Raw genomic sequence first — 135,290 nt, forward strand, 5'->3', positions numbered from 1 at the left:
GGGCTCGCTGGGCTGGGCTGGGCTCGCTGGGCTGGGCTCGCTGGGCTGGGCTGGGCTGGGCTGGGGTGGGCTCGCTGGGCTGGGCTCGCTGGGCTGGGGTGGGCTGGGCTCGCTGGGCTGGGCTGGGCTCGCTGGGCTGGACTCACTGGGCTGGGCTGGGCTCACTGGGCTGGGCTTGCTGGGCTGGGCTGGGCTCGCTGGGCTGGGCTCGCTGGGCTGGGGTGGGCTGGGCTCGCTGGGCTGGGCTGGGCTCGCTGGGCTGGACTCACTGGGCTGGGCTGGGCTCACTGGGCTGGGCTGGGCTCGCTGGGCTGGGCTCGCTGGGCTGGGCTGGGCTCACTGGGCTGGGCTCGCTGGGCTGGGCTCGCTGGGCTGGGCTGGGCTCACTGGGCTGGGCTCACTGGGCTGGGCTCACTGGGCTGGGCTGGGCTCGCTGGGCTGGGCTCACTGGGCTGGGCTCACTGGGCTGGGCTGGGCTCACTGGGCTGGGCTGGGCTCGCTGGGCTGGGCTGGGCTCGCTGGGCTGGACTCACTGGGCTGGGCTCACTGGGCTGGGCTGGGCAGGGCTCGCTGGGCTGGGCTGGGCTGGGCTGGGCTCGCTGGGATGGGCTGGGCTGGGCTCGCTGGGCTGGGCTCGCTGGGCTGGGCTCGCTGGGCTGGGCTCGCTGGGCTGGGCTCGCTGGGCTGGGGTGGGCTGGGCTGGGCTGGGCTCGCTGGGCTGGGGTGGGCTGGGCTGGGCTGGGCTCGCTGGGCTGGGGTGGGCTCGCTGGGCTGGGGTGGGCTCGCTGGGCTGGGCTCGCTGGGCTGGGGTGGGCTCGCTGGGCTGGGCTCGCTGGGCTGGGGTGGGCTGGGCTGGGCTGGGCTCGCTGGGCTGGGCTGGGCTCGCTGGGCTGGGCTCGCTGGGCTGGGCTGGGCTGGGCTGGGGTGGGCTCGCTGGGCTGGGCTCGCTGGGCTGGGGTGGGCTGGGCTCGCTGGGCTGGGCTGGGCTCGCTGGGCTGGACTCACTGGGCTGGGCTGGGCTCACTGGGCTGGGCTTGCTGGGCTGGGCTGGGCTCGCTGGGCTGGGCTCGCTGGGCTGGGGTGGGCTGGGCTCGCTGGGCTGGGCTGGGCTCGCTGGGCTGGACTCACTGGGCTGGGCTGGGCTCACTGGGCTGGGCTGGGCTCGCTGGGCTGGGCTCGCTGGGCTGGGCTGGGCTCACTGGGCTGGGCTCGCTGGGCTGGGCTCGCTGGGCTGGGCTGGGCTCACTGGGCTGGGCTCACTGGGCTGGGCTCACTGGGCTGGGCTGGGCTCGCTGGGCTGGGCTCACTGGGCTGGGCTCACTGGGCTGGGCTGGGCTCACTGGGCTGGGCTGGGCTCGCTGGGCTGGGCTGGGCTCGCTGGGCTGGACTCACTGGGCTGGGCTCACTGGGCTGGGCTGGGCAGGGCTCGCTGGGCTGGGCTGGGCTGGGCTGGGCTCGCTGGGATGGGCTGGGCTGGGCTCGCTGGGCTGGGCTCGCTGGGCTGGGCTCGCTGGGCTGGGCTGGGCTGGGCTCGCTGGGCTGGGCTGGGCTGGGCTCGCTGGGCTGGGCTGGGCTGGGCTGGGCTGGGCTGGGCTGGGCTGGGCTGGGCTGGGCTGGGCTGGGATGGGCTGGGCTGGGCTCGCTGGGCTGGGCTCGCTGGGCTGGGCTCGCTGGGCTGGGCTGGGCAGGGCTCGCTGGGCTGGGCTGGGCTGGGCTGGGCTGGGCTCGCTGGGCTGGGCTGGGCTGGGCTGGGCTGGGCTCGCTGGGCTGGGCTCGCTGGGCTGGGCTGGGCTCGCTGGGCTGGGCTCGCTGGGCTGGGCTGGGCTCACTGGGCTGGGCTGGGCTCGCTGGGCTGGGCTCACTGGGCTGGGCTCACTGGGCTGGGCTGGGCTCACTGGGCTGGGCTGGGCTCGCTGGGCTGGGCTCACTGGGCTGGGCTCACTGGGCTGGGCTCACTGGGCTGGGCTGGGCTCGCTGGGCTGGGCTGGGCTCGCTGGGCTGGACTCACTGGGCTGGGCTGGGCTCGCTGGGCTGGGCTGGGCTCGCTGGGCTGGGCTCGCTGGGCTGGGGTGGGCTGGGCTGGGCTGGGCTCGCTGGGCTGGGCTGGGCTCGCTGGGCTGGGCTCGCTGGGCTGGGCTGGGCTGGGCTGGGGTGGGCTCGCTGGGCTGGGCTCGCTGGGCTGGGGTGGGCTGGGCTCGCTGGGCTGGGCTGGGCTCGCTGGGCTGGACTCACTGGGCTGGGCTGGGCTCACTGGGCTGGGCTTGCTGGGCTGGGCTGGGCTCGCTGGGCTGGGCTCGCTGGGCTGGGGTGGGCTGGGCTCGCTGGGCTGGGCTGGGCTCGCTGGGCTGGACTCACTGGGCTGGGCTGGGCTCACTGGGCTGGGCTGGGCTCGCTGGGCTGGGCTCGCTGGGCTGGGCTGGGCTCACTGGGCTGGGCTCGCTGGGCTGGGCTCGCTGGGCTGGGCTGGGCTCACTGGGCTGGGCTCACTGGGCTGGGCTCACTGGGCTGGGCTGGGCTCGCTGGGCTGGGCTCACTGGGCTGGGCTCACTGGGCTGGGCTGGGCTCACTGGGCTGGGCTGGGCTCGCTGGGCTGGGCTGGGCTCGCTGGGCTGGACTCACTGGGCTGGGCTCACTGGGCTGGGCTGGGCAGGGCTCGCTGGGCTGGGCTGGGCTGGGCTGGGCTCGCTGGGATGGGCTGGGCTGGGCTCGCTGGGCTGGGCTCGCTGGGCTGGGCTCGCTGGGCTGGGCTGGGCTGGGCTCGCTGGGCTGGGCTGGGCTGGGCTCGCTGGGCTGGGCTGGGCTGGGCTGGGCTGGGCTGGGCTGGGCTGGGCTGGGCTGGGCTGGGCTGGGATGGGCTGGGCTGGGCTCGCTGGGCTGGGCTCGCTGGGCTGGGCTCGCTGGGCTGGGCTGGGCAGGGCTCGCTGGGCTGGGCTGGGCTGGGCTGGGCTGGGCTCGCTGGGCTGGGCTGGGCTGGGCTGGGCTGGGCTCGCTGGGCTGGGCTCGCTGGGCTGGGCTGGGCTCGCTGGGCTGGGCTCGCTGGGCTGGGCTGGGCTCACTGGGCTGGGCTGGGCTCGCTGGGCTGGGCTCACTGGGCTGGGCTCACTGGGCTGGGCTGGGCTCACTGGGCTGGGCTGGGCTCGCTGGGCTGGGCTCACTGGGCTGGGCTCACTGGGCTGGGCTCACTGGGCTGGGCTGGGCTCGCTGGGCTGGGCTGGGCTCGCTGGGCTGGACTCACTGGGCTGGGCTCACTGGGCTGGGCTGGGCAGGGCTCGCTGGGCTGGGCTGGGCTGGGCTGGGCTCGCTGGGATGGGCTGGGCTGGGCTCGCTGGGCTGGGCTCGCTGGGCTGGGCTCGCTGGGCTGGGCTGGGCTGGGCTCGCTGGGCTGGGCTGGGCTGGGCTGGGCTGGGCTGGGCTGGGCTGGGCTGGGCTGGGCTGGGATGGGCTGGGCTGGGCTCGCTGGGCTGGGCTCGCTGGGCTGGGCTCGCTGGGCTGGGCTGGGCAGGGCTCGCTGGGCTGGGCTGGGCTGGGCTGGGCTCGCTGGGCTGGGCTCGCTGGGCTGGGCTCGCTGGGCTGGGCTGGGCTGGGCTCGCTGGGCTGGGCTGGGCTGGGCTGGGCTGGGCTGGGCTGGGCTGGGCTGGGCTGGGCTCGCTGGGCTGGGCTGGGCTCGCTGGGCTGGGCTGGGCTGGGCTGGGCTGGGCTCGCTGGGCTGGGCTCGCTGGGCTGGGCTGGGCTCGCTGGGCTGGGCTGGGCTGGGCTCGCTGGGCTGGGCTGGGCTGGGCTCGCTGGGCTGGGCTGGGCTGGGCTCGCTGGGCTGGGCTGGGCTCGCTGGGATGGGCTCGCTGGGCTCGCTGGGCTGGGCTGGGCTGGGCTGGGCTGGGCTGGGCTCGCTGGGCTGGGCTCGCTGGGCTGGGCTGGGCTGGGCTGGGATGGGCTCGCTGGGCTGGGCTGGGCTCGCTGGGCTCGGCTGGGCTCGCTGGGCTGGGCTGGGCTGGGCTCGCTGGGCTGGGCTGGGCTGGGCTGGGCTGGGCTGGGCTGCGCTGGGCTGGGCTCGCTGGGCTGGGCTGGGCTCGCTGGGCTGGGCTGGGCTTGGCTGGGCTGCGCTGGGCTGGGCTGGGCTGGGCTGGGCTGGGCTGGGCTGGGCTGGGCTGGGCTGGGCTGGGCTCGCATGGCTGGGTTGGGCTGGGCTCGCTGGGCTGGGCTGGGCTCGCTGGGCTGGGCTGGGCTCGCTGGGCTGGGCTGGGCTGGGCTGGGCTCGCTGGGCTGGGCAGGGCTCGCTGCGCTGGGCTGGGCTGGGCTGGGCTGGGCTCGCTGCGCTGGGCTGGGCTCGATGGGCTGGGCTGGGCTGGGCTGGGCTGGGCTGGGCTCGCTGGGCTGGGCTGGGCTCGATGGGCTGGGCTGGGCTGGGCTGGGCTGGGCTGGGCTCGCTGCGCTGGGCTGGGCTGGGCTGGGCTGGGCTCGCTGGGCTGGGCTGGGCTGGGCTGGGCTGGGCTGGGCTGGGCTGGGCTGGGCTGGGCTGCGCTGGGCTGGGCTGGGCTCGCTGGGCTGGGCTCGCTGGGCTGGGCTGGGCTGGGCTGGGCTGGGCTCGCTGGGCTCGCTGGGCTGGTCTGGGCTTGCTGCGCTGGGCTGGGCTGGGCTCGCTGGGCTGGGCTCGCTGGGCTGGGCTGGGCTGGGCTGGGCTGGGCTGGGCTCGCTGGGCTGGGCTGGGCTGGGCTCGCTGGGCTGGGCTGGGCTGGGCTGGGCTGGGCTGGGCTGGGCTCGCTGGGCTGGGCTCGCTGGGCTGGGCTGGGCTGGGCTGGGCTCGCTGGGCTGGGCTCGCTGGGCTGGGCTGGGCTTGCTGGGCTGGGCTGGGCTGGGCTGGGCTCGCTGGGCTGGGCTGGGCTGGGCTGGGCTGGGCTGGGCTGGGCTGGGCTGCGCTGGGCTGGGCTCGCTGGGCTGGGCTGGGCTCGCTGGGCTGGGCTGGGCTGGGCTGGGCTCGCTGGGCTGGGCTGGGCTGGGCTCGCTGAGCTGGGCTGGGCTCGCTGGGCTGGGCTGGGCTGTGCTGGGCTCGCTGGGCTGGGCTGGGCTGGGCTCGCTGGGATGGGCTCGCTGGGCTGGGCTGGGCTGGGCTGGGCTGGGCTGGGCTGGGCTGGGCTCGCTGGGCTGGGCTGGGCTGGGCTCGCTGGGCAGGGCTCGCTGGGCTGGGCTGGGCTGGGCTGGGCTGGGCTGGGCTGGGCTGGGCTCGCTGGGCTGGGCTGGGCTCGCTGGGCTGGGCTGGGCTGGGCAGGGCTCGCTGGGCTGGGCTGGGCTGTGCTGGGCTGGGCTGGGCTCGCTGGGCTGGGCTCGCTGGGCTGGGCTGGGCTCGCTGGGCTGGGCTGGGCTCGCTGGGCTGGGCTGGGCTGGGCTCGCTGGGCTGGGCTGGGCTCGCTGGGCTGGGCTGGGCTCACTGGGCTGGGCTGGGCTCGCTGGGCTGGGCTGGGCTCGCTGGGCTGCGCTGGGCTGGGCTGGGCTCGCTGGGCTGGGCTGGGCTGGGCTCGCTGGGTTGGGCTCGCTGGGCTGGGCTGGGCTGGGCTGGGCTCGCTGGGCTGGGCTGGGCTGGGCTCGCTGGGCTGGGCTCGCTGGGCTGGGCTCGCTGCGCTGGGCTGGGCTGGGCTCGCTGGGCTGGGCAGGGCTGGGCTGGGCTCGCTGGGCTGGGCTGGGCTGGGCTGGGCTGGGCTGGGCTGGGCTCGCTGGGCTGGGCTGGGCTGGGCTGGGCTGGGCTCGCTGGGCTGGGCTGGGCTGGGCTCGCTGGGCTGCGCTGGGCACGCTGGGCTGGGCGGGGCTGGGCTGGGCTCGCTGGGCTGGGCTGGGCTGGGCTGGGCTGGGCTGGGCTGGGCTTGGCTGCGCTGGGCTGGGCTCGCTGGGCTGGGCTGGGCTGGGCTGGGCTGGGCTGGGCTCGCTGGGCTGGGCTGGGCTGGGCTGGGCTGGGCTGGGCTGGGCTGGGCTGGGCTGCGCTGGGCTGGGCTGGGCTGGGCTGGGCTGTGCTGGGCTGGACTGGGCTGGGCTGGGCTGGGCTCGCTGTGCTGGGCTGGGCTGGGCCTGCTGGGTTGGGCTCGGCTCGCTGGGCTGGGCTGGGCTGGGCTCGCCGGATCTGGGCCTGCTGGGTTGGGCTGCGCTCGCTGGGCTGGGCTGGGCTGGGCTGGGCTGGGCTGGGCTGGGCTGGGCTCGCTGGGCTGGGCTGGGCTGGGTTGGGCTGGGCTCGCTGGGCTGGGCTGGGCTGGGCTCGCTGGGCTGCGCTGGGCTCGCTGGGCTGGGCGGGGCTGGGCTGGGCTCGCTGGGCTGGGCTCGGCTGGGCTGGGCTGGGCTGGGCTGGGCTGCGCTGGGCTGGGCTCGCTGGGCTGGGCTGGGCTGGGCTGGGCTGGGCTGGGCTGGGCTGGGCTCGCTGGGCTGGGCTGGGCTGGGCTGGGCTGGGCTGGGCTGGGCTGGGCTGGGCTGCGCTGGGCTGGGCTCGCTGGGCTGGGCTGGGCTGGGCTGGGCTGGGCTCGCTGGGCTGGGCTGGGCTGGGCTGGGCTGGGCTGGGCTGGGCTCGCTGGGCTGGGCTCGCTGGGCTGGGCTCGCTGGGCTGGGCTGGGCTGGGCTGTGCTGGGCTGGACTGGGCTGGGCTGGGCTGGGCTCGCTGTGCTGGGCTGGGCTCGCTGGGCTGGGCCTGCTGGGTTGGGCTGGGCTCGCTGGGCTGGGCCTGCTGGGTTGGGCTGGGCTCGCTGGGCTGGGCTGGGCTGGGCTCGCTGCGCTGGGCCTGCTGGGTTGGGCTGCGCTCGCTGGGCTGGGCTGGGCTGGGCTGGGCTGGGCTGAGCTGGGCTGGGCTCGCTGGGCTGGGCTGGGCTGGGTTGGGCTGGGCTCGCTGGGCTGGGCTGGGCTGGGCTCGCTGGGCTGCGCTGGGCTCGCTGGGCTGGGCGGGGCTGGGCTGGGCTGGGCTGGGCTGGGCTGGGCTGGGCTGGGCTGGGCTGGGCTGGGCTGCGCTGGGCTGGGCTCGCTGGGCTGGGCTGGGCTGGGCTGGGCTGGGCTGGGCTCGCTGGGCTGGGCTGGGCTGGGCTGTGCTGGGCTGGACTGGGCTGGGCTGGGCTGGGCTCGCTGTGCTGGGCTGGGCTCGCTGGGCTGGGCCTGCTGGGTTGGGCTGGGCTCGCTGGGCTGGGCCTGCTGGGTTGGGCTGGGCTCGCTGGGCTGGGCTGGGCTGGGCTCGCTGGGCTGGGCCTGCTGGGTTGGGCTGCGCTCGCTGGGCTGGGGTGGGCTGGGCTGGGCTGGGCTGGGCTGGGCTCGCTGGGCTGGGCTCGCTGGGCTGGGCTCGCTGGGCTGGGCTCGCTGGGCTCGCTGGGCTGGGCTGTGCTGGGCTGGGCTGGGCTGGGCTGGGCTGGGCTCGCTGGGCTGGGCTGTGCTGGGCTGGGCTGGGCTGGGCTGGGCTGGGCTCGCTGGGCTGGGCTCGCTGGGCTGAGCTGGGCTCTCTGGGCTGGGCTGGGCTGGGCTCGCTGGGCTGGGCCTGCTGGGTTGGGCTGGGCTCGCTGGGCTGGGCTGTGCTGGGCTCGCTGGGCTGTGCTGGGCTGGGCTGGGCTGGGCTGGGCTGGGCTCGCTGGGCTGGGCTCGCTGGGCTGGGCCTGCTGGGTTGGGCTGGGCTGGGCTGGGCTGGGCTCGCTGGGCTGGGCTCGCTGGGCTGGGATGGGCTGGGCTGCGCTGGGCTGGGCTCGCTGGGCTGGGCTGGGCTGGGCTGGGCTCGCTGGGCTGGGCTCGCTGGGCTGGGCTGGGCTGGGCTGGGCTGGGCTCGCTGGGCTGGGCTCGCTCGGCTGAGCTGGGCTGGGCTGGGCTCGCTGGGCTGGGCTGGGCTGGGCTGGGCTGGGCTCGCTGGGCTGGGCCTGCTGGGCTGGGCTGGGTTCGCTGGGCTGGGCTCGGCTGCGCTGGACTGGGCTGGGCTGGGATGGGCTGGGCTGGGCTCGCTGGGCTGGTCTGGGCTGGGCTGCGCTGGACTGGGCTGGGCTGGGCTGGGTTCGCTGGGCTGGGCTGGGCTGCGCTGGACTGGGCTGGGGTGGGCTGGGCTGGGCTGGGCTGGGCTCGCTGGGCTGGGCTGGGCTGGGCTGGGCTGGGCTGGGCTCGCTGGGCTGGGCTGGGCTGGGCTCGCTGGGCTGGGCTGGGCTGGACTGGACTGGGCTGGGCTGGGCTGGGCTGGGCTGGGCTGGGCTCGCTGGGCTGGGCTCGCTGGGCTGGGCTGGGCTCGCTGGACTGGGCTGGGACGGGCTGGGCTGGGCTGGGCTGGGCTGGGCTGGGCTGGGCTCGCTGGGCTGGGCTCGCTGGGCTGGTCTGGGCTCGCTGGGCTGGGCTGGGCTCGCTGCGCTGGGCTGGGCTGTGCTGGGCTGGGCTGGGCTGGGCTGGGCTGGGCTCGCTGGGCTGGGCTGGGCTGGGCTGGGCTGGGCTGGGCTGTGCTGGGCTGGGCTGGGCTGGGCTGGGCTGGGCTCGCTGGGCTGGGCTGGGCTCGCTGGGCTGGGCTGGGCTCGCTGGGCTGGGCTGGGCTGGGCTGGGCTGGGCTCGCTGGGCTGGGCTGGGCTCGCTGGGCTGGGCTGGGCTCACTGGGCTGGGCTGGGCTGGGCTGGGCTGGGCTGGGCTCGCTGGGCTCGCTGGGCTGGTCTGGGCTTGCTGCGCTGGGCTGGGCTGGGCTCGCTGGGCTGGGCTCGCTGGGCTGGGCTGGGCTGGGCTGGGCTGGGCTCGCTGGGCTGGGCTGGGCTCGCTGGGCTGGGCTGGGCTGGGCTGGGCTGGGCTGGGCTGGGCTCGCTGGGCTGGGCTCGCTGGGCTGGGCTGGGCTGGGCTGGGCTGGGCTCGCTGGGCTGGGCTCGCTGGGCTGGGCTGGGCTCGCTGGGCTGGGCTGGGCTGGGCTGGGCTCGCTGGGCTGGGCTGGGCTGGGCTGGGCTGGGCTGGGCTGGGCTGGGCTGGGCTGCGCTGGGCTGGGCTCGCTGGGCTGGGCTGGTCTGGGCTGGGCTCGCTGGGCTGGGCTGGGCTGGGCTGGGCTCGCTGGGCTGGGCTGGGCTGGGCTCGCTGAGCTGGGCTGGGCTCGCTGGGCTGGGCTGGGCTGGGCTGGGCTCGCTGGGCTGGGCTGGGCTGGGCTCGCTGGGATGGGCTCGCTGGGCTGGGCTGGGCTGGGCTGGGCTGGGCTGGGCTGGGCTGGGCTGGGCTCGCTGGGCTGGGCTGGGCTGGGCTCGCTGGGCAGGGCTCGCTGGGCTGGGCTGGGCTGGGCTGGGCTGGGCTGGGCTGGGCTGGGCTGGGCTGGGCTGGGCTCGCTGGGCTGGGCTGGGCTCGCTGGGCTGGGCTGGGCTGGGCTGGGCTCGCTGGGCTGGGCTGGGCTGGGCTGGGCTGGGCTGGGCTCGCTGGGCTGGGCTCGCTGGGCTGGGCTGGGCTCGCTGGGCTGGGCTGGGCTCGCTGGGCTGGGCTGGGCTGGGCTGGGCTGGGCTCGCTGGGCTGGGCTGGGCTCGCTGGGCTGGGCTGGGCTCACTGGGCTGGGCTGGGCTCGCTGGGCTGGGCTGGGCTCGCTGGGCTGCGCTGGGCTGGGCTGGGCTCGCTGGGCTGGGCTGGGCTGGGCTCGCTGGGTTGGGCTCGCTGGGCTGGGCTGGGCTGGGCTGGGCTCGCTGGGCTGGGCTGGGCTGGGCTCGCTGGGCTGGGCTCGCTGGGCTGGGCTCGTTGCGCTGGGCTGGGCTGGGCTCGCTGGGCTGGGCAGGGCTGGGCTGGGCTCGCTGGGCTGGGCTGGGCTGGGCTGGGCTGGGCTGGGCTGGGCTGGGCTCGCTGGGCTGGGCTGGGCTGGGCTGGGCTGGGCTCGCTGGGCTGGGCTGGGCTGGGCTCGCTGGGCTGCGCTGGGCACGCTGGGCTGGGCGGGGCTGGGCTGGGCTCGCTGGGCTTGGCTGGGCTGGGCTGGGCTGGGCTGGGCTGGGCTGGGCTGCGCTGGGCTGGGCTCGCTGGGCTGGGCTGGGCTGGGCTGGGCTGGGCTGGGCTGGGCTCGCTGGGCTGAGCTGGGCTGTGCTGGGCTGGGCTGGGCTGGGCTGGTCTGGGCTGGGCTGCGCTGGGCTGGGCTCGCTGGGCTGGGCTGGGCTGGGCTGGGCTCGCTGGGCTGGGCTGGGCTGGGCTGGGCTGGGCTGGGCTCGCTGGGCTGGGCTCGCTGGGCTGGGCTCGCTGGGCTGGGCTGGGCTGGGCTGGGCTGTGCTGGGCTGGACTGGGCTGGGCTGGGCTGGGCTCGCTGTGCTGGGCTGGGCTGGGCCTGCTGGGTTGGGCTGGGCTCGCTCGACTGGGCCTGCTGGGTTGTGCTGGGCTCGCTGGGCTGGGCTGGGCTGGGCTCGCTGGGCTGGGCCTGCTGGGTTGGGCTGCGCTCGCTGGGCTGGGCTGGGCTGGGCTGGGCTGGGCTGGGCTGGGCTGGGCTCGCTGGGCTGGGCTGGGCTGGGTTGGGCTGGGCTCGCTGGGCTGGGCTGGGCTGGGCTCGCTGGGCTGCGCTGGGCTCGCTGGGCTGGGCGGGGCTGGGCTGGGCTCGCTGGGCTGGGCTGGGCTGGGCTGGGCTGGGCTGGGCTGGGCTGCGCTGGGCTGGGCTCGCTGGGCTGGGCTGGGCTGGGCTGGGCTGGGCTGGGCTGGGCTGGGCTCGCTGGGCTGGGCTGGGCTGGGCTGGGCTGGGCTGGGCTGGGCTGCGCTGGGCTGGGCTCGCTGGGCTGGGCTGGGCTGGGCTGGGCTGGGCTGGGCTGGGCTGGGCTGGGCTGGGCTGGGCTGGGCTCGCTGGGCTGGGCTCGCTGGGCTGGGCTCGCTGGGCTGGGCTGGGCTGGGCTGGGCTGTGCTGGGCTGGACTGGGCTGGGCTGGGCTGGGCTCGCTGTGCTGGGCTGGGCTCGCTGGGCTGGGCCTGCTGGGTTGGGCTGGGCTCGCTGGGCTGGGCCTGCTGGGTTGGGCTGGGCTCGCTGGGCTGGGCTGGGCTGGGCTCGCTGGGCTGGGCCTGCTGGGTTGGGCTGCGCTCGCTGGGCTGGGCTGGGCTGGGCTGGGCTGGGCTGGGCTGGGCTGGGCTCGCTGGGCTGGGCTGGGCTGGGTTGGGCTGGGCTCGCTGGGCTGGGCTGGGCTGGGCTCGCTGGGCTGCGCTGGGCTCGCTGGGCTGGGCGGGGCTGGGCTGGGCTCGCTGGGCTTGGCTGGGCTGGGCTGGGCTGGGCTGGGCTGGGCTGCGCTGGGCTGGGCTCGCTGGGCTGGGCTGGGCTGGGCTGGGCTGGGCTGGGCTGGGCTCGCTGGGCTGGGCTGGGCTGGGCTGTGCTGGGCTGGACTGGGCTGGGCTGGGCTGGGCTCGCTGTGCTGGGCTGGGCTCGCTGGGCTGGGCCTGCTGGGTTGGGCTGGGCTCGCTGGGCTGGGCCTGCTGGGTTGGGCTGGGCTCGCTGGGCTGGGCTGGGCTGGGCTCGCTGGGCTGGGCCTGCTGGGTTGGGCTGCGCTCGCTGGGCTGGGCTGGGCTGGGCTGGGCTGGGCTGGGCTGGGCTCGCTGGGCTGGGCTCGCTGGGCTGGGCTCGCTGGGCTGGGCTCGCTGGGCTCGCTGGGCTGGGCTGTGCTGGGCTGGGCTGGGCTGGGCTGGGCTCGCTGGGCTGGGCTGTGCTGGGCTGGGCTGGGCTGGGCTGGGCTGGGCTCGCTGGGCTGGGCTCGCTGGGCTGAGCTGGGCTCTCTGGGCTGGGCTGGGCTGGGCTCGCTGGGCTGGGCCTGCTGGGCTGGGCTGGGCTCGCTGGGCTGGGCCTGCTGGGCTGGGCTGGGCTCGCTGGGCTGGGCCTGCTGGGTTGGGCTGGGCTCGCTGGGCTGGGCTGTGCTGGGCTCGCTGGGCTGTGCTGGGCTGGGCTGGGCTGGGCTGGGCTGGGCTCGCTGGGCTGGGCTCGCTGGGCTGGGCCTGCTGGGTTGGGCTGGGCTGGGCTGGGCTGGGCTCGCTGGGCTGGGCTCGCTGGGCTGGGATGGGCTGGGCTGCGCTGGGCTGGGCTCGCTGGGCTGGGCTGGGCTGGGCTGGGCTCGCTGGGCTGGGCTCGCTGGGCTGGGCTGGGCTGGGCTGGGCTGGGCTCGCTGGGCTGGGCTCGCTGGGCTGAGCTGGGCTGGGCTGGGCTCGCTGGGCTGGGCTGGGCTGGGCTGGGCTGGGCTCGCTGGGCTGGGCCTGCTGGGCTGGGCTGGGTTCGCTGGGCTGGGCTGGGCTGCGCTGGACTGGGCTGGGCTGGGATGGGCTGGGCTGGGCTCGCTGGGCTGGTCTGGGCTGGGCTGCGCTGGACTGGGCTGGGCTGGGCTGGGTTCGCTGGGCTGGGCTGGGCTGCGCTGGACTGGGCTGGGGTGGGCTGGGCTGGGCTGGGCTGGGCTCGCTGGGCTGGGCTGGGCTGGGCTGGGCTGGGCTGGGCTCGCTGGGCTGGGCTGGGCTGGGCTCGCTGGGCTGGGCTGGGCTGGACTGGACTGGGCTGGGCTGGGCTGGGCTGGGCTGGGCTGGGCTCGCTGGGCTGGGCTCGCTGGGCTGGGCTGGGCTCGCTGGACTGGGCTGGGACGGGCTGGGCTGGGCTGGGCTGGGCTGGGCTGGGCTGGGCTGGGCTCGCTGGGCTGGGCTCGCTGGGCTGGTCTGGGCTCGCTGGGCTGGGCTGGGCTCGCTGCGCTGGGCTGGGCTGTGCTGGGCTGGGCTGGGCTGGGCTGGGCTGGGCTCGCTGGGCTGGGCTGGGCTGGGCTGGGCTGGGCTGGGCTGTGCTGGGCTGGGCTGGGCTGGGCTGGGCTGGGCTCGCTGGGCTGGGCTGGGCTCGCTGGGCTGGGCTGGGCTCGCTGGGCTGGGCTGGGCTGGGCTGGGCTGGGCTGGGCTCGCTGGGCTGGGCTGGGCTCGCTGGGCTGGGCTGGGCTCACTGGGCTGGGCTGGGCTCGCTGGGCTGGGCTGGGCTCGCTGGGCTGCGCTGGGCTGGGCTGGGCTCGCTGGGCTGGGCTGGGCTGGGCTCGCTGGGCTGGGCTCGCTGGGCTGGGCTGGGCTGGGCTGGGCTCGCTGGGCTGGGCTGGGCTGGGCTCGACAGGCTGGGCTCGCTGGGCTGGGCTGGGCTGGGCTCGCTGCGCTGGGCTGGGCTGGGCTCGCTGGGCTGGGCAGGGCTGGGCTGGGCTCGCTGGGCTGGGCTGGGCTGGGCTGGGCTGGGCTGGGCTGGGCTGGGCTGGGCTGGGCTCGCTGGGCTGGGATGGGCTGGGCTGGGCTCGCTGGGCTGGGCTGGGCTGGGCTCGACAGGCTGGGCTCGCTGGGCTGGGCTGGGCTGGGCTCGCTGCGCTGGGCTGGGCTGGGCTGGGCTGGGCTCGCTGGGCTGGGCTGGGCTGGGCTCGACAGGCTGGGCTCGCTGGGCTGGGCTCGCTGGGCTGGGCTGGGCTCGCTGCGCTGGGCTGGGCTGGGCTCGCTGGGCTGGGCAGGGCTGGGCTGGGCTCGCTGGGCTGGGCTGGGCTGGGCTGGGCTGGGCTGGGCTGGGCTGGGCTGGGCTGGGCTGGGCTCGCTGGGCTGGGATGGGCTGGGCTGGGCTGGGCTCGCTGGGCTGGGCTGGGCCGGGCTCGCTGGGCTGCGCTGGGCTCGCTGGGCTGGGCGGGGCTGGGCTGGGCTCGCTGGGCTGGGCTGGGCTCGGCTGGGCTGGGCTGGGCTGGGCTGGGCTGCGCTGGGCTGGGCTCGCTGGGCTGGGCTGGGCTGGGCTGGGCTGGGCTGGGCTGGGCTCGCTGGGCTGGGCTGGGCTGGGCTGGGCTGGGCTGGGCTGGGCTGGGCTGCGCTGGGCTGGGCTCGCTGGGCTGGGCTGGGCTGGGCTGGGCTGGGCTCGCTGGGCTGGGCTGGGCTGGGCTGGGCTGGGCTGGGCTGGGCTGGGCTCGCTGGGCTGGGCTCGCTGGGCTGGGCTCGCTGGGCTGGGCTGGGCTGGGCTGGGCTGTGCTGGGCTGGACTGGGCTGGGCTGGGCTGGGCTCGCTGTGCTGGGCTGGGCTCGCTGGGCTGGGCCTGCTGGGTTGGGCTGGGCTCGCTGGGCTGGGCCTGCTGGGTTGGGCTGGGCTCGCTGGGCTGGGCCTGCTGGGTTGGGCTGGGCTCGCTGGGCTGGGCTGGGCTGGGCTCGCTGGGCTGGGCCTGCTGGGTTGGGCTGCGCTCGCTGGGCTGGGCTGGGCTGGGCTGGGCTGGGCTGGGCTGGGCTCGCTGGGCTGGGCTCGCTGGGCTGGGCTCGCTGGGCTGGGCTCGCTGGGCTCGCTGGGCTGGGCTGTGCTGGGCTGGGCTGGGCTGGGCTGGGCTCGCTGGGCTGGGCTGTGCTGGGCTGGGCTGGGCTGGGCTGGGCTGGGCTCGCTGGGCTGGGCTCGCTGGGCTGAGCTGGGCTCTCTGGGCTGGGCTGGGCTGGGCTCGCTGGGCTGGGCCTGCTGGGTTGGGCTGGGCTCGCTGGGCTGGGCTGTGCTGGGCTCGCTGGGCTGTGCTGGGCTGGGCTGGGCTGGGCTGGGCTGGGCTCGCTGGGCTGGGCTCGCTGGGCTGGGCCTGCTGGGTTGGGCTGGGCTGGGCTGGGCTGGGCTCGCTGGGCTGGGATGGGCTGGGCTGGGCTGGGCTCGCTGGGCTGGGCTGGGCCGGGCTCGCTGGGCTGCGCTGGGCTCGCTGGGCTGGGCGGGGCTGGGCTGGGCTCGCTGGGCTGGGCTGGGCTCGGCTGGGCTGGGCTGGGCTGGGCTGGGCTGCGCTGGGCTGGGCTCGCTGGGCTGGGCTGGGCTGGGCTGGGCTGGGCTGGGCTGGGCTCGCTGGGCTGGGCTGGGCTGGGCTGGGCTGGGCTGGGCTGGGCTGGGCTGCGCTGGGCTGGGCTCGCTGGGCTGGGCTGGGCTGGGCTGGGCTGGGCTCGCTGGGCTGGGCTGGGCTGGGCTGGGCTGGGCTGGGCTGGGCTGGGCTCGCTGGGCTGGGCTCGCTGGGCTGGGCTCGCTGGGCTGGGCTGGGCTGGGCTGGGCTGTGCTGGGCTGGACTGGGCTGGGCTGGGCTGGGCTCGCTGTGCTGGGCTGGGCTCGCTGGGCTGGGCCTGCTGGGTTGGGCTGGGCTCGCTGGGCTGGGCCTGCTGGGTTGGGCTGGGCTCGCTGGGCTGGGCCTGCTGGGTTGGGCTGGGCTCGCTGGGCTGGGCTGGGCTGGGCTCGCTGGGCTGGGCCTGCTGGGTTGGGCTGCGCTCGCTGGGCTGGGCTGGGCTGGGCTGGGCTGGGCTGGGCTGGGCTCGCTGGGCTGGGCTCGCTGGGCTGGGCTCGCTGGGCTGGGCTCGCTGGGCTCGCTGGGCTGGGCTGTGCTGGGCTGGGCTGGGCTGGGCTGGGCTCGCTGGGCTGGGCTGTGCTGGGCTGGGCTGGGCTGGGCTGGGCTGGGCTCGCTGGGCTGGGCTCGCTGGGCTGAGCTGGGCTCTCTGGGCTGGGCTGGGCTGGGCTCGCTGGGCTGGGCCTGCTGGGTTGGGCTGGGCTCGCTGGGCTGGGCTGTGCTGGGCTCGCTGGGCTGTGCTGGGCTGGGCTGGGCTGGGCTGGGCTGGGCTCGCTGGGCTGGGCTCGCTGGGCTGGGCCTGCTGGGTTGGGCTGGGCTGGGCTGGGCTGGGCTCGCTGGGCTGGGCTCGCTGCGCTGGGCTGGGCTCGCTGGGCTGGGCTGGGCTGGGCTGGGCTCGCTGGGCTGGGCTCGCTGGGCTGGGCTGGGCTGGGCTGGGCTGGGCTCGCTGGGCTGGGCTCGCTGGGCTGAGCTGGGCTGGGCTGGGCTCGCTGGGCTGGGCTGGGCTGGGCTGGGCTGGGCTCGCTGGGCTGGGCCTGCTGGGCTGGGCTGGGTTCGCTGGGCTGGGCTGGGCTGCGCTGGACTGGGCTGGGCTGGGCTGGGATGGGCTGGGCTGGGCTCGCTGGGCTGGTCTGGGCTGGGCTGCGCTGGACTGGGCTGGGCTGGGCTGGGTTCGCTGGGCTGGGCTGGGCTGCGCTGGACTGGGCTGGGGTGGGCTGGGCTGGGCTGGGCTGGGCTCGCTGGGCTGGGCTGGGCTGGGCTGGGCTGGGCTGGGCTCGCTGGGCTGGGCTGGGCTGGGCTCGCTGGGCTGGGCTGGGCTGGACTGGACTGGGCTGGGCTGGGCTGGGCTGGGCTGGGCTGGGCTCGCTGGGCTGGGCTCGCTGGGCTGGGCTGGGCTCGCTGGACTGGGCTGGGACGGGCTGGGCTGGGCTGGGCTGGGCTGGGCTGGGCTGGGCTGGGCTCGCTGGGCTGGGCTCGCTGGGCTGGTCTGGGCTCGCTGGGCTGGGCTGGGCTCGCTGCGCTGGGCTGGGCTGTGCTGGGCTGGGCTGGGCTGGGCTGGGCTGGGCTCGCTGGGCTGGGCTGGGCTGGGCTGGGCTGGGCTGGGCTGTGCTGGGCTGGGCTGGGCTGGGCTGGGCTGGGCTCGCTGGGCTGGGCTGGGCTCGCTGGGCTGGGCTGGGCTCGCTGGGCTGGGCTGGGCTGGGCTGGGCTGGGCTCGCTGGGCTGGGCTGGGCTCGCTGGGCTGGGCTGGGCTCACTGGGCTGGGCTGGGCTCGCTGGGCTGGGCTGGGCTCGCTGGGCTGCGCTGGGCTGGGCTGGGCTCGCTGGGCTGGGCTGGGCTGGGCTCGCTGGGCTGGGCTCGCTGGGCTGGGCTGGGCTGGGCTGGGCTCGCTGGGCTGGGCTGGGCTGGGCTCGACAGGCTGGGCTCGCTGGGCTGGGCTGGGCTGGGCTCGCTGCGCTGGGCTGGGCTGGGCTCGCTGGGCTGGGCAGGGCTGGGCTGGGCTCGCTGGGCTGGGCTGGGCTGGGCTGGGCTGGGCTGGGCTGGGCTGGGCTGGGCTGGGCTGGGCTCGCTGGGCTGGGATGGGCTGGGCTGGGCTCGCTGGGCTGGGCTGGGCTGGGCTCGACAGGCTGGGCTCGCTGGGCTGGGCTGGGCTGGGCTCGCTGCGCTGGGCTGGGCTGGGCTGGGCTGGGCTCGCTGGGCTGGGCTGGGCTGGGCTCGACAGGCTGGGCTCGCTGGGCTGGGCTGGGCTGGGCTCGCTGCGCTGGGCTGGGCTGGGCTCGCTGGGCTGGGCAGGGCTGGGCTCGCTGCGCTGGGCTCGCTGGGCTGGGCTGGGCTGGGCTGGGCTGGGCTGGGCTGGGCTGGGCTGGGCTCGCTGGGCTGGGATGGGCTGGGCTGGGCTGGGCTGGGCTGGGCTGGGCCGGGCTCGCTGGGCTGCGCTGGGCTCGCTGGGCTGGGCGGGGCTGGGCTGGGCTCGCTGGGCTGGGCTGGGCTCGGCTGGGCTGGGCTGGGCTGGGCTGGGCTGCGCTGGGCTGGGCTCGCTGGGCTGGGCTGGGCTGGGCTGGGCTGGGCTGGGCTGGGCTCGCTGGGCTGGGCTGGGCTGGGCTGGGCTGGGCTGGGCTGGGCTGGGCTGCGCTGGGCTGGGCTCGCTGGGCTGGGCTGGGCTGGGCTGGGCTGGGCTCGCTGGGCTGGGCTGGGCTGGGCTGGGCTGGGCTGGGCTGGGCTGGGCTCGCTGGGCTGGGCTCGCTGGGCTGGGCTCGCTGGGCTGGGCTGGGCTGGGCTGGGCTGTGCTGGGCTGGACTGGGCTGGGCTGGGCTGGGCTCGCTGTGCTGGGCTGTGCTCGCTGGGCTGGGCCTGCTGGGTTGGGCTGGGCTCGCTGGGCTGGGCCTGCTGGGTTGGGCTGGGCTCGCTGGGCTGGGCTGTGCTGGGCTCGCTGGGCTCTGCTGGGCTGGGCTGGGCTGGGCTGGGCTGGGCTCGCTGGGCTGGGCTCGCTGGGCTGGGCCTGCTGGGTTGGGCTGGGCTGGGCTGGGCTGGGCTCGCTGGGCTGGGCTCGCTGGGCTGGGATGGGCTCGCTGGGCTGGGCTGGGCTCGGCTGGGCTGGGCTGGGCTGGGCTGGGCTGCGCTGGGCTGGGCTCGCTGGGCTGGGCTGGGCTGGGCTGGGCTGGGCTGGGCTGGGCTCGCTGGGCTGGGCTGGGCTGGGCTGGGCTGGGCTGGGCTGGGCTGCGCTGGGCTGGGCTGGGCTGGGCTGAGCTCGCTGGGCTGGGCCTGCTGGGCTGGGCTGGGTTCGCTGGGCTGGGCTGGGCTGCGCTGGACTGGGCTGGGCTGGGATGGGCTGGGCTGGGCTCGCTGGGCTGGTCTGGGCTGGGCTGCGCTGGACTGGGCTGGGCTGGGCTGGGTTCGCTGGGCTGGGCTGGGCTGCGCTGGACTGGGCTGGGGTGGGCTGGGCTGGGCTGGGCTGGGCTCGCTGGGCTGGGCTGGGCTGGGCTGGGCTTGGCTGGGCTCGCTGGGCTGGGCTGGGCTGGGCTCGCTGGGCTGGGCTGGGCTGGACTGGACTGGGCTGGGCTGGGCTGGGCTGGGCTCGCTGGGCTGGGCTCGCTGGGCTGGGCTGGGCTCGCTGGACTGGGCTGGGACGGGCTGGGCTGGGCTGGGCTGGGCTGGGCTGGGCTGGGCTCGCTGGGCTGGGCTCGCTGGGCTGGTCTGGGCTCGCTGGGCTGGGCTGGGCTCGCTGCGCTGGGCTGGGCTGTGCTGGGCTGGGCTGGGCTGGGCTGGGCTGGGCTCGCTGGGCTGGGCTGGGCTGGGCTGGGCTGGGCTGGGCTGTGCTGGGCTGGGCTGGGCTGGGCTGGGCTGGGCTCGCTGGGCTGGGCTGGGCTGGGCTGGGCTGGGCTGGGCAGGGCTCGATGGGCTGGGATCGCTGGGCTGGGCTCGCTGCGCTGGGCTGGGCTGGGCTGGGCTGGGCTGGGCTGGGCTGGGCTGGGCTGGGCTGGGCTGGGCTCGCTGGGCTGGGCTGGGCTGGGCTGGGCTGGGCTGGGCTCGCTGGGCTGGGCTGGGCTGGGCTGGGCTGGGCTGGGCTGGGCTCGCTGGGCTGGGCTGGGCTGGGCTGGGCTCGCTGCGCTGGGCTCGCTGGGCTGGGCTGGGCTGGGCTGGGCTGGGCTGGGCTGGGCTTGCTGGGCTAGGCTGGGCTGGGCTGGGCTGGGCTCGCAGGGCTGGGCTGGGCTCGCTGGGCTGGGCTGGGCTGGGCTGGGCTGGGCTGGCTCGCTGCACTGGGCTGGGCTGGGCTAGGCTGGGCTCGCTGGGCTGGGCTGGGCTGGGCTCGCTGGGCTGGGCTGGGTTCGCTGGGCTGGGCTGGGCTGGGCTGGGCTGGGCTGGGCTGGGCTCGCTGGGCTGGGCTCACTGGGCTGGGCTGGGCTGGGCTGGGCTGGGCTGGGCTGGGCTGGGCTGGGCTCGCTGGGCTGGGCTGGGCTGGGCTGGGCTGGGCTGGGCTGGGCTCGCTGGGCTGGGCTGGGCTGGGCTGGGCTGGGCTGGGCTGGGCTGGGCTCGCTGGGCTGGGCTGGGCTGGGCTGGGCTGGGCTGGGCTGGGCTGGGCTGGGCTCGCTGCGCTGGGCTGGGCTGGGCTGGGCTGGGCTGGGCTGGGCTGGGCTGGGCTGGGCTCGCTGGGCTGGGCTGGGCTGGGCTGGGCTGGGCTGGGCTGGGCTGGGCTGGGCTGGGCTGGGCTGGGCTCGCTGGGCTGGGCTGGGCTGGGCTGGGCTGGGCTCGCTGCGCTGGGCTGGGCTGGGCTCGCTGGGCTGGGCTGGGCTGGGCTGGGCTCGCTGGGCTGGGCTGGGCTGGGCTCGCTGGGCTGGGCTGGGCTGGGCTGGGCTCGCTGGGCTGGGCTGGGCTGGGCTGGGCTGTGCTGGGCTCGGCTGGGCTGGGCTGGGCTCGCTGCGCTGGGCTGGGCTCGCTGGGCTCGCTGGGCTGGGCTGGGCTGTGCTGGGCTCGCTGGGCTCGCTGGGCTGGGCTGGGCTGGGCTGGGCTCGCTGGGCTGGGCTGGGCTGGGCTGGGCTGGGCTGGGCTGGGCTGAGCTGGGCTCGCTGGGCTGGGCTGGGCTGGGCTGGGCTGGGCTGGGCTGGGCTCGCTGGGCTGGGCTGGGCTGGGCTGGGCTTGGCTGGGCTGGGCTGGGCTGGGCTGGGCTGGGCTGGGCTAGGCTGGGCCTGGCTGGGCTGGGCTGGGCTGGGCTGGGCTGGGCTGGGCTGGGCTGGGCTGGGCTGGGATGGGCTGAGCTGGGCTGGGCTGGGCTCGGCTGGGCTCGCTGCGCAGGGCTGGGATCGCTGCGCTGGGCTGGGCTGGGCTGGGCTGGGCTGGGCTGGGCTGGGCTCGGCTCGGCTGGGCTCGGCTCGGCTCGGCTCGGCTGGGCTCGCTGCGCAGGGCTGGGATCGCTGCGCTGGGCTGGGCTGGGCTCGCTGCGCTGGGCTGGGCTCGCTGCGCTGGGCTGGGCTGGGCTGGGCTGGGGTCGCTGGGCTGGGCTGGGCTGGGCTGGGCTCGCTGGGCTGGGCTGGGCTGGGCTGGGCTCGCTGGGCTGGGCTGGGCTGGGCTGGGCTGGGCTGGGCTCGCTGGGCTGGGCTCGCTGGGCTGGGCTCGCTGTGCTGGGCTGGGCTGGGCTGGGCTCGCTGGGCTGGGCTGGGCTGGGCTGGGCTGGGCTGGGCTGGGCTGGGCTGGGCTGGGCTGGGCTGGGCTCGCTGGGCTGGGCTGGGCTGGGCTCGCTGAGCTGGGCTGGGCTGGGCTCGCTGGGCTGGGTGGGCTGGGCTGGGCTGGGCTGTGCTGGGCTGGGCTGGGCTGGGCTGGGCTCGCTTGGCTAGGCTCGCTGGGCCGGGCTCGCTGGGCTGGGCTGGGCTGGGCTCGCTGGGCTCGCTGGGCTGGGCTGGGTTGGGCTGGGCTGGGCTGGGCTCGCTGGGCTGGGCTGGGCTGCGCTGGGCTGGGCTGGGCTGGGCTCGCTGGGCTGGGCTCGCTGGGCTGGGCTCGCTGGGCTGGGCTGGGCTGGGCTGGGCTGGGCTCGCTGGGCTCGCTGGGCTGGGCTGGGCTGGGCTGGGCTGGGCTGGGCTGGGCTGGGCTCGCTGGGCTGGGCTGGGCTCGCTGGGCTGGGCTGGGCTGGGCTCGCTGGGCTGTGAGTGTGTGTGTGTGTGAGTGTATGTGTGAGTGTGACTGTGTGTGTGTGAGTGTGAGTGAGCATGTGTGTGAGCATGTGTGTGACTGTGTGTGTGTGAGTGTGTGTGTGTGAGTGTGTGTGTGTGTGTGTGTGTAAGCCTGTGTGTCAGTGTGTGTGAGTGTGTGTGAGTATGACTGTGTGTGTGAGTGTGACTGTGTGTGTGAGTGCGTGTGTGTGTGTGTGTGATTATGTGTGAGTGCTTGTGTGTGTGAGTGTGTGTGTGAGTGAGTGTGTGTGAGCGTGTGTGTGAGTGAGTGTGTGTGAGCGTGTGTGTGTGTGTGTGAGTGTGAGTGTGTGAGTGTGAGTGTGTGTGTGTGAGTGTGACTGTGTGAGTGTGTGTGAATGTGTGTGCGTGTGAGAGCGTGAATGTGTGTGTGTGTGAGTATGTGTGTGTGTGAGTGTGTGTGTGTGAGTGTGACTGTGTGTGTGTGTGTGAGTGCGTGTGTGAGTGTGTGAGTGTGTGTGAGTGCGTGTGTGTATGTGTGAGTGTGACTGTGTGTGTGTGCGTGCCTGTGTGTGAGTGTGTGTGTGAGCGTGTGTGTGTGTGCGTATGAGCGTGTGTGTGTGACTGTGTGTGTGTGTGAGTGCGTGTGTGAGTGTGTGTGTGTGAGTGTGTGTGTGAGCATGTGAGCGTGTGTGAGTGTGACTGTGTGTGTGAGTGTGTGTGTGTGGGTGTGTGTGTGTGTGACTGTGTGTGTGTGTGAGTGTGACTGTGTGAGAGCGTGTGTGCGTGTGAGAGCGTGTGTGTGAGTGTGTGTGAGTGTGAGTGTGAGTGTGTGTGTGTGTGTGAGTGTGTGTGTGAGTGTGTGAGTGTGTGTGAGTGCGTGTGTGACTGTGTGAGTGTGAGTGTGTGTGTGTGTGAAGTGAGTGTGTGACTGTGACTGTGTGTGTGATTTTGTGTGTGTGAGTGTGACTGTGTGTGAGTGTGCGTGTGAGTGTGAGTGTTTGTCTGTGAGTGTGTGTGTGTGAATGTATGTGTGAGTGTGTGTGTGAGTGTTTGAGAGTGTGTGTGAGTGTGTGTGTGTGTGTGTGTGAGTGTGTGAGTGTGTGTGTGAGCGTGTGTGTGAGCGTGTGTGTGAGCATGTGTGTGAGCATGTGCGTGAGTGTTTGTGTGTGTGAGTGTGTGTGTGAGTGTGATTGTGTCTGTGAGCCTGTGTGCGAGTGCGTGTGTGAATGTGTGTGTGCCTGCGAGTGTGTGTGTGAGTGTGTGCGTGAGTGTGACTGCGTGTGTGTGAGTGTGTATGAGCGTGTGTGTGTGTGTGTGAGTGTGTGTGTGTGAGTGTGTGTGTGTGAGTGTGACTGTGTGTGTGTGAGTGTGTGTGAGCGTGTGTGTGTGTGAGCGTGTGTGTGTGTGTGTGACTGTGCGTGTGTGAGTGTGTGTGTGTGTGAGGGTGAATGTGTGTGTGAGATAGCGTGTGTGAGTGTGTGTGTGAGTGTGTGTGTGTGTATCAATGTGTGTGTTTGTGTGGGCATGTGTGCCAGTGTGTGTGAGCATGTGTGTGAGCATGTGTGTGAGTGTGGGTGTGTGTGTGAGTGTGTGTGTGTGTGAGCATGTGTGTCAGTGTGTGTGAGTGTGTGTGAGTGTGTGTGTGTGAGTGTGTGTGAGTGTGTGTGTGTGAGTGTCTGTGTGTGTGTGAAAGTGTGAGTGTGACTGTGTGTGTGAGTGTGTGTGTGAGTGTGTGTGTGAGTGTGTGAGTTACTGTGAGTGTGTGTGAGTGTGACTGTGTGTGTGTGTGATTGTGTGTGTGTGTGAGTGTGACTGTGTGTGTGTGAGATTGTGTGTGTGTGAGTGTGACTGTGTGTGAGTATGCATGTCTGTGTGAGTGTGTGTGAGTGTGCGTGTGTGTGTGTCAGTGTGTGTGTCAGTGTGTGTGTCAGCGTGTGTGTGAGTGTGCGTGAGCATGTGTGCGTGTGAGAGTGTGAGTGTGACTGTGTGTGTGACTGTGTGTGCGCGAGTGTGCCTGTGAGTCTATGAGTGTGACTGTGTGTGAGTGTGTGTGTGAGTGTGTGAGTTACTGTGTGTGTGTGTGAGTAGGTGTGAGTGTGACTGTGTGTGTGTGATTGTGGGCTCGCTGGGCTGGGCTGGTCTGGGCTGGTCTGGGCTCGCTGGGCTGGGCTGGGCTGGGCTGGGCTGGGCTGGGCTCGCTGAGCTGGGCTGGGCTGGGCTGGGCTGGGCTGGGCTGGGCTGGGCTCGCTGGGCTGGGCTGGGCTGGTCTGGGCTGGTCTGGGCTCGCTGGGCTGGGCTGGGCTGGGCTGCGCTGGGCTGGGCTCGCTGGGCTGGGCTGGGCTGGGCTGGGCTGGGCTGGGCTCGCTGGGCTGGGCTGGGCTGGGCTGGGCTGGGCTGGGCTCGCTGAGCTGGGCTCGCTGGGCTCGCTGCGCTGGGCTGGGCTGGGCTGGGCTGGGCTGGGCTGGGCTCGCTGGGCTGGGCTGGGCTCGCTGGGCTGGGCTGGGCTGGGCTGGGCTGGGCTGGGCTGGGCTGGGCTGGGCTGGGCTGGGCTGGGCTCGCTGCGCTGGGCTCGCTGTGCTGGGCTCGCTGGGCTGGGCTGGGCTCGCTGGGCTCGCTGGGCTGGGCTGGGCTGGGCTGGGCTGGGCTGGGCTCGCTGGGCTGGGCTGTGCTGGGCTGGGCTGGGCTGGGCTGGGCTCGCTGCGCTGGGCTGGGATCGCTGCGCTGGGCTGGGCTGGGCTGGGCTCGGCTCGGCTCGGCTCGGCTGGGCTCGCTGCGCAGGGCTGGGATCGCTGCGCTGGGCTGGGCTGGGCTCGCTGCGCTGGGCTGGGCTCGCTGGGCTGGGCTCGCTGGGCTGGGCCCGCTGGGCTGGGCTGGGCTGGGCTGGTCTCGCTGGGCTGGGCTGGGCTCGCTGGGCTGGGCTCGCTGGGCTGGGCCCGCTGGGCTGGGCTGGGCTGGGCTGGGCTCGCTGGGCTGGGCTGGGCTGGGCTGGGCTCGCTGGGCTGGGCTGGGCTGAGCTGGGCTGGGCTGGGCTCGCTGGGCTGGGTGGGCTGGGCTGGGCTGGGCTGGGCTCGCTGGGCTGTGCTGGGCTGGGCTGGGCTGGGCTCGCTTGGCTGGGCTCGCTGGGCTGGGCCAGGCTCGCTGGGCTGGGCTGGGCTTGGCTGGGCTGGGCTCGCTGGGCTGGGCTGGGCTGGGCTCGCTGGGCTGGGCTGGGCTCGCTGGGCTGGGCTGGGCTGGGCTGGGCTGGGCTCGCTGGGCTGGGCTGGGCTGCGCTGGGCTGGGCTGGGCTGGGCTGGGCTCGCTGGGCTGGGCTCGCTGGGCTGGGCTCGCTGGGCTGGGCTGGGCTGGGCTGGGCTGGGCTCGCTGGGCTGGGCTGGGCTCGCTGGGCTGGGCTGGGCTGGGCTCGCTGGGCTGGGCTGTGCTGGGCTGGGCTGGGCTGGGCTGGGCTCGCTGGGCTGGGCTGGGCTGGGCTGGGCTGGGCTGGGCTGGGCTCGCTGGGCTGGGCTGGGATCGCTGGGCTGGGCTCGCTGGGCTGGGCTGGGTTGGGCTGGGCTGGGCTCGCTGGGCTGGGCTCGCTGGGCTGTGAGTGTGTGTGTGTGTGAGTGTATGTGTGACTGTGACTGTGTGTGTGTGAGTGTGAGTGAGCATGTGTGTGAGCGTGTGTGTGACTGTGTGTGTGTGAGTGTGTGTGTGTGTGTGTGTGTGTGTAAGCCTATGTGTCAGTGTGTGTGAGTGTGTGTGAGTATGACTGTGTGTGTGAGTGTGACTGTGTGTGTGAGTGCGTGTGTGTGTGTGTGTGATTATGTGTGAGTGCTTGTGTGTGTGAGTGTGTGTGTGAGTGAGTGTGTGTGAGCGTGTGTGTGAGTGAGTGTGTGTGAGCGTGTGTGTGTGTGTGAGTGTGAGTGTGTGAGTGTGAGTGTGTGTGTCTGAGTGTGACTGTGTGAGTGTGTGTGAATGTGTGTGCGTGTGAGAGCGTGAATGTGTTTGTGTGTGAGTATGTGAGTGTGTGTTTGTGAGTGTGACTGTGTGTGTGTGAGTGCGTGTGAGTGCGTGTGTGTGTGTGTGAGTGTGTGTGAGTGCGTGTGTGTATGTGTGAGTGTGACTGTGTGTGTGTGCGTGCCTGTGTGTGAGTGTGTGTGTGAGCGTGTGTGTGTGTGCGTATGAGCGTGTGTGTGTGACTGTCTGTGTGTGTGAGTGCGTGTGTGAGTGTGTGTGTGTGTGAGTGTGTGTGTGAGCGTGTGTGAGTGTGACTGTGTGTGTGTGAGTGTGTGTGTGTGGGTGTGTGTGTGTGTGACTGTGTGTGAGTGTGACTGTGTGTGAGTGTGTGAGAGCGTGTGTGCGTGTGAGAGCGTGTGTGTGAGTGTGTGTGAGTGTGTGTGTTTTTGAGTGTGTGTGTGAGTGTGTGTGTGAGTGTGTGAGTGTGTGTGAGTGTGTGTGTGACTGTGAGTGTGTGTGTGTGAAGTGAGTGTGTGACTGTGACTGTGTGTGTAATTTTGTGTGTGTGAGTGTGACTGTGTGTGAGTGTGCGTGTGAGTGTGAGTGTTTGTCTGTGAGTGTGTGTGTGTGTGAATGTATGTGTGAGTGTGTGTGTGAGTGTGTGAGAGTGTGTGTGAGTGTGTGTGTGTGTGTGTGTGTGAGTGTGTGAGTGTGTGTGTGTGAGCGTGTGTGTGAGCGTGTGTGTGAGCATGTGTGTGAGCATGTGCGTGAGTGTTTGTGTGTGTGAGTGTGTGTGTGAGTGTGATTGTGTCTGTGAGCCTGTGTGCGAGTGCGTGTGTGAATGTGTGTGTGTCTGTGAGTGTGTGTGTGTGTGTGTGAGTGTGTGCGTGAGTGTGACTGTGTGTGTGTGAGTGTGTATGAGTGTGTGTGTGTGTGTGTGAGTGTGTGAGTGTGTGTGTGTGAGTGTGACTGTGTGTGTGTGAGTGTGTGTGAGCGTGTGTGTGTGAGCGTGTGTGTGTGTGTGTGACTGTGCGTGTGTGAGTGTGTGTGTGTGTGAGGGTGAATGTGTGTGTGAGATAGCGTGTGTGAGTGTGTGTGTGAGTGTGTGTGTGTGTATCAATGTGTGTGTTTGTGTGGGCATGTGTGCCAGTGTGTGTGAGCATGTGTGTGAGCATGTGTGTGAGTGTGGGTGTGTGTGTGTGTGAGTGTGTGTGTGTGTGAGCATGTGTGTCAGTGTGTGTGAGTGTGTGTGAGTGTGTGTGTGTGAGTGTGTGTGTGAGTGTGTGTGTGTGAGTGTCTGTGTGTGTGTGAAAGTGTGGGGGTGACTGTGTGTGAGTGTGTGTGTGTGTGTGTGAGTGTGACTGTGTGTGTGAGTGTGTGTGTGAGTGTGTGTGTGAGTGTGTGAGTTACTGTGAGTGTGTGTGAGTGTGACTGTGTGTGTGTGATTGTGTGTGTGTGTGAGTGTGACTGTGTGTGTGTGAGATTGTGTGTGTGTGAGTGTGACTGTGTGTGAGTATGCGTGTCTGTGTGAGTGTGTGTGAGTGTGCGTGTGTGTGTGTCAGTGTGTGTGTCAGTGTGTGTGTCAGTGTGTGTGTGAGCGTGTTTGTGAGCATGTGTGTGAGTGTGCGTGAGCATGTGTGCGTGTGAGAGTGTGAGTGTGACTGTGTGTGTGACTGTGTGTGTGCGAGTGTGCCTGTGAGTCTGTGAGTGTGACTGTGTGTGAGTGTGTGTGTGAGTGTGTGAGTTACTGTGTGTGTGTGTGTGAGTAGGTGTGAGTGTGACTGTGTGTGTGTGATTGTGTGTGTGTGTGAGTGTGACTGTGTGTGAGTGTGCGTGTGTGTGTGAATGTGTGAAAGTGAGTGTGTGTGTGTGAGTGTGTGTGTGAATGTGTGTGAGTGTGAGTGTGTGAGCAGGTGTGTGTGTGAGTGTGAGTGTGAGTGTGTGAGCGTGTGTGTGAGCATGTGTGTGAGTGTGTGTGTGAGCATGTGTGTGAGTGTGTGTGTGAGTGTGTGTGTGTGTGTGAGTGTGTGTGTGTGTGTGAGTGTGACTGTGTGTGTGTGAGTGTGACTGTGTGTGTGAGTGTGTGTGTGTGTGAGCGTGTGTGTGAGTGTGTGTGAGCATGTGTGTGAGCATCTGTGTGTGTGTGAGTGTGTGTGACTGTGTGTGTGTGTGAGTGTGTGTGACTGTGTGCGGGTGTGAGAGTGTGTGTGTATGTGAGTGTCACTGTGTGTGTGTAAGTATGTGTGAGGGTGAGTGTGTGTGTGTGAGTGTGTGTGAATGTGTGTGTGAATGTGTGTGTGTGAGAGTGTCTGTGAGTGTGAGTGTGTGTGTGTGTGTGAGGGTGAGTGTGGGGGGGGCGTGTGTGCCAGTGTGTGTGAGCGTGTGTGTGAGCATGTGTGTGAGTGTGTGTGAGTGTGTGTGTGTGTGAGTGTGTGTGTGAGTGTGTGTGTGAGAGCGTGTGTTTGAGTGTGTGTGAGCCTGTGTGTGAGTGTGTGCGTGAGTGTGTGTGTGTGAGTGTGTGTGTGTGAGTCTGTGTGTGAGAGCGTGTGTATGAGTGTGTGTGAGCCTGTGTATGAGTGTGTGTGTCAGTGTGTGTGTCAATGTATGTGAGTGTGCGTGAATGTGAGTGTGTCTGAGTCTGTATCTCAGTGTGTGTGTGTCTGAGTCTGTACCTCAGTGTGTGTGTGCCTGAGTCTGTATCTCAGTGTGTGTGTCTGAGTCTGTTACTCAGTGTGTGTGAGTGTGTCTGTGTCTGTATCTCAGTGTGTGTGTGTGTGTCTGTGTCTGTATCTCAGTGTGTGTCTGAATGTGTCTGAGTCTGTATCTCAGTGTGTGTGAGTGTGTCTGAGTCTGTATCTCAGTGTGTGTGTAAGTGTGTCTGTGTCTATAGCTCAGTGTGAGTGTGTCTGAGTCTGTATCTCAGTGTGTGTGTGTCTGAGTCTGTTACTCAGTGTGTGTGAGTGTGTCTGAGTCTGTATCTCAGTGTGTGTGTGTGTGTCTGTGTCTGTATCTCAGTGTGTGTCTGATTCTGTATCTCAGTGTGTGTGAGTGTGCCTGAGTCTGTATCTCAGTGTGTGTGTAAGTGTGTCTGTGTCTATAGCTCAGTGTGAGTGTGTCTGAGGCTGTATCTCAGTGTGTGTGTGTCTGAGTCTGTATCTCAGTGTGTGTGTGGTTGTCTGAGTCTGTATCTCAGTGTGTGTGAGTGTGTCTGAGTCTGTATCTCAATGTGTGTGAGTCTGAGTCTGTATCTCAGTGTGTATGTACGTGTGTCTGTGTCTATAGTTCAGTGTGAGTGTGTCTGAGTCTGTATCTCAGTGTGTGTGTGGTTGTCTGAGTCTGTATCTCAGTGTGTGCGAGTGTGTCTGTGTCTATAGCTCAGTGTGAGTGCGTCTGAGTCTGTATCTCAGTGTGTGTGTGTGTGTCTGAGTCTGTATCTCAGTGTGTGTGTGTGTGTCTGAGTCTGTATCTCTGTGTGTATGTGTGCCTGAGTCTGTATCTCAGTGTGTGTGTGTGTGTGTGTGTGTGAGTGTGTCTGAGTCTGAATCTCAGTGTGTGTGTGAGTGTGTCAGAGTCTGTATCTCAGTGTGAGTGTGTCTGAGTCTGTATCTCAGTGTGTGTGAGTGTGTCTGAGCCTGTATCTCAGTGTGCGTTAGTGTGTGTGAGTCTGTACCTCAGTGTGTGTGTGAGTGTGTCTGAGTTTGTATCTCAGTGTGTGTGTGTGTGAGTGTGTCAGAGTCTGCACCTCAGTGTGTGTGTCTGAGTCTGTATCTCAGTGTGTGTGTAAGTGTGTCTGAGTCTGTATTTCAGTGTGTGTGTGTGTGTGTCTGAGTCAGTATCTCAGTGTGTGTGTCTGTCTGGGTCTGTATCTCAGTGTGTGTGTGAGTGTGTCTGAGTCTGTATATCAGTGTGTGTATGTGTCTGAGTCAGTATCTCAGTGTGTGTGTGTGTGTGTGCCTGAGTCTGTATCTCACTGTGTGCGTGTGTGTGTCTGAGTCTGTATGTCAGTTTGTGTGTGTCTGAGTCTGTATCTCAGTGGTGTGTGTGTGTCTGAGTCTGTATATCAGTGTGTGTGTGAGACTGAGTCTGTATCTCAGTGTGTGTAAGTGTGTCTGTGTCTATAGCTCAGTGAGTGTGTCTGAGTCTGTTTCTCAGTGTGTGCATAAGTGTATCTGAGTCTGTATCTCAGTGTGTGTGTGTGTGTGTGTGTCTGTATCTCAGTGTGTGTCTGAGTCCGTATCTCAGTGTGTGTGTGTGCCTGAGTCTGTATCTCAGTGTGCGAGTGTGCCTGAGACTGTATCTCAGTGTGTGTGTGTCTGAGTCTGTATCTAAGTGTGTGTGTGACTGAGTCCGTATCTCAGTGTGTGTGTGAGTGTGTCAGAGTCTGTATCTCAGTGTGTGAGTGTGTCTGAGTCCGTATCTCAGTGTGTGTGTGTGCCTGAGTCTGTATCTCAGTGTGCGAGTGTGCCTGAGACTGTATCTCAGTGTGTGTGTGTCTCAGTCTGTATCTAAGTGTGTGTGTGTGACTGAGTCCGTATCTCAGAGTGTGTGTGAGTGTGTCAGAGTCGGTATCTCAGTGTGTGTGTGTGTCTGAGTCTGTATCTCAGTGTGTGAGTGTGTCTGAGACTGTATCTCAGTGTGTGTGTGTCTGAGTCTATATCTCAGTGTGTGAGTGTGTCTGAGTCTGTGTCTCAGTGTGTGTGTGTGTCTGAGTCTGTGTCTCAGTGTATGTGTGTGTCTGAGTCTATATCTCAGTGTGTGGGTGTGTCTGAGTCTGTGTCTCAGTGTGTGTGAGTGTGTCTGAGTCTATAGCTCAGTGTGTGTGAGTGCGCCTGAGTCTGTATCGCAGTGTGTGTGTGTCTGAGTCTATATCTCAGTGTGTGTGAGTGTGTCTGAGTCTGTATCTCAGTGTGTGTGTGTCTGAGTCTATATCTCAGTGTGTGAGTGTGTCTGAGTCTGTGTCTCAGTGTGTGTGTGTGTGTCTGAGTCTGTATCTCAGTGTGTGTCTGAGTCCGTATCTCAGTGTGTGTGTGTGCCTGAGTCTGTATCTCAGTGTGCGAGTGTGCCTGAGACTGTATCTCAGTGTGTGTGTGTCTGAGTCTGTATCTAAGTGTGTGTGTGACTGAGTCCGTATCTCAGTGTGTGTGTGAGTGTGTCAGAGTCTGTATCTCAGTGTGTGAGTGTGTCTGAGTCCGTATCTCAGTGTGTGTGTGTGCCTGAGTCTGTATCTCAGTGTGCGAGTGTGCCTGAGACTGTATCTCAGTGTGTGTGTGTCTCAGTCTGTATCTAAGTGTGTGTGTGTGACTGAGTCCGTATCTCAGAGTGTGTGTGAGTGTGTCAGAGTCGGTATCTCAGTGTGTGTGTGTGTCTGAGTCTGTATCTCAGTGTGTGAGTGTGTCTGAGACTGTATCTCAGTGTGTGTGTGTCTGAGTCTATATCTCAGTGTGTGAGTGTGTCTGAGTCTGTGTCTCAGTGTGTGTGTGTGTCTGAGTCTGTGTCTCAGTGTATGTGTGTGTCTGAGTCTATATCTCAGTGTGTGGGTGTGTCTGAGTCTGTGTCTCAGTGTGTGTGAGTGTGTCTGAGTCTATAGCTCAGTGTGTGTGAGTGCGCCTGAGTCTGTATCGCAGTGTGTGTGTGTCTGAGTCTATATCTCAGTGTGTGTGAGTGTGTCTGAGTCTGTATCTCAGTGTGTGTGTGTCTGAGTCTATATCTCAGTGTGTGAGTGTGTCTGAGTCTGTGTCTCAGTGTGTGTGTGTGTGTCTGAGTCTGTGTCTCAGTGTGTGTGTGTGTCTGAGTCTATATCTCAGTGTGTGTGTGTGTCTGAGTCTGTGTCTCAGTGTGTGTGAGTGTGTCTGAGTCTATAGCTCAGTGTGTGTGAGTGCGCCTGAGTCTGTATCTCAGTGTGTGTGTGTGTCTGAGACTGTATCTCAGTGTGTGTGTGTCTGAGTCTATATCTCAGTGTGTGTGAGTGTGTCTGAGTCTGTATCTCAGTGTGTGTGTGTGTCTGAGTCTATATCTCAGTGTGTGTGTGTGTCTGAGTCTATAGCTCAGTGTGCGTGAGTGTGTCTGAGACTGTATCTCAGTGTGTGTGTGTGTGTGTCTGAGTCTATATCTCAGTGTGTGAGTGTGTCTGAGTCTGTGTCTCAGTGTGTGTGAGTGTGTCTGAGTCTACAGCTCAGTGTGTGTGAGTGTGCCTGAGACTGTATCTCAGTGTGTGAGTGTGTCTGAGACTGTATCTCAGTGTGTGTCTGTTAGTCTGTTTGAGTCTGTATCCGAGTATGTGTGTGAGTGTGTGTGAGTCTGTATCTCAGTGTGAGTGTGTCTGAATCTGTATCTCAGTGTGAGTGTGTCTGAGTCTGTATCTCAGTGTGAGTGTGTCTCTGAGACTGTATCTCAGTGTGTGTGTGTATAAGTGTGTCTGTGTCTATACCTCAGTGTGAGTGGGTCTGAGACTGTATCTCAGTGTGTGCATAAGTGTGTCTGAGTCTGTATCTCAGTGTGAGTGTGTCTCTGAGACTGTATCTCAGTGTGTGTGTGTATAAGTGTGTCTGTGTCTATAGCTCAGTGTGAGTGGGTCTGAGACTGTATCTCAGTGTGTGCATAAGTGTGTCTGAGACTGTATCTCGGTGTGTGTGTGCCTGAGTCTGTATCTCAGTGTGTGTGTGTGCCTGAGTCTGTATCTCTGTGTGTGTGTGTGTGTCTGAGTCTGTATCTCAGTGTGTGTGTGTCTGAGTCTGTATCTCAGTGTGTGTGTGTCTGTGTCTGTATCTCAGTGTGTGTGTGTGCCTGAGTCTGTATCTCAGTGTGTGTGTGTGTGTCTGAGTCTGTATCTCAGTGTGTGTGTGTGCCTGAGTCTGTATCTCAGTGTGTGTGTCTGAGTCTGTATCTCAGTGTGTGCGTGAGTGTGTCTGAGACTGTATCTCCGTGTGTGTGTGCCTGAGTCTGTATCTCAGTGTGTGTGTGTGTCTGAGTCCGTATCTCAGTGTGTGTCTAAGTCTGTATCTCAGTGTGTGTGTTCCTGAGTCTGTATCTCAGTGTGTGTAAGTGTGTCTGTGTCTATAGCTCAGTGAGTGTGTCTGAGTCTGTTTCTCAGTGTGTGCATAAGTGTATCTGAGTCTGTATCTCAGTGTGTGTGTGTGTGTGTGTGTGTGGGTCTGTAGCTCAGTGTGTCTCTGAGTCCGTATCTCAGTGTGTGTGTGTGCCTGAGTCTGTATCTCAGTGTGCGAGTGTGCCTGAGACTGTATCTCAGTGTGTGTGTGTCTGAGTCTGTATCTAAGTGTGTGTGTGTGACTGAGTCCGTATCTCAGTGTGTGTGTGTGAGTGTGTCAGAGTCTGTATCTCAGTGTGTGAGTGTGTCTGAGTCTGTATCTCAGTGTGTGTGTGTCTGAGTCTATATCTCAGTGTGTGTGAGTGTGTCTGAGTCTGTATCTCAGTGTGTGTGTGTCTGAGTCTATATCTCAGTGTGTGAGTGTGTCTGAGTCTGTGTCTCAGTGTGTGTGTGTGTCTGAGTCTGTGTCTCAGTGTGTGTGTGTGTCTGAGTCTATATCTCAGTGTGTGTGTGTGTCTGAGTCTGTGTCTCAGTGTGTGTGAGTGTGTCTGAGTCTATAGCTCAGTGTGTTTGAGTGCGCCTGAGTCTGTATCTCAGTGTGTGTGTGTGTCTGAGACTGTATCTCAGTGTGTGTGTGTCTGAGTCTATATCTCAGTGTGTGTGAGTGTGTCTGAGTCTGTATCTCAGTGTGTGTGTGTGTCTGAGTCTATATCTCAGTGTGTGTGAGTGTGTCTGAGTCTATAGCTCAGTGTGCGTGAGTGTGTCTGAGACTGTATCTCAGTGTGTGTGTGTGTGTGTCTGAGTCTATATCTCAGTGTGTGAGTGTGTCTGAGTCTGTGTCTCAGTGTGTGTGAGTGTGTCTGAGTCTACAGCTCAGTGTGTGTGAGTGTGCCTGAGACTGTATCTCAGTGTGTGAGTGTGTCTGAGACTGTATCTCAGTGTGTGTCTGTTAGTCTGTTTGAGTCTGTATCCGAGTATGTGTGTGAGTGTGTGTGAGTCTGTATCTCAGTGTGAGTGTGTCTGAATCTGTATCTCAGTGTGAGTGTGTCTGAGTCTGTATCTCAGTGTGAGTGTGTCTCTGAGACTGTATCTCAGTGTGTGTGTGTATAAGTGTGTCTGTGTCTCTACCTCAGTGTGAGTGGGTCTGAGACTGTATCTCAGTGTGTGCATAAGAGTGTCTGAGTCTGTATCTCAGTGTGAGTGTGTCTCTGAGACTGTATCTCAGTGTGTGTGTGTATAAGTGTGTCTGTGTCTATAGCTCAGTGTGAGTGGGTCTGAGACTGTATCTCAGTGTGTGCATAAGTGTGTCTGAGACTGTATCTCGGTGTGTGTGTGTCTGAGTCTGTATCTCAGTGTGTGTGTGTGCCTGAGTCTGTATCTCAGTGTGTGTGTGTGTGTCTGAGTCTGTATCTCAGTGTGTGTGTGTCTGAGTCTGTATCTCAGTGTGTGTGTGTCTGTGTCTGTATCTCAGTGTGTGTGTGTGCCTGAGTCTGTATCTCAGTGTGTGTGTGTGTGTCTGAGTCTGTATCTCAGTGTGTGTGTGTGCCTGAGTCTGTATCTCAGTGTGTGTGTCTGAGTCTGTACCTCAGTGTGTGCGTGAGTGTGTCTGAGACTGTATCTCCGTGTGTGTGTGCCTGAGTCTGTATCTCAGTGTGTGTGTGTGTCTGAGTCCGTATCTCAGTGTGTGTCTAAGTCTGTATCTCAGTGTGTGTGTTCCTGAGTCTGTATCTCAGTGTGTGTAAGTGTGTCTGTGTCTATAGCTCAGTGAGTGTGTCTGAGTCTGTTTCTCAGTGTGTGCATAAGTGTATCTGAGTCTGTATCTCAGTGTGTGTGTGTGTGTGTGTGTGTGTGTCTGTAGCTCAGTGTGTCTCTGAGTCCGTATCTCAGTGTGTGTGTGTGCCTGAGTCTGTATCTCAGTGTGCGAGTGTGCCTGAGACTGTATCTCAGTGTGTGTGTGTCTGAGTCTGTATCTAAGTGTGTGTGTGTGACTGAGTCCGTATCTCAGTGTGTGTGTGAGTGTGTCAGAGTCTGTATCTCAGTGTGTGAGTGTGTCTGAGTCCGTATCTCAGTGTGTGTGTGTGCCTGAGTCTGTATCTCAGTGTGCGAGTGTGCCTGAGACTGTATCTCAGTGTGTGTGTGTCTGAGTCTGTATCTAAGTGTGTGTGTGTGACTGAGTCCGTATCTCAGTGTGTGCGTGAGTGTGTCAGAGTCGGTATCTCAGTGTGTGTGTGTGCCTGAGTCTGTATCTCAGTGTGTGTGTGTGTCTGAGACTGTATCTCAGTGTGTGTGTGTCTGAGTCTATATCTCAGTGTGTGAGTGTGTCTGAGTCTGTGTCTCAGTGTGTGTGTGTGTCTGAGTCTGTGTCTCAGTGTGTGTGTGTCTGAGTCTATATCTCAGTGTGTGTGTGTGTCTGAGTCTGTGTCTCAGTGTGTGTGAGTGTGTCTGAGTCTATAGCTCAGTGTGTGTGAGTGCGCCTGAGTCTGTATCTCAGTGTGTGTGTGTGTGTCTGAGACTGTATCTCGGTGTGTGTGTGTCTGAGTCTGTATCTCAGTGTGTGTGTGTGCCTGAGTCTGTATCTCAGTGTGTGTGTGTGTCTGAGTCTGTATCTCAGTGTGTGTGTGTCTGAGTCTATATCTCAGTGTGTGTGAGTGTGTCTGAGTCTGTATCTCAGTGTGTGTGTGTCTGAGTCTATATCTCAGTGTGTGAGTGTGTCTGAGTCTGTGTCTCAGTGTGTGTGTGTGTCTGAGTCTGTGTCTCAGTGTGTGTGTGTGTCTGAGTCTATATCTCAGTGTGTGTGTGTGTCTGAGTCTGTGTCTCAGTGTGTGTGAGTGTGTCTGAGTCTATAGCTCAGTGTGTTTGAGTGCGCCTGAGTCTGTATCTCAGTGTGTGTGTGTGTCTGAGACTGTATCTCAGTGTGTGTGTGTCTGAGTCTATATCTCAGTGTGTGTGAGTGTGTCTGAGTCTGTATCTCAGTGTGTGTGTGTGTCTGAGTCTATATCTCAGTGTGTGTGAGTGTGTCTGAGTCTATAGCTCAGTGTGCGTGAGTGTGTCTGAGACTGTATCTCAGTGTGTGTGTGTGTGTGTCTGAGTCTATATCTCAGTGTGTGAGTGTGTCTGAGTCTGTGTCTCAGTGTGTGTGAGTGTGTCTGAGTCTACAGCTCAGTGTGTGTGAGTGTGCCTGAGACTGTATCTCAGTGTGTGAGTGTGTCTGAGACTGTATCTCAGTGTGTGTCTGTTAGTCTGTTTGAGTCTGTATCCGAGTATGTGTGTGAGTGTGTGTGAGTCTGTATCTCAGTGTGAGTGTGTCTGAATCTGTATCTCAGTGTGAGTGTGTCTGAGTCTGTATCTCAGTGTGAGTGTGTCTCTGAGACTGTATCTCAGTGTGTGTGTGTATAAGTGTGTCTGTGTCTATACCTCAGTGTGAGTGGGTCTGAGACTGTATCTCAGTGTGTGCATAAGTGTGTCTGAGTCTGTATCTCAGTGTGAGTGTGTCTCTGAGACTGTATCTCAGTGTGTGTGTGTATAAGTGTGTCTGTGTCTATAGCTCAGTGTGAGTGGGTCTGAGACTGTATCTCAGTGTGTGCATAAGTGTGTCTGAGACTGTATCTCGGTGTGTGTGTGTCTGAGTCTGTATCTCAGTGTGTGTGTGTGCCTGAGTCTGTATCTCAGTGTGTGTGTGTGTGTCTGAGTCTGTATCTCAGTGTGTGTGTGTCTGAGTCTGTATCTCAGTGTGTGTGTCTGTGTCTGTATCTCAGTGTGTGTGTGTGCCTGAGTCTGTATCTCAGTGTGTGTGTGTGTGTCTGAGTCTGTATCTCAGTGTGTGTGTGTGCCTGAGTCTGTATCTCAGTGTGTGTGTCTGAGTCTGTACCTCAGTGTGTGCGTGAGTGTGTCTGAGACTGTATCTCCGTGTGTGTGTGCCTGAGTCTGTATCTCAGTGTGTGTGTGTGTCTGAGTCCGTATCTCAGTGTGTGTCTAAGTCTGTATCTCAGTGTGTGTGTTCCTGAGTCTGTATCTCAGTGTGTGTAAGTGTGTCTGTGTCTATAGCTCAGTGAGTGTGTCTGAGTCTGTTTCTCAGTGTGTGCATAAGTGTATCTGAGTCTGTATCTCAGTGTGTGTGTGTGTGTGTGTGTGTGTCTGTAGCTCAGTGTGTCTCTGAGTCCGTATCTCAGTGTGTGTGTGTGCCTGAGTCTGTATCTCAGTGTGCGAGTGTGCCTGAGACTGTATCTCAGTGTGTGTGTGTCTGAGTCTGTATCTAAGTGTGTGTGTGTGACTGAGTCCGTATCTCAGTGTGTGTGTGAGTGTGTCAGAGTCTGTATCTCAGTGTGTGAGTGTGTCTGAGTCCGTATCTCAGTGTGTGTGTGTGCCTGAGTCTGTATCTCAGTGTGCGAGTGTGCCTGAGACTGTATCTCAGTGTGTGTGTGTCTGAGTCTGTATCTAAGTGTGTGTGTGTGACTGAGTCCGTATCTCAGTGTGTGTGTGAGTGTGTCAGAGTCGGTATCTCAGTGTGTGTGTGTGCCTGAGTCTGTATCTCAGTGTGTGTGTGTGTCTGAGACTGTATCTCAGTGTGTGTGTGTCTGAGTCTATATCTCAGTGTGTGAGTGTGTCTGAGTCTGTGTCTCAGTGTGTGTGTGTGTCTGAGTCTGTGTCTCAGTGTGTGTGTGTCTGAGTCTATATCTCAGTGTGTGTGTGTCTGAGTCTGTGTCTCAGTGTGTGTGAGTGTGTCTGAGTCTATAGCTCAGTGTGTGTGAGTGCGCCTGAGTCTGTATCTCAGTGTGTGTGTGTGTGTCTGAGACTGTATCTCGGTGTGTGTGTGTCTGAGTCTGTATCTCAGTGTGTGTGTGTGCCTGAGTCTGTATCTCAGTGTGTGTGTGTGTGTCTGAGTCTGTATCTCAGTGTGTGTGTGTCTGAGTCTATATCTCAGTGTGTGTGAGTGTGTCTGAGTCTGTATCTCAGTGTGTGTGTGTCTGAGTCTATATCTCAGTGTGTGAGTGTGTCTGAGTCTGTGTCTCAGTGTGTGTGTGTGTCTGAGTCTGTGTCTCAGTGTGTGTGTGTGTCTGAGTCTATATCTCAGTGTGTGTGTGTGTCTGAGTCTGTGTCTCAGTGTGTGTGAGTGTGTCTGAGTCTATAGCTCAGTGTGTGTGAGTGCGCCTGAGTCTGTATCTCAGTGTGTGTGTGTGTCTGAGTCTATATCTCAGTGTGTGTGAGTGTGTCTGAGTCTATAGCTCAGTGTGCGTGAGTGTGTCTGAGACTGTATCTCAGTGTGTGTGTGTGTGTGTCTGAGTCTATATCTCAGTGTGTGAGTGTGTCTGAGTCTGTGTCTCAGTGTGTGTGAGTGTGTCTGAGTCTACAGCTCAGTGTGTGTGTGTGTCTGAGTCCGTATCTCAGTGTGTGTCTAAGTCTGTATCTCAGTGTGTGTGTTCCTGAGTCTGTATCTCAGTGTGTGTAAGTGTGTCTGTGTCTATAGCTCAGTGAGTGTGTCTGAGTCTGTTTCTCAGTGTGTGCATAAGTGTATCTGAGTCTGTATCTCAGTGTGTGTGTGTGTGTGTGTGTGTGTGTCTGTAGCTCAGTGTGTCTCTGAGTCCGTATCTCAGTGTGTGTGTGTGCCTGAGTCTGTATCTCAGTGTGCGAGTGTGCCTGAGACTGTATCTCAGTGTGTGTGTGTCTGAGTCTGTATCTAAGTGTGTGTGTGTGACTGAGTCCGTATCTCAGTGTGTGTGTGTGAGTGTGTCAGAGTCTGTATCTCAGTGTGTGAGTGTGTCTGAGTCCGTATCTCAGTGTGTGTGTATGCCTGAGTCTGTATCTCAGTGTGCGAGTGTGCCAGAGACTGTATCTCAGTGTGTGTGTGTCTGAGTCTGTATCTAAGTGTGTGTGTGTGACTGAGTCCGTATCTCAGTGTGTGTGTGAGTGTGTCAGAGTCGGTATCTCAGTGTGTGTGTGTGCCTGAGTCTGTATCTCAGTGTGTGTGTGTGTCTGAGACTGTATCTCAGTGTGTGTGTGTCTGAGTCTATATCTCAGTGTGTGAGTGTGTCTGAGTCTGTGTCTCAGTGTGTGTGTGTCTGAGTCTGTGTCTCAGTGTATGTGTGCCTGAGTCTGTATCTCAGTGTGTGTGTGTCTGAGTCTGTTACTCAGTGTGTGTGAGTGTGTCTGTGTCTGTATCTCAGTGTGTGTGTGTGTGTCTGTGTCTGTATCTCAGTGTGTGTCTGAATGTGTCTGAGTCTGTATCTCAGTGTGTGTGAGTGTGTCTGAGTCTGTATCTCAGTGTGTGTGTAAGTGTGTCTGTGTCTATAGCTCAGTGTGAGTGTGTCTGAGTCTGTATCTCAGTGTGTGTGTGTCTGAGTCTGTTACTCAGTGTGTGTGAGTGTGTCTGAGTCTGTATCTCAGTGTGTGTGTGTGTGTCTGTGTCTGTATCTCAGTGTGTGTTTATATGTGTCTGATTCTGTATCTCAGTGTGTGTGAGTGTGCCTGAGTCTGTATCTCAGTGTGTGTGTAAGTGTGTCTGTGTCTATAGCTCAGTGTGAGTGTGTCTGAGGCTGTATCTCAGTGTGTGTGTGTCTGAGTCTGTATCTCAGTGTGTGTGTGGTTGTCTGAGTCTGTATCTCAGTGTGTGTGAGTGTGTCTGAGTCTGTATCTCAATGTGTGTGAGTCTGAGTCTGTATCTCAGTGTGTATGTACGTGTGTCTGTGTCTATAGTTCAGTGTGAGTGTGTCTGAGTCTGTATCTCAGTGTGTGTGTGGTTGTCTGAGTCTGTATCTCAGTGTGTGCGAGTGTGTCTGTGTCTATAGCTCAGTGTGAGTGCGTCTGAGTCTGTATCTCAGTGTGTGTGTGTGTGTCTGAGTCTGTATCTCAGTGTGTGTGTGTGTGTCTGAGTCTGTATCTCTGTGTGTATGTGTGCCTGAGTCTGTATCTCAGTGTGTGTGTGTGTGTGTGTGTGTGAGTGTGTCTGAGTCTGAATCTCAGTGTGTGTGTGAGTGTGTCAGAGTCTGTATCTCAGTGTGAGTGTGTCTGAGTCTGTATCTCAGTGTGTGTGAGTGTGTCTGAGTCTATAGCTCAGTGTGTGTGAGTGCACCTGAGTCTGTATCTCAGTGTGTGTGTGTGTCTGAGTCTATATCTCAGTGTGTGTGAGTGTGTCTGAGTCTATAGCTCAGTGTGCGTGAGTGTGTCTGAGACTGTATCTCAGTGTGTGTGTGTGTGTGTCTGAGTCTATATCTCAGTGTGTGAGTGTGTCTGAGTCTGTGTCTCAGTGTGTGTGAGTGTGTCTGAGTCTACAGCTCAGTGTGTGTGAGTGTGCCTGAGACTGTATCTCAGTGTGTGAGTGTGTCTGAGACTGTATCTCAGTGTGTGTCTGTTAGTCTGTTTGAGTCTGTATCCGAGTATGTGTGTGAGTGTGTGTGAGTCTGTATCTCAGTGTGAGTGTGTCTGAATCTGTATCTCAGTGTGAGTGTGTCTGAGTCTGTATCTCAGTGTGAGTGTGTCTCTGAGACTGTATCTCAGTGTGTGTGTGTATAAGTGTGTCTGTGTCTATACCTCAGTGTGAGTGGGTCTGAGACTGTATCTCAGTGTGTGCATAAGTGTGTCTGAGTCTGTATCTCAGTGTGAGTGTGTCTCTGAGACTGTATCTCAGTGTGTGTGTGTATAAGTGTGTCTGTGTCTATAGCTCAGTGTGAGTGGGTCTGAGACTGTATCTCAGTGTGTGCATAAGTGTGTCTGAGACTGTATCTCGGTGTGTGTGTGTCTGAGTCTGTATCTCAGTGTGTGTGTGTGCCTGAGTCTGTATCTCAGTGTGTGTGTGTGTGTCTGAGTCTGTATCTCAGTGTGTGTGTGTCTGAGTCTGTATCTCAGTGTGTGTGTGTCTGTGTCTGTATCTCAGTGTGTGTGTGTGCCTGAGTCTGTATCTCAGTGTGTGTGTGTGTGTCTGAGTCTGTATCTCAGTGTGTGTGTGTGCCTGAGTCTGTATCTCAGTGTGTGTGTCTGAGTCTGTATCTCAGTGTGTGCGTGAGTGTGTCTGAGACTGTATCTCCGTGTGTGTGTGCCTGAGTCTGTATCTCAGTGTGTGTGTGTGTCTGAGTCCGTATCTCAGTGTGTGTCTAAGTCTGTATCTCAGTGTGTGTGTTCCTGAGTCTGTATCTCAGTGTGTGTAAGTGTGTCTGTGTCTATAGCTCAGTGAGTGTGTCTGAGTCTGTTTCTCAGTGTGTGCATAAGTGTATCTGAGTCTGTATCTCAGTGTGTGTGTGTGTGTGTGTGTCTGTAGCTCAGTGTGTCTCTGAGTCCGTATCTCAGTGTGTGTGTGTGCCTGAGTCTGTATCTCAGTGTGCGAGTGTGCCTGAGACTGTATCTCAGTGTGTGTGTGTCTGAGTCTGTATCTAAGTGTGTGTGTGTGACTGAGTCCGTATCTCAGTGTGTGTGTGTGAGTGTGTCAGAGTCTGTATCTCAGTGTGTGAGTGTGTCTGAGTCCGTATCTCAGTGTGTGTGTGTGCCTGAGTCTGTATCTCAGTGTGCGAGTGTGCCTGAGACTGTATCTCAGTGTGTGTGTGTCTGAGTCTGTATCTAAGTGTGTGTGTGTGACTGAGTCCGTATCTCAGTGTGTGTGTGAGTGTGTCTGAGTCTGTATCTCAGTGTGTGTGTGTCTGAGTCTGTTACTCAGTGTGTGTGAGTGTGTCTGAGTCTGTATCTCAGTGTGTGTGTGTGTGTCTGTGTCTGTATCTCAGTGTGTGTCTGATTCTGTATCTCAGTGTGTGTGAGTGTGCCTGAGTCTGTATCTCAGTGTGTGTGTAAGTGTGTCTGTGTCTATAGCTCAGTGTGAGTGTGTCTGAGGCTGTATCTCAGTGTGTGTGTGTCTGAGTCTGTATCTCAGTGTGTGTGTGGTTGTCTGAGTCTGTATCTCAGTGTGTGTGAGTGTGTCTGAGTCTGTATCTCAATGTGTGTGAGTCTGAGTCTGTATCTCAGTGTGTATGTACGTGTGTCTGTGTCTATAGTTCAGTGTGAGTGTGTCTGAGTCTGTATCTCAGTGTGTGTGTGGTTGTCTGAGTCTGTATCTCAGTGTGTGCGAGTGTGTCTGTGTCTATAGCTCAGTGTGAGTGCGTCTGAGTCTGTATCTCAGTGTGTGTGTGTGTGTCTGAGTCTGTATCTCAGTGTGTGTGTGTGTGTCTGAGTCTGTATCTCTGTGTGTATGTGTGCCTGAGTCTGTATCTCAGTGTGTGTGTGTGTGTGTGTGTGTGAGTGTGTCTGAGTCTGAATCTCAGTGTGTGTGTGAGTGTGTCAGAGTCTGTATCTCAGTGTGAGTGTGTCTGAGTCTGTATCTCAGTGTGTGTGAGTGTGTCTGAGTCTATAGCTCAGTGTGTGTGAGTGCACCTGAGTCTGTATCTCAGTGTGTGTGTGTGTCTGAGTCTATATCTCAGTGTGTGTGAGTGTGTCTGAGTCTATAGCTCAGTGTGCGTGAGTGTGTCTGAGACTGTATCTCAGTGTGTGTGTGTGTGTGTCTGAGTCTATATCTCAGTGTGTGAGTGTGTCTGAGTCTGTGTCTCAGTGTGTGTGAGTGTGTCTGAGTCTACAGCTCAGTGTGTGTGAGTGTGCCTGAGACTGTATCTCAGTGTGTGAGTGTGTCTGAGACTGAATCTCAGTGTGTGTCTGTTAGTCTGTTTGAGTCTGTATCCGAGTATGTGTGTGAGTGTGTGTGAGTCTGTATCTCAGTGTGAGTGTGTCTGAATCTGTATCTCAGTGTGAGTGTGTCTGAGTCTGTATCTCAGTGTGAGTGTGTCTCTGAGACTGTATCTCAGTGTGTGTGTGTATAAGTGTGTCTGTGTCTATACCTCAGTGTGAGTGGGTCTGAGACTGTATCTCAGTGTGTGCATAAGTGTGTCTGAGTCTGTATCTCAGTGTGAGTGTGTCTCTGAGACTGTATCTCAGTGTGTGTGTGTATAAGTGTGTCTGTGTCTATAGCTCAGTGTGAGTGGGTCTGAGACTGTATCTCAGTGTGTGCATAAGTGTGTCTGAGACTGTATCTCGGTGTGTGTGTGTCTGAGTCTGTATCTCAGTGTGTGTGTGTGCCTGAGTCTGTATCTCAGTGTGTGTGTGTGTGTCTGAGTCTGTATCTCAGTGTGTGTGTGTCTGAGTCTGTATCTCAGTGTGTGTGTGTCTGTGTCTGTATCTCAGTGTGTGTGTGTGCCTGAGTCTGTATCTCAGTGTGTGTGTGTGTGTCTGAGTCTGTATCTCAGTGTGTGTGTGTGCCTGAGTCTGTATCTCAGTGTGTGTGTCTGAGTCTGTATCTCAGTGTGTGCGTGAGTGTGTCTGAGACTGTATCTCCGTGTGTGTGTGCCTGAGTCTGTATCTCAGTGTGTGTGTGTGTCTGAGTCCGTATCTCAGTGTGTGTCTAAGTCTGTATCTCAGTGTGTGTGTTCCTGAGTCTGTATCTCAGTGTGTGTAAGTGTGTCTGTGTCTATAGCTCAGTGAGTGTGTCTGAGTCTGTTTCTCAGTGTGTGCATAAGTGTATCTGAGTCTGTATCTCAGTGTGTGTGTGTGTGTGTGTGTCTGTAGCTCAGTGTGTCTCTGAGTCCGTATCTCAGTGTGTGTGTGTGCCTGAGTCTGTATCTCAGTGTGCGAGTGTGCCTGAGACTGTATCTCAGTGTGTGTGTGTCTGAGTCTGTATCTAAGTGTGTGTGTGTGACTGAGTCCGTATCTCAGTGTGTGTGTGTGAGTGTGTCAGAGTCTGTATCTCAGTGTGTGAGTGTGTCTGAGTCCGTATCTCAGTGTGTGTGTGTGCCTGAGTCTGTATCTCAGTGTGCGAGTGTGCCTGAGACTGTATCTCAGTGTGTGTGTGTCTGAGTCTGTATCTAAGTGTGTGTGTGTGACTGAGTCCGTATCTCAGTGTGTGTGTGAGTGTGTCAGAGTCGGTATCTCAGTGTGTGTGTGTGCCTGAGTCTGTATCTCAGTGTGTGTGTGTGTCTGAGACTGTATCTCAGTGTGTGTGTGTCTGAGTCTATATCTCAGTGTGTGAGTGTGTCTGAGTCTGTGTCTCAGTGTGTGTGTGTGTCTGAGTCTGTGTCTCAGTGTGTGTGTGCCTGAGTCTGTATCTCAGTGTGTGTGTGTCTGAGTCTGTTACTCAGTGTGTGTGAGTGTGTCTGTGTCTGTATCTCAGTGTGTGTGTGTGTCTGTGTCTGTATCTCAGTGTGTGTCTGAATGTGTCTGAGTCTGTATCTCAGTGTGTGTGAGTGTGTCTGAGTCTGTATCTCAGTGTGTGTGTAAGTGTGTCTGTGTCTATAGCTCAGTGTGAGTGTGTCTGAGTCTGTATCTCAGTGTGTGTGTGTCTGAGTCTGTTACTCAGTGTGTGTGAGTGTGTCTGAGTCTGTATCTCAGTGTGTGTGTGTGTGTCTGTGTCTGTATCTCAGTGTGTGTTTATATGTGTCTGATTCTGTATCTCAGTGTGTGTGAGTGTGCCTGAGTCTGTATCTCAGTGTGTGTGTACGTGTGTCTGTGTCTATAGCTCAGTGTGAGTGTGTCTGAGGCTGTATCTCAGTGTGTGTGTGTCTGAGTCTGTATCTCAGTGTGTGTGTGGTTGTCTGAGTCTGTATCTCAGTGTGTGTGAGTGTGTCTGAGTCTGTATCTCAATGTGTGTGAGTCTGAGTCTGTATCTCAGTGTGTATGTACGTGTGTCTGTGTCTATAGTTCAGTGTGAGTGTGTCTGAGTCTGTATCTCAGTGTGTGTGTGGTTGTCTGAGTCTGTATCTCAGTGTGTGCGAGTGTGTCTGTGTCTATAGCTCAGTGTGAGTGCGTCTGAGTCTGTATCTCAGTGTGTGTGTGTGTCTGAGTCTGTATCTCAGTGTGTGTGTGTGTGTCTGAGTCTGTATCTCTGTGTGTATGTGTGTGAGTGTGTCTGAGTCTGAATCTCAGTGTGTGTGTGAGTGTGTCAGAGTCTGTATCTCAGTGTGAGTGTGTCTGAGTCTGTATCTCAGTGTGTGTGAGTGTGTCTGAGCCTGTATCTCAGTGTGCGTTAGTGTGTGTGAGTCTGTACCTCAGTGTGTGTGTGAGTGTGTCTGAGTTTGTATCTCAGTGTGTGTGTGTGTGAGTGTGTCAGAGTCTGCACCTCAGTGTGTGTGTCTGAGTCTGTATCTCAGTGTGTGTGTGAGTGTGTCTGAGTCTGTATTTCAGTGTGTGTGTGTGTGTGTCTGAGTCAGTATCTCAGTGTGTGTGTCTGTCTGGGTCTGTATCTCAGTGTGTGTGTGTGTGTGTGTCTGAGTCTGTATCTCAGTGTGTGTGTGTCAGAGTCTGTATATCAGTGTGTGTGTGTCTGAATCTGTATCTCAGTGTGTGTGGGTCAGAGTCTGTATCTCAGTGTGTGTCTGTCTGGGTCTGTATCTCAGTGTGTGTGTGTGAGTGTGTCTGAGTCTGTATATCAGTGTGTGTATGTGTCTGAGTCAGTATCTCAGTGTGTGTGTGTGTGTGTGCCTGAGTCTGTATCTCAGTGTGTGCGTGTGTGTGTCTGAGTCTGTATGTCAGTTTGTGTGTGTCTGAGTCTGTATCTCAGTGTGTGTGTGTGTCTGAGTCTGTATATCAGTGTGTGTGTGAGACTGAGTCTGTATCTCAGTGTGTGTAAGTGTGTCTGTGTCTATAGCTCAGTGAGTGTGTCTGAGTCTGTTTCTCAGTGTGTGCATAAGTGTATCTGAGTCTGTATCTCAGTGTGTGTGTGTGTGTGTGTGTGTGTCTGTATCTCAGTGTGTGTCTGAGTCCGTATCTCAGTGTGTGTGTGTGCCTGAGTCTGTATCTCAGTGTGCGAGTGTGCCTGAGACTGTATCTCAGTGTGTGTGTGTCTGAGTCTATAGCTCAGTGTGCGTGAGTGTGTCTGAGACTGTATCTCAGTGTGTGTGTGTGTGTGTGTCTGAGTCTATATCTCAGTGTGTGAGTGTGTCTGAGTCTGTGTCTCAGTGTGTGTGAGTGTGTCTGAGTCTACAGCTCAGTGTGTGTGAGTGTGCCTGAGACTGTATCTCAGTGTGTGAGTGTGTCTGAGACTGTATCTCAGTGTGTGTCTGTTAGTCTGTTTGAGTCTGTATCCGAGTATGTGTGTGAGTGTGTGTGAGTCTGTATCTCAGTGTGAGTGTGTCTGAATCTGTATCTCAGTGTGAGTGTGTCTGAGTCTGTATCTCAGTGTGAGTGTGTCTCTGAGACTGTATCTCAGTGTGTGTGTGTATAAGTGTGTCTGTGTCTATACCTCAGTGTGAGTGGGTCTGAGACTGTATCTCAGTGTGTGCATAAGTGTGTCTGAGTCTGTATCTCAGTGTGAGTGTGTCTCTGAGACTGTATCTCAGTGTGTGTGTGTATAAGTGTGTCTGTGTCTATAGCTCAGTGTGAGTGGGTCTGAGACTGTATCTCAGTGTGTGCATAAGTGTGTCTGAGACTGTATCTCGGTGTGTGTGTGTCTGAGTCTGTATCTCAGTGTGTGTGTGTGCCTGAGTCTGTATCTCAGTGTGTGTGTGTGTGTCTGAGTCTGTATCTCAGTGTGTGTGTGTCTGAGTCTGTATCTCAGTGTGTGTGTGTCTGTGTCTGTATCTCAGTGTGTGTGTGTGCCTGAGTCTGTATCTCAGTGTGTGTGTGTGTGTCTGAGTCTGTATCTCAGTGTGTGTGTGTGCCTGAGTCTGTATCTCAGTGTGTGTGTCTGAGTCTGTATCTCAGTGTGTGCGTGAGTGTGTCTGAGACTGTATCTCCGTGTGTGTGTGCCTGAGTCTGTATCTCAGTGTGTGTGTGTGTCTGAGTCCGTATCTCAGTGTGTGTCTAAGTCTGTATCTCAGTGTGTGTGTTCCTGAGTCTGTATCTCAGTGTGTGTAAGTGTGTCTGTGTCTATAGCTCAGTGAGTGTGTCTGAGTCTGTTTCTCAGTGTGTGCATAAGTGTATCTGAGTCTGTATCTCAGTGTGTGTGTGTGTGTGTGTGTGTGTGTCTGTAGCTCAGTGTGTCTCTGAGTCCGTATCTCAGTGTGTGTGTGTGCCTGAGTCTGTATCTCAGTGTGCGAGTGTGCCTGAGACTGTATCTCAGTGTGTGTGTGTCTGAGTCTGTATCTAAGTGTGTGTGTGTGACTGAGTCCGTATCTCAGTGTGTGTGTGTGAGTGTGTCAGAGTCTGTATCTCAGTGTGTGAGTGTGTCTGAGTCCGTATCTCAGTGTGTGTGTGTGCCTGAGTCTGTATCTCAGTGTGCGAGTGTGCCTGAGACTGTATCTCAGTGTGTGTGTGTCTGAGTCTGTATCTAAGTGTGTGTGTGTGACTGAGTCCGTATCTCAGTGTGTGTGTGAGTGTGTCAGAGTCGGTATCTCAGTGTGTGTGTGTGCCTGAGTCTGTATCTCAGTGTGTGTGTGTGTCTGAGTCTGTATCTAAGTGTGTGTGTGTGTCTGAGTCTATATCTCAGTGTGTGAGTGTGTCTGAGTCTGTGTCTCAGTGTGTGTGTGTGTCTGAGTCTGTGTCTCAGTGTATGTGTGCCTGAGTCTGTATCTCAGTGTGTGTGTGTCTGAGTCTGTTACTCAGTGTGTGTGAGTGTGTCTGTGTCTGTATCTCAGTGTGTGTGTGTGTGTCTGTGTCTGTATCTCAGTGTGTGTCTGAATGTGTCTGAGTCTGTATCTCAGTGTGTGTGAGTGTGTCTGAGTCTGTATCTCAGTGTGTGTGTAAGTGTGTCTGTGTCTATAGCTCAGTGTGAGTGTGTCTGAGTCTGTATCTCAGTGTGTGTGTGTCTGAGTCTGTTACTCAGTGTGTGTGAGTGTGTCTGAGTCTGTATCTCAGTGTGTGTGTGTGTGTCTGTGTCTGTATCTCAGTGTGTGTTTATATGTGTCTGATTCTGTATCTCAGTGTGTGTGAGTGTGCCTGAGTCTGTATCTCAGTGTGTGTGTAAGTGTGTCTGTGTCTATAGCTCAGTGTGAGTGTGTCTGAGGCTGTATCTCAGTGTGTGTGTGTCTGAGTCTGTATCTCAGTGTGTGTGTGGTTGTCTGAGTCTGTATCTCAGTGTGTGTGAGTGTGTCTGAGTCTGTATCTCAATGTGTGTGAGTCTGAGTCTGTATCTCAGTGTGTATGTACGTGTGTCTGTGTCTATAGTTCAGTGTGAGTGTGTCTGAGTCTGTATCTCAGTGTGTGTGTGGTTGTCTGAGTCTGTATCTCAGTGTGTGCGAGTGTGTCTGTGTCTATAGCTCAGTGTGAGTGCGTCTGAGTCTGTATCTCAGTGTGTGTGTGTGTGTCTGAGTCTGTATCTCAGTGTGTGTGTGTGTGTCTGAGTCTGTATCTCTGTGTGTATGTGTGCCTGAGTCTGTATCTCAGTGTGTGTGTGTGTGTGTGTGTGTGTGAGTGTCTGAGTCTGAATCTCAGTGTGTGTGTGAGTGTGTCAGAGTCTGTATCTCAGTGTGATTGTGTCTGAGTCTGTATCTCAGTGTGTGTGAGTGTGTCTGAGTCTATAGCTCAGTGTGTGTGAGTGCGCCTGAGTCTGTATCTCAGTGTGTGTGTGTGTCTGAGTCTATATCTCAGTGTGTGTGAGTGTGTCTGAGTCTATAGCTCAGTGTGCGTGAGTGTGTCTGAGACTGTATCTCAGTGTGTGTGTGTGTGTGTCTGAGTCTATATCTCAGTGTGTGAGTGTGTCTGAGTCTGTGTCTCAGTGTGTGTGAGTGTGTCTGAGTCTACAGCTCAGTGTGTGTGAGTGTGCCTGAGACTGTATCTCAGTGTGTGAGTGTGTCTGAGACTGTATCTCAGTGTGTGTCTGTTAGTCTGTTTGAGTCTGTATCCGAGTATGTGTGTGAGTGTGTGTGAGTCTGTATCTCAGTGTGAGTGTGTCTGAATCTGTATCTCAGTGTGAGTGTGTCTGAGTCTGTATCTCAGTGTGAGTGTGTCTCTGAGACTGTATCTCAGTGTGTGTGTGTATAAGTGTGTCTGTGTCTATACCTCAGTGTGAGTGGGTCTGAGACTGTATCTCAGTGTGTGCATAAGTGTGTCTGAGTCTGTATCTCAGTGTGAGTGTGTCTCTGAGACTGTATCTCAGTGTGTGTGTGTATAAGTGTGTCTGTGTCTATAGCTCAGTGTGAGTGGGTCTGAGACTGTATCTCAGTGTGTGCATAAGTGTGTCTGAGACTGTATCTCGGTGTGTGTGTGTCTGAGTCTGTATCTCAGTGTGTGTGTGTGCCTGAGTCTGTATCTCAGTGTGTGTGTGTGTGTCTGAGTCTGTATCTCAGTGTGTGTGTGTCTGAGTCTGTATCTCAGTGTGTGTGTGTCTGTGTCTGTATCTCAGTGTGTGTGTGTGCCTGAGTCTGTATCTCAGTGTGTGTGTGTGTGTCTGAGTCTGTATCTCAGTGTGTGTGTGTGCCTGAGTCTGTATCTCAGTGTGTGTGTCTGAGTCTGTATCTCAGTGTGTGCGTGAGTGTGTCTGAGACTGTATCTCCGTGTGTGTGTGCCTGAGTCTGTATCTCAGTGTGTGTGTGTGTCTGAGTCCGTATCTCAGTGTGTGTCTAAGTCTGTATCTCAGTGTGTGTGTTCCTGAGTCTGTATCTCAGTGTGTGTAAGTGTGTCTGTGTCTATAGCTCAGTGAGTGTGTCTGAGTCTGTTTCTCAGTGTGTGCATAAGTGTATCTGAGTCTGTATCTCAATGTGTGTGTGTGTGTGTGTGTCTGTAGCTCAGTGTGTCTCTGAGTCCGTATCTCAGTGTGTGTGTGTGCCTGAGTCTGTATCTCAGTGTGCGAGTGTGCCTGAGACTGTATCTCAGTGTGTGTGTGTGTCTGAGTCTGTATCTAAGTGTGTGTGTGTGACTGAGTCCGTATCTCAGTGTGTGTGTGTGAGTGTGTCAGAGTCTGTATCTCAGTGTGTGAGTGTGTCTGAGTCCGTATCTCAGTGTGTGTGTGTGCCTGAGTCTGTATCTCAGTGTGCGAGTGTGCCTGAGACTGTATCTCAGTGTGTGTGTGTCTGAGTCTGTATCTAAGTGTGTGTGTGTGACTGAGTCCGTATCTCAGTGTGTGTGTGAGTGTGTCAGAGTCGGTATCTCAGTGTGTGTGTGTGCCTGAGTCTGTATCTCAGTGTGTGTGTGTGTCTGAGACTGTATCTCAGTGTGTGTGTGTCTGAGTCTATATCTCAGTGTGTGAGTGTGTCTGAGTCTGTGTCTCAGTGTGTGTGTGTGTCTGAGTCTGTGTCTCAGTGTGTGTGTGCCTGAGTCTGTATCTCAGTGTGTGTGTGTCTGAGTCTGTTACTCAGTGTGTGTGAGTGTGTCTGTGTCTGTATCTCAGTGTGTGTGTGTGTCTGTGTCTGTATCTCAGTGTGTGTCTGAATGTGTCTGAGTCTGTATCTCAGTGTGTGTGAGTGTGTCTGAGTCTGTATCTCAGTGTGTGTGTAAGTGTGTCTGTGTCTATAGCTCAGTGTGAGTGTGTCTGAGTCTGTATCTCAGTGTGTGTGTGTCTGAGTCTGTTACTCAGTGAGTGTGAGTGTGTCTGAGTCTGTATCTCAGTGTGTGTGTGTGTGTCTGTGTCTGTATCTCAGTGTGTGTTTATATGTGTCTGATTCTGTATCTCAGTGTGTGTGAGTGTGCCTGAGTCTGTATCTCAGTGTGTGTGTAAGTGTGTCTGTGTCTATAGCTCAGTGTGAGTGTGTCTGAGGCTGTATCTCAGTGTGTGTGTGTCTGAGTCTGTATCTCAGTGTGTGTGTGGTTGTCTGAGTCTGTATCTCAGTGTGTGTGAGTGTGTCTGAGTCTGTATCTCAATGTGTGTGAGTCTGAGTCTGTATCTCAGTGTGTATGTACGTGTGTCTGTGTCTATAGTTCAGTGTGAGTGTGTCTGAGTCTGTATCTCAGTGTGTGTGTGGTTGTCTGAGTCTGTATCTCAGTGTGTGCGAGTGTGTCTGTGTCTATAGCTCAGTGTGAGTGCGTCTGAGTCTGTATCTCAGTGTGTGTGTGTGTCTGAGTCTGTATCTCAGTGTGTGTGTGTGTGTCTGAGTCTGTATCTCTGTGTGTATGTGTGCCTGAGTCTGTATCTCAGTGTGTGTGTGTGTGTGTGTGTGTGTGAGTGTGTCTGAGTCTGAATCTCAGTGTGTGTGTGAGTGTGTCAGAGTCTGTATCTCAGTGTGAGTGTGTCTGAGTCTGTATCTCAGTGTGTCTGAGCCTGTATCTCAGTGTGCGTTAGTGTGTGTGAGTCTGTACCTCAGTGTGTGTGTGAGTGTGTCTGAGTTTGTATCTCAGTGTGTGTGTGTGTGAGTGTGTCAGAGTCTGCACCTCAGTGTGTGTGTCTGAGTCTGTATCTCAGTGTGTGTGTGAGTGTGTCTGAGTCTGTATTTCAGTGTGTGTGTGTGTGTGTCTGAGTCAGTATCTCAGTGTGTGTGTCTGTCTGGGTCTGTATCTCAGTGTGTGTGTGTGTGTGTGTCTGAGTCTGTATCTCAGTGTGTGTGTGTCAGAGTCTGTATATCAGTGTGTGTGTGTCTGAATCTGTATCTCAGTGTGTGTGGGTCAGAGTCTTTATCTCAGTGTGTGTCTGTCTGGGTCTGTATCTCAGTGTGTGTGTGTGAGTGTGTCTGAGTCTGTATATCAGTGTGTGTATGTGTCTGAGTCAGTATCTCAGTGTGTGTGTGTGTGTGTGCCTGAGTCTGTATCTCAGTGTGTGCGTGTGTGTGTCTGAGTCTGTATGTCAGTTTGTGTGTGTCTGAGTCTGTATCTCAGTGTGTGTGTGTGTCTGAGTCTGTATATCAGTGTGTGTGTGAGACTGAGTCTGTATCTCAGTGTGTGTAAGTGTGTCTGTGTCTATAGCTCAGTGAGTGTGTCTGAGTCTGTTTCTCAGTGTGTGCATAAGTGTATCTGAGTCTGTATCTCAGTGTGTGTGTGTGTGTGTGTGTGTGTCTGTATCTCAGTGTGTGTCTGAGTCCGTATCTCAGTGTGTGTGTGTGCCTGAGTCTGTATCTCAGTGTGCGAGTGTGCCTGAGACTGTATCTCAGTGTGTGTGTGTCTGAGTCTATAGCTCAGTGTGCGTGAGTGTGTCTGAGACTGTATCTCAGTGTGTGTGTGTGTGTGTGTCTGAGTCTATATCTCAGTGTGTGAGTGTGTCTGAGTCTGTGTCTCAGTGTGTGTGAGTGTGTCTGAGTCTACAGCTCAGTGTGTGTGAGTGTGCCTGAGACTGTATCTCAGTGTGTGAGTGTGTCTGAGACTGTATCTCAGTGTGTGTCTGTTAGTCTGTTTGAGTCTGTATCCGAGTATGTGTGTGAGTGTGTGTGAGTCTGTATCTCAGTGTGAGTGTGTCTGAATCTGTATCTCAGTGTGAGTGTGTCTGAGTCTGTATCTCAGTGTGAGTGTGTCTCTGAGACTGTATCTCAGTGTGTGTGTGTATAAGTGTGTCTGTGTCTATACCTCAGTGTGAGTGGGTCTGAGACTGTATCTCAGTGTGTGCATAAGTGTGTCTGAGTCTGTATCTCAGTGTGAGTGTGTCTCTGAGACTGTATCTCAGTGTGTGTGTGTATAAGTGTGTCTGTGTCTATAGCTCAGTGTGAGTGGGTCTGAGACTGTATCTCAGTGTGTGCATAAGTGTGTCTGAGACTGTATCTCGGTGTGTGTGTGTCTGAGTCTGTATCTCAGTGTGTGTGTGTGCCTGAGTCTGTATCTCAGTGTGTGTGTGTGTGTCTGAGTCTGTATCTCAGTGTGTGTGTGTCTGAGTCTGTATCTCAGTGTGTGTGTGTCTGTGTCTGTATCTCAGTGTGTGTGTGTGCCTGAGTCTGTATCTCAGTGTGTGTGTGTGTGTCTGAGTCTGTATCTCAGTGTGTGTGTGTGCCTGAGTCTGTATCTCAGTGTGTGTGTCTGAGTCTGTATCTCAGTGTGTGCGTGAGTGTGTCTGAGACTGTATCTCCGTGTGTGTGTGCCTGAGTCTGTATCTCAGTGTGTGTGTGTGTCTGAGTCCGTATCTCAGTGTGTGTCTAAGTCTGTATCTCAGTGTGTGTGTTCCTGAGTCTGTATCTCAGTGTGTGTAAGTGTGTCTGTGTCTATAGCTCAGTGAGTGTGTCTGAGTCTGTTTCTCAGTGTGTGCATAAGTGTATCTGAGTCTGTATCTCAGTGTGTGTGTGTGTGTGAGTGTGTGTGTGTCTGTAGCTCAGTGTGTCTCTGAGTCCGTATCTCAGTGTGTGTGTGTGCCTGAGTCTGTATCTCAGTGTGCGAGTGTGCCTGAGACTGTATCTCAGTGTGTGTGTGTCTGAGTCTGTATCTAAGTGTGTGTGTGTGACTGAGTCCGTATCTCAGTGTGTGTGTGTGAGTGTGTCAGAGTCTGTATCTCAGTGTGTGAGTGTGTCTGAGTCCGTATCTCAGTGTGTGTGTGTGCCTGAGTCTGTATCTCAGTGTGCGAGTGTGCCTGAGACTGTATCTCAGTGTGTGTGTGTCTGAGTCTGTATCTAAGTGTGTGTGTGTGACTGAGTCCGTATCTCAGTGTGTGTGAGTGTGTCAGAGTCGGTATCTCAGTGTGTGTGTGTGCCTGAGTCTGTATCTCAGTGTGTGTGTGTGTCTGATTCTGTATCTAAGTGTGTGTGTGTGTCTGAGTCTATATCTCAGTGTGTGAGTGTGTCTGAGTCTGTGTCTCAGTGTGTGTGTGTGTCTGAGTCTGTGTCTCAGTGTATGTGTGCCTGAGTCTGTATCTCAGTGTGTGTGTGTCTGAGTCTGTTACTCAGTGTGTGTGAGTGTGTCTGTGTCTGTATCTCAGTGTGTGTGTGTGTGTCTGTGTCTGTATCTCAGTGTGTGTCTGAATGTGTCTGAGTCTGTATCTCAGTGTGTGTGAGTGTGTCTGAGTCTGTATCTCAGTGTGTGTGTAAGTGTGTCTGTGTCTATAGCTCAGTGTGAGTGTGTCTGAGTCTGTATCTCAGTGTGTGTGTGTCTGAGTCTGTTACTCAGTGTGTGTGAGTGTGTCTGAGTCTGTATCTCAGTGTGTGTGTGTGTGTCTGTGTCTGTATCTCAGTGTGTGTTTATATGTGTCTGATTCTGTATCTCAGTGTGTGTGAGTGTGCCTGAGTCTGTATCTCAGTGTGTGTGTAAGTGTGTCTGTGTCTATAGCTCAGTGTGAGTGTGTCTGAGGCTGTATCTCAGTGTGTGTGTGTCTGAGTCTGTATCTCAGTGTGTGTGTGGTTGTCTGAGTCTGTATCTCAGTGTGTGTGAGTGTGTCTGAGTCTGTATCTCAATGTGTGTGAGTCTGAGTCTGTATCTCAGTGTGTATGTACGTGTGTCTGTGTCTATAGTTCAGTGTGAGTGTGTCTGAGTCTGTATCTCAGTGTGTGTGTGGTTGTCTGAGTCTGTATCTCAGTGTGTGCGAGTGTGTCTGTGTCTATAGCTCAGTGTGAGTGCGTCTGAGTCTGTATCTCAGTGTGTGTGTGTGTCTGAGTCTGTATCTCAGTGTGTGTGTGTGTGTCTGAGTCTGTATCTCTGTGTGTATGTGTGCCTGAGTCTGTATCTCAGTGTGTGTGTGTGTGTGTGTGTGTGAGTGTGTCTGAGTCTGAATCTCAGTGTGTGTGTGAGTGTGTCAGAGTCTGTATCTCAGTGTGAGTGTGTCTGAGTCTGTATCTCAGTGTGTGTGAGTGTGTCTGAGTCTATAGCTCAGTGTGTGTGAGTGCGCCTGAGTCTGTATCTCAGTGTGTGTGTGTGTCTGAGTCTATATCTCAGTGTGTGTGAGTGTGTCTGAGTCTATAGCTCAGTGTGCGTGAGTGTGTCTGAGACTGTATCTCAGTGTGTGTGTGTGTGTGTCTGAGTCTATATCTCAGTGTGTGAGTGTGTCTGAGTCTGTGTCTCAGTGTGTGTGAGTGTGTCTGAGTCTACAGCTCAGTGTGTGTGAGTGTGCCTGAGACTGTATCTCAGTGTGTGAGTGTGTCTGAGACTGTATCTCAGTGTGTGTCTGTTAGTCTGTTTGAGTCTGTATCCGAGTATGTGTGTGAGTGTGTGTGAGTCTGTATCTCAGTGTGAGTGTGTCTGAATCTGTATCTCAGTGTGAGTGTGTCTGAGTCTGTATCTCAGTGTGAGTGTGTCTCTGAGACTGTATCTCAGTGTGTGTGTGTATAAGTGTGTCTGTGTCTATACCTCAGTGTGAGTGGGTCTGAGACTGTATCTCAGTGTGTGCATAAGTGTGTCTGAGTCTGTATCTCAGTGTGAGTGTGTCTCTGAGACTGTATCTCAGTGTGTGTGTGTATAAGTGTGTCTGTGTCTATAGCTCAGTGTGAGTGGGTCTGAGACTGTATCTCAGTGTGTGCATAAGTGTGTCTGAGACTGTATCTCGGTGTGTGTGTGTCTGAGTCTGTATCTCAGTGTGTGTGTGTGCATGAGTCTGTATCTCAGTGTGTGTGTGTGTGTCTGAGTCTGTATCTCAGTGTGTGTGTGTCTGAGTCTGTATCTCAGTGTGTGTGTGTCTGTGTCTGTATCTCAGTGTGTGTGTGTGCCTGAGTCTGTATCTCAGTGTGTGTGTGTGTCTCTGAGTCTGTATCTCAGTGTGTGTGTGTGCCTGAGTCTGTATCTCAGTGTGTGTGTCTGAGTCTGTATCTCAGTGTGTGCGTGAGTGTGTCTGAGACTGTATCTCCGTGTGTGTGTGCCTGAGTCTGTATCTCAGTGTGTGTGTGTGTCTGAGTCCGTATCTCAGTGTGTGTCTAAGTCTGTATCTCAGTGTGTGTGTTCCTGAGTCTGTATCTCAGTGTGTGTAAGTGTGTCTGTGTCTATAGCTCAGTGAGTGTGTCTGAGTCTGTTTCTCAGTGTGTGCATAAGTGTATCTGAGTCTGTATCTCAGTGTGTGTGTGTGTGTGTGTGTGTGTGAGTCTGTACCTCAGTGTGTGTGTGAGTTTGTATCTCAGTGTGTGTGTGTGTGAGTGTGTCAGAGTCTGCACCTCAGTGTGTGTGTCTGAGTCTGTATCTCAGTGTGTGTGTGAGTGTGTCTGAGTCTGTATTTCAGTGTGTGTGTGTGTGTGTCTGAGTCAGTATCTCAGTGTGTGTGTCTGTCTGGGTCTGTATCTCAGTGTGTGTGTGTGTGTGTGTCTGAGTCTGTATCTCAGTGTGTGTGTGTCAGAGTCTGTATATCAGTGTGTGTGTGTCTGAATCTGTATCTCAGTGTGTGTGGGTCAGAGTCTGTATCTCAGTGTGTGTCTGTCTGGGTCTGTATCTCAGTGTGTGTGTGTGAGTGTGTCTGAGTCTGTATATCAGTGTGTGTATGTGTCTGAGTCAGTATCTCAGTGTGTGTGTGTGTGTGCCTGAGTCTGTATCTCAGTGTGTGCGTGTGTGTGTCTGAGTCTGTATGTCAGTTTGTGTGTGTCTGAGTCTGTATCTCAGTGTGTGTGTGTGTCTGAGTCTGTATATCAGTGTGTGTGTGAGACTGAGTCTGTATCTCAGTGTGTGTAAGTGTGTCTGTGTCTATAGCTCAGTGAGTGTGTCTGAGTCTGTTTCTCAGTGTGTGCATAAGTGTATCTGAGTCTGTATCTCAGTGTGTGTGTGTGTGTGTGTGTGTGTCTGTATCTCAGTGTGTGTCTGAGTCCGTATCTCAGTGTGTGTGTGTGCCTGAGTCTGTATCTCAGTGTGCGAGTGTGCCTGAGACTGTATCTCAGTGTGTGTGTGTCTGAGTCTATAGCTCAGTGTGCGTGAGTGTGTCTGAGACTGTATCTCAGTGTGTGTGTGTGTGTGTCTGAGTCTATATCTCAGTGTGTGAGTGTGTCTGAGTCTGTGTCTCAGTGTGTGTGAGTGTGTCTGAGTCTACAGCTCAGTGTGTGTGAGTGTGCCTGAGACTGTATCTCAGTGTGTGAGTGTGTCTGAGACTGTATCTCAGTGTGTGTCTGTTAGTCTGTTTGAGTCTGTATCCGAGTATGTGTGTGAGTGTGTGTGAGTCTGTATCTCAGTGTGAGTGTGTCTGAATCTGTATCTCAGTGTGAGTGTGTCTGAGTCTGTATCTCAGTGTGGGTGTGTCTCTGAGACTGTATCTCAGTGTGTGTGTGTATAAGTGTGTCTGTGTCTATACCTCAGTGTGAGTGGGTCTGAGACTGTATCTCAGTGTGTGCATAAGTGTGTCTGAGTCTGTATCTCAGTGTGAGTGTGTCTCTGAGACTGTATCTCAGTGTGTGTGTGTGTGTCTGTGTCTATAGCTCAGTGTGAGTGGGTCTGAGACTGTATCTCAGTGTGTGCATAAGTGTGTCTGAGACTGTATCTCGGTGTGTGTGTGTCTGAGGCTGTATCTCAGTGTGTGTGTGTGCCTGAGTCTGTATCTCAGTGTGTGTGTGTGTGTCTGAGTCTGTATCTCAGTGTGTGTGTGTCTGAGTCTGTATCTCAGTGTGTGTGTCTGTGTCTGTATCTCAGTGTGTGTGTGCCTGAGTCTGTATCTCAGTGTGTGTGTGTGTGTCTGAGTCTGTATCTCAGTGTGTGTGTGTGCCTGAGTCTGTATCTCAGTGTGTGTGTCTGAGTCTGTATCTCAGTGTGTGCGTGAGTGTGTCTGAGACTGTATCTCCGTGTGTGTGTGCCTGAGTCTGTATCTCAGTGTGTGTGTGTGTCTGAGTCCGTATCTCAGTGTGTGTCTAAGTCTGTATCTCAGTGTGTGTGTTCCTGAGTCTGTATCTCAGTGTGTGTAAGTGTGTCTGTGTCTATAGCTCAGTGAGTGTGTCTGAGTCTGTTTCTCAGTGTGTGCATAAGTGTATCTGAGTCTGTATCTCAGTGTGTGTGTGTGTGTGTGTGTGTGTGTCTGTAGCTCAGTGTGTCTCTGAGTCCGTATCTCAGTGTGTGTGTGTGCCTGAGTCTGTATCTCAGTGTGCGAGTGTGCCTGAGACTGTATCTCAGTGTGTGTGTGTCTGAGTCTGTATCTAAGTGTGTGTGTGTGACTGAGTCCGTATCTCAGTGTGTGTGTGTGAGTGTGTCAGAGTCTGTATCTCAGTGTGTGAGTGTGTCTGAGTCCGTATCTCAGTGTGTGTGTGTGCCTGAGTCTGTATCTCAGTGTGCGAGTGTGCCTGAGACTGTATCTCAGTGTGTGTGTGTCTGAGTCTGTATCTAAGTGTGTGTGTGTGACTGAGTCCGTATCTCAGTGTGTGTGTGAGTGTGTCAGAGTCGGTATCTCAGTGTGTGTGTGTGCCTGAGTCTGTATCTCAGTGTGTGTGTGTGTCTGAGTCTGTATCTAAGTGTGTGTGTGTGTCTGAGTCTATATCTCAGTGTGTGAGTGTGTCTGAGTCTGTGTCTCAGTGTGTGTGTGTGTCTGAGTCTGTGTCTCAGTGCATGTGTGCCTGAGTCTGTATCTCAGTGTGTGTGTGTCTGAGTCTGTTACTCAGTGTGTGTGAGTGTGTCTGTGTCTGTATCTCAGTGTGTGTGTGTGTGTCTGTGTCTGTATCTCAGTGTGTGTCTGAATGTGTCTGAGTCTGTATCTCAGTGTGTGTGAGTGTGTCTGAGTCTGTATCTCAGTGTGTGTGTAAGTGTGTCTGTGTCTATAGCTCAGTGTGAGTGTGTCTGAGTCTGTATCTCAGTGTGTGTGTGTCTGAGTCTGTTACTCAGTGTGTGTGAGTGTGTCTGAGTCTGTATCTCAGTGTGTGTGTGTGTGTCTGTGTCTGTATCTCAGTGTGTGTTTATATGTGTCTGATTCTGTATCTCAGTGTGTGTGAGTGTGCCTGAGTCTGTATCTCAGTGTGTGTGTAAGTGTGTCTGTGTCTATAGCTCAGTGTGAGTGTGTCTGAGGCTGTATCTCAGTGTGTGTGTGTCTGAGTCTGTATCTCAGTGTGTGTGTGGTTGTCTGAGTCTGTATCTCAGTGTGTGTGAGTGTGTCTGAGTCTGTATCTCAATGTGTGTGAGTCTGAGTCTGTATCTCAGTGTGTATGTACGTGTGTCTGTGTCTATAGTTCAGTGTGAGTGTGTCTGAGTCTGTATCTCAGTGTGTGTGTGGTTGTCTGAGTCTGTATCTCAGTGTGTGCGAGTGTGTCTGTGTCTATAGCTCAGTGTGAGTGCGTCTGAGTCTGTATCTCAGTGTGTGTGTGTGTGTCTGAGTCTGTATCTCAGTGTGTGTGTGTGTGTCTGAGTCTGTATCTCTGTGTGTATGTGTGCCTGAGTCTGTATCTCAGTGTGTGTGTGTGTGTGTGTGTGTGAGTGTGTCTGAGTCTGAATCTCAGTGTGTGTGTGAGTGTGTCAGAGTCTGTATCTCAGTGTGAGTGTGTCTGAGTCTGTATCTCAGTGTGTGTGAGTGTGTCTGAGTCTATAGCTCAGTGTGTGTGAGTGCGCCTGAGTCTGTATCTCAGTGTGTGTGTGTGTCTGAGTCTATATCTCAGTGTGTGTGAGTGTGTCTGAGTCTATAGCTCAGTGTGCGTGAGTGTGTCTGAGACTGTATCTCAGTGTGTGTGTGTGTGTCTGAGTCTATATCTCAGTGTGTGAGTGTGTCTGAGTCTGTGTCTCAGTGTGTGTGAGTGTGTCTGAGTCTACAGCTCAGTGTGTGTGAGTGTGCCTGAGACTGTATCTCAGTGTGTGAGTGTGTCTGAGACTGTATCTCAGTGTGTGTCTGTTAGTCTGTTTGAGTCTGTATCCGAGTATGTGTGTGAGTGTGTGTGAGTCTGTATCTCAGTGTGAGTGTGTCTGAATCTGTATCTCAGTGTGAGTGTGTCTGAGTCTGTATCTCAGTGTGAGTGTGTCTTTGAGACTGTATCTCAGTGTGTGTGTGTATAAGTTTGTCTGTGTCTATAGCTCAGTGTGAGTGGGTCTGAGACTGTATCTCAGTGTGTGCATAAGTGTGTCTGAGACTGTATCTCGGTGTGTGTGTGTCTGAGTCTGTATCTCAGTGTGTGTGTGTGCCTGAGTCTGTATCTCAGTGTGTGTGTGTGTGTCTGAGTCTGTATCTCAGTGTGTGTGTGTCTGAGTCTGTATCTCAGTGTGTGTGTGTCTGTGTCTGTATCTCAGTGTGTGTGTGTGCCTGAGTCTGTATCTCAGTGTGTGTGTGTGTGTCTGAGTCTGTATCTCAGTGTGTGTGTGTGCCTGAGTCTGTATCTCAGTGTGTGTGTCTGAGTCTGTATCTCAGTGTGTGCGTGAGTGTGTCTGAGACTGTATCTCCGTGTGTGTGTGTGCCTGAGTCTGTATCTCAGTGTGTGTGTGTGTCTGAGTCCGTATCTCAGTGTGTGTCTAAGTCTGTATCTCAGTGTGTGTGTTCCTGAGTCTGTATCTCAGTGTGTGTAAGTGTGTCTGTGTCTATAGCTCAGTGAGTGTGTCTGAGTCTGTTTCTCAGTGTGTGCATAAGTGTATCTGAGTCTGTATCTCAGTGTGTGTGTGTGTGTGTGTGTGTGTGTCTGTAGCTCAGTGTGTCTCTGAGTCCGTATCTCAGTGTGTGTGTGTGCCTGAGTCTGTATCTCAGTGTGCGAGTGTGCCTGAGACTGTATCTCAGTGTGTGTGTGTCTGAGTCTGTATCTAAGTGTGTGTGTGTGACTGAGTCCGTATCTCAGTGTGTGTGTGTGAGTGTGTCAGAGTCTGTATCTCAGTGTGTGAGTGTGTCTGAGTCCGTATCTCAGTGTGTGTGTGTGCCTGAGTCTGTATCTCAGTGTGCGAGTGTGCCTGAGACTGTTTCTCAGTGTGTGTGTGTCTGAGTCTGTATCTAAGTGTGTGTGTGTGACTGAGTCCGTATCTCAGTGTGTGTGTGAGTGTGTCAGAGTCGGTATCTCAGTGTGTGTGTGTGCCTGAGTCTGTATCTCAGTGTGTGTGTGTGTCTGAGACTGTATCTCAGTGTGTGTGTGTCTGAGTCTATATCTCAGTGTGTGAGTGTGTCTGAGTCTGTGTCTCAGTGTGTGTGTGTGTCTGAGTCTGTGTCTCAGTGTGTGTGTGCCTGAGTCTGTATCTCAGTGTGTGTGTGTCTGAGTCTGTTACTCAGTGTGTGTGAGTGTGTCTGTGTCTGTATCTCAGTGTGTGTGTGTGTGTCTGTGTCTGTATCTCAGTGTGTGTCTGAATGTGTCTGAGTCTGTATCTCAGTGTGTGTGAGTGTGTCTGAGTCTGTATCTCAGTGTGTGTGTAAGTGTGTCTGTGTCTATAGCTCAGTGTGAGTGTGTCTGAGTCTGTATCTCAGTGTGTGTGTGTCTGAGTCTGTTACTCAGTGTGTGTGAGTGTGTCTGAGTCTGTATCTCAGTGTGTGTGTGTGTGTCTGTGTCTGTATCTCAGTGTGTGTTTATATGTGTCTGATTCTGTATCTCAGTGTGTGTGAGTGTGCCTGAGTCTGTATCTCAGTGTGTGTGTAAGTGTGTCTGTGTCTATAGCTCAGTGTGAGTGTGTCTGAGGCTGTATCTCAGTGTGTGTGTGTCTGAGTCTGTATCTCAGTGTGTGTGTGGTTGTCTGAGTCTGTATCTCAGTGTGTGTGAGTGTGTCTGAGTCTGTATCTCAATGTGTGTGAGTCTGAGTCTGTATCTCAGTGTGAATGTACGTGTGTCTGTGTCTATAGTTCAGTGTGAGTGTGTCTGAGTCTGTATCTCAGTGTGTGTGTGGTTGTCTGAGTCTGTATCTCAGTGTGTGCGAGTGTGTCTGTGTCTATAGCTCAGTGTGAGTGCGTCTGAGTCTGTATCTCAGTGTGTGTGTGTGTGTGTCTGAGTCTGTATCTCAGTGTGTGTGTGTGTGTCTAAGTCTGTATCTCTGTGTGTATGTGTGCCTGAGTCTGTATCTCAGTGTGTGTGTGTGTGTGTGTGTGTGTGAGTGTGTCTGAGTCTGAATCTCAGTGTGTGTGTGAGTGTGTCAGAGTCTGTATCTCAGTGTGAGTGTGTCTGAGTCTGTATCTCAGTGTGTGTGAGTGTGTCTGAGCCTGTATCTCAGTGTGCGTTAGTGTGTGTGAGTCTGTACCTCAGTGTGTGTGTGAGTGTGTCTGAGTTTGTATCTCAGTGTGTGTGTGTGTGAGTGTGTCAGAGTCTGCACCTCAGTGTGTGTGTCTGAGTCTGTATCTCAGTGTGTGTGTAAGTGTGTCTGTGTCTATAGCTCAGTGAGTGTGTCTGAGTCTGTTTCTCAGTGTGTGCATAAGTGTATCTGAGTCTGTATCTCAGTGTGTGTGTGTGTGTGTGTGTGTGTGTCTGTAGCTCAGTGTGTCTCTGAGTCCGTATCTCAGTGTGTGTGTGTGCCTGAGTCTGTATCTCAGTGTGCGAGTGTGCCTGAGACTGTATCTCAGTGTGTGTGTGTCTGAGTCTGTATCTAAGTGTGTGTGTGTGACTGAGTCCGTATCTCAGTGTGTGTGTGTGAGTGTGTCAGAGTCTGTATCTCAGTGTGTGAGTGTGTCTGAGTCCGTATCTCAGTGTGTGTGTGTGCCTGAGTCTGTATCTCAGTGTGCGAGTGTGCCTGAGACTGTATCTCAGTGTGTGTGTGTCTGAGTCTGTATCTAAGTGTGTGTGTGTGACTGAGTCCGTATCTCAGTGTGTGTGTGAGTGTGTCAGAGTCGGTATCTCAGTGTGTGTGTGTGCCTGAGTCTGTATCTCAGTGTGTGTGTGTGTCTGAGTCTGTATCTAAGTGTGTGTGTGTGTCTGAGTCTATATCTCAGTGTGTGAGTGTGTCTGAGTCTGTGTCTCAGTGTGTGTGTGTGTCTGAGTCTGTGTCTCAGTGTATGTGTGCCTGAGTCTGTATCTCAGTGTGTGTGTGTCTGAGTCTGTTACTCAGTGTGTGTGAGTGTGTCTGTGTCTGTATCTCAGTGTGTGTGTGTGTGTCTGTGTCTGTATCTCAGTGTGTGTCTGAATGTGTCTGAGTCTGTATCTCAGTGTGTGTGAGTGTGTCTGAGTCTGTATCTCAGTGTGTGTGTAAGTGTGTCTGTGTCTATAGCTCAGTGTGAGTGTGTCTGAGTCTGTATCTCAGTGTGTGTGTGTCTGAGTCTGTTACTCAGTGTGTGTGAGTGTGTCTGAGTCTGTATCTCAGTGTGTGTGTGTGTGTCTGTGTCTGTATCTCAGTGTGTGTTTATATGTGTCTGATTCTGTATCTCAGTGTGTGTGAGTGTGCCTGAGTCTGTATCTCAGTGTGTGTGTAAGTGTGTCTGTGTCTATAGCTCAGTGTGAGTGTGTCTGAGGCTGTATCTCAGTGTGTGTGTGTCTGAGTCTGTATCTCAGTGTGTGTGTGGTTGTCTGAGTCTGTATCTCAGTGTGTGTGAGTGTGTCTGAGTCTGTATCTCAATGTGTGTGAGTCTGAGTCTGTATCTCAGTGTGTATGTACGTGTGTCTGTGTCTATAGTTCAGTGTGAGTGTGTCTGAGTCTGTATCTCAGTGTGTGTGTGGTTGTCTGAGTCTGTATCTCAGTGTGTGCGAGTGTGTCTGTGTCTATAGCTCAGTGTGAGTGCGTCTGAGTCTGTATCTCAGTGTGTGTGTGTGTGTCTGAGTCTGTATCTCAGTGTGTGTGTGTGTGTCTGAGTCTGTATCTCTGTGTGTATGTGTGCCTGAGTCTGTATCTCAGTGTGTGTGTGTGTGTGTGTGTGTGAGTGTGTCTGAGTCTGAATCTCAGTGTGTGTGTGAGTGTGTCAGAGTCTGTATCTCAGTGTGAGTGTGTCTGAGTCTGTATCTCAGTGTGTGTGAGTGTGTCTGAGTCTATAGCTCAGTGTGTGTGAGTGCGCCTGAGTCTGTATCTCAGTGTGTGTGTGTGTCTGAGTCTATATCTCAGTGTGTGTGAGTGTGTCTGAGTCTATAGCTCAGTGTGCGTGAGTGTGTCTGAGACTGTATCTCAGTGTGTGTGTGTGTGTCTGAGTCTATATCTCAGTGTGTGAGTGTGTCTGAGTCTGTGTCTCAGTGTGTGTGAGTGTGTCTGAGTCTACAGCTCAGTGTGTGTGAGTGTGCCTGAGACTGTATCTCAGTGTGTGAGTGTGTCTGAGACTGTATCTCAGTGTGTGTCTGTTAGTCTGTTTGAGTCTGTATCCGAGTATGTGTGTGAGTGTGTGTGAGTCTGTATCTCAGTGTGAGTGTGTCTGAATCTGTATCTCAGTGTGAGTGTGTCTGAGTCTGTATCTCAGTGTGAGTGTGTCTTTGAGACTGTATCTCAGTGTGTGTGTGTATAAGTTTGTCTGTGTCTATAGCTCAGTGTGAGTGGGTCTGAGACTGTATCTCAGTGTGTGCATAAGTGTGTCTGAGACTGTATCTCGGTGTGTGTGTGTCTGAGTCTGTATCTCAGTGTGTGTGTGTGCCTGAGTCTGTATCTCAGTGTGTGTGTGTGTGTCTGAGTCTGTATCTCAGTGTGTGTGTGTCTGAGTCTGTATCTCAGTGTGTGTGTGTCTGTGTCTGTATCTCAGTGTGTGTGTGTGCCTGAGTCTGTATCTCAGTGTGTGTGTGTGTGTGTGTGTGTGTGTCTGTAGCTCAGTGTGTCTCTGAGTCCGTATCTCAGTGTGTGTGTGTGCCTGAGTCTGTATCTCAGTGTGCGAGTGTGCCTGAGACTGTATCTCAGTGTGTGTGTGTCTGAGTCTGTATCTAAGTGTGTGTGTGTGACTGAGTCCGTATCTCAGTGTGTGTGTGTGAGTGTGTCAGAGTCTGTATCTCAGTGTGTGAGTGTGTCTGAGTCCGTATCTCAGTGTGTGTGTGTGCCTGAGTCTGTATCTCAGTGTGCGAGTGTGCCTGAGACTGTATCTCAGTGTGTGTGTGTCTGAGTCTGTATCTAAGTGTGTGTGTGTGACTGAGTCCGTATCTCAGTGTGTGTGTGAGTGTGTCAGAGTCGGTATCTCAGTGTGTGTGTGTGCCTGAGTCTGTATCTCAGTGTGTGTGTGTGTCTGAGTCTGTATCTAAGTGTGTGTGTGTGTCTGAGTCTATATCTCAGTGTGTGAGTGTGTCTGAGTCTGTGTCTCAGTGTGTGTGTGTGTCTGAGTCTGTGTCTCAGTGTATGTGTGCCTGAGTCTGTATCTCAGTGTGTGTGTGTCTGAGTCTGTTACTCAGTGTGTGTGAGTGTGTCTGTGTCTGTATCTCAGTGTGTGTGTGTGTGTCTGTGTCTGTATCTCAGTGTGTGTCTGAATGTGTCTGAGTCTGTATCTCAGTGTGTGTGAGTGTGTCTGAGTCTGTATCTCAGTGTGTGTGTAAGTGTGTCTGTGTCTATAGCTCAGTGTGAGTGTGTCTGAGTCTGTATCTCAGTGTGTGTGTGTCTGAGTCTGTTACTCAGTGTGTGTGAGTGTGTCTGAGTCTGTATCTCAGTGTGTGTGTGTGTGTCTGTGTCTGTATCTCAGTGTGTGTTTATATGTGTCTGATTCTGTATCTCAGTGTGTGTGAGTGTGCCTGAGTCTGTATCTCAGTGTGTGTGTAAGTGTGTCTGTGTCTATAGCTCAGTGTGAGTGTGTCTGAGGCTGTATCTCAGTGTGTGTGTGTCTGAGTCTGTATCTCAGTGTGTGTGTGGTTGTCTGAGTCTGTATCTCAGTGTGTGTGAGTGTGTCTGAGTCTGTATCTCAATGTGTGTGAGTCTGAGTCTGTATCTCAGTGTGTATGTACGTGTGTCTGTGTCTATAGTTCAGTGTGAGTGTGTCTGAGTCTGTATCTCAGTGTGTGTGTGGTTGTCTGAGTCTGTATCTCAGTGTGTGCGAGTGTGTCTGTGTCTATAGCTCAGTGTGAGTGCGTCTGAGTCTGTATCTCAGTGTGTGTGTGTGTGTCTGAGTCTGTATCTCAGTGTGTGTGTGTGTGTCTGAGTCTGTATCTCTGTGTGTATGTGTGCCTGAGTCTGTATCTCAGTGTGTGTGTGTGTGTGTGTGTGTGAGTGTGTCTGAGTCTGAATCTCAGTGTGTGTGTGAGTGTGTCAGAGTCTGTATCTCAGTGTGAGTGTGTCTGAGTCTGTATCTCAGTGTGTGTGAGTGTGTCTGAGTCTATAGCTCAGTGTGTGTGAGTGCGCCTGAGTCTGTATCTCAGTGTGTGTGTGTGTCTGAGTCTATATCTCAGTGTGTGTGAGTGTGTCTGAGTCTATAGCTCAGTGTGCGTGAGTGTGTCTGAGACTGTATCTCAGTGTGTGTGTGTGTGTCTGAGTCTATATCTCAGTGTGTGAGTGTGTCTGAGTCTGTGTCTCAGTGTGTGTGAGTGTGTCTGAGTCTACAGCTCAGTGTGTGTGAGTGTGCCTGAGACTGTATCTCAGTGTGTGAGTGTGTCTGAGACTGTATCTCAGTGTGTGTCTGTTAGTCTGTTTGAGTCTGTATCCGAGTATGTGTGTGAGTGTGTGTGAGTCTGTATCTCAGTGTGAGTGTGTCTGAATCTGTATCTCAGTGTGAGTGTGTCTGAGTCTGTATCTCAGTGTGAGTGTGTCTTTGAGACTGTATCTCAGTGTGTGTGTGTATAAGTTTGTCTGTGTCTATAGCTCAGTGTGAGTGGGTCTGAGACTGTATCTCAGTGTGTGCATAAGTGTGTCTGAGACTGTATCTCGGTGTGTGTGTGTCTGAGTCTGTATCTCAGTGTGTGTGTGTGCCTGAGTCTGTATCTCCGTGTGTGTGTGTGTGTCTGAGTCTGTATCTCAGTGTGTGTGTGTCTGAGTCTGTATCTCAGTGTGTGTGTGTCTGTGTCTGTATCTCAGTGTGTGTGTGTGCCTGAGTCTGTATCTCAGTGTGTGTGTGTGTGTCTGAGTCTGTATCTCAGTGTGTGTGTGTGCCTGAGTCTGTATCTCAGTGTGTGTGTCTGAGTCTGTATCTCAGTGTGTGCGTGAGTGTGTCTGAGACTGTATCTCCGTGTGTGTGTGTGCCTGAGTCTGTATCTCAGTGTGTGTGTGTGTCTGAGTCCGTATCTCAGTGTGTGTCTAAGTCTGTATCTCAGTGTGTGTGTTCCTGAGTCTGTATCTCAGTGTGTGTAAGTGTGTCTGTGTCTATAGCTCAGTGAGTGTGTCTGAGTCTGTTTCTCAGTGTGTGCATAAGTGTATCTGAGTCTGTATCTCAGTGTGTGTGTGTGTGTGTGTGTGTGTGTCTGTAGCTCAGTGTGTCTCTGAGTCCGTATCTCAGTGTGTGTGTGTGCCTGAGTCTGTATCTCAGTGTGCGAGTGTGCCTGAGACTGTATCTCAGTGTGTGTGTGTCTGAGTCTGTATCTAAGTGTGTGTGTGTGACTGAGTCCGTATCTCAGTGTGTGTGTGTGAGTGTGTCAGAGTCTGTATCTCAGTGTGTGAGTGTGTCTGAGTCCGTATCTCAGTGTGTGTGTGTGCCTGAGTCTGTATCTCAGTGTGCGAGTGTGCCTGAGACTGTTTCTCAGTGTGTGTGTGTCTGAGTCTGTATCTAAGTGTGTGTGTGTGACTGAGTCCGTATCTCAGTGTGTGTGTGAGTGTGTCAGAGTCGGTATCTCAGTGTGTGTGTGTGCCTGAGTCTGTATCTCAGTGTGTGTGTGTGTCTGAGACTGTATCTCAGTGTGTGTGTGTCTGAGTCTATATCTCAGTGTGTGAGTGTGTCTGAGTCTGTGTCTCAGTGTGTGTGTGTGTCTGAGTCTGTGTCTCAGTGTGTGTGTGCCTGAGTCTGTATCTCAGTGTGTGTGTGTCTGAGTCTCTTACTCAGTGTGTGTGAGTGTGTCTGTGTCTGTATCTCAGTGTGTGTGTGTGTGTCTGTGTCTGTATCTCAGTGTGTGTCTGAATGTGTCTGAGTCTGTATCTCAGTGTGTGTGAGTGTGTCTGAGTCTGTATCTCAGTGTGTGTGTAAGTGTGTCTGTGTCTATAGCTCAGTGTGAGTGTGTCTGAGTCTGTATCTCAGTGTGTGTGTGTCTGAGTCTGTTACTCAGTGTGTGTGAGTGTGTCTGAGTCTGTATCTCAGTGTGTGTGTGTGTGTCTGTGTCTGTATCTCAGTGTGTGTTTATATGTGTCTGATTCTGTATCTCAGTGTGTGTGAGTGTGCCTGAGTCTGTATCTCAGTGTGTGTGTAAGTGTGTCTGTGTCTATAGCTCAGTGTGAGTGTGTCTGAGGCTGTATCTCAGTGTGTGTGTGTCTGAGTCTGTATCTCAGTGTGTGTGTGGTTGTCTGAGTCTGTATCTCAGTGTGTGTGAGTGTGTCTGAGTCTGTATCTCAATGTGTGTGAGTCTGAGTCTGTATCTCAGTGTGAATGTACGTGTGTCTGTGTCTATAGTTCAGTGTGAGTGTGTCTGAGTCTGTATCTCAGTGTGTGTGTGGTTGTCTGAGTCTGTATCTCAGTGTGTGCGAGTGTGTCTGTGTCTATAGCTCAGTGTGAGTGCGTCTGAGTCTGTATCTCAGTGTGTGTGTGTGTGTCTGAGTCTGTATCTCAGTGTGTGTGTGTGTGTCTAAGTCTGTATCTCTGTGTGTATGTGTGCCTGAGTCTGTATCTCAGTGTGTGTGTGTGTGTGTGTGTGTGAGTGTGTCTGAGTCTGAATCTCAGTGTGTGTGTGAGTGTGTCAGAGTCTGTATCTCAGTGTGAGTGTGTCTGAGTCTGTATCTCAGTGTGTGTGAGTGTGTCTGAGCCTGTATCTCAGTGTGCGTTAGTGTGTGTGAGTCTGTACCTCAGTGTGTGTGTGAGTGTGTCTGAGTTTGTATCTCAGTGTGTGTGTGTGTGAGTGTGTCAGAGTCTGCACCTCAGTGTGTGTGTCTGAGTCTGTATCTCAGTGTGTGTGTGAGTGTGTCTGAGTCTGTATTTCAGTGTGTGTGTGTGTGTGTCTGAGTCAGTATCTCAGTGTGTGTGTCTGTCTGGGTCTGTATCTCAGTGTGTGTGTGTGTGTGTGTCTGAGTCTGTATCTCAGTGTGTGTGTGTCAGAGTCTGTATATCAGTGTGTGTGTGTCTGAATCTGTATCTCAGTGTGTGTGGGTCAGAGTCTGTATCTCAGTGTGTGTCTGTCTGGGTCTGTATCTCAGTGTGTGTGTGTGAGTGTGTCTGAGTCTGTATATCAGTGTGTGTATGTGTCTGAGTCAGTATCTCAGTGTGTGTGTGTGTGTGTGCCTGAGTCTGTATCTCAGTGTGTGCGTGTGTGTGTCTGAGTCTGTATGTCAGTTTGTGTGTGTCTGAGTCTGTATCTCAGTGTGTGTGTGTGTCTGAGTCTGTATATCAGTGTGTGTGTGAGACTGAGTCTGTATCTCAGTGTGTGTAAGTGTGTCTGTGTCTATAGCTCAGTGAGTGTGTCTGAGTCTGTTTCTCAGTGTGTGCATAAGTGTATCTGAGTCTGTATCTCAGTGTGTGTGTGTGTGTGTGTGTGTCTGTATCTCAGTGTGTGTCTGAGTCCGTATCTCAGTGTGTGTGTGTGCCTGAGTCTGTATCTCAGTGTGCGAGTGTGCCTGAGACTGTATCTCAGTGTGTGTGTGTCTGAGTCTGTATCTAAGTGTGTGTGTGACTGAGTCCGTATCTCAGTGTGTGTGTGAGTGTGTCAGAGTCTGTATCTCAGTGTGTGAGTGTGTCTGAGTCCGTATCTCAGTGTGTGTGTGTGCCTGAGTCTGTATCTCAGTGTGCGAGTGTGCCTGAGACTGTATCTCAGTGTGTGTGTGTCTCAGTCTGTATCTAAGTGTGTGTGTGTGACTGAGTCCGTATCTCAGAGTGTGTGTGAGTGTGTCAGAGTCGGTATCTCAGTGTGTGTGTGTGCCTGAGTCTGTATCTCAGTGTGTGAGTGTGTCTGAGACTGTATCTCAGTGTGTGTGTGTCTGAGTCTATATCTCAGTGTGTGAGTGTGTCTGAGTCTGTGTCTCAGTGTGTGTGTGTGTCTGAGTCTGTGTCTCAGTGTGTGTGTGTGTCTGAGTCTATATCTCAGTGTGTGGGTGTGTCTGAGTCTGTGTCTCAGTGTGTGTGAGTGTGTCTGAGTCTATAGCTCAGTGTGTGTGAGTGCGCCTGAGTCTGTATCGCAGTGTGTGTGTGTCTGAGTCTATATCTCAGTGTGTGTGAGTGTGTCTGAGTCTGTATCTCAGTGTGTGTGTGTCTGAGTCTATATCTCAGTGTGTGAGTGTGTCTGAGTCTGTGTCTCAGTGTGTGTGTGTGTGTCTGAGTCTGTGTCTCAGTGTGTGTGTGTGTCTGAGTCTATATCTCAGTGTGTGTGTGTGTCTGAGTCTGTGTCTCAGTGTGTGTGAGTGTGTCTGAGTCTATAGCTCAGTGTGTGTGAGTGCGCCTGAGTCTGTATCTCAGTGTGTGTGTGTGTCTGAGACTGTATCTCAGTGTGTGTGTGTCTGAGTCTATATCTCAGTGTGTGTGAGTGTGTCTGAGTCTGTATCTCAGTGTGTGTGTGTGTCTGAGTCTATATCTCAGTGTGTGTGAGTGTGTCTGAGTCTATAGCTCAGTGTGCGTGAGTGTGTCTGAGACTGTATCTCAGTGTGTGTGTGTGTGTGTCTGAGTCTATATCTCAGTGTGTGAGTGTGTCTGAGTCTGTGTCTCAGTGTGTGAGAGTGTGTCTGAGTCTACAGCTCAGTGTGTGTGAGTGTGCCTGAGACTGTATCTCAGTGTGTGAGTGTGTCTGAGACTGTATCTCAGTGTGTGTCTGTTAGTCTGTTTGAGTCTGTATCCGAGTATGTGTGTGAGTGTGTGTGAGTCTGTATCTCAGTGTGAGTGTGTCTGAGTCTGTATCTCAGTGTGAGTGTGTCTCTGAGACTGTATCTCAGTGTGTGTGTGTATAAGTGTGTCTGTGTCTATACCTCAGTGTGAGTGGGTCTGAGACTGTATCTCAGTGTGTGCATAAGTGTGTCTGAGTCTGTATCTCAGTGTGAGTGTGTCTCTGAGACTGTATCTCAGTGTGTGTGTGTATAAGTGTGTCTGTGTCTATAGCTCAGTGTGAGTGGGTCTGAGACTGTATCTCAGTGTGTGCATAAGTGTGTCTGAGACTGTATCTCGGTGTGTGTGTGCCTGAGTCTGTATCTCAGTGTGTGTGTGTGCCTGAGTCTGTATCTCTGTGTGTGTGTGTGTGTCTGAGTCTGTATCTCAGTGTGTGTGTGTCTGAGTCTGTATCTCAGTGTGTGTGTGTCTGTGTCTGTATCTCAGTGTGTGTGTGTGCCTGAGTCTGTATCTCAGTGTGTGTGTGTGTGTCTGAGTCTGTATCTCAGTGTGTGTGTGTGCCTGAGTCTGTATCTCAGTGTGTGTGTCTGAGTCTGTATCTCAGTGTGTGCGTTAGTGTGTCTGAGACTGTATCTCCGTGTGTGTGTGCCTGAGTCTGTATCTCAGTGTGTGTGTGTGTCTGAGTCCGTATCTCAGTGTGTGTCTAAGTCTGTATCTCAGTGTGTGTGTTCCTGAGTCTGTATCTCAGTGTGTGTAAGTGTGTCTGTGTCTATAGCTCAGTGAGTGTGTCTGAGTCTGTTTCTCAGTGTGTGCATAAGTGTATCTGAGTCTGTATCTCAGTGTGTGTGTGTGTGTGTGTGTGTGTCTGTAGCTCAGTGTGTCTCTGAGTCCGTATCTCAGTGTGTGTGTGTGCCTGAGTATGTATCTCAGTGTGCGAGTGTGCCTGAGACTGTATCTCAGTGTGTGTGTGTCTGAGTCTGTATCTAAGTGTGTGTGTGTGACTGAGTCCGTATCTCAGTGTGTGTGTGAGTGTGTCAGAGTCTGTATCTCAGTGTGTGAGTGTGTCTGAGTCCGTATCTCAGTGTGTGTGTGTGCCTGAGTCTGTATCTCAGTGTGCGAGTGTGCCTGAGACTGTATCTCAGTGTGTGTGTGTCTGAGTCTGTATCTAAGTGTGTGTGTGTGACTGAGTCCGTATCTCAGTGTGTGTGTGAGTGTGTCAGAGTCGGTATCTCAGTGTGTGTGTGTGCCTGAGTCTGTATCTCAGTGTGTGTGTGTGTCTGAGACTGTATCTCAGTGTGTGTGTGTCTGAGTCTATATCTCAGTGTGTGAGTGTGTCTGAGTCTGTGTCTCAGTGTGTGTGTGTGTCTGAGTCTGTGTCTCAGTGTGTGTGTGTCTGAGTCTATATCTCAGTGTGTGTGTGTGTCTGAGTCTGTGTCTCAGTGTGTGTGAGTGTGTCTGAGTCTATAGCTCAGTGTGTGTGAGTGCGCCTGAGTCTGTATCTCAGTGTGTGTGTGTGTGTCTGAGACTGTATCTCGGTGTGTGTGTGTCTGAGTCTGTATCTCAGTGTGTGTGTGTGCCTGAGTCTGTATCTCAGTGTGTGTGTGTGTCTGAGTCTGTATCTCAGTGTGTGTGTGTCTGAGTCTATATCTCAGTGTGTGTGAGTGTGTCTGAGTCTGTATCTCAGTGTGTGTGTCTGAGTCTATATCTCAGTGTGTGAGTGTGTCTGAGTCTGTGTCTCAGTGTGTGTGTGTGTCTGAGTCTGTGTCTCTGTGTGTGTGTGTGTCTGAGTCTATATCTCAGTGTGTGTGTGTGTCTGAGTCTGTGTCTCAGTGTGTGTGAGTGTGTCTGAGTCTATAGCTCAGTGTGTTTGAGTGCGCCTGAGTCTGTATCTCAGTGTGTGTGTGTTTCTGAGACTGTATCTCAGTGTGTGTGTGTCTGAGTCTATATCTCAGTGTGTGTGAGTGTGTCTGAGTCTGTATCTCAGTGTGTGTGTGTGTCTGAGTCTATATCTCAGTGTGTGTGAGTGTGTCTGAGTCTATAGCTCAGTGTGCGTGAGTGTGTCTGAGACTGTATCTCAGTGTGTGTGTGTGTGTCTGAGTCTATATCTCAGTGTGTGAGTGTGTCTGAGTCTGTGTCTCAGTGTGTGTGAGTGTGTCTGAGTCTACAGCTCAGTGTGTGTGAGTGTGCCTGAGACTGTATCTCAGTGTGTGAGTGTGTCTGAGACTGTATCTCAGTGTGTGTCTGTTAGTCTGTTTGAGTCTGTATCCGAGTATGTGTGTGAGTGTGTGTGAGTCTGTATCTCAGTGTGAGTGTGTCTGAATCTGTATCTCAGTGTATGTGTGTCTGAGTCTGTATCTCAGTGTGAGTGTGTCTCTGAGACTGTATCTCAGTGTGTGTGTGTATAAGTGTGTCTGTGTCTATACCTCAGTGTGAGTGGGTCTGAGACTGTATCTCAGTGTGTGCATAAGTGTGTCTGAGTCTGTATCTCAGTGTGAGTGTGTCTCTGAGACTGTATCTCAGTGAGTGTGTGTATAAGTGTGTCTGTGTCTATAGCTCAGTGTGAGTGGGTCTGAGACTGTATCTCAGTGTGTGCATAAGTGTGTCTGAGACTGTATCTCGGTGTGTGTGTGTCTGAGTCTGTATCTCAGTGTGTGTGTGTGCCTGAGTCTGTATCTCAGTGTGTGTGTGTGTGTCTGAGTCTGTATCTCAGTGTGTGTGTGTCTGAGTCTGTATCTCCGTGTGTGTGTGTCTGTGTCTGTATCTCAGTGTGTGTGTGTGCCTGAGTCTGTATCTCAGTGTGTGTGTGTGTGTCTGAGTCTGTATCTCAGTGTGTGTGTGTGCCTGAGTCTGTATCTCAGTGTGTGTGTCTGAGTCTGTACCTCAGTGTGTGCGTGAGTGTGTCTGAGACTGTATCTCCGTGTGTGTGTGCCTGAGTCTGTATCTCAGTGTGTGTGTGTGTCTGAGTCCGTATCTCAGTGTGTGTCTAAGTCTGTATCTCAGTGTGTGTGTTCCTGAGTCTGTATCTCAGTGTGTGTAAGTGTGTCTGTGTCTATAGCTCAGTGAGTGTGTCTGAGTCTGTTTCTCAGTGTGTGCATAAGTGTATCTGAGTCTGTATCTCAGTGTGTGTGTGTGTGTGTGTGTGTGTCTGTAGCTCAGTGTGTCTCTGAGTCCGTATCTCAGTGTGTGTGTGTGCCTGAGTCTGTATCTCAGTGTGCGAGTGTGCCTGAGACTGTATCTCAGTGTGTGTGTGTCTGAGTCTGTATCTAAGTGTGTGTGTGTGACTGAGTCCGTATCTCAGTGTGTGTGTGAGTGTGTCAGAGTCTGTATCTCAGTGTGTGAGTGTGTCTGAGTCCGTATCTCAGTGTGTGTGTGTGCCTGAGTCTGTATCTCAGTGTGCGAGTGTGCCTGAGACTGCATCTCAGTGTGTGTGTGTCTGAGTCTGTATCTAAGTGTGTGTGTGTGAATGAGTCCGTATCTCAGTGTGTGTGTGAGTGTGTCAGAGTCGGTATCTCAGTGTGTGTGTGTGCCTGAGTCTGTATCTCAGTGTGTGTGTGTGTCTGAGACTGTATCTCAGTGTGTGTGTGTCTGAGTCTATATCTCAGTGTGTGAGTGTGTCTGAGTCTGTGTCTCAGTGTGTGTGTGTGTCTGAGTCTGTGTCTCAGTGTGTGTGTGTCTGAGTCTATATCTCAGTGTGTGTGTGTGTCTGAGTCTGTGTCTCAGTGTGTGTGAGTGTGTCTGAGTCTATAGCTCAGTGTGTGTGAGTGCGCCTGAGTCTGTATCTCAGTGTGTGTGTGTGTGTCTGAGACTGTATCTCGGTGTGTGTGTGTCTGAGTCTGTATCTCAGTGTGTGTGTGTGCCTGAGTCTGTATCTCAGTGTGTGTGTGTGTGTCTGAGTCTGTATCTCAGTGTGTGTGTGTCTGAGTCTATATCTCAGTGTGTGTGAGTGTGCTTGAGTCTGTATCTCAGTGTGTGTGTGTCTGAGTCTATATCTCAGTGTGTGAGTGTGTCTGAGTCTGTGTCTCAGTGTGTGTGTGTGTCTGAGTCTGTGTCTCAGTGTGTGTGTGTGTGTCTGAGTCTATAGCTCAGTGTGTGTGAGTGCGCCTGAGTCTGTATCTCAGTGTGTGTGTGTGTCTGAGTCTATATCTCAGTGTGTGTGAGTGTGTCTGAGTCTATAGCTCAGTGTGCGTGAGTGTGTCTGAGACTGTATCTCAGTGTGTGTGTGTGTGTCTGAGTCTATATCTCAGTGTGTGAGTGTGTCTGAGTCTGTGTCTCAGTGTGTGTGAGTGTGTCTGAGTCTACAGCTCAGTGTGTGTGAGTGTGCCTGAGACTGTATCTCAGTGTGTGAGTGTGTCTGAGACTGTATCTCAGTGTGTGTCTGTTAGTCTGTTTGAGTCTGTATCCGAGTATGTGTGTGAGTGTGTGTGAGTCTGTATCTCAGTGTGAGTGTGTCTGAATCTGTATCTCAGTGTGAGTGTGTCTGAGTCTGTATCTCAGTGTGAGTGTGTCTCTGAGACTGTATCTCAGTGTGTGTGTATAAGTGTGTCTGTGTCTATACCTCAGTGTGAGTGGGTCTGAGACTGTATCTCAGTGTGTGCATAAGTGTGTCTGAGTCTGTATCTCAGTGTGAGTGTGTCTCTGAGACTGTATCTCAGTGTGTGTGTGTATAAGTGTGTCTGTGTCTATAGCTCAGTGTGAGTGGGTCTGAGACTGTATCTCAGTGTGTGCATAAGTGTGTCTGAGACTGTATCTCGGTGTGTGTGTGTCTGAGTCTGTATCTCAGTGTGTGTGTGTGCCTGAGTCTGTATCTCAGTGTGTGTGTGTGTGTCTGAGTCTGTATCTCAGTGTGTGTGTGTCTGAGTCTGTATCTCAGTGTGTGTGTGTCTGTGTCTGTATCTCAGTGTGTGTGTGTGCCTGAGTCTGTATCTCAGTGTGTGTGTGTGTGTCTGAGTCCGTATCTCAGTGTGTGTGTGTGCCTGAGTCTGTATCTCAGTGTGTGTGTCTGAGTCTGTATCTCAGTGTGTGCGTGAGTGTGTCTGAGACTGTATCTCCGTGTGTGTGTGCCTGAGTCTGTATCTCAGTGTGTGTGTGTGTCTGAGTCCGTATCTCAGTGTGTGTCTAAGTCTGTATCTCAGTGTGTGTGTTCCTGAGTCTGTATCTCAGTTTGTGTAAGTGTGTCTGTGTCTATAGCTCAGTGAGTGTGTCTGTGTCTGTTTCTCAGTGTGTGCATAAGTGTATCTGAGTCTGTATCTCAGTGTGTGTGTGTGTGTGTGTGTGTGTGTCTGTAGCTCAGTGTGTCTCTGAGTCCGTATCTCAGTGTGTGTGTGTGCCTGAGTCTGTATCTCAGTGTGCGAGTGTGCCTGAGACTGTATCTCAGTGTGTGTGTGTCTGAGTCTGTATCTAAGTGTGTGTGTGTGACTGAGTCCGTATCTCAGTGTGTGTGTGTGAGTGTGTCAGAGTCTGTATCTCAGTGTGTGAGTGTGTCTGAGTCCGTATCTCAGTGTGTGTGTGTGCCTGAGTCTGTATCTCAGTGTGTGAGTGTGCCTGAGACTGTATCTCAGTGTGTGTGTGTCTGAGTCTGTATCTAAGTGTGTGTGTGTGACTGAGTCCGTATCTCAGTGTGTGTGTGAGTGTGTCAGAGTCGGTATCTCAGTGTGTGTGTGTGCCTGAGTCTGTATCTCAGTGTGTGTGTGTGTCTGAGACTGTATCTCAGTGTGTGTGTCTGAGTCTATATCTCAGTGTGTGAGTGTGTCTGAGTCTGTGTCTCAGTGTGTGTGTGTGTCTGAGTCTGTGTCTCAGTGTGTGTGTGTCTGAGTCTATATCTCAGTGTGTGTGTGTCTGAGTCTGTGTCTCAGTGTGTGTGAGTGTGTCTGAGTCTATAGCTCAGTGTGTGTGAGTGCGCCTGAGTCTGTATCTCAGTGTGTGTGTGTGTGTCTGAGACTGTATCTCGGTGTGTGTGTGTCTGAGTCTGTATCTCAGTGTGTGTGTGTGCCTGAGTCTGTATCTCAGTGTGTGTGTGTGTCTGAGTCTGTATCTCAGTGTGTGTGTGTCTGAGTCTATATCTCAGTGTGTGTGAGTGTGTCTGAGTCTGTATCTCAGTGTGTGTGTGTCTGAGTCTATATCTCAGTGTGTGAGTGTGTCTGAGTCTGTGTCTCAGTGTGTGTGTGTGTCTGAGTCTGTGTCTCAGTGTGTGTGTGTGTCTGAGTCTATATCTCAGTGTGTGTGTGTCTGAGTCTGTGTCTCAGTGTGTGTGAGTGTGTCTGAGTCTATAGCTCAGTGTGTGTGAGTGCGCCTGAGTCTGTATCTCAGTGTGTGTGTGTGTCTGAGACTGTATCTCAGTGTGTGTGTGTCTGAGTCTATATCTCAGTGTGTGTGAGTGTGTCTGAGTCTGTATCTCAGTGTGTGTGTGTGTCTGAGTCTATATCTCAGTGTGTGTGAGTGTGTCTGAGTCTATAGCTCAGTGTGCGTGAGTGTGTCTGAGACTGTATCTCAGTGTGTGTGTGTGTGTGTCTGAGTCTATATCTCAGTGTGTGGGTGTGTCTGAGTCTGTGTCTCAGTGTGTGTGAGTGTGTCTGAGTCTACAGCTCAGTGTGTGTGAGTGTGCCTGAGACTGTATCTCAGTGTGTGAGTGTGTCTGAGACTGTATCTCAGTGTGTGTCTGTTAGTCTGTTTGAGTCTGTATCCGAGTATGTGTGTGAGTGTGTGTGAGTCTGTATCTCAGTGTGAGTGTGTCTGAATCTGTATCTCAGTGTGAGTGTGTCTGAGTCTGTATCTCAGTGTGAGTGTGTCTCTGAGACTGTATCTCAGTGTGTGTGTGTATAAGTGTGTCTGTGTCTATACCTCAGTGTGAGTGGGTCTGAGACTGTATCTCAGTGTGTGCATAAGTGTGTCTGAGTCTGTATCTCAGTGTGAGTGTGTCTCTGAGACTGTATCTCAGTGTGTGTGTGTATAAGTGTGTCTGTGTCTATAGCTCAGTGTGAGTGGGTCTGAGACTGTATCTCAGTGTGTGCATAAGTGTGTCTGAGACTGTATCTCGGTGTGTGTGTGTCTGAGTCTGTATCTCAGTGTGTGTGTGTGCCTGAGTCTGTATCTCAGTGTGTGTGTGTGTGTCTGAGTCTGTATCTCAGTGTGTGTGTGTCTGAGTCTGTATCTCAGTGTGTGTGTGTCTGTGTCTGTATCTCAGTGTGTGTGTGTGCCTGAGTCTGTATCTCAGTGTGTGTGTGTGTGTCTGAGTCTGTATCTCAGTGTGTGTGTGTGCCTGAGTCTGTATCTCAGTGTGTGTGTCTGAGTCTGTATCTCAGTGTGTACGTGAGTGTGTCTGAGACTGTATCTCTGTGTGTGTGTGCCTGAGTCTGTATCTCAGTGTGTGTGTGTGTCTGAGTCCGTATCTCAGTGTGTGTCTAAGTCTGTATCTCAGTGTGTGTGTTCCTGAGTCTGTATCTCAGTGTGTGTAAGTGTGTCTGTGTCTATAGCTCAGCGAGTGTGTCTGAGTCTGTTTCTCAGTGTGTGCATAAGTGTATCTGTGTCTGTATCTCAGTGTGTGTGTGTGTGTGTGTGTGTGTGTCTGTAGCTCAGTGTGTCTCTGAGTCCGTATCTCAGTGTGTGTGTGTGCCTGAGTCTGTATCTCAGTGTGCGAGTGTGCCTGAGACTGTATCTCAGTGTGTGTGTGTCAGAGTCTGTATCTAAGTGTGTGTGTGTGACTGAGTCCGTATCTCAGTGTGTGTGTGAGTGTGTCAGAGTCTGTATCTCAGTGTGTGAGTGTGTCTGAGTCCGTATCTCAGTGTGTGTGTGTGCCTGAGTCTGTATCTCAGTGTGCGAGTGTGCCAGAGACTGTATCTCAGTGTGTGTGTGTCTGAGTCTGTATCTAAGTGTGTGTGTGTGACTGAGTCCGTATCTCAGTGTGTGTGTGAGTGTGTCAGAGTCGGTATCTCAGTGTGTGTGTGTGCCTGGGTCTGTATCTCAGTGTGTGTGTGTGTCTGAGACTGTATCTCAGTGTGTGTCTGTCTGAGTCTATATCTCAGTGTGTGAGTGTGTCTGAGTCTGTGTCTCAGTGTGTGTGTGTGTCTGAGTCTGTGTCTCAGTGTGTGTGTGTCTGAGTCTATATCTCAGTGTGTGTGTGTGTCTGAGTCTGTGTCTCAGTGTGTGTGAGTGTGTCTGAGTCTATAGCTCAGTGTGTGTGAGTGCGCCTGAGTCTGTATCTCAGTGTGTGTGTGTGTGTCTGAGACTGTATCTCGGTGTGTGTGTGTCTGAGTCTGTATCTCAGTGTGTGTGTGTGTCTGAGTCTGTATCTCAGTGTGTGTGTGTCTGAGTCTGTATCTCAGTGTGTGTGTGTCTGTGTCTGTATCTCAGTGTGTGTGTGTGTCTGAGACTGTATCTCAGTGTGTGTGTGTCTGAGTCTATATTTCAGTGTGTGTGAGTGTGTCTGAGTCTGTATCTCAGTGTGTGTGTGTGTCTGAGTCTATATCTCAGTGTGTGTGAGTGTGTCTGAGTCTATAGCTCAGTGTGCGTGAGTGTGTCTGAGACTGTATCTCAGTGTGTGTGTGTGTGTGTCTGAGTCTATATCTCAGTGTGTGAGTGTGTCTGAGTCTGTGTCTCAGTGTGTGTGAGTGTGTCTGAGTCTACAGCTCAGTGTGTGTGAGTGTGCCTGAGACTGTATCTCAGTGTGTGAGTGTGTCTGAGACTGTATCTCAGTGTGTGTCTGTTAGTCTGTTTGAGTCTGTATCCGAGTATGTGTGTTAGTGTGTGTGAGTCTGTATCTCAGTGTGAGTGTGTCTGAATCTGTATCTCAGTGTGAGTGTGTCTGAGTCTGTATCTCAGTGTGAGTGTGTCTCTGAGACTGTATCTCAGTGTGTGTGTGTATAAGTGTGTCTGTGTCTATACCTCAGTGTGAGTGGGTCTGAGACTGTATCTCAGTGTGTGCATAAGTGTGTCTGAGTCTGTATCTCAGTGTGAGTGTGTCTCTGAGACTGAATCTCAGTGTGTGTGTGTATAAGTGTGTCTGTGTCTATAGCTCAGTGTGAGTGGGTCTGAGACTGTATCTCAGTGTGTGCATAAGTGTGTCTGAGACTGTATCTCAGTGTGTGTGTGTCTGAGTCTGTATCTCAGTGTGTGTGTGTGCCTGAGTCTGTATCTCAGTGTGTGTGTGTGTGTCTGAGTCTGTATCTCAGTGTGTGTGTGTCTGAGTCTGTATCTCAGTGTGTGTGTGTCTGTGTCTGTATCTCAGTGTGTGTGTGTGTCTGAGTCTGTATCTCAGTGTGTGTGTGTGTGTCTGAGTCTGTATCTCAGTGTGTGTGTGTGCCTGAGTCTGTATCTCAGTGTATGTGTCTGAGTCTGTATCTCAGTGTGTGCGTGAGTGTGTCTGAGACTGTATCTCCGTGTGTGTGTGCCTGAGTCTGTATCTCAGTGTGTGTGTATGTCTGAGTCCGTATCTCAGTGTGTGTCTAAGTCTGTATCTCAGTGTGTGTGTTCCTGAGTCTGTATCTCAGTGTGTATAAGTGTGTCTGTGTCTATAGCTCAGTGAGTGTGTCTGAGTCTGTTTTTCAGTGTGTGCATAAGTGTATCTGAGTCTGTATCTCAGTGTGTGTGTGTGTCTGTAGCTCAGTGTGTCTCTGAGTCCGTATCTCAGTGTGTGTGTGTGCCTGAGTCTGTATCTCAGTGTGCGAGTGTGCCTGAGACTGTATCTCAGTGTGTGTGTCTGAGTCTGTATCTAAGTGTGTGTGTGTGACTGAGTCCGTATCTCAGTGTGTGTGTGAGTGTGTCAGAGTCTGTATCTCAGTGTGTGAGTGTGTCTGAGTCCGTATCTCAGTGTGTGTGTGTGCCTGAGTCTGTATCTCAGTGTGCGAGTGTGCCTGAGACTGTATCTCAGTGTGTGTGTGTCTGAGTCTGTATCTAAGTGTGTGTGTGTGACTGAGTCCGTATCTCAGTGTGTGTGTGAGTGTGTCAGAGTCGGTATCTCAGTGTGTGTGTGTGCCTGAGTCTGTATCTCAGTGTGTGTGTGTGTCTGAGACTGTATCTCAGTGTGTGTGTGTCTGAGTCTATATCTCAGTGTGTGAGTGTGTCTGAGTCTGTGTCTCAGTGTGTGTGTGTGTCTGAGTCTGTGTCTCAGTGTGTGTGTGTCTGGGTCTATATCTCAGTGTGTGTGTGTGTCTGAGTCTGTGTCTCAGTGTGTGTGAGTGTGTCTGAGTCTATAGCTCAGTGTGTGTGAGTGCGCCTGGGTCTGTATCTCAGTGTGTGTGTGTGTGTCTGAGACTGTATCTCGGTGTGTGTGTGTCTGAGTCTGTATCTCAGTGTGTGTGTGTGCCTGAGTCTGTATCTCAGTGTGTGTGTGTGTGTGTCTGAGTCTGTATCTCAGTGTGTGTGTGTCTGAGTCTGTATCTCAGTGTGTGTGTGTCTGTGTCTGTATCTCAGTGTGTGTGTGTGTCTGAGTCTGTATCTCAGTGTGTGTGTGTGTGTCTGAGTCTGTATCTCAGTGTGTGTGTGTGCCTGAGTCTGTATCTCAGTGTGTGTGTCTGAGTCTGTATCTCAGTGTGTGCGTGAGTGTGTCTGAGACTGTATCTCCGTGTGTGTGTGCCTGAGTCTGTATCTCAGTGTGTGTGTGTGTCTGAGTCCGTATCTCAGTGTGTGTCTAAGTCTGTATCTCAGTGTGTGTGTTCCTGAGTCTGTATCTCAGTGTGTGTAAGTGTGTCTGTGTCTATAGCTCAGTGAGGGTGTCTGAGTCTGTTTCTCAGTGTGTGCATAAGTGTATCTGAGTCTGTATCTCAGTGTGTGTGTGTGTGTGTGTGAGTGTCTGTAGCTCAGTGTGTCTCTGAGTCCGTATCTCAGTGTGTGTGTGTGCCTGAGTCTGTATCTCAGTGTGCGAGTGTGCCTGAGACTGTATCTCAGTGTGTGTGTGTCTGAGTCTGTATCTAAGTGTGTGTGTGTGACTGAGTCCGTATCTCAGTGTGTGTGTGAGTGTGTCAGAGTCTGTATCTCAGTGTGTGAGTGTGTCTGAGTCCGTATCTCAGTGTGTGTGTGTGCCTGAGTCTGTATCTCAGTGTGCGAGTGTGCCTGAGACTGTATCTCAGTGTGTGTGTGTCTGAGTCTGTATCTAAGTGTGTGTGTGAGTGTGTCAGAGTCGGTATCTCAGTGTGTGTGTGTGCCTGAGTCTGTATCTCAGTGTGTGTGTGTGTCTGAGACTGTATCTCAGTGTGTGTGTGTCTGAGTCTATATCTCAGTGTGTGAGTGTGTCTGAGTCTGTGTCTCAGTGTGTGTGTGTGTCTGAGTCTGTGTCTCAGTGTGTGTGTGTCTGAGTCTATATCTCAGTGTGTGTGTGTGTGTCTGAGTCTGTGTCTCAGTGTGTGTGAGTGTGTCTGAGTCTATAGCTCAGTGTGTGAGTGCGCCTGAGTCTGTATCTCAGTGTGTGTGTGTGTCTGAGACTGTATCTCAGTGTGTGTGTGTCTGAGTCTATATCTCAGTGTGTGTGTGTCAGAGTCAGTATCTCAGTGTGTGAGTGTGTCTGAGACTGTATCTCAGTGTGTGAGTGTGTCAGAGTCTGTATCTCAGTGTGTGTGTGTGCCTGAGTCTGTATCTCAGTGTGTGTGTGTCTGAGTCTATATCTGAGTGTGTGTGTGTGTGTCTGAGTCTGTGTCTCAGTGTGTGTGTGTGTCTGAGTCTATATCTCAGTGTGTGTGTGTGTGTGTGTGTCTGAGTCTGTGTCTCAGTGTGTGTGAGTGTGTCTGAGTCTATAGCTCAGTGTGCGTGAGTGTGTCTGAGTCTGTGTCTCAGTGTGTGTGAGTGTGTCTGAGTCTACAGCTCAGTGTGTGTGAGTGTGCCTGAGACTGTATCTCAGTGTGTGAGTGTGTCTGAGACTGTATCTCAGTGTGTGTCTGTTAGTCTGTTTGAGTCTGTATCCGAGTATGTGTGTGAGTGTGTGTGAGTCTGTATATCAGTGTGAGTGTGTCTGAGTCTGTATCTCAGTGTGAGTGTGTCTCTGAGACTGTATCTCAGTGTGTGTGTGTGTCTGAGACTGTATCTCAGTGTGTGTCTGTTAGTCTGTTTGAGTCTGTATCCGAGTATATGTGTGAGTGTGTGTGAGTCTGTATCTCAGTGTGAGTGTGCCTGAGTCTGTATCTCAGTGTGAGTGTGTCTGAGTCTGTATCTCAGTGTGAGTGTGTCTCTGAGACTGTATCTCAGTGTGTGTGTGTATAAGTGTGTCTGTGTCTATAGCTCAGTGTGAGTGGGTCTGAGACTGTATCTCAGTGTGTGCATAAGTGTGTCTGAGTCTGTATCTCAGTGTGTGTGTGTCTCTGAGACTGTATCTCAGTGTGTGTGTGTATAAGTGTGTCTGTGTCTATAGCTCAGTGTGAGTGGGTCTGAGACTGTATCTCAGTGTGTGCATAAGTGTGTCTGAGACTGTATCTCAGTGTGTGTGTGTCTGAGTCTGTATCTCAGTGTGTGTGTGTCTGAGTCTGTATCTCAGTGTGTGTGTGTGCCTGAGTCTGTATCTCAGTGTGTGTGTGTGTGTCTGAGTCTGTATCTCAGTGTGTGTGTGTCTGAGTCTGTATCTCAGTGTGTGTGTGTCTGAGTCTGTATCTCAGTGTGTGTGTGTGTCTGAGTCTGTATCTCAGTGTGTGTGTGTGTGTCTGAGTCTGTATCTCAGTGTGTGTGTGTGCCTGAGTCTGTATCTCAGTGTGTGTGTCTGAGTCTGTATCTCAGTGTGTGCGTGAGTGTGTCTGAGACTGTATCTCCGTGTGTGTGTGTCTGAGTCTGTATCTCAGTGTGTGTGTGTCTGAGTCCCTATCTCAGTGTGTGTCTGAGTCTGTATCTCAGTGTGTGTGTTCCTGAGTCTGTATCTCAGTGTGTGAGTGTGTCTGAGACTGTATCTCAGTGTGTGTGTGTCTGAGTCTGTGTCTCAGTGTGTGAATGTGAGTGTGTCTGACTCTATAGCTCAGTGTGAGTGAGTGTGTCTGAGACTGTATCTACGTGTGTGTGTGTGTCTGAGTCTGTATCTCAGTGTGCGTGTGAGTGCGCCTGAGTCTGTAACTCAGTGTGTCAGTGTCTGTCTGAGGTTGAGTGTGTGTGTGAGTGTGTGAGAGTCTGTACCTCAGTGTGTGTGTGAGTGTGTCTTAGTCTGTATCTCAGTGTGTGTGTGAGTGTGTCTGAGTCTGTATCTCAGTGTGTGTGAGGGTGTTTCTGAAAATGTATCTCAGTGTGTGTGTGTGTGTGTCTGAGTCTGTATCTCAGTGTGTGTGTGAGTGCGTCTGAGTCTGTATCTCAGTGTGTGTGAGGGTGTTTCTGAGTCTGTATCTCCGTGTGTGTGTGTGTGTGTGTGTCTGAGTCTGTATCTCAGTGTGCGTGTGAGTGCGCCTGAGTCTGTATCTCAGTGTGTCAGTATCTGTCTGAGGTTGAGTGTGTGTGTGAGTGTGTCTCAGTGTAGGTGTGAGTGTGTCTGAGTCTGTATCTCAGTGTGCGAGTGTGCCTGAGACTGTATCTCAGTGTGTGTGTGTCTCAGTCTGTATCTAAGTGTGTGTGTGTGACTGAGTCCGTATCTCAGAGTGTGTGTGAGTGTGTCAGAGTCGGTATCTCAGTGTGTGTGTGTGCCTGAGTCTGTATCTCAGTGTGTGAGTGTGTCTGAGACTGTATCTCAGTGTGTGTGTGTCTGAGTCTATATCTCAGTGTGTGAGTGTGTCTGAGTCTGTGTCTCAGTGTGTGTGTGTCTGAGTCTGTGTCTCAGTGTGTGTGAGTGTGTCTGAGTCTATAGCTCAGTGTGTGTGAGTGCGCCTGAGTCTGTATCTCAGTGTGTGTGTGTTTGAGTCTATATCTCAGTGTGTGTGAGTGTGTCTGAGTCTGTATCTCAGTGTGTGTGTGTCTGAGTCTATATCTCAGTGTGTGAGTGTGTCTGAGTCTGTGTCTCAGTGTGTGTGTGTGTCTGAGTCTGTGTCTCAGTGTGTGTGTGTGTCTGAGTCTATATCTCAGTGTGTGTGTGTGTCTGAGTCTGTGTCTCAGTGTGTGTGAGTGTGTCTGAGTCTATAGCTCAGTGTGTGTGAGTGCGCCTGAGTCTGTATCTCAGTGTGTGTGTGTGTCTGAGACTGTATCTCAGTGTGTGTGTGTCTGAGTCTATATATCAGTGTGTGTGAGTGTGTCTGAGTCTGTATCTCAGTGTGTGTGTCTGAGTCTATATCTCAGTGTGTGTGAGTGTGTCTGAGTCTATAGCTCAGTGTGCGTGAGTGTGTCTGAGACTGTATCTCAGTGTGTGTGTGTGTGTGTCTGAGTCTATATCTCAGTGTGTGAGTGTGTCTGAGTCTGTGTCTCAGTGTGTGTGAGTGTGTCTGAGTCTACAGCTCAGTGTGTGTGAGTGTGCCTGAGACTGTATCTCAGTGTGTGAGTGTGTCTGAGACTATATCTCAGTGTGTGTCTGTTAGTCTGTTTGAGTCTGTATCCGAGTATGTGTGTGAGTGTGTGTGAGTCTGTATCTCAGTGTGAGTGTGTCTGAATCTGTATCTCAGTGTGAGTGTGTCTGAGTCTGTATCTCAGTGTGAGTGTGTCTCTGAGACTGTATCTCAGTGTGTGTGTGTATAAGTGTGTCTGTGTCTATACCTCAGTGTGAGTGGGTCTGAGACTGTATCTCAGTGTGTGCATAAGTGTGTCTGAGTCTGTATCTCAGTGTGAGTGTGTCTCTGAGACTGTATCTCAGTGTGTGTGTGTATAAGTGTGTCTGTGTCTATAGCTCAGTGTGAGTGGGTCTGAGACTGTATCTCAGTGTGTGCATAAGTGTGTCTGAGACTGTATCTCGGTGTGTGTGTGTCTGAGTCTGTATCTCAGTGTGTGTGTGTGCCTGAGTCTGTATCTCAGTGTGTGTGTGTGTGTCTGAGTCTGTATCTCAGTGTGTGTGTGTCTGAGTCTGTATCTCAGTGTGTGTGTGTCTGTATCTCAGTGTGTGTGTGTGCCTGAGTCTGTATCTCAGTGTGTGTGTGTGTGTCTGAGTCTGTATCTCAGTGTGTGTGTGTGCCTGAGTCTGTATCTCAGTGTGTGTGTCTGAGTCTGTATCTCAGTGTGTGCGTGAGTGTGTCTGAGACTGTATCTCCGTGTGTGTGTGCCTGAGTCTATATCTCAGTGTGTGTGTGTGTCTGAGTCCGTATCTCAGTGTGTGTCTAAGTCTGTATCTCAGTGTGTGTGTTCCTGAGTCTGTATCTCAGTGTGTGTAAGTGTGTCTGTGTCTATAGCTCAGTGAGTGTGTCTGAGTCTGTTTCTCATTGTGTGCATAAGTGTATCTGAGTCTGTATCTCAGTGTGTGTGTGTGTGTGTGTGTCTGTAGCTCAGTGTGTCTCTGAGTCCGTATCTCAGTGTGTGTGTGTGCCTGAGTCTGTATCTCAGTGTGCGAGTGTGCCTGAGACTGTATCTCAGTGTGTGTGTGTCTGAGTCTGTATCTAAGTGTGTGTGTGTGACTGAGTCCGTATCTCACTGTGTGTGTGAGTGTGTCAGAGTCTGTATCTCAGTGTGTGAGTGTGTCTGAGTCCGTATCTCAGTGTATGTGTGTGCCTGAGTCTGTATCTCAGTGTGTGTGTGTGTCTGAGACTGTATCTCAGTGTGTGTGTGTCTGAGTCTATATCTCAGTGTGTGAGTGTGTCTGAGTCTGTGTCTCAGTGTGTGTGTGTGTCTGTGTCTGTGTCTCAGTGTGTGTGTGTCTGAGTCTATATCTCAGTGTGTGTGTGTGTCTGAGTCTGTGTCTCAGTGTGTGTGAGTGTGTCTGAGTCTATAGCTCAGTGTGTGTGAGTGCGCCTGAGTCTGTATCTCAGTGTGTGTGTGTGTGTCTGAGACTGTATCTCGGTGTGTGTGTGTCTGAGTCTGTATCTCAGTGTGTGTGTGTGCCTGAGTCTGTATCTCAGTGTGTGTGTGTGTGTGTCTGAGTCTGTATCTCAGTGTGTGTGTGCCTGAGTCTATATCTCAGTGTGTGTGAGTGTGTCTGAGTCTGTATCTCAGTGTGTGTGTGTCTGAGTCTATATCTCAGTGTGTGAGTGTGTCTGAGTCTGTGTCTCAGTGTGTGTGTGTGTCTGAGTCTGTGTCTCAGTGTGTGTGTGTGTCTGAGTCTATATCTCAGTGTGTGTGTGTGTCTGAGTCTGTGTCTCAGTGTGTGTGAGTGTGTCTGAGTCTATAGCTCAGTGTGTGTGAGTGCGCCTGAGTCTGTATCTCAGTGTGTGTGTGTGTCTGAGACTGTATCTCAGTGTGTGTGTGTCTGAGTCTATATCTCAGTGTGTGTGAGTGTGTCTGAGTCTGTATCTCAGTGTGTGTGTGTGTCTGAGTCTATATCTCAGTGTGTGTGAGTGTGTCTGAGTCTATAGCTCAGTGTGCGTGAGTGTGTCTGAGACTGTATCTCAGTGTGTGTGTCTGAGTCTATATCTCAGTGTGTGAGTGTGTCTGAGTCTGTGTCTCAGTGTGTGTGAGTGTGTCTGAGTCTACAGCTCAGTGTGTGTGAGTGTGCCTGAGACTGTATCTCAGTGTGTGAGTGTGTCTGAGACTGTATCTCAGTGTGTGTCTGTTAGTCTGTTTGAGTCTGTATCCGAGTATGTGTGTGAGTGTGTGTGAGTCTGTATCTCAGTGTGAGTGTGTCTGAATCTGTATCTCAGTGTGAGTGTGTCTGAGTCTGTATCTCAGTGTGAGTGTGTCTCTGAGACTGTATCTCAGTGTGTGTGTGTATAAGTGTGTCTGTGTCTATACCTCAGAGTGAGTGAGTCTGAGACTGTATCTCAGTGTGTGCATAAGTGTGTCTGAGTCTGTATCTCAGTGTGAGTGTGTCTCTGAGACTGTATCTCAGTGTGTGTGTATAAGTGTGTCTGTGTCTATAGCTCAGTGTGAGTGGGTCTGAGACTGTATCTCAGTGTGTGCATAAGTGTGTCTGAGACTGTATCTCGGTGTGTGTGTGTCTCAGTCTGTATCTCAGTGTGTGTGTGTGCCTGAGTCTGTATCTCAGTGTGTGTGTGTGTGTCTGAGTCTGTATCTCAGTGTGTGTGTGTCTGAGTCTGTATCTCAGTGTGTGTGTGTCTGTGTCTGTATCTTAGTGTGTGTGTGTGCCTGAGTCTGTATCTCAGTGTGTGTGTGTGTGTCTGAGTCTGTATCTCAGTGTGTGTGTGTGCCTGAGTCTGTATCTCAGTGTGTGTGTCTGAGTCTGTATCTCAGTGTGTGCGTGAGTGTGTCTGAGACTGTATCTCCGTGTGTGTGTGCCTGAGTCTGTATCTCAGTGTGTGTGTGTGTCTGAGTCCGTATCTCAGTGTGTGTCTAAGTCTGTATCTCAGTGTGTGTGTTCCTGAGTCTGTATCTCAGTGTGTGTAAGTGTGTCTGTGTCTATAGCTCAGTGAGTGTGTCTGAGTCTGTTTCTCAGTGTGTGCATAAGTGTATCTGAGTCTGTATCTCAGTGTGTGTGTGTGTGTGTGTGTGTGTGTGTCTGTAGCTCAGTGTGTCTCTGAGTCCGTATCTCAGTGTGTGTGTGTGCCTGAGTCTGTATCTCAGTGTGCGAGTGTGCCTGAGACTGTATCTCAGTGTGTGTGTGTCTGAGTCTGTATCGAAGTGTGTGTGTGTGACTGAGTCCGTATCTCAGTGTGTGTGTGAGTGTGTCAGAGTCTGTATCTCAGTGTGTGAGTGTGTCTGAGTCCGTATCTCAGTGTGTGTGTGTGCCTGAGTCTGTATCTCAGTGTGCGAGTGTGCCTGAGACTGTATCTCAGTGTGTGTGTGTCTGAGTCTGTATCTAAGTGTGTGTGTGTGACTGAGTCCGTATCTCAGTGTGTGTGTGAGTGTGTCAGAGTCGGTATCTCAGTGTGTGTGTGTGCCTGAGTCTGTATCTCAGTGTGTGTGTGTGTCTGAGACTGTATCTCAGTGTGTGTGTGTCTGAGTCTATATCTCAGTGTGTGAGTGTGTCTGAGTCTGTGTCTCAGTGTGTGTGTGTGTCTGAGTCTGTCTCTCAGTGTGTGTGTGTCTGAGTCTATATCTCAGTGTGTGTGTGTGTCTGAGTCTGTGTCTCAGTGTGTGTGAGTGTGTCTGAGTCTATAGCTCAGTGTGTGTGAGTGCGCCTGAGTCTGTATCTCAGTGTGTGTGTGTGTGTCTGAGACTGTATCTCGGTGTGTGTGTGTCTGAGTCTGTATCTCAGTGTGTGTGTGCCTGAGTCTGTATCTCAGTGTGTGTGTGTGTGTCTGAGTCTGTATCTCAGTGTGTGTGTGTCTGAGTCTATATCTCAGTGTGTGAGTGTGTCTGAGTCTGTGTCTCAGTGTGTGTGTGTATCTGAGTCTGTGTCTCAGTGTGTGTGTGTGTCTGAGTCTATATCTCAGTGTGTGTGTGTGTCTGAGTCTGTGTCTCAGTGTGTGTGAGTGTGTCTGAGTCTATAGCTCAGTGTGTGTGAGTGCGCCTGAGTCTGTATCTCAGTGTGTGTGTGTGTCTGAGACTGTATCTCAGTGTGTGTGTGTCTGAGTCTATATCTCAGTGTGTGTGAGTGTGTCTGAGTCTGTATCTCAGTGTGTGTGTGTGTCTGAGTCTATATCTCAGTGTGTGTGAGTGTGTCTGAGTCTATAGCTCAGTGTGCGTGAGTGTGTCTGAGACTGTATCTCAGTGTGTGTGTGTCTGAGTCTATATCTCAGTGTGTGAGTGTGTCTGAGTCTGTGTCTCAGTGTGTGTGAGTGTGTCTGAGTCTACAGCTCAGTGTGTGTGAGTGTGCCTGAGACTGTATCTCAGTGTGTGAGTGTGTCTGAGACTGTATCTCAGTGTGTGTCTGTTAGTCTGTTTGAGTCTGTATCCGAGTATGTGTGTGAGTGTGTGTGAGTCTGTATCTCAGTGTGAGTGTGTCTGAATCTGTATCTCAGTGTGAGTGTGTCTGAGTCTGTATCTCAGTGTGAGTGTGTCTCTGAGACTGTATCTCAGTGTGTGTGTGTATAAGTGTGTCTGTGTCTATACCTCAGTGTGAGTGGGTCTGAGACTGTATCTCAGTGTGTGCATAAGTGTGTCTGAGTCTGTATCTCAGTGTGAGTGTGTCTCTGAGACTGTATCTCAGTGTGTGTGTGTATAAGTGTGTCTGTGTCTATAGCTCAGTGTGAGTGGGTCTGAGACTGTATCTCAGTGTGTGCATAAGTGTGTCTGAGACTGTATCTCGGTGTGTGTGTGTCTGAGTCTGTATCTCAGTGTGTGTGTGTGCCTGAGTCTGTATCTCAGTGTGTGTGTGTGTGTCTGAGTCTGTATCTCAGTGTGTGTGTGTCTGAGTCTGTATCTCAGTGTGTGTGTGTCTGTGTCTGTATCTCAGTGTGTGTGTGTGCCTGAGTCTGTATCTCAGTGTGTGTGTGTGTGTGTCTGAGTCTGTATCTAAGTGTGTGTGTGTGCCTGAGTCTGTATCTCAGTGTGTGTGTCTGAGTCTGTATCTCAGTGTGTGCGTGAGTGTGTCTGAGACTGTATCTCCGTGTGTGTGTGCCTGAGTCTGTATCTCAGTGTGTGTGTGTGTCTGAGTCCGTATCTCAGTGTGTGTCTAAGTCTGTATCTCAGTGTGTGTGTTCCTGAGTCTGTATCTCAGTGTGTGTAAGTGTGTCTGTGTCTATAGCTCAGTGAGTGTGTCTGAGTCTGTTTCTCAGTGTGTGCATAAGTGTATCTGAGTCTGTATCTCAGTGTGTGTGTGTGTGTGTGTGTGTGTGTCTGTAGCTCAGTGTGTCTCTGAGTCCGTATCTCAGTGTGTGTGTGTGCCTGAGTCTGTATCTCAGTGTGCGAGTGTACCTGAGACTGTATCTCAGTGTGTGTGTGTCTGAGTCTGTATCTAAGTGTGTGTGTGTGACTGAGTCCGTATCTCAGTGTGTGTGTGAGTGTGTCAGAGTCTGTATCTCAGTGTGTGAGTGTGTCTGAGTCCGTATCTCAGTGTGTGAGTGTGTCTGAGACTGTATCTCAGTGTGTGTCTGTTAGTCTGTTTGAGTCTGTATCCGAGTATGTGTGTGAGTGTGTGTGAGTCTGTATCTCAGTGTGAGTGTGTCTGAGTCTGTATCTCAGTGTGAGTGTGTCTGAGTCTGTATCTCAGTGTGAGTGTGTCTCTGAGACTGTATCTCAGTGTGTGTGTGTATAAGTGTGTCTGTGTCTATACCTCAGTGTGAGTGGGTCTGAGACTGTATCTCATTGTGTGCATAAGTGTGTCTGAGTCTGTATCTCAGTGTGAGTGTGTCTCTGAGACTGTATCTCAGTGTGTGTGTATATGTGTGTCTGTGTCTATAGCTCAGTGTGAGTGGGTCTGAGACTGTATCTCAGTGTGTGCATAAGTGTGTCTGAGACTGTATCTCGGTGTGTGTGTGTCTGAGTCTGTATCTCAGTGTGTGTGTGTGTGCCTGAGTCTGTATCTCAGTGTGTGTGTGTGTGTCTGAGTCTGTATCTCAGTGTGTGTTTGTCTGAGTCTGTATCTCAGTGTGTGTGTGTCTGTGTCTGTATCTCAGTGTGTGTGTGTGCCTGAGTCTGTATCTCAGTGTGTGTGTGTGTGTCTGAGTCTGTATCTCAGTGTGTGTGTGTGCCTGAGTCTGTATCTCAGTGTGTGTGTCTGAGTCTGTATCTCAGTGTGTGCGTGAGTGTGTCTGAGACTGTATCTCCGTGTGTGTGTGCCTGAGTCTGTATCTCAGTGTGTGTGTGTGTCTGAGTCCGTATCTCAGTGTGTGTCTAAGTCTGTATCTCAGTGTGTGTGTTCCTGAGTCTGTATCTCAGTGTGTGTGAGTGTGTCTGAGTCTGTATCTCAGTGTGTGTGTGTGTCTGAGTCTATATCTCAGTGTGTGTGAGTGTGTCTGAGTCTATAGCTCAGTGTGCGTGAGTGTGTCTGAGACTGTATCTCAGTGTGTGTGTGTCTGAGTCTATATCTCAGTGTGTGAGTGTGTCTGAGTCTGTGTCTCAGTGTGTGTGAGTGTGTCTGAGTCTACAGCTCAGTGTGTGTGAGTGTGCCTGAGACTGTATCTCAGTGTGTGAGTGTGTCTGAGACTGTATCTCAGTGTGTGTCTGTTAGTCTGTTTGAGTCTGTATCCGAGTATGTGTGTGAGTGTGTGTGAGTCTGTATCTCAGTGTGAGTGTGTCTGAATCTGTATCTCAGTGTGAGTGTGTCTGAGTCTGTATCTCAGTGTGAGTGTGTCTCTGAGACTGTATCTCAGTGTGTGTGTGTATAAGTGTGTCTGTGTCTATACCTCAGTGTGAGTGGGTCTGAGACTGTATCTCAGTGTGTGCATAAGTGTGTCTGAGTCTGTATCTCAGTGTGAGTGTGTCTCTGAGACTGTATCTCAGTGTGTGTGTGTATAAGTGTGTCTGTGTCTATAGCTCAGTGTGAGTGGGTCTGAGACTGTATCTCAGTGTGTGCATAAGTGTGTCTGAGACTGTATCTCGGTGTGTGTGTGTCTGAGTCTGTATCTCAGTGTGTGTGTGTGCCTGAGTCTGTATCTCAGTGTGTGTGTGTGTGTCTGAGTCTGTATCTCAGTGTGTGTGTGTCTGAGTCTGTATCTCAGTGTGTGTGTGTCTGTGTCTGTATCTCAGTGTGTGTGTGTGCCTGAGTCTGTATCTCAGTGTGTGTGTGTGTGTGTCTGAGTCTGTATCTAAGTGTGTGTGTGTGCCTGAGTCTGTATCTCAGTGTGTGTGTCTGAGTCTGTATCTCAGTGTGTGCGTGAGTGTGTCTGAGACTGTATCTCCGTGTGTGTGTGCCTGAGTCTGTATCTCAGTGTGTGTGTGTGTCTGAGTCCGTATCTCAGTGTGTGTCTAAGTCTGTATCTCAGTGTGTGTGTTCCTGAGTCTGTATCTCAGTGTGTGTAAGTGTGTCTGTGTCTATAGCTCAGTGAGTGTGTCTGAGTCTGTTTCTCAGTGTGTGCATAAGTGTATCTGAGTCTGTATCTCAGTGTGTGTGTGTGTGTGTGTGTGTGTGTCTGTAGCTCAGTGTGTCTCTGAGTCCGTATCTCAGTGTGTGTGTGTGCCTGAGTCTGTATCTCAGTGTGCGAGTGTACCTGAGACTGTATCTCAGTGTGTGTGTGTCTGAGTCTGTATCTAAGTGTGTGTGTGTGACTGAGTCCGTATCTCAGTGTGTGTGTGAGTGTGTCAGAGTCTGTATCTCAGTGTGTGAGTGTGTCTGAGTCCGTATCTCAGTGTGTGAGTGTGTCTGAGACTGTATCTCAGTGTGTGTCTGTTAGTCTGTTTGAGTCTGTATCCGAGTATGTGTGTGAGTGTGTGTGAGTCTGTATCTCAGTGTGAGTGTGTCTGAGTCTGTATCTCAGTGTGAGTGTGTCTGAGTCTGTATCTCAGTGTGAGTGTGTCTCTGAGACTGTATCTCAGTGTGTGTGTGTATAAGTGTGTCTGTGTCTATACCTCAGTGTGAGTGGGTCTGAGACTGTATCTCATTGTGTGCATAAGTGTGTCTGAGTCTGTATCTCAGTGTGAGTGTGTCTCTGAGACTGTATCTCAGTGTGTGTGTATATGTGTGTCTGTGTCTATAGCTCAGTGTGAGTGGGTCTGAGACTGTATCTCAGTGTGTGCATAAGTGTGTCTGAGACTGTATCTCGGTGTGTGTGTGTCTGAGTCTGTATCTCAGTGTGTGTGTGTGTGCCTGAGTCTGTATCTCAGTGTGTGTGTGTGTGTCTGAGTCTGTATCTCAGTGTGTGTTTGTCTGAGTCTGTATCTCAGTGTGTGTGTGTCTGTGTCTGTATCTCAGTGTGTGTGTGTGCCTGAGTCTGTATCTCAGTGTGTGTGTGTGTGTCTGAGTCTGTATCTCAGTGTGTGTGTGTGCCTGAGTCTGTATCTCAGTGTGTGTGTCTGAGTCTGTATCTCAGTGTGTGCGTGAGTGTGTCTGAGACTGTATCTCCGTGTGTGTGTGCCTGAGTCTGTAACTCAGTGTGTGTGTGTGTCTGAGTCCGTATCTCAGTGTGTGTCTAAGTCTGTATCTCAGTGTGTGTGTTCCTGAGTCTGTATCTCAGTGTGTGTAAGTGTGTCTGTGTCTATAGCTCAGTGAGTGTGTCTGAGTCTGTTTCTCAGTGTGTGCATAAGTGTATCTGAGTCTGTATCTCAGTGTGTGTGTGTGTGTGTGTGTGTGTGTCTGTAGCTCAGTGTGTCTCTGAGTCCGTATCTCAGTGTGTGTGTGTGCCTGAGTCTGTATCTCAGTGTGCGAGTGTACCTGAGACTGTATCTCAGTGTGTGTGTGTCTGAGTCTGTATCTAAGTGTGTGTGTGTGACTGAGTCCGTATCTCAGTGTGTGTGTGAGTGTGTCAGAGTCTGTATCTCAGTGTGTGAGTGTGTCTGAGTCCGTATCTCAGTGTGTGTGTGTGCCTGAGTCTGTATCTCAGTGTGCGAGTGTGCCTGAGACTGTATCTCAGTGTGTGTGTGTCTGAGTCTGTATCTAAGTGTGTGTGTGTGACTGAGTCCGTATCTCAGTGTGTGTGTGAGTGTGTCAGAGTCGGTATCTCAGTGTGTGTGTGTGCCTGAGTCTGTATCTCAGTGTATGTGTGTGTCTGAGACTGTATCTCAGTGTGTGTGTGTCTGAGTCTATATCTCAGTGTGTGAGTGTGTCTGAGCCTGTGTCTCAGTGTGTGTGTGTGTCTGAGTCTGTGTCTCAGTGTGTGTGTGTCTGAGTCTATATCTCAGTGTGTGTGTGTGTCTGAGTCTGTGTCTCAGTGTGTGTGAGTGTGTCTGAGTCTATAGCTCAGTGTGTGTGAGTGCGCCTGAGTCTGTATCTCAGTGTGTGTGTGTGTGTCTGAGACTGTATCTCGGTGTGTGTGTGTCTGAGTCTGTATCTCAGTGTGTGTGTGTGCCTGAGTCTGTATCTCAGTGTGTGTGTGTGTGTCTGAGTCTGTATCTCAGTGTGTGTGTGTCTGAGTCTGTATCTCAGTGTGTGTGTGTCTGTGTCTGTATCTCAGTGTGTGTGTGTGTCTGAGACTGTATCTCAGTGTGTGTGTGTCTGAGTCTATATCTCAGTGTGTGTGTGTGTGTCTGAGTCGGTGTCTCAGTGTGTGTGTGTGTGTCTGAGTCTATATCTCAGTGTGTGTGAGTGTGTCTGAGTCTATAGCTCAGTGTGCGTGAGTGTGTCTGAGACTGTATCTCAGTGTGTGTGTGTGTGTGTCTGAGTCTATATCTCAGTATGTGAGTGTGTCTGAGTCTGTGTCTCAGTGTGTGTGAGTGTGTCTGAGTCTACAGCTCAGTGTGTGTGAGTGTGCCTGAGACTGTATCTCAGTGTGTGAGTGTGTCTGAGACTGTATCTCAGTGTGTGTCTGTTAGTCTGTTTGAGTCTGTATCCGAGTATGTGTGTGAGTGTGTGTGAGTCTGTATCTCAGTATGAGTGTGTCTGAATCTGTATCTCAGTGTGAGTGTGTCTGAGTCTGTATCTCAGTGTGAGTGTGTCTCTGAGACTGTATCTCAGTGTGTGTGTGTATAAGTGTGTCTGTGTCTATACCTCAGTGTGAGTGGGTCTGAGACTGTATCTCAGTGTGTGCATAAGTGTGTCTGAGTCTGTATCTCAGTGTGAGTGTGTCTCTGAGACTGTATCTCAGTGTGTGTGTGTATAAGTGTGTCTGTGTCTATAGCTCAGTGTGAGTGGGTCTGAGACTGTATCTCAGTGTGTGCATAAGTGTGTCTGAGACTGTATCTCGGTGTGTGTGTGTCTGAGTCTGTATCTCAGTGTGTGTGTGTGCCTGAGTCTGTATCTCAGTGTGTGTGTGTGTGTCTGAGTCTGTATCTCAGTGTGTGTGTGTCTGAGTCTGTATCTCAGTGTGTGTGTGTCTGTGCCTGTATCTCAGTGTGTGTGTGTGTCTGAGTCTGTATCTCAGTGTGTGTGTGTGTGTCTGAGTCTGTATCTCAGTGTGTGTGTGTGCCTGAGTCTGTATCTCAGTGTGTGTGTCTGAGTCTGTATCTCAGTGTGTGCGTGAGTGTGTCTGAGACTGTATCTCCGTGTGTGTGTGCCTGAGTCTGTATCTCAGTGTGTGTGTGTGTCTGAGTCCGTATCTCAGTGTGTGTCTAAGTCTGTATCTCAGTGTGTGTGTTCCTGAGTCTGTATCTCAGTGTGTGTAAGTGTGTCTGTGTCTATAGCTCAGTGAGTGTGTCTGAGTCTGTTTTTCTGTGTGTGCATAAGTGTATCTGAGTCTGTATCTCAGTGTGTGTGTGTGTGTGTGTGTCTGTAGCTCAGTGTGTCTCTGAGTCCGTATCTCAGTGTGTGTGTGTGCCTGAGTCTGTATCTCAGTGTGCGAGTGTGCCTGAGACTGTATCTCAGTGTGTGTGTGTCTGAGGCTGTATCTAAGTGTGTGTGTGTGACTGAGTCCGTATCTCAGTGTGTGTGTGAGTGTGTCAGAGTCTGTATCTCAGTGTGTGAGTGTGTCTGAGTCCGTATCTCAGTGTGTGTGTGTGCCTGAGTCTGTATCTCAGTGTGCGAGTGTGCCTGAGACTGTATCTCAGTGTGTGTGTGTCTGAGTCTGTATCTAAGTGTGTGTGTGTGACTGAGTCCGTATCTCAGTGTGTGTGTGAGTGTGTCAGAGTCGGTATCTCAGTGTGTGTGTGCCTGAGTCTGTATCTCAGTGTGTGTGTGTGTCTGAGACTGTATCTCAGTGTGTGTGTGTCTGAGTCTATATCTCAGTGTGTGAGTGTGTCTGAGTCTGTGTCTCAGTGTGTGTGTGTGTCTGAGTCTGTGTCTCAGTGTGTATGTGTCTGAGTCTATATCTCAGTGTGTGTGTGTGTCTGAGTCTGTGTCTCAGTGTGTGTGAGTGTGTCTGAGTCTATAGCTCAGTGTGTGTGAGTGCGCCTGAGTCTGTATCTCAGTGTGTGTGTGTGTGTCTGAGACTGTATCTCGGTGTGTGTGTGTCTGAGTCTGTATCTCAGTGTGTGTGTGTGCCTGAGTCTGTATCTCAGTGTGTGTGTGTGTGTCTGAGTCTGTATCTCAGTGTGTGTGTGTCTGAGTCTGTATCTCAGTGTGTGTGTGTCTGTGTCTGTATCTCAGTGTGTGTGTGTGTCTGAGACTGTATCTCAGTGTGTGTGTGTCTGAGTCTATATCTCAGTGTGTGTGTGTGTGTCTGAGTCGGTGTCTCAGTGTGTGTGTGTGTGTCTGAGTCTATATCTCAGTGTGTGTGAGTGTGTCTGAGTCTATAGCTCAGTGTGCGTGAGTGTGTCTGAGACTGTATCTCAGTGTGTGTGTGTGTGTGTCTGAGTCTATATCTCAGTATGTGAGTGTGTCTGAGTCTGTGTCTCAGTGTGTGTGAGTGTGTCTGAGTCTACAGCTCAGTGTGTGTGAGTGTGCCTGAGACTGTATCTCAGTGTGTGAGTGTGTCTGAGACTGTATCTCAGTGTGTGTCTGTTAGTCTGTTTGAGTCTGTATCCGAGTATGTGTGTGAGTGTGTGTGAGTCTGTATCTCAGTATGAGTGTGTCTGAATCTGTATCTCAGTGTGAGTGTGTCTGAGTCTGTATCTCAGTGTGAGTGTGTCTCTGAGACTGTATCTCAGTGTGTGTGTGTATAAGTGTGTCTGTGTCTATACCTCAGTGTGAGTGGGTCTGAGACTGTATCTCAGTGTGTGCATAAGTGTGTCTGAGTCTGTATCTCAGTGTGAGTGTGTCTCTGAGACTGTATCTCAGTGTGTGTGTGTATAAGTGTGTCTGTGTCTATAGCTCAGTGTGAGTGGGTCTGAGACTGTATCTCAGTGTGTGCATAAGTGTGTCTGAGACTGTATCTCGGTGTGTGTGTGTCTGAGTCTGTATCTCAGTGTGTGTGTGTGCCTGAGTCTGTATCTCAGTGTGTGTGTGTGTGTCTGAGTCTGTATCTCAGTGTGTGTGTGTCTGAGTCTGTATCTCAGTGTGTGTGTGTCTGTGCCTGTATCTCAGTGTGTGTGTGTGTCTGAGTCTGTATCTCAGTATGTGTGTGTGTGTCTGAGTCTGTATCTCAGTGTGTGTGTGTGCCTGAGTCTGTATCTCAGTGTGTGTGTCTGAGTCTGTATCTCAGTGTGTGCGTGAGTGTGTCTGAGACTGTATCTCCGTGTGTGTGTGCCTGAGTCTGTATCTCAGTGTGTGTGTGTGTCTGAGTCCGTATCTCAGTGTGTGTCTAAGTCTGTATCTCAGTGTGTGTGTTCCTGAGTCTGTATCTCAGTGTGTGTAAGTGTGTCTGTGTCTATAGCTCAGTGAGTGTGTCTGAGTCTGTTTTTCTGTGTGTGCATAAGTGTATCTGAGTCTGTATCTCAGTGTGTGTGTGTGTGTGTGTGTGTGTCTGTAGCTCAGTGTGTCTCTGAGTCCGTATCTCAGTGTGTGTGTGTGCCTGAGTCTGTATCTCAGTGTGCGAGTGTGCCTGAGACTGTATCTCAGTGTGTGTGTGTCTGAGTCTGTATCTAAGTGTGTGTGTGTGACTGAGTCCGTATCTCAGTGTGTGTGTGAGTGTGTCAGAGTCTGTATCTCAGTGTGTGAGTGTGTCTGAGTCCGTATCTCAGTGTGTGTGTGTGCCTGAGTCTGTATCTCAGTGTGCGAGTGTGCCTGAGACTGTATCTCAGTGTGTGTGTGTCTGAGTCTGTATCTAAGTGTGTGTGTGTGACTGAGTCCGTATCTCAGTGTGTGTGTGAGTGTGTCAGAGTCGGTATCTCAGTGTGTGTGTGCCTGAGTCTGTATCTCAGTGTGTGTGTGTGTCTGAGACTGTATCTCAGTGTGTGTGTGTCTGAGTCTATATCTCAGTGTGTGAGTGTGTCTGAGTCTGTGTCTCAGTGTGTGTGTGTGTCTGAGTCTGTGTCTCAGTGTGTGTGTGTCTGAGTCTATATCTCAGTTTGTGTGTGTGTCCGAGTCTGTGTCTCAGTGTGTGTGAGTGTGTCTGAGTCTATAGCTCAGTGTGTGTGAGTGCGCCTGAGTCTGTATCTCAGTGTGTGTGTGTGTGTCTGAGACTGTATCTCGGTGTGTGTGTGTCTGAGTCTGTATCTCAGTGTGTGTGTGTGCCTGAGTCTGTATCTCAGTGTGTGTGTGTGTGTCTGAGTCTGTATCTCAGTGTGTGTGTGTCTGAGTCTGTATCTCAGTGTGTGTGTGTCTGTGTCTGTATCTCAGTGTGTGTGTGTGTCTGAGTCTGTATCTCAGTGTGTGTGTGTGTGTCTGAGTCTGTATCTCAGTGTGTGTGTGTGCCTGAGTCTGTATCTCAGTGTGTGTGTCTGAGTCTGTATCTCAGTGTGTGCCTGAGTGTGTCTGAGACTGTATCTCCGTGTGTGTGTGTGTGCCTGAGTCTGTATCTCAGTGTGTGTGTGTGTCTGAGTCCGTATCTCAGTGTGTGTCTAAGTCTGTATCTCAGTGTGTGTGTTCCTGAATCTGTATCTCAATGTGTGTAAGTGTGTCTGTGTCTATAGCTCAGTGAGTGTGTCTGAGTCTGTTTCTCAGTGTGTGCATAAGTGTATCTGAGTCTGTATCTCAGTGTGTGTGTGTGTGTGTGTAAGTGTCTGTAGCTCAGTGTGTCTCTGAGTCCGTATCTCAGTGTGTGTGTGTGCCTGAGTCTGTATCTCAGTGTGCGAGTGTGCCTGAGACTGTATCTCAGTGTGTGTGTGTCTGAGTCTGTATCTAAGTGTGTGTGTGTGACTGAGTCCGGATCTCAGTGTGTGTGTGAGTGTGTCAGAGTCTGTATCTCAGTGTGTGAGTGTGTCTGAGTCTGTATCTCAGTGTGTGCGTGAGTGTGTCTGAGACTGTATCTCCGTGTGTGTGTGCCTGAGTCTGTATCTCAGTGTGTGTGTGTGTCTGAGTCCGTATCTCAGTGTGTGTCTAAGTCTGTATCTCAGTGTGTGTGTTCCTGAGTCTGTATCTCAGTGTGTGTAAGTGTGTCTGTGTCTATAGCTCAGTGAGTGTGTCTGAGTCTGTTTCTCAGTGTGTGCATAAGTGTATCTGAGTCTGTATCTCAGTGTGTGTGTGTGTGTGTGTGTGTGTCTGTAGCTCAGTGTGTCTCTGAGTCCGTATCTCAGTGTGTGTGTGTGCCTGAGTCTGTATCTCAGTGTGCGAGTGTACCTGAGACTGTATCTCAGTGTGTGTGTGTCTGAGTCTGTATCTAAGTGTGTGTGTGTGACTGAGTCCGTATCTCAGTGTGTGTGTGAGTGTGTCAGAGTCTGTATCTCAGTGTGTGAGTGTGTCTGAGTCCGTATCTCAGTGTGTGAGTGTGTCTGAGACTGTATCTCAGTGTGTGTCTGTTAGTCTGTTTGAGTCTGTATCCGAGTATGTGTGTGAGTGTGTGTGAGTCTGTATCTCAGTGTGAGTGTGTCTGAGTCTGTATCTCAGTGTGAGTGTGTCTGAGTCTGTATCTCAGTGTGAGTGTGTCTCTGAGACTGTATCTCAGTGTGTGTGTGTATAAGTGTGTCTGTGTCTATACCTCAGTGTGAGTGGGTCTGAGACTGTATCTCATTGTGTGCATAAGTGTGTCTGAGTCTGTATCTCAGTGTGAGTGTGTCTCTGAGACTGTATCTCAGTGTGTGTGTATATGTGTGTCTGTGTCTATAGCTCAGTGTGAGTGGGTCTGAGACTATATCTCAGTGTGTGCATAAGTGTGTCTGAGACTGTATCTCGGTGTGTGTGTGTCTGAGTCTGTATCTCAGTGTGTGTGTGTGTGCCTGAGTCTGTATCTCAGTGTGTGTGTGTGTGTCTGAGTCTGTATCTCAGTGTGTGTTTGTCTGAGTCTGTATCTCAGTGTGTGTGTGTCTGTGTCTGTATCTCAGTGTGTGTGTGTGCCTGAGTCTGTATCTCAGTGTGTGTGTGTGTGTCTGAGTCTGTATCTCAGTGTGTGTGTGTGCCTGAGTCTGTATCTCAGTGTGTGTGTCTGAGTCTGTATCTCAGTGTGTGCGTGAGTGTGTCTGAGACTGTATCTCCGTGTGTGTGTGCCTGAGTCTGTATCTCAGTGTGTGTGTGTGTCTGAGTCCGTATCTCAGTGTGTGTCTAAGTCTGTATCTCAGTGTGTGTGTTCCTGAGTCTGTATCTCAGTGTGTGTAAGTGTGTCTGTGTCTATAGCTCAGTGAGTGTGTCTGAGTCTGTTTCTCAGTGTGTGCATAAGTGTATCTGAGTCTGTATCTCAGTGTGTGTGTGTGTGTGTGTGTGTGTGTCTGTAGCTCAGTGTGTCTCTGAGTCCGTATCTCAGTGTGTGTGTGTGCCTGAGTCTGTATCTCAGTGTGCGAGTGTACCTGAGACTGTATCTCAGTGTGTGTGTGTCTGAGTCCGTATCTCAGTGTGTGTGTGAGTGTGTCAGAGTCTGTATCTCAGTGTGTGAGTGTGTCTGAGTCCGTATCTCAGTGTGTGTGTGTGCCTGAGTCTGTATCTCAGTGTGCGAGTGTGCCTGAGACTGTATCTCAGTGTGTGTGTGTCTGAGTCTGTATCTAAGTGTGTGTGTGTGACTGAGTCCGTATCTCAGTGTGTGTGTGAGTGTGTCAGAGTCGGTATCTCAGTGTGTGTGTGTGCCTGAGTCTGTATCTCAGTGTATGTGTGTGTCTGAGACTGTATCTCAGTGTGTGTGTGTCTGAGTCTATATCTCAGTGTGTGAGTGTGTCTGAACCTGTGTCTCAGTGTGTGTGTGTGTCTGAGTCTGTGTCTCAGTGTGTGTGTGTCTGAGTCTATATCTCAGTGTGTGTGTGTGTCTGAGTCTGTGTCTCAGTGTGTGTGAGTGTGTCTGAGTCTATAGCTCAGTGTGTGTGAGTGCGCCTGAGTCTGTATCTCAGTGTGTGTGTGTGTGTCTGAGACTGTATCTCGGTGTGTGTGTGTCTGAGTCTGTATCTCAGTGTGTGTGTGTGCCTGAGTCTGTATCTCAGTGTGTGTGTGTGTGTCTGAGTCTGTATCTCAGTGTGTGTGTGTCTGAGTCTGTATCTCAGTGTGTGTGTGTCTGTGTCTGTATCTCAGTGTGTGTGTGTGTCTGAGACTGTATCTCAGTGTGTGTGTGTCTGAGTCTATATCTCAGTGTGTGTGTGTGTGTCTGAGTCGGTGTCTCAGTGTGTGTGTGTGTGTCTGAGTCTATATCTCAGTGTGTGTGAGTGTGTCTGAGTCTATAGCTCAGTGTGCGTGAGTGTGTCTGAGACTGTATCTCAGTGTGTGTGTGTGTGTGTCTGAGTCTATATCTCAGTATGTGAGTGTGTCTGAGTCTGTGTCTCAGTGTGTGTGAGTGTGTCTGAGTCTACAGCTCAGTGTGTGTGAGTGTGCCTGAGACTGTATCTCAGTGTGTGAGTGTGTCTGAGACTGTATCTCAGTGTGTGTCTGTTAGTCTGTTTGAGTCTGTATCCGAGTATGTGTGTGAGTGTGTGTGAGTCTGTATCTCAGTATGAGTGTGTCTGAATCTGTATCTCAGTGTGAGTGTGTCTGAGTCTGTATCTCAGTGTGAGTGTGTCTCTGAGACTGTATCTCAGTGTGTGTGTGTATAAGTGTGTCTGTGTCTATACCTCAGTGTGAGTGGGTCTGAGACTGTATCTCAGTGTGTGCATAAGTGTGTCTGAGTCTGTATCTCAGTGTGAGTGTGTCTCTGAGACTGTATCTCAGTGTGTGTGTGTATAAGTGTGTCTGTGTCTATAGCTCAGTGTGAGTGGGTCTGAGACTGTATCTCAGTGTGTGCATAAGTGTGTCTGAGACTGTATCTCGGTGTGTGTGTGTCTGAGTCTGTATCTCAGTGTGTGTGTGTGCCTGAGTCTGTATCTCAGTGTGTGTGTGTGTGTCTGAGTCTGTATCTCAGTGTGTGTGTGTCTGAGTCTGTATCTCAGTGTGTGTGTGTCTGTGCCTGTATCTCAGTGTGTGTGTGTGTCTGAGTCTGTATCTCAGTGTGTGTGTGTGTGTCTGAGTCTGTATCTCAGTGTGTGTGTGTGCCTGAGTCTGTATCTCAGTGTGTGTGTCTGAGTCTGTATCTCAGTGTGTGCGTGAGTGTGTCTGAGACTGTATCTCCGTGTGTGTGTGCCTGAGTCTGTATCTCAGTGTGTGTGTGTGTCTGAGTCCGTATCTCAGTGTGTGTCTAAGTCTGTATCTCAGTGTGTGTGTTCCTGAGTCTGTATCTCAGTGTGTGTAAGTGTGTCTGTGTCTATAGCTCAGTGAGTGTGTCTGAGTCTGTTTTTCTGTGTGTGCATAAGTGTATCTGAGTCTGTATCTCAGTGTGTGTGTGTGTGTGTGTGTGTGTCTGTAGCTCAGTGTGTCTCTGAGTCCGTATCTCAGTGTGTGTGTGTGCCTGAGTCTGTATCTCAGTGTGCGAGTGTGCCTGAGACTGTATCTCAGTGTGTGTGTGTCTGAGTCTGTATCTAAGTGTGTGTGTGTGACTGAGTCCGTATCTCAGTGTGTGTGTGAGTGTGTCAGAGTCTGTATCTCAGTGTGTGAGTGTGTCTGAGTCCGTATCTCAGTGTGTGTGTGTGCCTGAGTCTGTATCTCAGTGTGCGAGTGTGCCTGAGACTGTATCTCAGTGTGTGTGTGTCTGAGTCTGTATCTAAGTGTGTGTGTGTGACTGAGTCCGTATCTCAGTGTGTGTGTGAGTGTGTCAGAGTCGGTATCTCAGTGTGTGTGTGCCTGAGTCTGTATCTCAGTGTGTGTGTGTGTCTGAGACTGTATCTCAGTGTGTGTGTGTCTGAGTCTATATCTCAGTGTGTGAGTGTGTCTGAGTCTGTGTCTCAGTGTGTGTGTGTGTCTGAGTCTGTGTCTCAGTGTGTGTGTGTCTGAGTCTATATCTCAGTTTGTGTGTGTGTCCGAGTCTGTGTCTCAGTGTGTGTGAGTGTCTCTGAGTCTATAGCTCAGTGTGTGTGAGTGCGCCTGAGTCTGTATCTCAGTGTGTGTGTGTGTGTCTGAGACTGTATCTCGGTGTGTGTGTGTCTGAGTCTGTATCTCAGTGTGTGTGTGTGCCTGAGTCTGTATCTCAGTGTGTGTGTGTGTGTCTGAGTCTGTATCTCAGTGTGTGTGTGTCTGAGTCTGTATCTCAGTGTGTGTGTGTCTGTGTCTGTATCTCAGTGTGTGTGTGTGTCTGAGTCTGTATCTCAGTGTGTGTGTGTGTGTCTGAGTCTGTATCTCAGTGTGTGTGTGTGCCTGAGTCTGTATCTCAGTGTGTGTGTCTGAGTCTGTATCTCAGTGTGTGCCTGAGTGTGTCTGAGACTGTATCTCCGTGTGTGTGTGTGTGCCTGAGTCTGTATCTCAGTGTGTGTGTGTGTCTGAGTCCGTATCTCAGTGTGTGTCTAAGTCTGTATCTCAGTGTGTGTGTTCCTGAATCTGTATCTCAATGTGTGTAAGTGTGTCTGTGTCTATAGCTCAGTGAGTGTGTCTGAGTCTGTTTCTCAGTGTGTGCATAAGTGTATCTGAGTCTGTATCTCAGTGTGTGTGTGTGTGTGTGTAAGTGTCTGTAGCTCAGTGTGTCTCTGAGTCCGTATCTCAGTGTGTGTGTGTGCCTGAGTCTGTATCTCAGTGTGCGAGTGTGCCTGAGACTGTATCTCAGTGTGTGTGTGTCTGAGTCTGTATCTAAGTGTGTGTGTGTGACTGAGTCCGGATCTCAGTGTGTGTGTGAGTGAGTCAGAGTCTGTATCTCAGTGTGTGAGTGTGTCTGAGTCCGTATCTCAGTGTGTGTGTGTGCCTGAGTCTGTATCTCAGTGTGCGAGTGTGCCTGAGACTGTATCTCAGTGTGTGTGTGTCTGAGTCTGTATCTAAGTGTGTGTGTGACTGAGTACATATCTCAGTGTGTGTGTGAGTGTGTCAGAGTCGGTATCTCAGTGTGTGTGTGTGCCTGAGTCTGTATCTCAGTGTGTGTGTGTGTCTGAGACTGTATCTCAGTGTGTGTGTGTCTGAGTCTATATCTCAGTGTGTGAGTGTGTCTGAGTCTGTGTCTCAGTGTGTGTGTGTGTGTCTGAGTCTGTGTCTCAGTGTGTGTGTGTCTGAGTCTATATCTCAGTGTGTGTGTGTGTCTGAGTCTGTGTCTCAGTGTGTGTGAGTGTGTCTGAGTCTATAGCTCAGTTTGTGTGAGTGCGCCTGAGTCTGTATCTCAGTGTGTGTGTGTGTGTCTGAGACTGTATCTCAGTGTGTGTGTGTCTGAGTCTATATCTCAGTGTGTGTGTGTCAGAGTCAGTATCTCAGTGTGTGAGTGTGTCTGAGACTGTATCTCAGTGTGTGAGTGTGTCAGAGTCTGTATCTCAGTGTGTGTGTGTGCCTGAGTCTGTATCTCAGTGTGTGTGTGTCTGAGTCTATATCTCAGTGTGTGTGAGTGTGTCTGAGTCTGTGTCTCAGTGTTTGTGTGTGTCTGAGTCTATATCTCAGTGTGTGTGTGTGTGTGTGTGTGTCTGAGTCTGTGTCTCAGTGTGTGTGAGTGTGTCTGAGTCTATAGCTCAGTGTGCGTGAGTGTGTCTGAGACTGTATCACAGTGTGTGTGTGTGTGTGTGTCTGAGTCTATATCTCAGTGTGTGAGTGTGTCTGAGTCTGTGTCTCAGTGTGTGTGAGTGTGTCTGAGTCTACAGCTCAGTGTGTGTGAGTGTGCCTGAGACTGTATCTCAGTGTGTGAGTGTGTCTGAGACTGTATCTCAGTGTGTGTCTGTTAGTCTGTTTGAGTCTGTATCCGAGTATGTGTGTGAGTGTGTGTGAGTCTGTATCTCAGTGTGAGTGTGTCTGAGTCTGTATCTCAGTGTGAGTGTGTCTCTGAGACTGTATCTCAGTGTGTGTGTGTGTCTGAGACTGTATCTCAGTGTGTGTCTGTTAGTCTGTTTGAGTCTGTATCCGAGTATATGTGTGAGTGTGTGTGAGTCTGTATCTCAGTGTGAGTGTGCCTGAGTCTGTATCTCAGTGTGAGTGTGTCTGAGTCTGTATCTCAGTGTGAGTGTGTCTCTGAGACTGTATCTCAGTGTGTGTGTGTATAAGTGTGTCTGTGTCTATAGCTCAGTGTGAGTGGGTCTGAGACTGTATCTCAGTGTGTGCATAAGTGTGTCTGAGTCTCTGTCTCAGTGTGTGTGTGTCTCTGAGACTGTATCTCAGTGTGTGTGTGTATAAGTGTGTCTGTGTCTATAGCTCAGTGTGAGTGGGTCTGAGACTGTATCTCAGTGTGTGCATAAGCGTGTCTGAGACTGTATCTCAGTGTGTGTGTGTCTGAGTCTGTATCTCAGTGTGTGTGTGTCTGAGTCTGTATCTCAGTGTGTGTGTGTGCCTGAGTCTGTATCTCAGTGTGTGTGTGTGTGTCTGAGTCTGTATCTCAGTGTGTGTGTGTCTGAGTCTGTATCTCAGTGTGTGTGTGTCTGAGTCTGTATCTCAGTGTGTGTGTGTGTCTGAGTCTGTATCTCAGTGTGTGTGTGTGTGTCTGAGTCTGTATCTCAGTGTGTGTGTGTGCCTGAGTCTGTATCTCAGTGTGTGTGCCTGAGTCTGTATCTCAGTGTGTGCGTGAGTGTGTCTGAGACTGTATCTCCGTGTGTGTGTGTCTGAGTCTGTATCTCAGTGTGTGTGTGTGTCTGAGTCCCTATCTCAGTGTGTGTCTGAGTCTGTATCTCAGTGTGTGTGTTCCTGAGTCTGTATCTCAGTGTGTGAGTGTGTCTGAGACTGTATCTCAGTGTGTGTGTGTCTGAGTCTGTGTCTCAGTGTGTGAATGTGAGTGTGTCTGAGTCTATAGCTCAGTGTGAGTGAGTGTGTCTGAGACTGTATCTACGTGTGTGTGTGTGTCTGAGTCTGTATTTCAGTGTGCGTGTGAGTGCGCCTGAGTCTGTATCTCAGTGTGTCAGTGTCTGTCTGAGGTTGAGTGTGTGTGTGAGTGTGTGAGAGTCTGTATCTCAGTGTGTGTGTGAGTGTGTCTGAGTCTGTATCTCAGTGTGTGTGTGAGTGTGTCTGAGTCTGTATCTCAGTGTGTGTGAGGGTGTTTCTGAGACTGTATCTCAGTGTGTGTGTGTGTGTGTCTGAGTCTGTATCTCAGTGTGTGTGTGAGTGCGCTGAGTCTGTATCTCAGTGTGTGTGAGGGTGTTTCTGAGTCTGTATCTCCGTGTGTGTGTGTGTGTGTGTGTCCGAGTCTGTATCTCAGTGTGCGTGTGAGTGCGCCTGAGTCTGTATCTCAGTGTGTCAGTATCTGTCTGAGGTTGAGTGTGTGTGAGTCTGTATCTCAGTGTAGGTGTGAGTGTGTCTGAGTCTGTATCTCAGTGTGTGTGTGTGCCTGAGTCTGTATCTCAGTGTGTCGGTGTGTCTGAGACTGAATCTCAGTGTGTGTGTCTGAGTCTGTATCTCAGTGTGTGTCTGAGTCTGTATCTCAGTGTGTGTGTGAGTGCGTCTGAGTCTGTATCTCAGTGTGTGTGAGGGTGTTTCTAAGACTGTATCTCAGTGTGTGTGTGTGTGTGTCTGACTCTGTATCTCAGTGTGCGTGTGAGTGCGCCTGAGTCTGTATCTCAGTGTGTCAGTATCTGTCTGAGGTTGAGTGTGTGTGAGTCTGTATCTCAGTGTAGGTGTGAGTGTGTCTGAGTCTGTATCTCAGTGTGTGTGTGTGCCTGAGTCTGTATCTCAGTGTGTCGGTGTGTCTGAGACTGAATCTCAGTGTGTGTGTGTGCCTGAGTCTGTATCTCAGTGTGTGTGTGTCTGAGTCTATATCTCAGTGTGTGTGTGTCAGAGTCAGTATCTCAGTGTGTGAGTGTGTCTGAGACTGTATCTCAGTGTGTGAGTGTGTCAGAGTCTGTATCTCAGTGTGTGTGTGTGCCTGAGTCTGTATCTCAGTGTGTGTGTGTCTGAGTCTATATCTCAGTGTGTGTGAGTGTGTCTGAGTCTGTGTCTCAGTGTGTGTGTGTGTCTGAGTCTATATCTCAGTGTGTGTGTGTGTGTGTGTGTGTCTGAGTCTGTGTCTCAGTGTGTGTGAGTGTGTCTGAGTCTATAGCTCAGTGTGCGTGAGTGTGTCTGAGACTGTATCACAGTGTGTGTGTGTGTGTGTGTCTGAGTCTATATCTCAGTGTGTGAGTGTGTCTGAGTCTGTGTCTCAGTGTGTGTGAGTGTGTCTGAGTCTACAGCTCAGTGTGTGTGAGTGTGCCTGAGACTGTATCTCAGTGTGTGAGTGTGTCTGAGACTGTATCTCAGTGTGTGTCTGTTAGTCTGTTTGAGTCTGTATCCGAGTATGTGTGTGAGTGTGTGTGAGTCTGTATCTCAGTGTGAGTGTGTCTGAGTCTGTATCTCAGTGTGAGTGTGTCTCTGAGACGGTATCTCAGTGTGTGTGTGTGTCTGAGACTGTATCTCAGTGTGTGTCTGTTAGTCTGTTTGAGTCTGTATCCGAGTATATGTGTGAGTGTGTGTGAGCCTGTATCTCAGTGTGAGTGTGCCTGAGTCTGTATCTCAGTGTGAGTGTGTCTGAGTCTGTATCTCAGTGTGAGTGTGTCTCTGAGACTGTATCTCAGTGTGTGTGTGTATAAGTGTGTCTGTGTCTATAGCTCAGTGTGAGTGGGTCTGAGACTGTATCTCAGTGTGTGCATAAGTGTGTCTGAGTCTCTGTCTCAGTGTGTGTGTGTCTCTGAGACTGTATCTCAGTGTGTGTGTGTATAAGTGTGTCTGTGTCTATAGCTCAGTGTGAGTGGGTCTGAGACTGTATCTCAGTGTGTGCATAAGTGTGTCTGAGACTGTATCTCAGTGTGTGTGTGTCTGAGTCTGTATCTCAGTGTGTGTGTGTCTGAGTCTGTATCTCAGTGTGTGTGTGTGCCTGAGTCTGTATCTCAGTGTGTGTGTGTGTGTCTGAGTCTGTATCTCAGTGTGTGTGTGTCTGAGTCTGTATCTCAGTGTGTGTGTGTCTGAGTCTGTATCTCAGTGTGTGTGTGTGTCTGAGTCTGTATCTCAGTGTGTGTGTGTGTGTCTGAGTCTGTATCTCAGTGTGTGTGTGTGCCTGAGTCTGTATCTCAGTGTGTGTGTCTGAGTCTGTATCTCAGTGTGTGCGTGAGTGTGTCTGAGACTGTATCTCCGTGTGTGTGTGTCTGAGTCTGTATCTCAGTGTGTGTGTGTGTCTGAGTCCCTATCTCAGTGTGTGTCTGAGTCTGTATCTCAGTGTGTGTGTTCCTGAGTCTGTATCTCAGTGTGTGAGTGTGTCTGAGACTGTATCTCAGTGTGTGTGTGTCTGAGTCTGTGTCTCAGTGTGTGAATGTGAGTGTGTCTGAGTCTATAGCTCAGTGTGAGTGAGTGTGTCTGAGACTGTATCTACGTGTGTGTGTGTGTCTGAGTCTGTATTTCAGTGTTCGTGTGAGTGCGCCTGAGTCTGTATCTCAGTGTGTCAGTGTCTGTCTGAGGTTGAGTGTGTGTGTGAGTGTGTGAGAGTCTGTATCTCAGTGTGTGTGTGAGTGTGTCTGAGTCTGTATCTCAGTGTGTGTGTGAGTGTGTCTGAGTCTGTATCTCAGTGTGTGTGAGGGTGTTTCTGAGACTGTATCTCAGTGTGTGTGTGTGTGTGTCTGAGTCTGTATCTCAGTGTGTGTGTGAGTGCGCTGAGTCTGTATCTCAGTGTGTGTGAGGGTGTTTCTGAGTCTGTATCTCCGTGTGTGTGTGTGTGTGTGTGTCTGAGTCTGTATCTCAGTGTGCGTGTGAGTGCGCCTGAGTCTGTATCTCAGTGTGTCAGTATCTGTCTGAGGTTGAGTGTGTGTGAGTCTGTATCTCAGTGTAGGTGTGAGTGTGTCTGAGTCTGTATCTCAGTGTGTGTGTGTGCCTGAGTCTGTATCTCAGTGTGTCGGTGTGTCTGAGACTGAATCTCAGTGTGTGTGTCTGAGTCTGTATCTCAGTGTGTGTCTGAGTCTGTATCTCAGTGTGTGTGTGAGTGCGTCTGAGTCTGTATCTCAGTGTGTGTGAGGGTGTTTCTAAGACTGTATCTCAGTGTGTGTGTGTGTGTGTCTGACTCTGTATCTCAGTGTGCGTGTGAGTGCGCCTGAGTCTGTATCTCAGTGTGTCAGTATCTGTCTGAGGTTGAGTGTGTGTGAGTCTGTATCTCAGTGTAGGTGTGAGTGTGTCTGAGTCTGTATCTCAGTGTGTGTGTGTGCCTGAGTCTGTATCTCAGTGTGTCGGTGTGTCTGAGACTGAATCTCAGTGTGTGTGTCTGAGTCTGTATCTCAATGTGTGTCTGAGTCTGTATCTCAGTGTGTGTGCTTGAGTCTGTATCTCAGTGTGTGAGTGTGTCTGAGACTGTATCTCAGTGTGTGTGTCTGAGTCTGTGTCTCAGTGTGTGTGTGTGTCTGAGTCTGTAACTCAGTGTGTGTGTGTGTCTGAGTCTGTGTCTCAGTGTGTGAGTGTGAGTGCGCCTGAGTCTGTATCTCAGTGTGTCAGTGTCTGTCTGAGGTTGAGTGTGTGTGTGAGTGTGTGAGAGTCTGTATCTCAGTGTGTGTGTGAGTGTGTCTGCGTCTGTTACTCAGTGTGTGTGTGAGTGTGCCTGAGTCTGTATCTCAGTGTGTGTGTGAGTGTGTCTGAGTCTGTATCTCAGTGTGTCTGTGTCTGTCTGAGGTTGAGTGTGTGTGTGAGTATGTGTGAGTCTGTATCTCAGTGTGTGAGAGTCTGTATCTCAGTGTGTGTGTGAGTGTGTCTGCGTCAGTTACTCAGTGTGTGTGTGAGTGTGCCTGAATCTGTAGCTCAGTATGTGTGAGGGTGTTTCTGAGACTGTATCTCAGTGTGTGTGTGTGTCAGTGTATCTGAGTCTGTATCTCAGTGTGTGTGTGAGTGCGCCTGAGTCTGTATCTCAGTGTGTCAGTGTCTGTCTGAGGTTGAGTGTGTGTGTGAGTGTGTGTGCGTCTGTATCTCAGTGTGTGTGTGTGAGTGTGCCTGAATCTGTAGCTCAGTGTGTGTGAGGGTGTGTCTGAGACTGTATCTCAGTGTGCGTGTGCGTAAGTGTATCTGAGTCTGTATCTCAGTGTGTGTGAGTGTGTCAGTGTCTGTATCTCAGTGTGTGTGTGAGTGTGTCTGAGTCTGGTTCTCAGTGTGTGTGTGAGTGTGTGTCAGTCTGTATCTCAGTGTGTGTGTGAGTGTGTCTGAGACTGTATCTCAGTGTGTGTGTGAGTGTGTCTGAGACTGTATCTCAGTGTGTGTGTGTGTGGATCTGAGTCTGTATCTTAGTGTGTGTGAGTGTGTCTGTGTCTGTATCTCAGTGTGTGTGTGTGTCTGAGTCTTTATCTCAGTGTGTGTGAGTGTGTCTGAGTCTGGATCTCAGTGTGTGTGTGAGTGTATCTGAGTCTATAACTCAGTGTGAGTGTGTCTGAGTCTGTATTTCACTGTGCGTGTGAGTGTATCTGAGTCTGTATCTCAGTGTGTGTGTGTGTGTGTCTGAGTCTGTATTTCAGTGTGTGTGTGTCTGAGTCTGTATCTCAGTGTGTGTGTGAGTGTGTCTGAGTCTGTATCTCAGTGTGTGTGTGTCTGAGTCTGTATTTCAGTGTGTGTGTGTCTGAGTCTGTATTTCAGTGTGTGTGTGTCTGAGTTTGTATCTCAGTGTGTGTGTGAGTCTGTCTGAGTCTGTATCTCAGTGTGTGTGTGAGTGAGTCTGTATCTCAGTGTGTGTGTGTCTGAGTCTGTATCTCAGTGTGTGTGTGAGTGTGTCTGAGTCTGTATCTCAGTGTGTGTGACTGAGTCTTTATCTCAGTGTGTGTGTGCCTGAGTCTGTATCTCAGTGTGTGTGTGAGTGTGTCTGAGTCTGTATCTCAGTGTGTGTGTGAGTGTGTCTGAGTCTGTATCTCAGTGTGTGTGTGTGTCTGAGTCTGTATTTCAGTGTGCGTGTGAGTGTATCTGAGACTGTATCTCAGTGTGTGTGTGCGTAAGTGTATCTGAGTCTGTATCTCAGTGTGTGTGTGTGTGTGTCTGAGTCTGTATCTCAGTGTGTGTGAGTGCGTCTGAGTCTGTATCTCAGTGTGTGTGTGTGTCTGAGTCTGTATCTCAGTGTGTGTGTGAGGGTGTGTCTGAGACTGTATCTCAGTGTGTGTGTGCGTAAGTGTATCCTAGTCTGTATCTCAGTGTGTGTGTGAGGGTGTGTCTGAGACTGTATCTCAGTGTGTGTGTGCGTAAGTGTACCTGAGTCTGTATCTCAGTGTGTGTGTGAGTGTGTCTGAGTCTGTATCTCAGTGTGTGTGTGTCTGAGTCTGTATCACAGTGTGTGTGTAAGTGTGTCTGAGTCTGTATCTCAGTGTGTGTGTGAGTGCGTCTGAGTCTGTATCTAAGTGTGTGAGTGCGTCTGAGTCTGTATCTCAGTGTGTCAGTATCTGTCTGAGGTTGAGTGTGTGTGCGAGTGTGTGTGCGTCTGTATCTCAGTGTGTGTGTGAGTGTGTCTGAGTCTGTATCTCAGTGTGTGAGTGAGTGTGTCTGAGTCTGTATCTCAGTGTGTGTGAGGGTGTTTCTGAGACTGTATCTCAGTGTGTGTGTGTGTGTGTCTGAGTCTGTATCTCAGTGTGTGTGTGAGTGTGTCTGAGTCTGTATCTCAGTGTGCGTGTGAGTGCGCCTGAGTCTGTATCTCAGTGTGTGTGAGGGTGTTTCTGAGACTGTATCTCAGTGTGTGTGTGTGTGTCTGAGTCTGTATCTCAGTGTGCGTGTGAGTGCGTCTGAGTCTGTATCTCAGTGTGTCAGTATCTGTCTGAGGTTGAGTGTGTGTGAGTCTGTATCTCAGTGTAGGTGTGAGTGTGTCTGAGTCTGTATCTCAGTGTGTGTGTGTGCCTGAGTCTGTATCTCAGTGTGTCGGTGTGTCTGAGACTGAATCTCAGTGTGTGTGTCTGAGTCTGTATCTCAGTGTGTGTCTGAGTCTGTATCTCAGTGTGTGTGTGTGTCTGAGTCTGTATCTCAGTGTGTGTGTGTGTGTCTGAGTCTGTGTCTCAGTGTGTGAGGGTGAGTGTGTCTGAGTCTATAGCTCAGTGTGTGTGAGTGTGTCTGAGACTGTATCTCAGTGTGTGAGTCTGTCTGAGACTGTATCTAAGTGTGTGTGTGTCTGAGTCTGTATCTCAGTGTGCGTGTGAGTGCGCCTGAGTCTGTATCTCAGTGTGTCAGTGTCTGTCTGAGGTTGAGTGTGTGTGTGAGTGTGTGAGAGTCTGTATCTAAGTGTGTGTGTGAGTGTGTCTGCGTCTGTTACTCAGTGCGTGTGTGATGTGCCTGAATCTGTAGCTCAGTGTGTGTGAGGGTGTTTCTGAGACTGTATCTCAGTGTGTGTCAGTGTATCTGAGTCTGTATCTCAGTGTGTGTGTGAGTGTGTCTGAGTCTGTATCTCAGTGTGTCAGTGTCTGTCTGAGGTTGAGTGTGTGTGTGAGTGTGTGTCAGTCTGTATCTCAGTGTGTGAGAGTCTGAATCTCAGTGTGTGTGTGAGTGTGTCTGCGTCAGTTACTCAGTGTGTGTGTGAGTGTGCCTGAATCTGTAGCTCAGTGTGTGTGAGGGTGTTTCTGAGACTGTATCTCAGTGTGTGTGTGTGTCAGTGTATCTGAGTCTGTATCTCAGTGTGTGTGTGAGTGCGCCTGAGTCTGTATCTCAGTGTGTCAGTGTCTGTCTGAGGTTGAGTGTGTGTGTGAGTGTGTGTGCGTCTGTATCTCAGTGTGTGTGTGTGAGTGTGCCTGAGTCTGGTTCTCAGTGTGTGTGTGAGTGTGTGTCAGTCTGTATCTCAGTGTGGGTGTGAGTGTGTCTGAGACTGTATCTCAGTGTGTGTGTGAGTGTGTCTGAGACTGTATCTCAGTGTGTGTGTGTGTGGATCTGAGTCTGTATCTCAGTGTGTGTGAGTATGTCAGTGTCTGTATCTCAGTGTGTGTGTGAGTGTGTCTGAGTCTGGTTCTCAGTGTGTGTGTGAGTGTGTGTCAGTCTGTATCTCAGTGTGTGTGTGAGTGTGTCTGAGACTGTATCTCAGTGTGTGGGTGAATGTGTCTGCGACTGTATCTCAGTGTGTGTGTGTGTGGATCTGAGTCTGTATCTCAGTGTGTGTGAGTGTGTCTGTGTCTGTATCTCAGTGTGTGTGTGTGTCTGAGTCTGTATCTCAGTGTGTGTGAGTGTGTCTGAGTCTGGATCTCAGTGTGTGTGAGTGTATCTGAGTCTATAACTCAGTGTGAGTGTGTCTGAGTCTGTATTTCAGTGTGCGTGTGAGTGTATCTGAGTCTGTATCTCAGTGTGTGTGTGTGTGTGTCTGAGTCTGTATTTCAGTGTGTGTGTGTCTGAGTCTGTATCTCAGTGTGTGTGTGAGTGTGTCTGAGTCTGTATCTCAGTGTGTGTGTGTCTGAGTCTGTATCTCAGTGTGTGTTTGTCTGAGTCTGTATTTCAGTGTGTGTGTGTCTGAGTTTGTATCTCAGTGTGTGTGTGAGTGTGTCTGAGTCTGTATCTCAGTGTGTGTGTGTCTGAGTCTGTATCTCAGTGTGTGTGTGAGTGTGTCTGAGTCTGTATCTCAGTGTGTGTGACTGAGTCTGTATCTCAGTGTGTGTGTGTCTGAGTCTGTATCTCAGTGTGTGTGTGAGTGTGTCTGAGTCTGTATTTCAGTGTGCGTGTATGAGTGTGTCTGAGTCTGTATCTCAGTGTGTCTGTGTGCCTGAGTCTGTATCTCAGTGTGTGTGTGTGCCTGAGTCTGTATCTCAGTGTGTGAGTGTGTCTGGAACTGTATCTCAGTGTGTGTGTGTGTCCGAGTCCGTATCTCAGTGTGTGTGTGTGTCTGAGACTGTATCTCAGTGTGTGTGTGTCTGAGTCCGTATCTCAGTGTGTGAGTGTGTCTGAGACTGTATCTCAGTGTGTGTGTGTCTGAGTCTATATCTCAGTGTGTGTGTGAGTGTGTCTTAGTCTGTATCTCAGTGTGTGTGTGTGCCTGAGTCTGTATCTCAGTGTGTGAGTGAGTGTATCTGAGTCTGTATCTCATTGAGTGTGTGTGTCTGAGTCTGTATCTCAGTGTGTGTGTGTGCCTGAGTCTGTATCTCAGTGTGTGAGTGTGTCTGAGACTGTATCTCAGTGTGTGTGTGTCTGAGTCCGTATCTCAGTGTGTAAGTGTGTCTGAGACTGTATCTCAGTGTGTGAGTGTGTCTGAGTCTGTATCTCAGTTTGTGTGTGTCTGAGTCTGTATCTCAGTGTGTGTGTGTCTGAGACTGTATCTCAGTGTGTGAGTGAGTCTGAGACTGTATCTCAGTGTGTGTGTGAGTGTGTCTGAGACTGTATCTCAGTGTGTGTGTGTGTGGATCTGAGTCTGTATCTCAGTTTGTGTGAGTATGTCAGTGTCTGTATCTCAGTGTGTGTGTGAGTGTGTCTGAGTCTGGTTCTCAGTGTGTGTGTGAGTGTGTGTCAGTCTGTATCTCAGTGTGTGTGTGAGTGTGTCTGAGACTGTATCTCAGTGTGTGTGTGAATGTGTCTGCGACTGTATCTCAGTGTGTGTGTGTGTGGATCAGAGTCTGTATCTCAGTGTGTGTGAGTGTGTCTGTGTCTGTATCTCAGTGTGTGTGTGTGTCTGAGTCTGTATCTCAGTGTGTGTGAGTGTATCTGAGTCTGGATCTCAGTGTGTGTGAGTGTATCTGAGTCTATAACTCAGTGTGAGTGTGTCTGAGTCTGTATTTCAGTGTGCGTGTGAGTGTATCTGAGTCTGTATCTCAGTGTGTGTGTGTGTGTCTGAGTCTGTATTTCAGTGTGTGTGTGTCTGAGTCTGTATCTCAGTGTGTGTGTGAGTGTGTCTGAGTCTGTATCTCAGTGTGTGTGTGTCTGAGTCTGTATCTCAGTGTGTGTGTGTCTGAGTCTGTATTTCAGTGTGTGTTTTTCTGAGTTTGTATCTCAGTGTGTGTGTGAGTGTGTCTGAGTCTGTATCTCAGTGTGTGTGTGAGTGAGTCTGTATCTCAGTGTGTGTGTGTCTGAGTCTGTATCTCAGTGTGTGTGTGAGTGTGTCTGAGTCTGTATCTCAGTGTGTGTGACTGAGTCTGTATCTCAGTGTGTGTGTGTCTGAGTCTGTATCTCAGTGTGTGTGTGAGTGTGTCTGAGTCTGTATCTCAGTGTGTGTGTGTGTCTGAGTCTGTATCTCAGTGTGTGTGTGAGGGTGTGTCTGAGACTGTATCTCAGTGTGTGTGTGCGTAAGTGTATCCTAGTCTGTATCTCAGTGTGTGTGTGAGGGTGTGTCTGAGACTGTATCTCAGTGTGTGTGTGCGTAAGTGTACCTGAGTCTGTATCTCAGTGTGTGTGTGAGTGTGTCTGAGTCTGTATCTCAGTGTGTGTGTGTCTGAGTCTGTATCACAGTGTGTGTGTAAGTGTGTCTGAGTCTGTATCTCAGTGTGTGTGTGAGTGCGTCTGAGTCTGTATCTAAGTGTGTGAGTGCGTCTGAGTCTGTATCTCAGTGTGTCAGTATCTGTCTGAGGTTGAGTGTGTGTGCGAGTGTGTGTGCGTCTGTATCTCAGTGTGTGTGTGAGTGTGTCTGAGTCTGTATCTCAGTGTGTGAGTGAGTGTGTCTGAGTCTGTATCTCAGTGTGTGTGAGGGTGTTTCTGAGACTGTATCTCAGTGTGTGTGTGTGTGTGTCTGAGTCTGTATCTCAGTGTGTGTGTGAGTGTGTCTGAGTCTGTATCTCAGTGTGCGTGTGAGTGCGCCTGAGTCTGTATCTCAGTGTGTGTGAGGGTGTTTCTGAGACTGTATCTCAGTGTGTGTGTGTGTGTCTGAGTCTGTATCTCAGTGTGCGTGTGAGTGCGTCTGAGTCTGTATCTCAGTGTGTCAGTATCTGTCTGAGGTTGAGTGTGTGTGAGTCTGTATCTCAGTGTAGGTGTGAGTGTGTCTGAGTCTGTATCTCAGTGTGTGTGTGTGCCTGAGTCTGTATCTCAGTGTGTCGGTGTGTCTGAGACTGAATCTCAGTGTGTGTGTCTGAGTCTGTATCTCAGTGTGTGTCTGAGTCTGTATCTCAGTGTGTGTGTGTGTCTGAGTCTGTATCTCAGTGTGTGTGTGTGTGTCTGAGTCTGTGTCTCAGTGTGTGAGGGTGAGTGTGTCTGAGTCTATAGCTCAGTGTGTGTGAGTGTGTCTGAGACTGTATCTCAGTGTGTGAGTCTGTCTGAGACTGTATCTAAGTGTGTGTGTGTCTGAGTCTGTATCTCAGTGTGCGTGTGAGTGCGCCTGAGTCTGTATCTCAGTGTGTCAGTGTCTGTCTGAGGTTGAGTGTGTGTGTGAGTGTGTGAGAGTCTGTATCTAAGTGTGTGTGTGAGTGTGTCTGCGTCTGTTACTCAGTGCGTGTGTGATGTGCCTGAATCTGTAGCTCAGTGTGTGTGAGGGTGTTTCTGAGACTGTATCTCAGTGTGTGTCAGTGTATCTGAGTCTGTATCTCAGTGTGTGTGTGAGTGTGTCTGAGTCTGTATCTCAGTGTGTCAGTGTCTGTCTGAGGTTGAGTGTGTGTGTGAGTGTGTGTCAGTCTGTATCTCAGTGTGTGAGAGTCTGAATCTCAGTGTGTGTGTGAGTGTGTCTGCGTCAGTTACTCAGTGTGTGTGTGAGTGTGCCTGAATCTGTAGCTCAGTGTGTGTTAGGGTGTTTCTGAGACTGTATCTCAGTGTGTGTGTGTGTCAGTGTATCTGAGTCTGTACCTCAGTGTGTGTGTGAGTGCGCCTGTGTCTGTATCTCAGTGTGTCAGTGTCTGTCTGAGGTTGAGTGTGTGTGTGAGTGTGTGTGCGTCTGTATCTCAGTGTCTGTGTGTGAGTGTGCCTGAGTCTGGTTCTCAGTGTGTGTGTGAGTGTGTGTCAGTCTGTATCTCAGTGTGTGTGTGAGTGTGTCTGAGACTGTATCTCAGTGTGTGTGTGAGTGTGTCTGAGACTGTATCTCAGTGTGTGTGTGTGTGGATCTGAGTCTGTATCTCAGTGTGTGTGAGTATGTCAGTGTCTGTATCTCAGTGTGTGTGTGAGTGTGTCTGAGTCTGGTTCTCAGTGTGTGTGTGAGTGTGTGTCAGTCTGTATCTCAGTGTGTGTGTGAGTGTGTCTGAGACTGTATCTCAGTGTGTGTGTGAATGTGTCTGCGACTGTATCTCAGTGTGTGTGTGTGTGGATCTGAGTCTGTATCTCAGTGTGTGTGAGTGTGTCTGTGTCTGTATCTCAGTGTGTGTGTGTGTCTGAGTCTGTATCTCAGTGTGTGTGAGTGTGTCTGAGTCTGGATCTCAGTGTGTGTGAGTGTATCTGAGTCTATAACTCAGTGTGAGTGTGTCTGAGTCTGTATTTCAGTGTGCGTGTGAGTGTATCTGAGTCTGTATCTCAGTGTGTGTGTGTGTGTGTCTGAGTCTGTATTTCAGTGTGTGTGTGTCTGAGTCTGTATCTCAGTGTGTGTGTGAGTGTGTCTGAGTCTGTATCTCAGTGTGTGTGTGTCTGAGTCTGTATCTCAGTGTGTGTTTGTCTGAGTCTGTATTTCAGTGTGTGTGTGTCTGAGTTTGTATCTCAGTGTGTGTGTGAGTGTGTCTGAGTCTGTATCTCAGTGTGTGTGTGTCTGAGTCTGTATCTCAGTGTGTGTGTGAGTGTGCCTGAGTCTGTATCTCAGTGTGTGTGACTGAGTCTGTATCTCAGTGTGTGTGTGTCTGAGTCTGTATCTCAGTGTGTGTGTGAGTGTGTCTGAGTCTGTATTTCAGTGTGCGTGTATGAGTGTGTCTGAGTCTGTATCTCAGTGTGTCTGTGTGCCTGAGTCTGTATCTCAGTGTGTGTGTGTGCCTGAGTCTGTATCTCAGTGTGTGAGTGTGTCTGGAACTGTATCTCAGTGTGTGTGTGTGTCCGAGTCCGTATCTCAGTGTGTGTGTGTGTCTGAGACTGTATCTCAGTGTGTGTGTGTCTGAGTCCGTATCTCAGTGTGTGAGTGTGTCTGAGACTGTATCTCAGTGTGTGTGTGTCTGAGTCTATATCTCAGTGTGTGTGTGAGTGTGTCTTAGTCTGTATCTCAGTGTGTGTGTGTGCCTGAGTCTGTATCTCAGTGTGTGAGTGAGTGTATCTGAGTCTGTATCTCATTGTGTGTGTGTGTCTGAGTCTGTATCTCAGTGTGTGTGTGTGCCTGAGTCTGTATCTCAGTGTGTGAGTGTGTCTGAGACTGTATCTCAGTGTGTGTGTGTCTGAGTCCGTATCTCAGTGTGTAAGTGTGTCTGAGACTGTATCTCAGTGTGTGAGTGTGTCTGAGTCTGTATCTCAGTTTGTGTGTGTCTGAGTCTGTATCTCAGTGTGTGTGTGTCTGAGACTGTATCTCAGTGTGTGAGTGAGTCTGAGACTGTATCTCAGTGTGTGTGTGAGTGTGTCTGAGACTGTATCTCAGTGTGTGTGTGTGTGGATCTGAGTCTGTATCTCAGTGTGTGTGAGTATGTCAGTGTCTGTATCTCAGTGTGTGTGTGAGTGTGTCTGAGTCTGGTTCTCAGTGTGTGTGTGAGTGTGTGTCAGTCTGTATCTCAGTGTGTGTGTGAGTGTGTCTGAGACTGTATCTCAGTGTGTGTGTGAATGTGTCTGCGACTGTATCTCAGTGTGTGTGTGTGTGGATCAGAGTCTGTATCTCAGTGTGTGTGAGTGTGTCTGTGTCTGTATCTCAGTGTGTGTGTGTGTCTGAGTCTGTATCTCAGTGTGTGTGAGTGTATCTGAGTCTGGATCTCAGTGTGTGTGAGTGTATCTGAGTCTATAACTCAGTGTGAGTGTGTCTGAGTCTGTATTTCAGTGTGCGTGTGAGTGTATCTGAGTCTGTATCTCAGTGTGTGTGTGTGTGTGTCTGAGTCTGTATTTCAGTGTGTGTGTGTCTGAGTCTGTATCTCAGTGTGTGTGTGAGTGTGTCTGAGTCTGTATCTCAGTGTGTGTGTGTCTGAGTCTGTATCTCAGTGTGTGTGTGTCTGAGTCTGTATTTCAGTGTGTGTGTGTCTGAGTTTGTATCTCAGTGTGTGTGTGAGTGTGTCTGAGTCTGTATCTCAGTGTGTGTGTGAGTGCGTCTGTATCTCAGTGTGTGTGTGTCTGAGTCTGTATCTCAGTGTGTGTGTAAGTGTGTCTGAGTCTGTATCTCAGTGTGTGTGACTGAGTCTGTATCTCAGTGTGTGTGTGTCTGAGTCTGTATCTCAGTGTGTGTGTGAGTGTGTCTGAGTCTGTATTTCAGTGTGCGTGTATGAGTGTGTCTGAGTCTGTATCTCAGTGTGTCTGTGTGCCTGAGTCTGTATCTCAGTGTGTGTGTGTGCCTGAGTCTGTATCTCAGTGTGTGAGTGTGTCTGAGACTGTATCTCAGTGTGTGTGTGTGTCCGAGTCCGTATCTCAGTGTGTGTGTGTGTCTGAGACTGTATCTCAGTGTGTGTGTGTCTGAGTCCGTATCTCAGTGTGTGTGTGTGCCTGAGTCTGTATCTCAGTGTGTGTGTGCCTGAGTATGTATCTCAGTGTGTGAGTGTGTCTGAGACTGTATCTCAGTGTGTGTGTGTCTGAGTCTATATCTCAGTGTGTGTGTGAGTGTGTCTTAGTCTGTATCTCAGTGTGTGTGTGTGCCTGAGTCTGTATCTCAGTGTGTGAGTGAGTGTATCTGAGTCTGTATCTCATTGTGTGTGTGTGTCTGAGTCTGTATCTCAGTGTGTGTGTGTGCCTGAGTCTGTATCTCAGTGTGTGAGTGTGTCTGAGACTGTATCTCAGTGTGTGTGTGTCTGAGTCCGTATCTCAGTGTGTAACTGTGTCTGAGACTGTACCTCAGTGTGTGAGTGTGTCTGAGTCTGTATCTCAGTGTGTGTGTGTCTGAGTCTGTATCTCAGTGTGTGTGTGTCTGAGACTGTATCTCAGTGTGTGAGTGAGTCTGAGACTGTATCTCAGTGTGTGTCTGTGAGTCTGTTTGAGTCTGTATCTCAGTGTGTGTGTGAGTGCGTCTGAGTCTGAATCTCAGTGTGTGAGTGTGTCTGAGACTGAATCTCAGTGTGTGTGTCTGAGTCTGTATCTCAGTGTGTGTCTGTGAGTGTGTGTGAGTCTGTATCTCAGTGTGAGTGTGTCTGAGTCTGTATCTCAGTGTGTGTCTGTGAGGGTGTGTGAGTCTGTATCTCAGTGTGTGTGAGTGCGCCTGAGTCTGTATCTCAGTGTGTGTGAGTGCGCCTGAGTCTGTATCTCAGTGTGAGTGTGTGTCTGTGTCTGAGTCTGTATCTCAGTGTGTGTGTGAGTGTGCCTGAGTCTGTATCTCGGTGTGTCAGTATCTGTCTGAGTTTGAGTGTGTGTGTGAGTGTGTCTGAGTCTGTATCTCAGTGTGTGTGTGAGTGTTTCTGAGTCTGTATCTCAGTGTGAGTGTGAGTGTGTCTGAGTCTGTATCTCAGTGTGTGTGTGTGTCTGTGTCTGAGTCTGTATCTCAGTGTGTGTGTGAGTGTGTCTGAGTCTGTATCTCAGTGTGCGTGAGTGTGTCTGAGTCTGTATCTCAGTGTGCGTGTGAGTGTGTCTGAGTCTGTATCTCAGTGTGTGTGTGTGTCTGTGTCTGAGTCTGTATCTCAGTGTGTGTGTGAGTGTGTCTGAGTCTGTATCTCAGTGTGCGTGTGAGTGTGTCTGAGTCTGTATCTCAGTGTGTGTGTGTCTGAGTCTGTATCTCAGTCTGTGTCAGTGTGTCTGAGTCTGTATCTCAGTGTGTGTGAGTGTGTCTGAGTCTGTATCTCAGTGTGCGTGTGTAAGTGTGTGTGAGTCTGTATCTCAGTGTGTGTGTGTCTGAGTCTGTATCTCAGTGTGTGTGAGTGTGTCTGAGTCTGTATCTCAGTGTGAGTGTGTGTGTCTGAGTCTGTATCTCAGTGTGTGTGTGTGAGTGTGTCTGAGTCTGTATCTCAGTGTGTGTGTGTGAGGGTGTGTCTGAGACTGTATCTCAGTGTGTGTGTGAGGGTGTGTCTGAGTCTGTATCTCAGTGTGCGTGTGAGAGTGTGTCTGAGACTGTATCTCAGTGTGTGTGTGTCTGAGTCCGTATCTCAGTGTGTAACTGTGTCTGAGACTGTATCTCAGTGTGTGAGTGTGTCTGAGTCTGTATCTCAGTGTGTGTGTGTCTGAGTCTGTATCTCAGTGTGTGTGTGTCTGAGACTGTATCTCAGTGTGTGAGTGAGTCTGAGACTGTATCTCAGTGTGTGTCTGTGAGTCTGTTTGAGTCTGTATCTCAGTGTGTGTGTGAGTGCGTCTGAGTCTGAATCTCAGTGTGTGAGTGTGTCTGAGACTGAATCTCAGTGTGTGTGTCTGAGTCTGTATCTCAGTGTGTGTCTGTGAGTGTGTGTGAGTCTGTATCTCAGTGTGAGTGTGTCTGAGTCTGTATCTCAGTGTGTGTCTGTGAGGGTGTGTGAGTCTGTATCTCAGTGTGTGTGAGTGCGCCTGAGTCTGTATCTCAGTGTGTGTGAGTGCGCCTGAGTCTGTATCTCAGTGTGAGTGTGTGTCTGTGTCTGAGTCTGTATCTCAGTGTGTGTGTGAGTGTGCCTGAGTCTGTATCTCGGTGTGTCAGTATCTGTCTGAGTTTGAGTGTGTGTGTGAGTGTGTCTGAGTCTGTATCTCAGTGTGTGTGTGAGTGTTTCTGAGTCTGTATCTCAGTGTGAGTGTGAGTGTGTCTGAGTCTGTATCTCAGTGTGTGTGTGTGTCTGTGTCTGAGTCTGTATCTCAGTGTGTGTGTGAGTGTGTCTGAGTCTGTATCTCAGTGTGTGTGAGTGTGTCTGAGTCTGTATCTCAGTGTGCGTGTGAGTGTGTCTGAGTCTGTATCTCAGTGTGTGTGTGTGTCTGTGTCTGAGTCTGTATCTCAGTGTGTGTGTGAGTGTGTCTGAGTCTGTATCTCAGTGTGCGTGTGAGTGTGTCTGAGTCTGTATCTCAGTGTGTGTGTGTCTGAGTCTGTATCTCAGTCTGTGTCAGTGTGTCTGAGTCTGTATCTCAGTGTGTGTGAGTGTGTCTGAGTCTGTATCTCAGTGTGCGTGTGTAAGTGTGTGTGAGTCTGTATCTCAGTGTGTGTGTGTCTGAGTCTGTATCTCAGTGTGTGTGAGTGTGTCTGAGTCTGTATCTCAGTGTGAGTGTGTGTGTCTGAGTCTGTATCTCAGTGTGTGTGTGAGTGTGTCTGAGTCTGTATCTCAGTGTGTGTGTGTGAGGGTGTGTCTGAGACTGTATCTCAGTGTGTGTGTGAGGGTGTGTCTGAGTCTGTATCTCAGTGTGCGTGTGAGGGTGTGTCTGAGACTGTATCTCAGTGTGTGTGTGTGTGTGCCTGAGTCTGTATCTCAGTGTGTGAGTGTGTCTGAGCCTGTACCTCAGTGTGTGTGTGTGAGTCTGTCTGAGTCTGTATCTCAGTGTGTGTGTGTGAGTGTGTCTGAGTCTGCACCTCAGTATGTGTGTAAGTGCGTCTGAGCCTGTATATCAGTGTGTGTCTGAGTCTGTATATCAGTGTGTGTGTGTCTGAGTCTGTATCTCAGTGTGTGTGTGTCTGAGACTGTATCTCAGTGTGTGTGTGTCTGTGTCTGAGTCTGTATCTCAGTGTGTGTGTGTATGAGTCTGTATCTCAGTGTGTGTGTGTGTCTGAGTCTGTATCTCAGTGTGTGTGTGTGTCTGAGTCTATAGCTCAGTGTGTGTGTGTCTGAGTCTGTATCTCAGTGTGTGTGTGTCTGAGACTGTATCTCAGTGTGTGTGTGTATGAGTCTGTATCTCAGTGTGTGTGTGTGTCTGAGTCTGTATCTCAGTGTGTGTGTGTGTCTGAGTCTGTATCTCAGTGTGTGTGTGTGTCTGAGTCTATAGCTCAGTGTGTGTGTGTCTGAGTCTGTATCTCAGTGTGTGTGTGTCTGAGACTGTATCTCAGTGTGTGTGTGTATGAGTCTGTATCTCAGTGTGTGTGTGTCTGAGTCTGTATCTCAGTGTGTGTGTGTGTCTGAGTCTGTATCTCAGTGTGTGTGTGTGTCTGAGACTGTATCTCAGTGTGTGTGTGTATGAGTCTGTATCTCAGTGTGTGTGTGTATGAGTCTGTATCTCAGTGTGTGTGTGTGTCTGAGTCTGTATCTCAGTGTGTGTGTGTCTGAGACTGTATCTCAGTGTGTGTGTGTGTCTGTGTCTGAGTCTGTATCTCAGTGTGTGTGTGTATGAGTCTGTATCTCAGTGTGTGTGTGTGTCTGAGTCTGTATCTCAGTGTGTGTGTGTATGAGTCTGTATCTCAGTGTGTGTGTGTCTGAGTCTGTATCTCAGTGTGTGTGTGCTTGAATGATTACATTTGTGTGACAGTGTTTGTGTTGAGGATCAATTACTAGAGGTTGTGTCCTCCAAGGAAGCAAATTGAAGAGGAGTGCTCAGAATTGAGAATTGGGTCAGTACTGGAGGGACAGGGAAAGGCAGGAATGGGGCGAGAAGGGTGAAGGCATCAAGCAGATTGTTGCTTCAATGAGCTACCACAGGGTCGATGGACTGAACATCCTCCCCTGCTCCGTATGAATCAGTGAATCTTCGATTCGAAGGCGAATGGTGGAGGTTAATGGTGTAGAGTAAAGTTGGCGATTTGAATGTTGAAGCTTATTTTAAACAAAGCTGTACTCGCTCTTTACAGGTTTAATTTATCAAATTGGACCTCGAACAGGATGTTAACCTTCTTTTCAGCAAAGTTTCGGAGATCGTCCATCAAATTCGAAGTTCTAACCTTAGCAACACACCATCGTTTGGTGAAACTCCAAAGTGTGGAATTAACAATATCCCGTCATCTGTTGAAAATAGAATTCATCAAACTGCTAATTTAGATATTAACAATATCCCATCATCTGAAAAAAATAGAATTTGTCAAATTCCAAATTATAATTTTAACAATGTCCCATCGTCCGAAGAAAATATTGCACCTCCAGAATTAGTTAAAATGTCTAGTGATTCATTCGTACCCACTAATGAAGCTGTGGGTTTAATCTTCTATTTGCAAAATCGTCACATTATTCCCCATGCTACCTGTTTTGTATTTAATGACAGATATCTAATCAGCTGTTACCATGCTATGGAAAATTGCCTCTCTGGGAGTCTACGGGTTAGTTTTGATAGTCCAGTCTCACAGCAAAACAGTTTCAGAGTCAAGAAAAAAGACCATTTCCCGAAGAAATATGATTACATTTTTTTTAAGATAGATTGTGACCCGATTCAGTTGCTGAGGGGTTTATTAAGATCAGATCGCAGCCCACCCAATGGTGGGACTGTGTACATCATAGGATACCCAGGCACGAAAGATAAAAGCTCTGATGCATGTAAAATAATCCCATTCGAACGGCGTAAAGCCCATTCTGATGAAATTTTAAATTATGCCCTCAATAACCCGGACTGTGATCACATGATGTGTAGAGAGAGAGGGGCCGAGAATGAATTAACCTGTATTCACCGTTTCACAGACAAAAGTTTCGAAATATCTTATTCCGAAGAAATAATCACTTATTCGACATTGTTAGGACGGGGTTCATCTGGTTCCCCGCTTTTCGATTCCGACAGCTGTCTGGTTGGAATGGTCACATCTGGATATATATATAAGAAAAATGGGGAGCTTATGATTCTTTTCAGAATGGCGTTGAGGACGCAATCTATTCTTAAAGTCATCGAAGCAAACAGTTGATGGTAAAGAGGGCACGAGTAAAGATTTCCTCCGAATCATAAGTTTTTGAAATTATATACTTTAATTCAGCATAAATTCAATTTACCCTCCCTCCCCCCCCTCCCCCCCCCCCTTCCCCCTGGGTTGCTGCTGCTGGTCATCTATCTTCCCTCTAACGTTCCCCTAGGTAGTCGAGAAATGGCTGCCACCGCCTGGTGAACCCTTGAGCCGACCCTCTCAGGGCAAACTTTATCTGCTCCAGTTCAATGAACCCCGCCATATCGTTTACCCAGGCCTCCAGTCCGGGGGATTTCGCCTCCTTCCACATGAGTAGGATCCTGCGCCGGGCTACTAGGGACGCAAAGGCCACAACGTCGGCCTCTTTCGCCTCCTGCACTCCCGGCTCTTCCGCAACTCCAAATAGAGCTAACCCCCAGCCTGGTTTGACCCGGGCCTTCACCACCCGCGAAATCACTCCCGTCACTCCCTTCCAATACCCTTCCAGTGCCGGGCACGCCCAAAACATATGTGCATGGTTTGCCGGGCTCCCGCCGCACCTCCCACACTTGTCCTCCACTCCGAAGAACCTGCTCAACCTCGCTCCCGTTATGTGTGCTCTATGTAGCACCTTAAATTGGATCAGGCTAAGCCTGGCACATGAGGAAGAGGAATTTACCCTGCTTAGGGCATCAGCCCACATACCCTCCTCAATCTCCTCCCCGAGCGCTTCTTCCCATTTTCCCTTCAGTTCGTCCACCAACTCCTCCCCCTCTTCCCTCATCTCTCGGTATATCTCTGACACCTTGCCCTCTCCGACCCACACCCCTGAAAGCACCCTGTCCTGGATCCCTTGTGTCGGGAGCAGCGGAAATTCCCTCACCAGTTGTTTCGTGAACGCTCTCACCTGCATATATCGAAAGAAATTTCCCCGGGGCAGCTCATACTTTTCCTCAAGCGCTCCCAAGCTCGTAAACGTCCCGTCTATAAATAAATCTCCCACTCTCCTGATTCCTGCCCGGTGCCAGCTCTGGAATCCTCCGCCCAGCCTCCCTGGGGCAAACCTATGGTTGTTCCTGATCGGGGACCACACCGAGGCTCCCAGCACACCCCTCTGTCGCCTCCATTGCCCCCAGATACTTAATGTTGCCGCCACCACTGGGTTCGTGGTAAATCCTTTAGGTGAGAGCGGTAGTGGCGCCGTCACCAGCGCTTTTAAGCTCGTCCCTTTACAGGACTTCATCTCCAACCTTTTCCACGCCGCTCCCTCTCCCTCTATCATCCATTTACGAATCATCGCCACGTTGGCGGCCCAGTAGTAGTCGCCCAAATTAGGCAATGCCAGTCCTCCTCTGTCTCTGCTACGTTGTAGGAACCCCCTCCTTACCCTCGGGGCCTTCCCTGCCCACACGAAGCTCGTGATGCTCCTGTCTATATTTTTAAAGAAGGCCTTAGTGATCAGTAAAGGGAGACATTGGAACACAAATAGGAACCTCGGGAGGACCATCATCTTAATCGCCTGCACTCTGCCCGCCAGCGACAGAGGCTGCATGTCCCACCTTTTGAAATCCTCTTCCATTTGTTCCACCAGCCGAGTCAGATTGAGTCTGTGCAAGGTTCCCCAGCTCCTGGCTATCTGAATCCCCAGGGATCGGAAGTTTCTTTCCACTCTCCTTAGCGGCAGGCCATCTATCCCTCTACTCTGGTCCCCAGGGTGTATCACAAAAAGCTCACTCTTTCCCATGTTAAGCCTATATCTCGAGAAATCTCCAAACTCCCTCAATATCTGCATGACCTCTGTCATCCCCCCCACTGGATCCGCCACATACAGCAGTAGGTCATCCACGTAGAGTGACACTCGGTGTTCCTCTCCCCCTGTATAGTCCTTCCTCCAGGGCCTCCACGTATTCTTTATCTACCCTCAAAATCTCCCCCAGTAGTCTTTCCCTTTCCTTGGCCTCTATTTTCCCCTTGTGGGCCCTGATGGAGATCAGCTCTCCTCTGACCACCGCCTTTAGTACTTCCCATACTACTCCCACTCGGACCTCCCCGTCGTCATTGGCCTCCAGGTACCTTACGATACATCCCCGCACCCTTCCGCATACCCCCTCATCCGCCAGTAATCCCACATCCAGTCGCCAGAGTGGGCGCTGCTCCCTCTCCTCTCCTAGTTCCAGGTCCACCCAGTGGGGCATGATCTGAAACAGCTATGGCTGAGTACTCAGTTCCTTCCACCCTCGAGATCAGTGCCCTTCCCAAAACAAAGAAATCTATCCGGGAATACACCTTGTGAACATGGGAGTAGAAGGAGAACTCTTTGGCCATCGGACTAACAAATCGCCTACGGATCCACTCCCCCCATTTGGTCCATAAACCCCCCAAGCACCTTGGCCGCTGCCGGCCTTCTTCTGGTCCTAGATCTAGATCTATCTAACCCTGGGTCCAACACGGTGTTGAAGTCCCCCCCCATTATCAGGTTTCCTATCTCCAGGTCCGGGATACGTCCCAGCATCCGCTTCATAAATCCCGCATCATCCCAGTTCGGGGCATATACGTTAACCAACACGACCTCCGTTCCCTGCAGCCTGCCACTCACCATCACATATCTGCCTCCGCTGTCTGCTACAATGTTCCTAGCTTCGAATGACACCCGTTTCCCCACCAGTATGGCCACCCCTCTGTTCTTTGCATCCAGCCCTGAGTGGAACACCTGTCCCACCCATCCTTTCCTTAACCTAACTTGGTCCGCCACCTTCAGGTGCGTCTCCTGAAGCATGGCCACGTCTTCCCTCAGTCCTTTCAAGTGCGCGAACACTCGGGCCCTTTTAATCGGCCCATTTAGGCCTCTCACGTTCCACGTGGTCAGCCGGACTGGGGGGGCTGCCTGCCCCCCTCCTCTGTCGACTAGCCATCACCCTCTCTAGGCCAGTCCCACGTCCCGGTTCCGCGCACCCACCCGTTCCCCAGGCGGCGCATTCCCACCCCGACCACCTTTTCTTTTACCAGTTCCTCTTCGATCTCTGCAGCAGCGACCCAGTTATACCCCCCCCCCTCCCTTTCCCCCCCCCCCTCCCCCGCTAGATCCCCATCTAGCATGATTACTCCCCCCATATTGCTTCCGAAAGTCAGCTGACTTCAACTGACCCCGGCTTCTCCCGCTCTCTCCTTGACCCCCCCCCCCGTGTGGGGAACTCCCATCTACCTTGCGCCTATCTTCCCGCCATCATCTTTCTGGCGCGGGAACAAGAACAGTAAGCCCCGTGTTCTCTAGAGCCGTCCCGCCCCTCGTGGCGCAGCTCCCTCTGCCGCCCCACTCCCATTCCCCATCCCCCACCTGTGTCTCTTCTTCCCCCCCCCCCACCGGCGCCCACATTTCTCAATGTCCCCCCCCTCCCCAATTTACACCTCTATATACATCAGCATTGTCGTTTCCCCTCCAACATCAGTCCCTCAGTTCTGATCCAGTTTCTCGTTTTTAATGAAGGTCCATGCTGCTTCCGCCGTTTCGAAATAGTAATGTCTATCCTGGTGCGTGACCCACAGTCGCGCCGGCTGCAACATCCCGAACTTCACCTTCTTCTTGTGTAGCACCTCCTTGGCTCGATTGAAACTCGCCCTCCTTCGCACTCCAATCCTGGTACACCCGTACCACCGCATTCTCCCATCTACTACTCCGTACCTTTTTGGCCCATCTCAGAACCACCTCTCTGTCACTGAAGCGGTGAAATCGCACGATCATCGCCCTAGGTGGTTCTTCCGCCTTTGGTCTCCTCGCAGGGACCCGATGAGCCCCTTCCACTTCCAAGGGGCCCGAGGGGGCCTCAGCTCCCATTAGCGAGCGTAGCATCGTGCTCACGTAAGCCCCGCCGTCCGCTCCTTCCACTCCCTCGGGGAGACCCAGGATCCGAAGGTTCTTTCTCCGTGATCTGTTTTCTAGGACTTCAATCCTTTCAATGCACTTTTTGTGGAGCGCCTCGTGCGTCTGCGTTTTGACCGCCAGGCCCAGGATCTCGTCTTCGTTGTCCGTCACCTTCTGCTCCACCACGCGGAGCTCCAACTCCTGGGTCTTTTGTGTCTCCTTAAGCCCCTCAATTGCTTGTAGCATCAGGGCCAGCACCTCCTTCTTAAGCAGCTCCACACACCGTCTCAAAAATTCGCCTTGGTCTGGCCCCCATGTCGCCTGGGCTCCCTCCGCCGCCATCTTGCTCCTTTTTCCTTCTGCCCCTGTCCTCGAGGATTCTTCGCGATCAGGCTGCCGCCGCCGATATTTTTCTTTTTCGTTGGGGGGGGGGGGACTCCCTGTTGCCTCACCCCACACCGGGTTTTGTCCCGAAAAAATTCCGCGTTGGGGCTCTTAAAAGAGCCCGAAGGTCCGTTCGAGATGGAGCCGCCGAAACGTGCGGCTTAGCTGGTCATCGCCGCAACCGGAAGTCCTATTTTATCTCTATTGATTACAATTGAGAATCATTTAAAGTTTTATTCTCGAATAAGTCCTAGCAAAGGACTCACAGAGAGGCAATCTTGTCGACAATTCAACTTTCAAATAACACAGAAATGATTTTCTTGCTTCCGGCAAACAGCTTGCAATAACTTCAAAAGTCAAAGTCAGAAAATGAAAAATGAAAGGCAGAAAAACAGCGAATAGTTAAGTCAAAGTGTGGATTGATTCATGAAAAAAGAATGGCCGTACGATCCAGCACGGTTATACTAAATCATATCCGACTTTAGCCATCTAGCTATACCCCGATGTAATCCTGATTGACTTGGGTTAACATCACATAAGTTTGAGTCGATGTTTTAGCTGTCTGTCATTTAATATGCATCATAAACTTAAAATGTATAAGCTGAGGAATGCGATTCACCTTCCTGATCGCATGTAGTTTGCTTGTTCGGACAATGGTCCTTTTAGGCGCCATGCTGTTGCCATGGAGCTTGCCTTGTCCTTGGGTTACTTTATCTTGCAAATGTATTTGTTAGCTGCGTAGGAATTTCTGTTTAGAGCTATGTTCCGAAATGCTGAAGTGTTTTAAATGACCTGAGGTGATGAGTGAGTTTTTAAACTGGTATTCAATGGCCTATCTTTTAAACTATCACTTTTACCTGTTAGATGTATTAGAAAACAGCGGGCTTCCACAGTCGGCACTTTTGATAGATCGAAAGGATAAGTGAGATATTATCACAATAAGATAAAATACATTATTAATGCGATAGGCTAGGTAAAAGCGCAAAGAATAACTCATCCATATTGTCAGTGCAGTTTTAAGCATTGCATTCGAGGATTTTAGCAATAATCATTCTATTTCTTAAAGAACCATTATTAACAAAAAACAAAGAAAAGTACAGCACAGGAACAGGCCCTTCGGCCCTCCAAGCCCGTGCCGACCATACTGCCCGACTAAACTAAAATCATTATTATAAATTAACAATTAATAAATTAATATGATACTACTGATTCAATATTAATAAATGATACAATAAGTTAATGATGCAGTCAAATAATTGATTGATCAGTAACATTTTAACAATAATATCTAATTTCAACTTCATCCAATGGTGATGCAGTTGGATTAGTTTGAAGCATTCTGATAGTTGGTCCCCTGCGTTTAGCGAATAGTTCTTTGATCACTTAGCACATTAGTCTGTTGTGTAAATGCTGAATCCAGCTACGCAGGAGAATAGGATTATTCTTATTGTGGATATTCCAGTGTGTCCCAACCACCCACAAAGTTTATCCCAGAGGGGGGTAACTTGGGCTGGATCAAGTTTCTTGATTTCTTTTGGGGTGTGTGATGCCATGTCTTCAACTTCCTTTGAGTTATCTGGAATGAAAATGCAACACTCCGCACCAATCAGGGCGAAGGTGCCACCTTTTTTGGCTCGCACATAGTCAAGTGCCATTCGATTTTGTCAAAACGTGGCACTGGAGGGTGTGCAGAGGAGATTCACGAGGTTAATCCCAGAGCTGAAGGGGTTGGATTACGAGGAGAGGTTGAGTAGACTGGGACTGTACTCATTGGAGTTTAGAAGGATGAGGGGGGATCTTATAGAAACATATAAAATTATGAAGGATAGATGCGGGCAGGTTGTTTCCACTGGCGGGTGAAAGCAGAACTAAGGGGCATACCCTGAAAATAAGGGGAAGTAGATTTAGGACTGAGCTTAGGAGGAACTTCTTCACCCAAAGAGTTGTGAATCTATGGAATTCCTTGCCCAGTGAAGCAGTTGAGGCTCCTTCATTGAATATTTTTAAGATAAAGATAGATAGTTTTTGAAGAATAAAGGGATTAAGGGTTATGGTGTTCAGGCCGGAAAATGGAGCTGAGTCCAACAATTAGAAATGTTTAAATTTTTAGCAGAGATCTTAGATGTGTAAAGAAATGTGTTCTTATTCAGTTCTGGTACAACATCTACAAGGCCAATCATATAACTGAAAATTAAAATTGCGATAAACATTTTACAGGTCTTAATATTTGTATGCACACTCCACGTGCGCTGCGCAAATTCAACTTTTCTTTTCTTTTAACTTAACAGCAGATTGGGTGGTGAGAAGGATCACGAATGATCCTTCCCACTTTGATCCTAAGGGTTCTTTCTGCAGCTTTTAAAAAAAAAATTTAGAGTACCCAATGTTATGGGCGAGGCGTTTTCAGAACCCCAAAATGCATCATGGAGTTTAATGTATTTGTTGCTTTTCCGAGCACACGGCTTGTTCCCCAGGTGTGGGATTACAATTATGGACACGTGGATTTTTAAACACAAAACAATGTTTATTCCATGAACTCAACTTAACCTCTTAAATAAACATTGGATTTCTTAATACCCCTTATTTCAAAGATAACCCCGAAAATATTACAACACTAAATAATCCTTCAGTCATTCCTTTCAACATGCATGAGACTTAACACCTTTTAACAGAAACACATCAGGTCTTTCATGGCAGAGATCACAGCAGATCCAGCTCACTGCAAACACAGACACACACCCAAGCTCTTTCCAAACTCAAACTAAACTGCAAAATAGCTGATCTAAAGCCAAGCTCCACCCACACTCTGACATCACTGCATTTCTTAAAGGTACATTACTTAAACATTTGTTTATGTAAACATGTGGGCTGAGGTTTGGGGGTTGGTGGGCGGATGGGATTGTTGTTATTATGGGAATTGACATATCTTGCTGACTGTTGTTTATTGTTGAAAATGTGAATAAAAATATTTCTTAAAAACAAAAAAACTTCAAGATGGTTTCATTTTTCACTTTTGCACCATCCATTAAGAAATGCACAAGTAAATATAGATTTTCATTTAAAGAAAACAACACTCAAACAGGCCTAATAATATAGTCCATTTTTCTTCATTCTTCTTCCTCCAACCGAAATCCTTCTCGATTGATCACATTCGTGACAAAGCATCGGCTATCACATTTTCCCATCCTGCCACACGTACTATTTTTAAATGAAATGGCTGTAACAATAAACTCCAGCGAAATAGCCTTGCATTGTTATTCCGGAATCGCTCCAAAAACATCAAAGGATTATGATCCGTATATATAATGGTGTCAGACGGATTGCTGGTCACATAAATGTAAAAATGTTGCAAAGCCAGCACCAAACTCAAAGTTTCCTTCTCAATCATCGAATACCTTTTCTGGTGAGAATTCAATTTCTTTGAAAAATAACCAACAGGCCGCTCTCGCCCTTCGTCATCGTCTTGTAGAAGCACCGCACCTACACCCACATCACTCGCATCAACAGCCACTTTGAATGGTTTGGTATAATTTGGGATGTCTAACACAGGAGCAGTGGTTAACACAGCCTCCAGGCCGTCAAATGCCTGTTGACACTCCGCTGTCCACTGGAATTTGTTACGCTTCTTGAGCAAGTCCGTCAGTGGAGCGACCACGCTGCTACAATTTGGTCCAAATTTCCGGTAAAATCCACTCATCCCAAGAAATCGCATTATTTCCCGTCGTGTCGAGGGTATCGGAAACTCCTCAATAACTTTCGTTTTCACATCCTGTGGGACCAGTCGACCGTGTCCGATTGTATGGCCAAGGAAAGTGACTCGGGCTTTTCCAAATTCACTTTTGGCTAGGTTTATCACCAAACCCGCCTCCTGAAGTCGATCGAATAACTCCATCAGATGTTTTAAATGTTCTTTCCATGTCTGGCTGCAAATTACCAGATCGGCGATGTATACCACACAATTGGGTAATCCTGAAATGACTTTGTTAGTTAACCGTTGAAATGTTGCTGGGGCGTTTTTCTTGCCAAATGGCATAACTTTGATTGGTATATACCATCTGGAGTCACAAAAGCTGAAATCTCCATCGCCCTTTCAGATAAAGGTACTTGCCAGTAACCTTTCAGTAAATCCAATTTGGAAATAAAAGCGGATTGTCCCACTTTCTCAATGCAATCCTCCAAACGTGGGATAGGAGAAGAGTCCATTCTTGTAACTGCATTCACCTTTCGATAGTCCACACACAACCGTTGGGTCCCGTCTGGTTTAGATACCATCACTATGGGTGAGCTCCATTGGCTGCAACCCACTTCAATTATGCCATTTTTAAGCATACTCTCAATCTATTTGTTAACCTGTGCCAATTTTAAAAGGTTTGATCGGAACAGCATTTCCCACATCTACATCATGTATAGCCATTTTAGTACTTCCCAATGTATCTCTACAAACTTGCTCATGTGATATCAATAACTCTTTCAGGTCAGTTTGTTTTTCCTCTGGAAGGTAACTTAACAATTCATCCCAATTTTTAAGAATATCCTCATTTTCCAATTTAAGTTGAGGTATGTCAAATTCACAGTCATCTGGATTTGGTTCGTCACTTTGAGTTAGAATCATTAAAACCTCCTTTTTCTCTCCTTCCCTTTCAAAGTACCTTTTAAGCATATTCACATGACACACTCAGTGAGTCTTCCTTCTATATGGTGTTTTTACCACATAATTCACCTCATTTAATTTCCTTTTAATCTGATACGGTCCACAAAATCTTGCTTTTAAAGGTTCACCTACCACTGGTAACAACACTAAAACTTTATCTCCACTGGCAAAACTACGAACTTTGGATTTCTTGTCCGCTACCCGTTTCATCACATTTTGTGCAACTTTCAAATGTTGTCTAGCCAATTCACCTGCCCTATTTAATCGTTCCCTAAAATTTGACACGTAATCAAACAGTGTAATTTCCGATTTCTCACCCACCAATTTTTCCTTAATCAATTTAAGTGGTCCCCTTACCTCATGACCAAAAATTAGTTCAAAAGGACTGGATTTGGTGGACTCATTAGGTGCATCCCTAATTGCAAACAATACGAATGGAATTCCTTTATCCCAATCCTCTGGATAATCTTGACAATAAGCCCTCAACATTGTCTTTAATGTCTGATACCACCTTTCTAACGCTCCCTGCGATTCTGAATGGTACGCAGTTGATTTAAATTGTTTTATTCCTAAACTATCCATAACTTCTTTGAATAACTTTGAAGTAAAATTCGATCCTCGATCCGATTGAATTTCTGTGGGTAGTCCATATCTAGTAAAGAATTTAAGTAACTCCTCCACAATCCTTTTAGCTGTAATATTACATACTGGAATGGCCTCTGGAAACCTAGTAGACACATCCATTATAGTCAAAAGATATTGATTCCCGCTTTTTTGTTTTAGGAAGCGGTCCTACACAATCGATTAGGACCCTTGTAAAAGGTTCCTCAAATGCTGGAATGGATATTAAGGGCGCTGGTTTTATCACTGCTCGAGGTTTCCCTATCACTTGATATGTGTGACATGATTGACAAAATTTAACTACATCTCTATGTAGTCCAGGCCAATAAAAATGTTTCTGGATTTTAGCTTGAGTTTTCCTTATTCCCAAATGACCTCCCACTGGTATCCCATGTGCAACTCGCTACACCTCCTTTCTATACCCTACCGGCAATACTACTTGATGAACGTCTGCCTACTTTTCATCCGCCTGCATATGTACAGGTCTCCATTTTCTCATCAAGACATCATTTTTACGGTAATAACACTCTGGTATACTCTCAGATTCCTCTTCCGTATATGCTTTCTGATATATCTGTTTTATTTCTACATCTTTCTGTTGTAACTACGCCAATTTTCCTGAACTAAAAGTATCCACCTCATCCTCCACCTGTTCTTGTTCTTTTTCAACCATCTGATCAAAAATCGTTTCTGATAATTGCACTTCAACTTCATCTTCACTCTTTGATTTCTCCTCTTGTCTTAACCTGTGACATTGCGACCTTGTTACTACACAATCCGGAAAAATCCCAGGATATTCGTCCTTCAACCCTTCAGTTGACTGATTTTCCACTGGCTTATCAACCACAGTAGGCATCACTCCCACCTGCGATCCAGCTATATCATTACCCAAGGTAAACTGTATTCCTGGACAAGATAGTTTATCTATTACTCCTACTACCACTTCACCACTCTTCACTGGACTTTCCAACCTTACCTTATATAATGGAATGCTACTCCTCTCACCCTGAATTCCACATATTACCACCTTTTCTGGCAACATTCTTCCCAAACTACATAATTCCTCATCCCTTACCATTAAAGATTGACTAGCCCCTGTATCTCTTAAAATTGTGACTTCTTTACCTGCTCTTCCTGATACACATGAGTGAACTTTACCCACACAAGTAAATTCTTTAAAGACATCTGCCACCTTCTTAACAATTACTTCTTGAACAGGTTGTACAATCGTCTGCACCTCCTTCGCTTCCCTTGGGTTTTCCTTTACCTCTCTAACAAACCCCACTGTCTTATCCTGTTTTACCACATCAGCCTTCCCAGTGCTTTTCTTCAACCACCAACACTGTGACTTGACATGGCCTAGTTTATTACAGTGAAAACATCTGAAACTTTTCGTCTCTTTTCCACCCTCCTGGATTTCTTTTTTAATCTGAGGTACACTCTCTTTATTGTCTCCCATCAGATCACCTTTACCTTTACCACTTGAGTATTTCTCATGTCCCCAGTTTCTATCCCTAACCGGCTGAAACTGATGTTGGAAACCAATCTTTGATTTATGAACTAATTCATAATCATCTGCCATTTCTGCTGCTAATTTTGCAGTTTTAACCCTCTGTTCTTCCACATGAGTTCTCACTACTTCAGGAATTGAATTTTTAAACTCCTCCAAAAGTGTTATTTCTCTGAGAGCTTCATACGTTTGGTCTAATTTCAAAGCCCTTATCCACCTATCGAAATTACTCTGTTTCAGCCTTTCAAACTCCATGTATGTTTGACCAAATTCTTTCCATAAATTTCTAAACCTTTGTCTGTAAGCTTCAGGCACTAGCTCATATGCACTTAAGATGGATTTCTTCACCTCCTCATACATTCCAGATACCTCCTCCGGTAGTGATGCAAACACTTCACTAGCTCTACCTACCAGCTTTGTTTGAATCAGTAACACCCACATGTCCTGTGGCCATTTCATTTGTTTAGCTACCTACTCAAATGAAATGAAAAAGGCTTCCACTTCCTTTTCGTCAAACCTTGGCAATGCTTGGACATATTTAAATAGATTCCCACCTAGCCTTTGACTATGATGCTCTTTCTCACTATCCTCATCACTATCATCCAACTGTATGTTTCCCTTTATGTCTGCCAATTTTAACTGATTGTCATGTTTCATGGCCATTTTCTGAAGTTCAAACTCCCTCTCTTTATCTTTTTCCCTGATCTGTATCTCCCTTTACTGTTTGTGTTTAAAAACCCACGTCTCCCTTTACTCCCTTTGGCCTGTTTAAGGAATAATTGTTAAGAAGGCAGATGTCTTTAAAGAATTTACTTGTGTGGGTAAAGTTTACTCATTGTATCAGGAGGAGCAGGTAAAGAAGTCACAATTTTAAGAGATACAGGGGCTAGTCAATCTTTAATGGTAAGGGATGAGGAATTATGTAGTTTGGGAAGAATGTTGCCAGAAAAGGTGGTAATATGTGGAATTCAGGGTGAGAGGGGCAG

Source organism: Scyliorhinus torazame, chromosome 4, assembly GCF_047496885.1.
Source record: "Scyliorhinus torazame isolate Kashiwa2021f chromosome 4, sScyTor2.1, whole genome shotgun sequence".
Lineage (NCBI taxonomy): Eukaryota > Metazoa > Chordata > Chondrichthyes > Carcharhiniformes > Scyliorhinidae > Scyliorhinus > Scyliorhinus torazame.